Genomic DNA, 135,227 nt, shown 5'->3' on the forward strand with positions numbered 1-135,227 from the left:
CAGTTCTAAACGGGAACTGTCCTCCCGATATCCCAGGAGAATTTACTCATTTAAGTTCATCAATGAGCAGCGTCCTTGATTATTTTATTGTATCTAAAGAGGCTTTCCCAAAGTTTTCTTATTTTAAAGTTGAAAATGTTCAACTAAGCGACCATCTTCCCTTAGTTGCAAAAATGTCGATTGATTGGGCACTGGTAGGAAAAAAGCACCCTACCTACATAGGAATAAATGCGGCGATAAGAGTCAAAGGATCTAAATGGTCTGCAACGCAGGCACAAAAATATTCAGAATTTTTTCATCAGACGGTAATACAATCTTATCCTGAGTTTGGTTCAAACCTGCATCAACATCATCAAATTATTAATCTATTTTCCAACTTATTGAATGACCTTACGTCCTTTTTTACTGTCCCCGCTCATCGGATTAATCGGGTTCATTACAAGATAGGTGCCCCGTGGTTTTCTATCCAATGTAAACAAGCCAGGCAACTTCTTGGTGCCATTTATAACGAATACAAGGCCACTGGAGCGGAAGTGCTTCCTAAGGAATATTACCAGGCAAAAATAGCGTATAAACAAACGCAAAAAAGGGCTAAACAGGAGTGGCAATCGAACCGATGGCAGGAACTAGTGGCTGTCTCTAAGTCTCGGAATTCCCGCCAATTCTGGGCTTTAGTTAATAGTAAATCTAGACGATACCCATTAACAGTTATCTCTGCTCCAGTATGGGAAGATTATCTGAGGAGTTACTTTACTTTACCAAATACCAACATTAATTTAAAGGACGATTTTTATGACCACCTCCCCCTCTGGCCAGCCATTGACCCAGCTGAAATTTTAGATATCATCTCCGAATTTAAAACCGGTAGAGCTCCTGGCCCCGACTTGATTCCAGTGGAGCCTATAAAAGTTCATGCAGAATGGTGGGCAAAAGTTCTAGCTATCACGTTCGATGCCGTGAACAACAGTGGTAAGATTCCAAAAATATGGAAGGAGGCAATTATTATTCCGATCTTTAAAAAGGGTGCACCAGAAAACCCAGAGAATTACAGGAACATCAGTTTACTGTCCATAATTGGGAAAATTTACGCACGTTACTTGCTAAAAAAGCTTACAAAATGGGTGGAAGATAATAAATTGATTGGCTTTGAACAGGCGGGATTTAGACCCAATCAATCCACCACTGACCACGTGCTAATTTTACATCACTTAGCTCAAAAATACTCTTCCCCAAAAAGAGGACAACTTTGTGCGGCCTTTATTGATTTAAAGGCCGCTTTTGGGACTTCCGGCTGGCGACGCCATAGCGGGTGGTCGGGGCTGCTTCGGCTGCGAGGCGCCCGATCCATCCCGGGGGTTAGGAGCCCCGCAACCGCAAAGCGGGGCTCCGGTTGGGGTGCGGGAAGAGCGTCCCGCACCCTGGGCTCCCCGGCTGCGCCCACGGAGGCTCCGAACCCTTCCCTTGCCCCCCCTGTAAAGGGGGAGTGGGGGTGAAGGGACAACGGAGCCGGGCTTACGGGGATATGCCCCAACCGGGATGCAAATGCGGCGACAAAGCCCGCGGTGAGCGTCTTAGTTCTACCTTTGAAGAATGGAGCCAAAGGAACCCGGTGGTCGTGAGTAACTAATTTGACCAGAAATCGAGCTTTTGGAACGATCCGGGGGGAAGGAGAAAGGCAGCCTGCCTTCTTCCCTTCGAGTTAAAGAAGCTAACCAATTTGAGCAACTGCTGCTACAGGACTGCTACAATGTGCTTAAAATTGATACATGAGATTGGCAAACTTTTTTCTTGGGAAGTAAATTAGTGGAAAATATCTCCATTTAAAGTTGCGGTATCTGCGCTCCAGTTTAGGAAAATGGCGATGAACAGAGAGGCAGGAGTAGAAATTTGATACCCACTTCCTCCCCCTCTACCAGTATGCTGGGCTTCGTCCTTGAACTGGTACTGAACTCTGGACTAACGGACGAACAGAGGCTCACTGCTTTGAAGGTGGAACTGCTGTACAGGAAAGTCAAAGTCTTGTGTGGGGGTCTGAAAGAGAACCAATTGCCCACAGAGGAGGCTTTTAAAACTTTTAACACTTTGGAAGAAAGTCTTGCCAAAGAGCTGAGAGGGTGTCTGGGAAGATGGAGAGAAATGAGTGAGCTACTTCGGAGAAGAAACTCGCCTTTTGGGGGTGGCAGTCCCAAGGCGACGGTAAGATTTGTTATATCCAGTCCCCGAGGTGTGAGCTCGGGGGCCAGGGACAGAGAATTATGGTTTTTACAAGAAGAAAAGGAATGCTACAAAGAACCGGAGAAGCTGAGAGACGACGAGATGGACATCCTGGAGCTCGTGGCAAGGAGAGTTTTGGACTGCGCCTGGATCTGTGGACGCTTGGAGAGGGAAGCCACAGGGAAATTCAGTGTTGATGCCACCAGGAGAAGAATAATGGACAGAGGGGGTGTGGGGTGAAACACTAAGTAAAATTTGAAGTAGCCTGTCATGGAATTTTGAAATCGGAGGGTGAATACGGTCAACAATCTTTCTGTTTTATTTTTTGTTTGAATATGAAAGGAGATATTTTGAGTTACTATGTTATTAGCAGCAGTTTAAAGGATAGAAGAGATAGATATGATATAAATGATTGGTGAAGATTTCAATGGAAGAAGAATTATGATGAGATATTATTACGATGATGCATTGTTAGTTAAATGTTGAATATATAATTGTGTGTAACTATATAATTGAATTTGAATTTCAGGAGAAATGGTTATAAAATAGATTAAGGATATGAACTCGAAGGAGAAAGGGCAGGGGAAGTCAATGGTCAAGATAAGGAAATAGAAACTTTCTTTTTAAAGAAAAGATGCAACAAGAAAACTTGACACTGTTTGTATTTGTTTTATCAATGTATTTGTTTTGTATTTGTTTAATTGTAGGTGTGGGTGTGGGTATATGTTGTTATAAGAAAAAGGTCAATAAATTCTTATAAAAAATAAAATAAATAAAGGCCGCTTTTGATAGCATCCCCAGAGAACTATTGTGGGAAAAATTAGCCCGATGGGGAATAGACAGAAGGCTTTTATGGCTGATAATCCAATTACATAGCGGATCGGCTGCCAGGGTGAGACTTACCCCTGCTGGCGACCTTTCAAATTCAGTTCCTATCAATAAAGGAGTGCGCCAAGGATGTATACTTGCCCCATCTCTTTTTAATCTTTTTATCAGTGACATGAGGACGCCATTGATAGAATCACAGGAAACTATTCATGCCCCACGTCTAGCCCAATATCGTTGTCCCCTTTTACTTTATGCGGACGATGCGGTGGTCCTATCCTTTTCTAGAGTTGGCCTAAGGAGAGCATTAAATATTTTTTATTCATATTGCAAATCCAATCTTCTTACGATAAATCACGCCAAATCTAAAGTTTTAATTTTCTCCAAAAGCCGGAGATCTTATAACTGGAAAATAAATGGAACACCTATTGAGCAAGTTTTTAAATTCCAGTATTTGGGAGTATATTTGCAATATAACATGGTCTGGAAGGCACACCTCACCTATACAGTAAACAGAGCGAAAGCTTTTTCATTTGCGCTTTTGCGCTTCTTCTTTTCAGATGGAGCCTTTCACATCCCATCCGCACTAAAAGTCTTTAACGCTAAGGTGATCGCCACATTGGCTTATGCGATCCCATTATGGGGGCCTTTTGTAAATCTTAACCCTTTGGAGATAATCCAAAACCAGTTCCTGAGACGGTTATTAAAACTACCCCGATGTGTAAGCAACTCGGCGATACGTCTGGAATTGAATATAACATCACTTGAAAGCACCCTATGGAAACGCATGTTTAGTTATTGGTTGTCATTATGGTATAGACTCCCTAACCATTATCTACTGCAGTGTCTCTGGAGAGATAATTTTCCCAGCCCTTGGGCAAAAATTCTACACTCTAAACTGGTGTCCCTTGGATTATCACCATCTGAACTACTGGGAATGGGTTTAGGCCCTGCCAAGAGAGCTGTTAATATAAGGCTAAAGGAGGTTGATCTCCAGCTTAACATTCTGACAGGAGGTGGCACCTGTTCACCAACAAGCCTGGGGTTAGCACCAATAACGAAATTACCATCTTACTTATCTTCTATTTCTGTGGCGGCGCATAGGTATGCCTTTATCAAGGCCAGATTTAATGCCTTTCCTTCTAATGTCATGGACAACAGACTCTCAAATGGCCAGATCTCATTGCTATGCAACTGTAATAGTGGTTCCGTAGAAACATTACAGCATATACTTTTTTCCTGCCCAGCTTATTCGGCAGCCCGGTCTAGATTTCTGTCCCCACTTCTGATAGGACAGGCTGATAGAACCCAGGAGGCTAAATTAATTCATTTATTGAATGATGAGGAACCGAGTAGATCTCTTACAGTCGCTAGATTTTTGATAAATGTCCTATCCCAGAAAAAGAGAAATGGGTCACTGCATAGTTTCGATACTTTAACTAATACTAAGTATCATTAAGAAGAAATTAAGTTATTAATCAACTCTTAAATTAAGTTTTAGCTGAATCCCTATGCTGTATATGTATTAACTAAATTGAGGTAAAATATTGTTCTTGATGGGTTGCTAGATTTGATATTGTTTAAATTGCAGTCTTGCTGCCTCGTGTTTTTTTAATTGTCTTACGTTAAGTTGTTTTAAATTCTATGTTTTGTTCGCTTGTCTGATTTGTTCTTGATATGGGCCAATGGCCGTAATAAATTTTACTTACTTACTTACTTACTTACATGCATATACAAGGCTCCCTTTTTACACCTGCACAAAAAGACAGGGCATAACAGGAGTAAACAATAGGTTTGCTTGTTTGCTGCCTATAGACAGGGGCATCATGGATGGGAGATGAGAGCTATAGCCCTAAATATTTCTCATATTATAATTTGCAAAGAAGTAACTGTGTTAGTCTTTTGCAGCAAAAAAACAAAAACAGAGTCTTGTGGCACCTTCAAGATAAACACATTTGGGAGGGCATAAATTATTACAGTATTTGTCATGGCATTACTTGTGAGCCCATTCCCTTGAGGAAAATTTGTAAAATCAAGAGAGTCTCACAATATCTTCTTTTTTTGGTCAACCCTTTTAAATATTTCAGATTTATAGAGTTTCACAAGCCATACTATAGGCTTTGTTTCAAGCTCAGCATGGTAGTGTAGTATGACAGTACTTTGTTTTCAGTACTCACTGTATAGTTGCTAGGCAACTAACCAGTGGCAGCAATTTGCATGGCTCTTTGTTTGGATTTTAATATGCAGGCATTAGAGCAATCTGATGCTGGCAATATAACCTGTGACAAATAAGTTCCTCCTGCATGTCAGCTTCTTCTTCCATGTTGTATGTGTGTACATTTGTGTTTTAATTTGTGTACAAGTTACCATATATATTACTGTAGTGTATTTTGTGTTATGGCTTATTTGTTCAGGGTTATGGGTACGACATAAGCATCTGTCACTAAATTTATATTTAAAACATAAAGGAAAATGATATGATAGGCAAAACATATTTAAAACATCTGCAAACCTTGTTTGCGATTCAAGTAAATTACAAGAACTGGTTTGTTCATAGATATAGAATAAGGAGAAATTAGTAGTTCAGAGAGAAAGAAATTAAATTGCAAGCTGCAATTTTCATGTAAGGAAATCAAGTTTCTCGCTGATATGTAAAAATCATCCTATAATAATAATGAAATCTGTTTCCACTTCAGAGAAATATCCCTGTCAGTGTGGTGTAGTGGTTAAAAGCGGTAGACTCGTTATCTGGGGAACCGGGTTCGCTTCCCCGCTCCTCCACATGCAGCTGCTGGGTGACCTTGGGCTAGTCACACTTCTCTGAAGTCTCTCAGCCCCACTCACCTCACAGAGTGTTTGTTGTGGGGGAGGAAGGGAAGGGAGAATGTTAGCCGCTTTGAGACTCCTTCGGGTAGTGAAAAGCGGGATATGAAATCCAAACTCTTCTTCTGTCTGTCTGAAAACCAGATAGTCAGTAAAGAGTCAACAGTGTAGGCAAGGAGTAAACATTTTGTTGAAGTGGCAGCAGTCAGTGATGAATTAGCATCACTTTTGGCAATGCTTTGCTTTGCTTCAGACACATTTGCAGTCTTGTTGCTGCATAAACCACAGTGTGGCAGTCTTGGTAACTTGTGCTAAAAAGTTGAAGTGAATGTGAATTGAGGGCTGTGATTAAAATAGATCTCTCATGCAAGTGTGCATGCAGACCAAAATGGAAATTCAGAAGATAAGGATGAGTCTCTTGGCATGTGAAATGTCAACTGGCACTTCTGATTGGCATAAATAAAGGCACAAATACCTGAATAACTGGGGATTTTCCTACCTTAGAAATGGGTCTAAGTCTGTCAAATCCTATTTCCAGGTCGATTTTAAAGGGGGAAACCTTAAAAATCCACCCAGGAACACATATTGTAAATATATATTTAAAAACATTGAAAATATATCCAAAACAACTTACAAGGTGGTCCAAGAGCTGTGCTCTGCCTCTGTTCCACCCACCCAGGGGTGCCAACCTGAATAAAATATTGGGGGAGGGCAAGTAATCTTCCACATTCCACCCTCAAGATCCCGATCTCTCCCTCATCTCCCACCAAAATGGCTGCCTCATACACCCTTATACACTGAGAGGTCTGCCCCCTCACTGTACTGTGAAACTGAGGGAGCAGGCAAGGGAGGGGCCAATGGTCCAAAGCCCATCAAACTCATGCAGGGTCCATTGTGGCATCCGTTCCATCTTAGGAGCAGATATTTAACAGATATATAAAAATGGAATATATCAAATGAACATGTATACTGTATAGCTAAATGAAGCATTGCTCATCTGCACCTTAATTTTGTTTTTATACTCTTATTTAATAATCTAGCTTTATTTCAAAGTATATTGATTCCTCCGTGCATTCAGAAGTCTTCACATTTGATAATAAAAACATGTTCTTCATAACTGAATCCCTTAGCAGTTAATCTCTGGTGTCTTCATTAGTGATGAGAATCGCACAGAGACCCAACTGCAGCAAGTAAACTGTGATATGCCGCACAATTATTGTTGAAACTCATTTGCAAATCTCTCTGTATACAAAGGAGGACAGAAAAAATGAAGTTTCCAATTTTAGAGCTCCAAATTAATACAATGGGAAAAGGTTGCATTCAATATTAATTTTGCTTAACTAACACAGTATCTTATACATCCTCTTCATTTAATACTAAACATTTTAATTGGGTTGGTATATGCGTTAAGAATTTTATCAGAGAACTTGTAAAAAAAAAGCACTTAGGTTGCAATGCAACCCTAAATATAATGACTAGGGAGTAAATCCCACTGAGCACAGGATTTAATGCTGCATAAACATGCACAGGATTGTGCCACAGGGCTGCACTCCTATACACATACATGATAATAAGTCCCAACAGCTTAGAGAGTATGCCCTGAGAGCAAGAGCCAGTTTGTTTTCTCCCCTCTGAAAGTTGGCCTAAATTTGCACCTATACATATTAATGAGCATATGCAAATTTTATGCCTCCGCATCTTCTAAGTACCCAACAATGTCCTTTTGCCTGTATCTGTTTCATCACGTATCTGAGTTCAAATACCATGTTATTGCAAAATAAATGGCATCCTAATGTAGCTTGTTTCTGCTTTCAAGGTAGGCTGTTTATTTACTCAGACTCCGGTGCTCTCCTACTGCTGTTGTTTGAACCTCAATACACAAGAAGTACACAAGAAGACCCAGGTGGCACTGTGGTCTAAACCACAGAGCCTAGGGCTTGCCAATCAGAAGGTTGGTGGTTCGAGTCCCCCTGACGGAGTGAACTCCCGTTGTTCGGTCCCTGCTCCTGCCAACCTAGCAGTTCGAAAGCACATCAAAGTGCAAGTAGATAAATAAGTACCGCTCCGGCGGGAAGGTAAACAGCATTTCCGTGCGCTGCTCTGATTCACCAGAAGCGGGTTAGTCATGCTGGCCACATGACCTGGAAGCTGTCTGCGGACAAACGCCGCCTCCCTTGGCCTATAGAGCGAGATGAGCGCCGCAACCCCAGTCATCTGCGACTGGACCTAAAGGTCAGGGGTACCTTTACCTTTATGTCTACTCTATACTAAAAACCTGTGGTCATTTGTGGAGGGGGGAGTGTTGCATTAATTTTGTAGGGGAAATTCTGCTTTTATCTTCCTATGCCCTTCATAGCCTTGGCTTTACTTGCATGCTCAGGTCTCTAATCAACAGCCCCTCACACATACACAGCTGTAATAATGGCATTGGGTGCAATTAAAAAATACATATCAAATTTGGTACCCCTTTTTTGCCAACATTCATGCATTCATTCTTCCTACCACATTTATTAATGGTGTCAAAATGTTATATTTATCACCAGTTTCTAAGGTGATTTCCAGTGGCTGAATCGCTGCTGTAATTCAGCTGCAAAGAGGCACACAGTAAGGCTGTCCTGCCTTCTTTGCTTTTTCATTTTAACTATAGAACTCCTGGGGTGTGTGTTGAGTCAAAATCTAGAAATTTAAGGGCTAGAGATTAACAGACTAAATCATACACTTTGGGTTTACATCAAAGATACTTTAATATATTTGTATAAACTGTGTTTCCCAAAGTGAATTACCTAATTAATGGGGCAATCCTATGGCAAGATCCTCCAGGATGAGCAATTTAGGATACAGTGGATCTCTGGATCAACTGGCTGATTCCTGGAGTGTTAAGTCCCCAACCTCATCTCATCTGAAGATAAGACAACATATGGTAATTTGTTCATCCCAGATTAGCCTGCTGAGCCCAAAGTAAGTCCCCCAAAAGGGGCATTCTGGAGGTGTGGCAGGAATGGGACCACAGAAAGGGGACTTAGGTTGGATCCCAAGGTTATTCAGCTTGGTCATGTGACCTGAAAACATAACCATTTTAAAGACTTGCTTGCCCTCTTTCCTGTGACTGATTTAGGGGAGAGTGACTGCTTCGGTTGCACTGGGTGCGGAGCTTCAGGGGAACCGTAACTATGATGTAGAATGGAAGGGGAGAGGCGGGGGGCACAAAATTTTGGCGTTGCACTAGGCACCGCTAAAATTTGAGACCCCAAGGTCAGCCACTGCTCTGCCAGGCTTGGAGAGAGCAACAGCAGCCCCACTACTGAATGGGTTTTAGATCTAGTGTAACTTTATCTTGGCTTAATTTATATTGGCAATTGGCATACTTTACGCCAGCTTCTTCTGCATTGAATTGCTCCCTAAATCAGTTTGGCCACCTCTCTGAGTACACATACAAACACTATATTCTTAAACACATCACCCTTGTGTAGTCTTTTTGAACTCATACAATTGAAACAGTGGCCACAGATTTAGAGTTAGAAATTTTAACTATTAATATAGTGTGTGCATGAATATTTATCAAAGTCAACATTCTCCCCCAGCTGATATGCTTTTGAGTCTGCCTGTTTCGGTGCCACTGATCTGTTTCATGAAAATGGTCTGATGGGCTTTTTTCACTTTCCTTTGGAATACAGAAGGGATCCAATTTTTCATTAGCTAAGGTGTATTTATCCTCAGACAACTCTCTCTACAGTCCTAGTTTGGGACTGGGCAGGCAACTGACTTTTGATCCCTGTTCTCACAACACACTCAACACCCTGCGGAAACCCCAGTTTTTTTAAATAACTGGAAAACACTTCCTTTAATGTTATAGGGTTGAAGTTAACATATTACCCTTGGATCAATGAATATGCCCAGACGATGTCTTTCTTTGATGTAACAGCTATGCTAAATAAATTGGCTACAATAAAAATATGAAGCAAATAAAACACCTATTTATCTATTCTTATTATTGTCTTGTGGTGTACTCTCAAGCTCTCACTCTGTTTAAGGATCTGGAACTAGCCCTATAGATCCCTGTAAAGGCAATGAACAAATTATAGCCAATGTGAAACAGATCTAAGTGCACTATATGAGGCCTGGGATACACAAGGCAGATGGAAAGTAGTGCTTCAGTCTATTGAATCTTCCGGGGGGGGGCAATATCAACTGCAAAACCTGCACATAGCAGGGAGAGAAATGAACTAGATTTGTGGAGAAGGTACCTTACGGAGGGAATAAGACTTTTCTCGGGTTCATAGGCATATAAACTTCATTAAGGCTACTGTGCTGTGCTGAATATGGAAACAGGTAATGAGAACCATATTCAGCCTTGTGGGGATAAGATGTAGGGTGAGTGGCAGGGGGTTGGACTGGATGGCCCTTGTGGTCTCTTCCAACTCTATGATTCTATGATTCTATGGTTATTAAGGTAAAGGGACGCCTGACTGTTAAGTCCAGTCACGGACGACTCTGAGGTTGCAGTGCTCATCTTGCTTTACTGACCAAGGAAGCCGGCGTTTGTTCGCAGACAGCTTCCGGGTCACGTGGCCAGCATGACTAAGCCGCTTCTGGCGAAACCAGAGCAGCGCACGGAAAAGCAGTCTACGTTCCCACCAGAGTGGTACCTATTTATCTACTTGCACTTTGACGTGCTTTCGAACTGCTAGGTGGGCAGGAGCAGGGACCGAGCAACGGGAGCTCACCCCGTCGCGGGGATTCAAACCGCCAACCTTCTGATCAGCAAGCCCTAGGCTCTGTGGTTTAGACCACAGCACTACCCGCGTCCCGAGTGGCTTATTAAAACCTCACAGTTAAAAGACTTAGTGATAGTACTATTAGCATATGCAAATTTTTGCAGTATCAGCACACAAGCTAAGGTTACGTTACCATCAGACCTACCATTAGACTACGTTGGGGGAACAAAATTAGATTATTATATAACCCAATCCTACGGGTGTTTATTCAGAAATAAGTCACACTCAGTTCAGAGGGATTAATTCCCGTAAACAAAAGCATATGATTTCAGCTTTTTTCCTCCCCTGTATACTGTACTTCTATATAAAAAGCTTTTCTAAACTATGGAATTAGTAATTTCAGCAAGTGATCAGGGTAATTGTCACATGGAGTGTATTGCAATTAAAACATTTGCAGAAAGGATTAGGGCTATTGCTGCCAGCAATTCCCTTTTTGGTCAAAATGCACTCTGATGGAGATGGCAGGTAGCAGATCTGGGGGTACCATTAAAGGACAGCAAATTGTTAATTAATTATAAATGGCATCCAAAGCTCCGCAAGTAGAAGTCCAGTAGTGAAAGGGGGACCTGCCTGCCTGTCCTATAACTGCAGCCTCCTGCATCTCCTCCCCAAAAGGCACCCGAGGATTGGCAGACTCTCAATAAAGGCCTAGGATGTGATTTGTGCACATGGAGGGGGTGATAGGCTGTCTATATTTGCCCTTGCGGGGGGGGGCATTGATATTATTTATGAGTTTGTCTCGCACAAGCAATAGTTGTGACTTTCCCCAACTATTCATAGTCCCTGTATGTAGCCTAGTTATATTTACTCAAGTTGTATTGTGGAAGTGTGGAGTGTTTTAAGATAGCAGTTAGAAAGAAGGATGTAATGCTTCGTAAAGCTGATTTTGGGAATTGTTATAAGCAAGAGGGCTGAGAACATAAAATGGAGGCTGCAGCACTAAATAAAAATAATGTATAATATAAGGCGGGGCTTTCCTTTGCTTTAAGCTGCCAAGGTAACTGCATTTTCAGCCTCAATTTCTTTCAACAGAAAGGGAAGGTGGGGAGCGCTTATGCTTTTATTGGCAAGGCTGTCACGATCTGAGAGCTCTGGAGCACATGTCACCCGCAAAGAAGTGAAAGCAAAGTGAAGTGCTTTCAAGCACAAAAGGGGCACAAAGCAACACAAGAAAAATATTATCGGGGAAGAAATAAAAGAGATCTTGAGAAAAATAAACCAGGCTTTGCTCGGAAAGGAGTCACGCAGAGCGCTTGTCACGGCTTGACTGCCCTAATTATAGAGAGAAATGCAGCATCTTCGTGAATTGAAGGCGTAAATAACTCGCTGGCAAGGGGGCTCCTCGATGCGATTTGGCTTTAGGGTTGAATCTGTATTACACCAAAAACATGGGGGGGGGGGAGGCAGGGGGAGCTGCCCGAATTTCTAAAGGACCACGACTGCTGTCGAGTTTTCATTGCATCTGTTCTCAGCAGAGGGATCGGATTAAATTACTGCCAATTTAGCCTGAATGAAACGTTTCTCTCCTCCCTCCCCCCCCCGCCTCCCCAGACCCCTCCCCGCAAGAGGGGAAGAGAGCCTCAAGCAGCAGCACCAGGAAAAAGAGGCAGCCAGGCGCGGTACGAGAGGGAGGGGGAAAGTGATCGACAGATCCAATGAGGGGAAGGCAGCCAACGGGCTTCCACGAAGACTGGAGACAATTGATCTGCGGGAGCTGGCTCAGGCTCCCTCTTCAACGTGAGGCGTGCACAGCCTCAGCCTCGCAACTCGCCGGAGCTGGCTGCGAGTTCCTCGTAGCGGTCGAATCTCCACCAAGCCGGGCAGATCCCGTTGGCGAAGCGGGTTTTGTTTCTGTTATTTTGCTTTTTTCACTGCTTGCTTTCACTGTTTTGCTCTTTGCCTGACATTTCCCTGAGAGGCAAAGTGCGCCTCAGCAGCCAGCCGTCGGGTCCCCACGTGCACACACGGGTGCCTATCACATTGGCAGGCTGGTGCTGCAGACTTGAATTTGGGGAGTAGCGGGAGCAGCAGCAGGAGCTGGAGAGAGGCGAGAGAGAGAGTGGAGAGTTTCGCAGAAGCCCTTTGGCGCGGCAACGGTCGCAGAGCCGACGAAGGGGAAGGCATTGATTGCACCGAGTTGCGGCGGCGGCGGCAGCAGCAGCAGTAGCAGCAGGATGCCGGCGGCTGCTGGCGACGGGCTCCTGAGCGAGCCCCCCGCGGCGAGCTTCGGCGACGGCGGCGACGAGCCCACGACGCCTCCCCTCAGTCCCGAGGGGACGTTCCTGGCCGCCTGGGTCAACGCGGCCGCGTCCCGGGAGCGGCTCCGCGAGTTCCAGCACACAAAGCGCGTGGGCAATTACCTGATCGGAAGGAAGTTGGGCGAGGGGTCCTTCGCCAAAGTGCGGGAAGGGCTGCACGTCGTGACCGGAGAAAAGGTACTTGGTTCTTGCCCCGCGCCCGAGGGGGGGGGCATTCTTTTGTTTTCCCGCCATATGGACCAAGTCAGGCTTTGTTGCCCCTGAGGTGGCCCCACGTGAGGCGACCTCCATGCCTTCTATTCCGCTGCCCGGACTGCTTCGTGCAGTTGCCTGCTTGGCGTGTGCTTATCGCCGCTTTGTCCCACCACCGTCCCAGTCCCCCCCCCTCCCGCGCGGCCGAAATTTGGTTGAATGTCTGGTCAAGCGGTTCCCTCTTCCCCGACAGTCCCCCGCCTCCTCGCCCGTCCGCTCTGTCCATTCGCGCGCCGCATCCCCAAAATTCCCGTCAGCGAGTCGTCCCCCAGGGGCCGCTGTTCGCTACTTTCCCGCTCGCCCAGACGCTTCTCCCTCCGGTTCTCTTCCTATCCTTTGTAATAAGAATGGACGAGAGCTCTAATGCTGGCTTTTTTGCTTAAATGGGCAAGCGCCCCCCGCGCTTTACATGTGTGGGATTCTTCCTATGGCAAGGAGTAATAATAATAATAAACAAACAAAACACATAGCAGGATGGGTATTCCAGTGTTGAGGTGCACGAAGAGAAGAGAGCCACCAAAGACATAAAATGAGAGGTGGCGGAATGCAGCAGCAAGGCATTGTGGCACTTAAAAAAAAATTGACAGAACAATCCTATGTCTGTGTGCATGTATTGTGCCCTACTGAACATAATTGGATTAATCACTGTATAAGCATGCATAGGATTGTGCTTTTTAATGTGACATGTAAACTGCCTTAAGAACCAAGGAGGAACCCTGCTGAATCAGGCCCAAGGCTCAACTAGCCCCATATTCTGCCAACCTAGCAGCCTGAAAGCACACCAGTGCAAGTAGATAAATAGGTACTGCTGCGGTGGGAAGGTAAACAGCGTTTCCGTGTGCTCTGTTACTCGGCACAGTGTTCTGTTGTGCCAGTAGCGGTTTAGTCATGCTAGCCACATGACCTGGAAAGCTGTCTGCAGACAAACACCAGCTCCCTTGGCCTGAAGCGAGATGAGCACCACACCCCATAGACACCTTTGACTGGACTTAACCATCCAGGGGTCCTTTACCTTCTGTTTTATTACAGTGTAGATGCTGTTGGTCCAAGAGAGACTATGCCACACACAAGCACAGAAGTTGTGTGGCCATAGCAAAGTACACAATAATCAGCAGTTCCCCAGGCTTTTGCAGTAGATACGTTATTTGAGGGAAGGATTACATTTTCCCATTAGCAAAAATAAAGCATTTAGTGCTGCGAAGATACAATAACACTACAACAGAAGCTCAGTACAGACTGTGTCTGGATTTGACATAACAAGTGGGTGACAACCATACCTAGAAAGGTTCTTGCTTTTGGCAATATTGAGTATGTGCTCTAAATACAATTTTGTTGATAACATGCAGCTTTGCTCAATACTATATGACACAAATGACCATGCTTAAACCACTTACACTTAAATGGTAGTGTAAGGGAAATTCCAGGGCAACTCTGAACAGTGATTTGAAGATGACAACTCCATAATATTTTGGAAACTCTTACCAAACAGGTACCGGTATGTGGGTTAATGCTTGACAGCGACACTGGACTCTTGGATAATTGTGGTGTGTAACCCAGTGATCCAGATATTTTGTATGGCTAAACTTCTGAAGTGTTTCTGATTAGATCACTATGGACTGTCTCTAGGTCCAAATAGCATATAACAGCCACCAGGATGCTTTTGGGAGTCAAGCACTTTGATCATGTACACCTATTCCCTTCCAGTTGCATTGGCTGTCTATTCATATTCAAGCTCAGTTTAATGTTATGTTCTTAACCTTTAAATGGTTTGGGACCAATTAATTTGAAGTACCATTTTTACCTGCCCAGGTGTTGAGACTGACAGTAGAGGCCCTGCTCTGTTGCTTTCCCTTAATGAGCTATCTTGATGGTGGGTATCAGGGACAAACCTTTTCCAGCACTGACTCCTCAGCTGTAGTTTATTCCTCCATGAAGTGCATATGACCCCCCTCTTTGATTTCCTTTCAGACATCATCCTCATCTTCTCATCATCCTGCTCATGCAGCTAACTTGATCGTTTAGCTCTTGCTGTTTGTTTTAAATTTTAATGATTTTAAGTATTTTAATTTTCATAAGAAATATGAATTTTCTTATGTATTGTGGTAATGCACCATTTGAGAGGGGTCTCTAAAAATATATAAACTAAATAAATATGCTTCAGGTTATTAAGTATGCTTAAGGTCACGGTTCACATTACCTGGAAGTAAGCCGCATTGAGCCAAGTAAATCCTTGTAGGATCAGGCTTTGTAATCAACACAGATATTATTTTAGTTAAAAAATAGTTTCTTTACAGTCTACCTCATTTTTTGTCATTTGAAGGTTCATGTTTTTTAGATGCCAGTACTGTACAATAAGACATCATGTTGTTTCTTTTGTACAGGCAGTCTGGTCCTGTACATGTTTACTCAAAACTAACGTAAATCTCACTGAGCTCAATGGAACTTGCTTCCAAGCAAACATGCATAGAATTATCAGGTGCAGGTAATGAGTTATTTCATATCTGCTTCATAGTGTCATCTGGTGCTGTGTTCCTAAAATGTTGGGTCATGCCCTTGTTATCAGGAGAGTTGTAAAAGCAGAGGTTAAATGAACAGCAGTAAAAGCAATCTCTTGGGGACAGCAAGAGAAAATAGATATAGAACTGTTGCTAAAAGAACAGCAAGCTTAGATGTTGTTGTGGCAGAAATATTTAACTAGTACCGGTAGATTCATTTATCAACTAACATATTTATGTCAACCAGAAAAGTGCCCTTGATTTATCAAGCAGATGATTAAAAAATAAAAATAAAAACATTTTTAATATTTATACTACCTACATACTTCAAGCATTCCCTTCATTCTGAGGAGGAGGCAGAATGCATTTTCTAAGATTATACCCACTGCATCATCTAAAAAAAGTATTTCCCCTATTTTTCATATGCAAACTAATCAATAAATTAAACAATTAATTGACTAGGTTTCATACCATTAATTAAACAATATTTATATGGGAAACAGTTCTATTGGCTGACAACAGGGAGCTGGACTAGGACTGAATAATTTAAGGCTCATGAGAGCTCATACATGATTTTAGAGTAGGCACTTTACTACCTCTGTTTTTCTCTTGCCTTCTCGCTTAAGTGAATCTGCCTCATCAGTCCACTTATCCCAGCAGACTACACACAAACACACATACACACAGTTCTGAATTTACAACATGCTTTAAAGAAAGCAAGACTTCTTTACACTTCCATGCATCCTAGACTGGACTTCATCTTCAGTAATACAGACAGAAGACATCAGGACTCATAAGAGATAAGACATATACAGGAATGGCAGTGCTGTACTCTTCCTGGATAAGCATATTTTCAGACTATTTAAGGGTATATGCTGCAGAATCTTCCTAATCCGTAGCCCACTTCATGTGTTACTCGCATGATGGGGTTTCCATGTAATCAAAAGAAAGTTGGTCTGTGATGCTGGCCCTTTCCCAAGATTAAATTGTTTTCTCTGCCCCTGGTGTGCACATATGCAGACATCCATGGGTAATACCTAGATGTCAAGGCAGGGTAAACCTCACAGATGGGACCTGTGGCATGGTTCTGCTACCCCTTGGTTGCATAGAAACCCCTTTGCATGAGTAGGGCATTACTAACTAGGGTCTGGGTTTGTCACTTTTTCCTGACAGGGCTCCCTATATTTCTGCATGTCATGCAGCAGATAAAAAAGGTTCTGTTTCCCCCAGCCTGGAGATGTAGTGATGGGGAACTGCTGATTTATGTTGCTATACAGCTGTTAAAAGCACCCACATTCCAACTCAAACTGTCACTCACTCTTAACTCCGCCCAGCATTCCATTCCACTCCCTTACTGTCAATCATTCTTCCATTCAAGCTTCCTGTCACATTGGACTTTTCAAATGCCAAGAGCTGTATACAGAGTGACAAATAGCTTTTTATGTCAGGGGTATCAACTCTGAAGAAATCTATGTCTCTTTCATAAATGTGGCACTGATTAATAAGTTGCAGTTCACATTGGTGCATTGTGTAGATCCACTAGTCAAAGTGACTGTCAAATCAAAGTTTTATGAAAACAGTTCAGAAACTTTGGCTGGTGCAGAATTCAGTGGTCAGGTTGCTCACAGGAGCAAGAATATTTCAGCATATCACACTGATCCTGGCCCAACTGTACTGGCTGCCAATTGTTTTCCGGGCCCAATTCAGAGTGCTGGTTTGACCAATTAAACCTTAAACAGCTCAGGACCGCAATAACTGAAGGACCTCCTCTCTCCATATGAACCTACCTGGACCCTGAGATCATCTTCTGAGGCCCTTCTTCGTGTGCCTCCTCCACATGAGAGGTCCGGAGGGTGGCAACAGAAGAATGGACCTTTGTGGAACCTTCCAGCAGGGAGGTTCAGCTGGTGCCTTCATTAAAAACCTTTAGGCACCAAGCAAAAATGTTCCTCTTCAACCAGGCTTTTGGCTGATTAACATTGTTGTAAGAACAACATCCAATACCCTTTTACATGTATTTGGGGGAAGGGTTATTGGTTTGAAATAGGCACAACAAAATTTATCTAAGCCATTTTTTTGTTACAGCCAGTGCTTTTTTTCTGGGGGGAACACAGGGGTATGCAAACCCCTAAACATTTTATGAATCTAAGTTTGGCCTCATTGAAGGGCAGTATTTCAATATGAGTAGGAAAATGAGAGTACCCCTAAACATTTTTATAGAAAAAGCACTGATTATAGCTGTAGGTTTTGTGTTTTGTATTCTATTTAAGACAACTCTTTTATACCACTTTCACGTCAGGCTATGGTTTCCTTACCCAATATGAATATAGTGAAGATTGAGGCAGTTAAACATCTATTAGCTGAAAACAAGTGAGGCAAGTTATTTTTACAGTGGTATTATAGTAAAGTAATGTAAACTTTTAATATTGCAAATAACATAATTAGCTTTAGGTGGGTTTCATAAGTGCATACGCTCTCTCTTTAAGAAAAGCGATCTAGCAACTCTGTAGGTTTCCATGGCATTAGTTGCAAAGCTGGGTTAAATGATACAAGGAGCCCAAACAGAAAATTCTCTCCTACCAGAGCTGTGCCATCTGTGTTTCTGACAGGACTGTACAAATGAAATAATGCTTGTAGCAGACTCCTGAATCTTTCATAGCCAAGAGTAATCCAGGACTACCTTCCTTTGCTAATAGACAAAACCCCTGCTGGAATGTAGTGGTCTGTACAATGCAGGAACCCCATGTGTCAGCCTTAGATAAATCTGCTGATGGGTGTCTCTGGATCTGGAAGTGTTCAGTAACTCTATTCCTTCTAGTCAGCCAGCCTACAACTGGGATACAGTCTCAGAGTGATTAAAATTCATGCCCAACTTAAGCAAACATACATTAACAGCTTTATGTATACCCAGTCGCCCTGAGACCTCTGGGTATAGGGCGGTATATAAATTCAATTAATAATAACTTGGATCAATTTAGCTGCAAAACTCTCTGCTATGATAAATAGCCGTTGTGGTATATATTTATTTCTGGAGGTATTTAAAATCCACACTTCTGTAAAAGTATATCCAAGTCATAATTAATTAAGAGCCTGAGGTTCGAATTCCCACTCAGCCATAACGTTTGTTGGGTGACTCTATGCCTGTCATTTTCTTACAATCTAACCTTCTCGAAGGGTTATTGTGTGAACGAAAGGGATGATAACTATGCCACCATGGGTTCCTTGTGAATGTTGGTACATACTTGAATTAGAAGACTGTGTTATCCACCTCGAGTTTCTGATGAAAAAACTGAAAACCTATTGAACATCTCAATGCTGTACAACAGAATTAGTAGAGCCTGCTTGGTGTTTGGAGGATTGGTTCCCGAGGCTAAATAATGTTTGAGTAGCTCATAGGCTGAAATCAAGGATAAATCTTGCCTTCACAAAGTTTGCCTTGATTTCAGCCCACTAAGAAATCTGTTTGTCCATTTCATTAATGGTACTACAGGGCTTTAAAAGCTTCATTCTTAACTTTTTTGTGTGTGTGCATGAAATCAGTTTTGAATTACAGTACCTGGTAGTCAGTGTGAAACAGCTGCTAAAGATAAGACTTTCACAGGTTGTTGTGCAACAAAAATAGAATGACTAATAGTAGAAGTGGTCTTATTTATAGAAAGCTCTGTTTTTAGACTATATTTCTGAAGCAAACAGCTGCTACTCTGTGTATTTTAGAACCTTGGAAATGCAGGGGTGGCTTCTGTGGGAAGAACAAGCACTCCACAGAAAGCTAGAAATTCCTGTTAACCTTTGACAGGTTGATGTTGAATGAGGCAAGCAGCCTCTAAAGACAGCTGTGTAGCAGGTCCTGTTGGATCTGTCAGTGACCAGTCATTTCGCATAGAATTTTTTAAAAATTACATGCTGCCATCCATGGCAGGCACATTTCCTTTGAACTGTGTGCCTTGCTTTACCTCTTGAATCACTTCTGAAGGGGCTGAAGTATGTATACAAATAGCAGTGCAGTTCCAAATCTTCTCAGCAGGTGTTGAGTTTGGCTTTCAGGGAACCTTAACAAGATTCAGTCCTAGAAATAGTTACAGGGTATATTGTGTTGTTGTTCCAAGGCAACGGAAAATGCTTAAGTGGCCAAATTAACAACCATTTACGTTTAAATAGTGAAAATGCTGAGAGATTACATTTGCAGGAATATGGACATTTCCCCCACCCTCATTTGCTTTAGTTATCTTAGTAAAAATGCTGACAAAAGTGTAATCTTCCTCAGATGTATTTCTCCTGTAGTTGCTGTGTTTGAGATAATCTTGTCTTGTGCACTGTGATTATTACATATGCTTGTTTATATATGTGTCAGACCAAGGTTCAAGTCTCCATCTAGCCATGAAGCTTGCTGGGTGACCTTCAGACAATCTCTGTTTCTCAGGCTAATGTACTTCATAGTATTGTTGTCAGGACAAGAGGGGGAAACTATATATAGGATGCATTGAGGTCCTTGCTTATTATTGGGCTTTATGTGTATTATCATTAAACCACTGTGCTATTGATTATCCCATCATTAATTAGCTCTATGGTGGCTTTCCAGGACCTCACCCAGCAGTGGAGAATGCATCTTTAAATGCACCAGGTCAGAGTGAGGCTGCAGAGTCTTGGAGCTCCCACATGCTTCTTCCGTCAGTCCTCTCCCCCCTCTTCCTGCCTGCTGTAGTGAGCAGCACTGTGTTTTTGTATAGCAGCAACCAGGGGAGAATGGCGGGTAAGGGGACTGGCGGAAGGGCAGCAGCAACTACATTTCAGTGTGTAGACACTGTATATTGGTGAGACCTGGTGATCCTGTTTTCCTTTGCATTTGGGCTTTAATCCACCACACTCAATATAGTGGCCTGGGCCTTACAGTGGATAATCAAGCCAGGCAGGGTTTCTATGACAACTTATTTTGGAGGCACAGTACAGGCAAGTCCTGAATGTTAAGAAAGAAACTCCTTAACTAAATTGGATGGTATGAGTAACACTGCAAAAATGGTAATATTGTGTCTTTGCTCCTTTGTTTTTGTTTCATCGGATAAATTTAATCTTCCCATGTTTTCCTTTTGTAATTCCCTCCGAGTTATTTCCTGTACACACACTTTTAAAGGAAGAAAGTGTGATTTTCTTCACCATCAGTTTAAAGGGAAGTGTTAGGCACAAATTCTTGTAAAACATATAAAACAACCAGTGGAATTTTTCCTCTCCCCTCATTTTCTTACACAAAATTAGGATGAAGAATGGTATTAGCTGCCATCCCTCTGGCTGGCTAATGTAGGTGAGGAACTTGATCACCTGACTCAAGTTTCCTGTTAATCTTTTGATAGCACATTCCTCCCATCAGAATAAATGAGATGAATAACTTTATATCACAGTAAGAATTGTCATGCCTCATTGTAACTTCCTTTCAGTCCTAGTTTGCCTGTAATTTTATCATTAACCACAAAATCCAGTCTGCAATAGTGGGCTTAAATCTGGCCATTGATTCTTTGCTCATTTGTAAAGATACTGTGAAGTTTGTAAAATGTGAAATGTAGCTAAATATTTTTATGCTGTATTTTGTTTCCTTGTTTGGTATATAAGCCTTGACATAAATAAAAAAGGTTTATCTTTTTCTGAGACCTATTAAAATGAACAAACACAACAAATTTTGGTTAAGGGAAATAAATCTCAAGTCTGAATGTTGTTGTTGGGATCTAAAGTACATTATCTGTGCATCCAGAGGTTTTTGCATTTGAACCAGGGCTGCCCCAGTTCTGCTTTTCAAAGAAACTTCACCTGCTGAATCTAATCAGTTTCCTACCAGTTCCCTAAGTTTGGGGTACAGCTTGTTCAGTTGCATTGGAACTCTGACCAGAGTATGGGAATTTCTACAAAACTTTGCTGCACAAGCAGTATTCCCCATTCAGCCATTTGTGTTTTGTAGCCTTGCAAATAGGTTCACAAATACTTTTACTAGCCTGCCTGGCCACACACCTGTACTGGTCACTTATGTCACCCTGGTGGCCGGAATGGGGATCAAAACCTTCCAGTGCACAGCAGCATCCCTGCCTGTTCAATGAGAGCCATTCTTGTTCTGAAAACTTGACTAACTGCCAGAATTAGACAGATAGAACCTTGTGGCAGAAAATAATTGTCTAATATTGCACAATTGATTTTGTAATTTTTATATATATTAATGTCATATTTCAAGAAAGGTCATATGTTGTTTCAAAACACATCCAGTGGTTGTATGGTGGGGGGGATAGGGCTTATTGCTTTGGTAAGGTAGCATGACATAACACGTACAGGAAATTTTAAATAGCTTAATGTTTAAGTCAGGATAAGCACCATGCTGCTGAGATGCAGTCACCTGTGTATTATTTGTTACATAATCAGTTCTTTCCTTGGCTACTCAAGTAACAAGCCTATTTAAAATTGTCATCCTACACTGCATTCCCTTTCTAGAAAGGGAAATGGTATTTACTACTAAAGTCTGTTGTCTGCAAACCTAGCCTGGATTCTAGGAAATTCATATTAACATTTTCCGCTGAAATTTTCAACGTGTTCTGCAGTAGACTGACTTAATGCACATGTGGCAGGTACTTATCCTCTTGAGATAACCTGCTTTCAATTTACAGTATCTTCAGCAGTGAATATAATCATTTCACTTGTGGATGGCCGATGGTGGAAATATTCCAGTGTTTAGGTTAAATTGACACCAGGTGAATTCTTACGTGAAAATCACATCTGGTTTCTTCTGTATGTGTTTGTATTTCTAACAATTTTATGATGTGTAAGGTTGTATGCCTGTTCTTCAAGTCATGCTTTTGTATATAAATGTTTTGTTAGTTAAAGCATGCCCTTCACTGGATTCGTTTAGGTTTGAAGTCCTTTTGAAGTTAGTTACACCAGGGAGAACACTGACATATTCATTGGTCAATTCTGAAATGTTGCTATAAAGCTTCATAAAATATTCTATATAAAGTCACTGTTTTGTATAGTGCGGAGGGTGAGGGAGCAAGAACTTTCCTTTGTCCCCCTTTCTCCAACACATCTGCCCAAAGAAAAAAATGAAAGAGAGAACTCTTCCTTGCATGGCCTTCTGTATCTCTTTCCTCTGGATTTTCTTAGCTTGGAAGGACAAGATGGAGTGGGAACAGCAGGACAGATTTGTGAATATATGTATAGTGGAGAAGTAAATCTGAAAGAAAGCTCTTGGTTGTATGCTTTTCTCTCTCTCATGATTTCTTGTTCAGCCCAAGCCCTTTTCTGGCTTAAAAATGCAAGAGGGGGGCACCCTGTACCTCAGCTCATAGAGCACCAAAGGTGCATCATGTGCTCTAATGTCTCATTCTCCATTTTACTTTTCCTGTTGGGAAATGACAGCCAGTCTGTCACATACAGATACCTGGGAAAGTTTAAAGATGGAGGTGTACATGAGGATGAGATCTCAAGTGCTCTTCTGATTTTGCCACCTTTTTCAACTTTCCACGAAGTCCCGAGCAGCCCCTTGTAAGGTTGTGTCGGCATGGATGTTAAACTCCCCTAGGACAACCAAACTAGGTGTCTCCAGGAGAACATCTGCCACGACCTGAAGCAGCTCGGGCAGGAAATCCCTGGTGCAGTGAGGAGGTTGGTACACCAAAAGGAATCCTGTACTGCCCCTATTGCCCAACTTCCAGAACATGCACAGAACTGGGTCTTCCCAATAGGATGCCTGGTGCAAACTAATGACTTCCTAAAAATCACTGCAACCCCCCCTCCCCACCCACAAGGCCTGAGTTGCTGTGCGTAAGAGAAACCTGGTGGACAAGCAGCGGTAAGGACAGGACCATCTGCTTCATCCAACCAAGTCTCTGTTACACATGCCGGGTCAAGTCCTCCATCCACAATCAGGTTGGCAGTGGTCTTATTCATCATTGACCTGGCATTGCACAGCAGCACCCTCAGGTCATGTGGGTATCCCTTGCTGATTCCAGTATCCGTCCGGTCAAGACCAGACCCGGAGGCAGGGATAGTCCTCAAACAATGACTAAACCTGCCTCCTCGGTAATGACATGGTCTGTGTGTCAAAAGAGCAGTACTACTGTTTTGGTATGGCATACATTTGCTGAAGAAAAACCTATAAAGAACAGTGAGTCATTACTGCTTTGGAATAGCTAAATGTACATTTCATTACCACACCTCAAATGGGAACATTTACATGTATCCTTTCTTATAGATCAATTCATGTTGTCATCTTATAAGTTCTGCAAACAAGTATTTTCATGTTAGGCTTGACTAGTAAAATAACATTATTATTTGGCATGGGTTCTCTGCTTTCGTTTTGCCACATTTAATCTGAGAAGTCTCATATATCTCATTGTGACAGAAGACATTTGCAACATTAAAAAGGCTAGTTATTCTATTATCAGAAACAGCTAGGTAGGATACATTTGTGATCCAGGCATTACTTTTGTTTGGCTTTATTTGAGCTCTATGTTTTCTTAGTTCATCTAACTTAAAAGGACCAGGTTTAACTTAGAAAAACCTCTGTTTTATAGCAGTTGGAAACCTGATTTACTTCATGGGCAGTTATGTACAGCATTCAGCTTTGGTCAACAAAAGGAAACAGACCATGCTTGTCTTAACAGGTATTTCATGCACAAGACTCCTCGTTCATTTCTGCAACTGCCCATTGAAATTCCTTTCCTCTTTGTCAACTGTATTTTAAGCTTAACCTGGATTTCTAGTTTTTAATGGCACAAGGAGCATGCATGTTTCACATTATTTATGTAATGCCAAAATCCTTGTTTGGAAAATATCTGGTGAATTATTGAGCAAATTAACTGCCTTCAGATGTTAACTTTCTGTTGCTGATACTGTAACATGAGAAACGTAATTCTTTCTTCAGGGGTTGGTGGGGTTAGTAATACTCCTGTCTCCTACTTTAAAGAGAGAGTGAAGGAATGGACACTTGTCGTGAAGGGAAGGTTGTTAGCATAGCTTAGTAAATTAGTAGAGATTTTTAATGACTTAAACCAGGGATTGCCAACCCAGTGGGCATATTTCAAATTTTGATGGTGATGGGGGCACCAGTAACAAAATGGCTGCCAAGGGGGCTGTGGCATAACACAAAATTAGAGAGACAACCACCCCCAACAGCCTTATGCTTACCGCAGGAAGTCAGCTATATCCTGTTGGTCCTGATGATGGAGATCAACGCACACACACACACACACACACACACACACACACACACACACTGATGCTGTTGCTCATGCAGAATTAAATAATATTTATTGGAATAATAGAACAACAACAATGAAGTCAGCTATAAAGTAGAAACCTTTGGCTTTGCCAAAGTTTAATGCTAGAGAAAGCATTGTGAATGCATGTGCTTCATTGACTTGAATGACAATTATTTAGATTTTAGATAAATGATTTTATGGGATGCATGTGTGTATATTGTTGATAGCATATTTTAATAATTACATATTTTAAAATTTGTTGCAATTTATATTTGAAAGCAAATGCATTTGAATGGAAATATTCTTTATCTGGTATGATGAAAAATGACAAGTAAGCCTTTTAGAAAACAGGGGTACAAAATACATATTTTAATTGGGTAGAAAGGACTGTTCCATTCAGTTGCACATTTTTTGATTCATTGTTCTGTTCCATTATGCTTCTGCATTGAACGGTAGTTTGTTCTTTCAAAAAGCATGAAGGATTCTCTCCTATCTACATATAAGAATATGTAAATCAGGAATGCATTTTGCTTTTAACTTTTAAATCTATTTCTGAGTGTGTTTTCTTAAAATTGTGCTTTCTAAGCATTTTGTGTATTTTTAAAGTGAGAGCTGTATCACAAAACTTGGATATGTGCAACAACAGGCAAGGGTAGATTACCTGTACTCTTGTCTGCCACCTTAAAAAAGATATGAGAGTATACACACTCTAGCAACGAGGGAGATGGGCATCTAGTCTTCAAATAATTTTAAGGGGGGGGGGAAGCAAAAAGCTTCCAAAGTGCCAAATATTGTTGTGGTGGAAGTAACCTTGCTGGTGTTTATATCTTCATTTTATTTTTGCATGGCTACATAAGCAATCCTACTGTTGTGTGCTTGCAGTGGTGGAATCACATATTTATAGGTAAGTGTGGATTGTTTAAGCCTTATCATGTAAAGGAGCAGTAAATAAACAATTTATTTGAAAGGTCCCACGTGACCATGGGTGAGCAAATTGTCACTAATCACAAATTATTTCAAATCCAGCAAATACCTATAATGCTCATACTACCTCATTCTACACAGCAGTCATAGATGCAATAGATACTCTATGGGGGGCGGGGGCGGGTTGGATAGAATTTTCCTAGAAACAAAATATTGTAATTGGAGGGCTTGGGAATGTTAAGCCTTGAGGAAAGAAGTCGAATACTGTATTGCACAGAGTAATCATGTGTTACAGTCGCCAAATGCAAAGAAAAAACAACAGGGAATGTTCTGCTTGTGAATTTTGTAAGGGCATCTGACTGATCACTGTTGGAGGCAAAGTGTTGAACTTCATTGTCCTTTGTTCTAATCCAGCAAGTCATTTCTTACATTCTAACACACATTCACAACTCATCTATTGAGTCATGGGAACTGCCCTTACATAAAGTATGGGAGTCACTTAAATTGCTTCCATTTCACTGGAACTACTCCTGAAATTAAAGTAAGGCTCATGCTTAAGTACCTTACCAAATTTGGCTAGTAATGCAAGAAATGTTATCTTGATGCAGTAAAAGAGCATTCCTTTGAATCCCACCTCTCTTGGGAACAGAGTAGTTACAGCTGTGTGTACACAGTTCACAGCCTGGCAACTTGCACTGAAGGATTTCCCTTTTTTATTTGGGGAAAGTGTTGATCTATTTCAAGTCATGGATTTGGTTTGAAAATCCTTTTCTTAAACTTATAAACCTCAGGGTTGGTTGTGTGTGTGTGTGGTTTGTTTTTTTTTTTTTTTTAAAAAAAGAAACCTTGTAAGCTGCATTGAAATGTTCTGTTTTGTGTCCTTCAGTCTTTTTAATTACCAGAACAAGCAGTAAAGAACAAATACCAAATGAATCTGACACCATCTCTAATCCTTGAATAGTTCCATCCTTAAATGATTAAATCTGAAGATGCAGCTTTTAACTACCGGTATAAGCCTCCACTCACTCAGTTACTGTTTGTAATAAAACAGATGAAATTTCAGTGCTTGTGAGATTGTGTAAAATTCCAATTCAGAGATAACAATATGTTGTCCATTGATTACGCAGTGGATGAGAGTAGGAACCACTATCTACCTCTATTTAAAATGGGGCTGGGGGGGGGATGGAGTAGAAGTTTGATTAGAGCTGGAGAGGGGAAATATGCAACATTCAAACAAATATCAGTGCTAGAATGGCCACTTACTTGATTTCAGGATGGCTGGTTGTTGCGACTCGCTGCGGCACCTCCAAAGCCTTGCCTTGTTGTTTCGGCCATTGGAAGCTTCCCTGGCTGCCACCGAGCATCATGGGTGGCCAGTATTTCAAATCTAGCCTATCTGTGGCGGCCTGTGGGTGGGGCTTGAGGAGTGGACCTGGAGGCTGCAGTCTTCACTCAGGTCTGCTCCAAATTACTATGACTGAATCTGACAATTTGGCACAATGTCATAGAAACATAGAGCTGCAATGATAAATTTAGCATCTTGCACTATTTGGATTTCTTTCCTGATCTGCTCCTATCAGCAAAAATACTGTATTTACTTGAGTCTAACGCGCCATCAAATCTAATGCGCATTGAATAATTTTTGTATTTGATGATATGACATCATTTTGTAAGAGAATCTGGGGGGAAATTGTGCAGGGGGAATGGAGTCATTTTATCCTGATGTGTAAAGCATTACAGTCTAATCTTAAAAAGCAGCCTAATCTTAAAGTTAAGCATTGGTTTACACTGTCATAAAATCATGAACTGGTACATGGTTAGACAAGCATCTGAGGAATCTGACCTTAGGTTTTGCCCTCAGACATTAGGCTTCAGGAATTTTCTGTTTTATAACCATGAGACAAAGAATCAGAAAGCAAGAAGGGGGGATCTTTCAATAAGAAGATACTTATTTTAGGTTTCCAGACCCTTGATCATCTTGGTTGCCATCCTCTGCGCACCATCCAACCTAATTTTTAGGTGAAAATCTGAAAAAGTGTTATTATGTAAAGTTTCACTGCAGCTGGGAAAAGTACATCTCTGTTGTGAATGGTACATGTATACTCACCCTGCCTGCTAATTATAACACAGTACGCCTGTACACACCCAAACTGGTTGAGGATGAAGCACTAACTGCCCACTCTCTCACTATATATAAGGGTCTGGTGATTTCTGTTTCGGTGTATCTGAAGAAGTATGCATGTACATGAAAGCTCATACCAAGAACAAACTTAGTTGGTCTCTAAGGTGCTACTGGAAGGAATTTTTTTCACTTACATGAAGCAGAGATCTTTTGTATGGCCAATGTGCATCAGTGACAATTCCTTTCCAGCCATTTTTTTTGGTCCTTTTCCCATGTGCTTCTCTGAATCCTAAGTCTTCCCTTGATGCTCCTCTACAACCAATGAGTTGTAGGCCCTCAAGCCAGACACAGACTGTATTTTGGGGGGCACCACACTTCACTCCAGTTTCTGGGAAAGTCCATTAACCTATTTCCTTGAAGCTGTAGAGAAGTTCTCCCATTTCTCAGGCTTCTCCAGTGCTACAGTAAAGCATTCCACCGCACCCCCGGCAACGTACCCTATCAATCCTTGCTATCCCTGCAAGGTAGAGTCACTCATGCCCACTTCAGGGCACTGAAAATAATAAACTAACATCCTGTAATCATTTGAATTTGCCATATGAGAAAATAACACAGTACTGGTAAATATTAGGGAGGGTGCTTTTTTGTAAAAGAAGCTGCCAGTTACATTTATATTCATTCAGATTACAGTATACTTTAACTAGAAGACTCTGGGACTTCTCGGGAAAAGTTGTAAAGAAAAATGAACATTTACACTGCAAAAAAAAACCCACCAGGTTTTGCATAAGGATTTTGGCTCTACTGCTTTCAGTGATTTTCCATACCACTGAAGTTCAGCTTTACAGTAAACTTGTCTTTTCTTTTTAAAGCATTTTCTCAATTTAATTGTGGGAGCTGGTGTTTTGTTTCCCACCAGCAGGATATTTTACGAACGCCAGGACTTGAATTATTTATTGGAAGTAAAACCAGAGTTGCAGATAAAGCATATAAGGAGAAGGAGGTCCCAGCACCATGGGGTGTTTACAAAGAGCAGGATTAAAGAAAAATGGTCTAAATAAGCCAAGTTTTTAAAAAAAAATCTTTAAGCCTTGCCCTTCCCCTACCCAGTTGAACCTTGCAACAGAATTGAGGCAAAATTAATTAGCTCATGTGCATTTATTATGTACAAGCACATCATACTTATTAGAAATAAGTGCTACTTTTAGTTCAGCCCCCTCATCAAAGCAGTGTGATGCAGATGAAATAGCTATATGTAAAGAGCAGTCTGGTGGGCACAAGGTTGTATTAGGGTATGATACCATACATGGAAAGTTGTTTACATTTCCATTGGGAATAAGCCCCATTAAACTCAGGCTTATTTTCAAGTAGACATGCATAGGATTGAGTGGTAAAAGAATATAGGAAATTGTCTTAAGTGTGGTTCCAGATGGATGCCTATTGTGTTCTTCATGCATGCAGGTTTTTTGCTGCATCCACATGGCATCATTAGCATTCCGATTCTATTTCCGAATATATTTTTCTATTTCATCTGCATTTCCCTTTCCAGGCAAAATCCGATTAGTAAAGAAACAACTATCTGTTTGAGATACTGGTAACTGAACGATCCATTTGCATACTAAGTCCTCATCTGGAAGTACTCTGAGTGCCATTTTTTGGATGTTAAACTAACAGATCTATGTTATCACCTATGCACAACTGCTTCAATTTCAGTTGTTATTAATACATTTTAATACTTTGATTTTGCAAAGAATTTTAATTCAGTTAATTGTACTGTGATCATATTAGTAATGAATAGCAAAAGTTGGTGGAAGAATCCTACGTTGGGTTCTGGAGTTTTGTAGGTGTTAGGAAAGCTGTTGTTTTTTCTCCACTACTTAGCAAATGTTCCACATGGGTTTAAATACCGGGTAAGGAAACTGCAAGGTTGTGCCTTGAGGTGGAAGACACATTTCTGTGATTATTGGGTCTTACAAACCACCCCGCCCTGGTTGCCTCCACCGACCAGAGCCAGTTGAGCTTCCCCCCATCAAAATTATTTTATTAATTTATTGCTGTTCACTTACCGGTAAGTCTTGAGGATATTTAAAATTGTACAATAAGAACAACTGTAACAGGTTTTAAAACAATGTGAATGTTAAGACTGCTTTTCATTTTAAAAAACGTGTCAGGGCTTCTTTGTTGCATGCATGTAACATGTAGTTCACCTCTTAGTGGTGTTCAACAATGAACTGTTACATTCAATGAGGCAGGGATGACTTGTTGGTATGGGAGAGATGTGGTTCATAAAGCACTTTAGACAACAGATTTGTTTCTTCCTGTGTCTTTCAATCCTGGGGAAAACCAACACTACATTTTCTGTTTCCTCCTGCAAGTGGTATTTCCTGTTCTGCCAACAGGAAACAACCTTTCATTATGCATGAATTAATTTGTCCTCAGCAGACTAATCCTTAAGGATGGTTTATTTAAACACATTATGCTAATCTGAGTTATTGTTCTAACTTCATTGGGAGAAAAGCACATTTAGTTTTTTTGTTTGAGAAAGTGGATTCAGATTACTGTTAACCATGTGGGAACTTCTTCAAGGCTTCTCTATGTGAACATGGGGGTTTAGTAGTTCCTGGTTGCCTGAATCTACCCTCGCTCCACATTTAACAGTGCAGAAGAAGATGTGATTTTCAGTGTTTTAAGTTGTAACTAAACTACCTTATTTCAACACAGTGATATGTTGCTTCCTGGCATTTCCATCGTGCAGCTGCCTTGTGAGCATTGCTTGACCTTTGTGTTATCCAGTTAAAACTAATTATTGCTCAGTTTTGCTGGCCTTGTCAGCTGACCTGGCCAGCCCATTCCCTTTCCATTAGTTCCCCCCAGGCAACTTTTCACAGTGGACATAGAAAGATTAAATCACTCATTCTCAGGCATAGAAAACTGGAAGCACTGGGAGTGTAAGCTGCCATTGAGTCTTCCACATCAGCAACTCATCTGCTCCTTTTCTGTCAACTATATCCTGGAGGCTGGTTCTGAGAGCTACTTTTCTTGTTTGAATTAATGTTTATTGTCATCACCTCAGCAACTTTTCTGGAAAAGGCTATTGAAATCAGGGTGATCCTGTAGGTTGGGCAGTGTTATTAAATGTAGATATAGTGAAGGTTATTGTGCTTTTCAAGAGATCTTATAAGTTGACAAGGTAAAGAACGTTAGTGTAATGTAGACTTGACATTGGAATGATAGATTTGGCCCAAAGGTGTTATACTTGAAGAAACATGTAATTAACAAGAATTCCAAGAAGTGCTTCGTGTGACTCAATCCAGTCATTGTGTCAATGTTCCACAGTGGTCAGAGGCATCATGGGAAAGGGTAGCTAGACCCAGGCACCAGCACTGATTGAAACATTTCTGTTGCAGCTAGGTTGGCCTACCAGAGGATAGGTTGTCGGGGGTCCATCAAAGCTAGAGATGCTGGGGATTAAGCGGGGGAACTTTTCACATTCATACTATGTGCTCTACCACTAAACTAAGAGTCTTCACTGCTTTGGATTTTGTTTTGTATGGGTAGGAAGCTTTTAAACTGATTTCAGTGCAAAGCTCAACAACATGAAAGAACAGCGAGTTCCCTTTTCCATTCTAATAAGCTGGCAGTAATGAACAATGAGCTAATAGATCTCATTTGCAAGGTATGATCATTTCCTTTGCCATAGAGCTCTGAAGAAATAGGCTGTGAAAGAGGAATGGTTATTAGCATAATTCTTTTGCTGCTCATACCACAGATGTCATAATAAACATCAGTAGATGCTTGTGACCTAGAAATCTGCTTTTAGGTTATGTAAATACAAATGCTTAGTAATTAAATAATTGGAATCAAGATATAGAAGTCAATTTAAAATAAAAGGGTATTTGTTGGATACCTCACATTTACTTATTTGTGTAAATTAGAAAAATAACATTCAATATGGTAGGAATTAAGTACCGTACGTTTTGCTTTTGAGGGTTCTGCTGACCACCAAATGCTTAGCATTGGATTGCTTAGAAGTCACAAATTCCGTCTCACACAATTGTGTTGGACATAATTAAATTAGTATTGCATTATATTTATAAATGTACTAGCCACTTTTCACCATAAGGTCCCAGGGTAGGAACAACAATTTTAAACACAACATTGAAAACTGTTTAAAGCAAACACCATATATGTAAGACCTTTAGGCATTTCTTTTAAAAAAGAGAGATAATGTTTAAAAGCATATAAAGTGCATCACTGGAGGATTAAGATTCTATTCATATAATTCAGCTCTCGCCCCCCCCCCAGTTCCTTCTTTCCTCCCCCTCTTCCCCCCCCTTTTCAGGTTTATGTTTTGATTGAACGGTTGGAGTTCGGAGCAATAACAAGAATAGTACATAATAATAACTATGGTCTGTCTTTCTTTCCCATCAGGTGGCAGTGAAAGTTATTGATAAGAAAAGAGCCAAAAAGGACACCTATGTCACCAAGAATCTGAGGCGGGAGGGACAGATCCAGCAGATGATCCGACACCCTTACATTGCTCAGCTGCTGGATATCTTGGAAACGGAAAACAGCTACTACCTTGTTATGGAGCTGTGCCCAGGAGGCAACTTGATGCACAAAATCTATGAGAAAAAGAGGCTGGAAGAGCATGAAGCACGCAAATACATCCGGCAGCTTATCTTGGCTGTTGAACACCTGCATCGTGCAGGGGTGGTTCACAGGTGAATTTGCTTATTTATTTAACATGAGTGTTCTGCTTTTGAAGACCAGCCTTCACAGAGATCTTTACAGTATATTCACAGATGCAAATATCATTTAGCAGCTATTAAACAATAGTTTAATAAAAGCAACCTGTCATTACATAAATTAAGCAGTGGCAGTTATAAATAAAACAAGATGGAACTTGTATGTGAAAAGTCTTCCCCAGGGAAATCGTATCATTCTTGTTCAGTTCAGAGTTTCAGGTGGTCGGTTAAAACTTAACGTTTTACAACAGAATGTTTATGTACTCCAATTTTATTTTTTATAATTTGCTGTTAATTCTTAATATGTCAGTGTTTTTTAAAAAATAAACTCTGGTTAGGTCACTGGTTAATTTTAAGTGTTTTTTAAAATTATATTTTGTTTTAACTATGGGCTGTAATCCAGTTTGAAAGACTTAATGGCAGAAAAGGCAACCTAAATGGTTAAATTATATACCTATCTTTTCTACTTTGTGTGATTTAGTTGACTGGCACAATATCCAGCCAGGAGTGTAGAGAGTTGCTTTATAGGCAGGCTCTAAAAGTGTGCAAGCACTATGTGTCACCTATCAATTCAAGCAGTTTGCTATTATTTTAATTATAATTGACCCTTTAATAATGAGTGCTAAATCCATGTTTTAGAAAGTCACAATTCATTCTTGCCTTAAGTGCAGTTGGCGATGAAGTTATTTTAAATCAGCTCTAAAAATAACAGCACTCACACCTCATCTGTGATCTGTAGGTGTTCACATTCTCTCTTTATGATAAACAAGACATGGCTGTTCTTGTGGGATGGAATTTCTTGCTGCTGTACCTTTTACAATATCTAGCCTACTCATCTATAAGCTTGTTGAACAGAACAGGTGAGGACTTCCACCAGCAACAGCAAAATCAAATTCATTAGAGATGTTATTCAGCCGGCTTTATCACAGATTATTTGTCCTTGTGTGGCAAAGTAGGTAAATAATTAGATTTAGGGAGGGGAGTGATTAAATTCAATCATCTAATCGACATGAGTCTTGTTATTGAAAATTGTTAATAGTGAATTGTAATTATTGAAAAACCTTAAAACTTTTATGACCTTGAATTCAGCTATAGAAAATTTTACTGTCATATGAAAAGACTAGGTATTTTAAGGTTAAAAGAAGTGCTCAAGGTTTCCAACTCTTTGGCTAAGGAAATATTTATTATTTTGTCCTGCCTGTCATTTTCAGTACTTGGCCTAAAAGTGAAACTTCCTTAACCCTTGTGAGCTATAGTAGCCTGGTTCACATGTCACACAGTAAGCTAAACTGTGGCTTACTGAGACTGCCTGAACATACTGATTCTCCTTTGTTCCTCCCTAGTCCTCTTAGTTTTTAGTGTGCTGTGTTAGTTAAGTCGAGGTTTGGCTTAGTGTGTCATCCAAACATGGGATTTTGGTTAAGCTATTTTCTTAACCATGATATCTAGCCAAGGTTTGTTCTTGGCTGCAGATCATGGTTAAGGAGGAGAGAGTTTAAGCACAGTCCCATGTTCAGATGACACACTAAGCCAAATCTTAGCTGCCGTGTTGTGTTGAGCTGAAAGAATTGAGGAGGAGCAAAATGGAAGCAGTCTCCTCCCTGGGAGCCAGCACATTCATGCATTGGTGTTAAACTGTGGTTTGACTTAGAATGATGCGTGAACACAGCCTGTGTTCTGTAAACTCCCACTTATGCTACCTAGTAGCCAATCCACCAGTATCCAGCAATCTTCTGGGTGGTGATGAGCTAGTCATTTAAAAGCCACTGCTTCACATAATATGAATCCTGTATCTTGTGAGAGAACAGAGAGTTGCCAGTGGAGAGTAAGCTCTTCCTACACTACATGTGCCCATTCCCAACAACTCAAAGGGACATTACGCCAAATTGCTATTCTAATTTTCTGTTTTTGGAGTTCTAACAGTGAAGTATAATCAAAGACTGTAAATTAGGACCCAAAAGGAGGGTTTACTTAGCTAATTCCTAATGTTTGTCCACAAAATTCAGTTCTCCCTGGGTGTTTTTCCCAAAAAGATGACGTGAGGTTACCAATATCTTTAAAAGAAATTCATAGGTTCCTGTCATGTGCAGTTTGCCCTATGGTTTGTTTTTGTTTGGGTTCTGTGTGTTCAGTGTGGATAGCTTTGGACAGCTTTAAAAGGGGGATAGGCAGATTGATGGAGGATAAGCAGAGGCTGCTAGTAGTGATTATTGTGTTCTGTGTCCAGTGTTGGAGATGGGGGGCCTCTGAATACCAGTTGCAGAGTGGGAAGAGTGCTTTTATTGTTCCATTTGTCAGCTTCCCATAGACATCTGGTTGGCCACTGTGAGAATAGGATGCTGGACTAAATGGGCCTTCAGTCAGCTGCAGCAGGGCTTGTTATGTTCTCAGAATCTGTTGTGGTGCTCAAAGTGCCAAAGCACTAGGCATCCCAGAGGAGCTCCTCTTATTTATTTCTACCCTGCCGTTCCTTCCAAAGGAGCCCAGGGCTGCTCCTTTTAACACAGTCACCATGCCCAGTCATTTTGCTTGGGAGCTATTGGCTTCCCTAGGGTCTTCCATCATTGATTGGACTTTAAGGCATGTAAGATGGGTACTGTAGCCTTCTTCATGCTCTTTTGGATTGCTTGTTGGCAGATTATATTGTAAAAGATGATTCTATGACTGTCAGTCTGTGTTTGTCTTGTCCTAGCAATGTTCGAGGAAGCTTGGCTGATTTTCCCTTGACCTAGTGAAGTGTGTAATGCCAAATTGAGAACCCTGTTTTAAGAATAGTGTACATCCTTTTTATAGCCAAAAGCTCTTGCCAAGCAGTCATTTCTGATGCCTGTCCTGTCTCTGTGGGGTCATTTTGAGAAGGTCTGTAAACTTTGGCCTGTGGTTTGTTCATTGTTGAAGCCATAGAAGCATCAATCTCAAATCAGAATTAGATAGCAGTCATTGTCTCTTTGTCTGACAGCAAGAAAACAATCCCAAATGGCAATATATGGGAAGCTTTCTCTTTTTAGAAGATATTTACAGAGGCCTTCATGCTGTCAAAAACAGGATGAGCATTAAGCCTCCTAAGGGAGTAAGAACAACAAAGACAATGAAGTTAAGGCTTTGGTGCTTGCAGTAGCATCCCACAGGAAATTCTCAACAACCCTTTTAAAGTAATTTTAACCAAATTCAATCCTATTCAGTGCAATTACTGTCAGAATGTCAGAGAAAGGAATTTAATAATGTACCAGTGGCAAAGACAGCTTCCTGTGTATCTGTTTTTTCCACTATTTCTTTCAATGAGGAACTTAGATGCATATCACCTTGAACTTGGTTATTAAGCAATGCTTTGGGAGATGGTAAAAGACACACATTTCTGTATTTTGTGAGCTATAATAGTATCTGGGTGTAAGAGATCAAAGTCTGAATGCTGTACCTCCATGGTATCACCTTGGACAAGCCACTATCGCTCCGTCTTCATTTCCTATCTGTAAAAGGGACTAAGAATTACCTTTTCATATATCATTCTCTGCATCATAGGTGCTGCCAGACAGCCTCTTCTGTCTGGTAATAGCCCAAGTTTCCTCCATTGGGCCATGTAATGGAAGACTTAGAGGACACACCAGTTGAGAATGTAGGCAACAACTACTGTAGTCATAGGACATTCCTAATTCTTTCTATTTTGTTATTCACAATGTCACCATACTGTCTGCTTGGGTCACTCATGGCATTTGGTTAGACCTTGGTGGATAATGTCAAAGATGTCTTTCCTTATAGATTATCATACAGTAGAACAATAACGTTCTTTTGTTTGTTTGCTTCTTATGACTTCCAATTCACATGGTTGTCCACAGTCAATAATGGACTTTCTAATCACCTCTGAAGCATTGCTGGGATATTTAAACCATCCTGACTCTCACTTCAAAAAGTGTGAGACTTTTTGAAGTTCTGAATCTCAATGAGTGGCTGTTTACAGCTGATGAAGCCAGTTTGCAGGTACTGGTAGAGAAGAGGGTACAACTTCAACATAAATCCTCTGACTTGCAAGTGTCTCTTCTGAAGTTGCCCCCAATGAGGGCTTTCCTTCTAAGGCACATAGCAACCTCAGAAGAGATACTTTCCTTTGGATATCACCAGGGGAGGAAAAGGTTAAATCTCCTCATCTATGCCTGGTGCAATCTGGATAGTATCCCCCCCCCCAGCTGTTGCTATATGCCTTTTTTAAAGTTGATGCATTAAACCTCTACAACATTCAGTTTGGCCTTGCTCCTTCTTGCTATGTAAAACAAAGTGTTAGCAGGATAGTAAAATGCTTAGGCATTTTCTTTTCCAAGAGGTAACATAGACCCTCAGGTAGGTTGTTACGAGGATGACAGAGATAGTGATTGTAAAGTATTTGGAGCATTGCAGAGCCTATGGAATTAAAATGCAAACAATGACAAAAACATTTGAAAGTCTCTGATAGCACCCCTCAAGTACAGTTATTCCAGGCATCTTAGATTTTGTTTCTTAGCACCCGTTGCTTGATCTCTAGAAGCATTCAGCCAACTAATTTTAAGTACAGCATGATGGCTGGTGCAATATTTATGTCAGAATTTTGCAGCACTGAGATTTGCTTCCTTTTGAAATGCAAAGTTGGCTTTTCTTCCATAGGTTTGCCTTAGGAATGCAGTTTAACTGCACAAGGCCACAAACATCCCAAACTATGCTTTGAAGTCAGTGAACCATTTTCCGTCTTCCACTTGCGTTATGGTGATATATGTTTTTCAGCCTGATTGTGCCTGCATTTCTTTTCCATGCAGAAGACTAAGACCCAGTAAATATCATTTGATAGCATAAATCAAATATACATAGCCTTAAAACTGTTTTGTCTGTACAAAAACTGTCTGTTCTCGCGTTTTTTTTCAAATGGAGACTGTCTAATATGGTTTCATAACACATACTACAATTCAGGAAAATACCACTAGACTTACCAGCCACAATATTCTGGTGCAGCTCTAATTAATTTCTTTTTTTTTTTATAAGAATTTATTGGTTTTACAACAAACAACATACAAATATAACACTCACATTAACCCACCCCCAACTAGAAATAAACAAATACACAAATACCAATAATTCTTCTTCTTATGCTGTAAAAAAAAAAAAAATTTCTTGGTCGAATCTTGGTACAGACTTCCCCTGCCTTTTCACCTTCGGTTCCAATCCCAAATATTACTTTAATAACATCTTATACCATCTTGATCTTAAAAAATCCAAATATCTAAAAATTAAAATCAAAAGCTTCTTTTTAACAAATCTTGTTTCATAATAAACAATATTTTCCCATTCTTAACTTAACATAGATCAGATCATGTTATAACTTAATATTAATTCCATACAAGATTCTGGTTCTTATCCCCTTATTTTCAAAATAAATCATAACAAATATCTTCATTCACTATAACTGCTGTTAGTAACAAAAATTTAGAATACCTCTTTTCTTTCTCTAAAAACTTAAAGTCTTGACACACCGGTTTCAGGTTACCATAATGCATTCTTTTCCTTTATACCTTAATATCATTCACCCTATCCCCCTTCTGTCCATTTTCTTTGGTCGTCTTGCTCCAGAGCTGCTCCTCGAAGTATCCTTTTTCTTTACATAACCACAGATCCAGACTAAGTCCAAAGTAGTCCTTGCATAGAACATCAGGGTGCGCACCTTTTCCCCCAGCCTCTCCGGTTCATCATCACATTCTTCTTTTATTTGTAGATATAAACATAAAGTTCTCACCTTCGCTCCCAAGCTCTCACCTCGGGAGTTAGTTATAACAATTTTCTCCGTCCTGGGTCTGCCACCCCCAAGGGACGATCCATTACTCCGGAGTAGCCATACCTTTTCATCCTGTTGTTCAATCAGTCCCTTCAGTTCTGTGCCAAGGCTCTCCTCCAATGCAGCCATTTCCTGTACAGTCTCCTCTGTGGGATATAACTTTTTTGACATATGACAGTTCAATATCTCCAATTTTCGGTTGAGCAGTTCCAGTCTCAATAAAATAGTCCTTTCTTCATGGGTCATTTCACAGTTCGTAACCAAGTCAAAAACAAAGCCGAGCATGGCAGAAGCGGGCATAGGTGTCAAATTACAGTTTCGGTTCTCAGACTTCTCCATCTTGCCAGTAACTTTCCATTCAGTCAAAGTCTTTCACGGCCATTTTCCCCGAATCCAGGGTGCAAGAACCAAAAATTTTAAAAAGAGATACTGTCCACCAGTTTAGTCCCCAAAGGGGAAAACCATAAGTCTCACTTATCAAATTTTAAATACTTTGTTGCCATCGCTGTAACAGCAGTCTCTTAAGCTGGTTATTTTCTATCTCCCGAAGGGAAAGAGGCAGGCTCCCTTTCCAAATGTCCCCCAGGTCGTCAACAAGGCACAAAAACAAGTCCAATCCAATACTCACGACACCGGGATTCTTAAACTCCAACTTTGACAGGTAGAGCGTTAACGCACATCGCGGGGGCAACCGCCGCTTCGCGTCCCGGTTGGGGCTTGTCCCCTGAAGCCCGGCTCCGTTTTCCCTTCACCCCCACTCCCCCTTTACAGGGGGAGCGAGGGAAGGGGACGGAGCCATAGTGGGCATAGCCGGGGAGCCCAGGGTGCGGGACGCTCTTCCCGCACCCTATCGGAGCCCCGCTTAGCGGTAGCGGGGCTCCAACCCCCGGGACGGGCTGGGTCGCCTCGCAGCCGAGGCAACCCACGACCGCTCCGCCATTGCGTCGCCGCCGGAAGTCCAGCTCTAATTAATTTCAGTCAGTTTTGTGGAATAGAACTGTTTGATGGGTTGTGCCCCAACACATATTAGACCAGGCGTACCCGCATGGTAACTACATTGGACTACAACACGACCATCTCTAGATCATAACATTAAGATCCTAATAACAATCTGATGCAAGTGGAAAATGACAGCGGTTACTGAAACTTTGAAAATATCAAAAGCTTGATGGCCTGCATTCTCATTAAACATGTTTGTCTGTTTCAGAGATTTGAAGATAGAAAATCTCTTGCTTGATGACGACAACAATATAAAGCTTATTGGTATGAAACTCGTATTGCAATTTTGTTTACTGGTATTTTTGTTCTAATATATGGGGAGCCTTAGATATCCCGTAACATTCTGTGTGGCAATATATAGCAGTGCTTTTTAGAGGAGTGTGGCAAAAGAAGTTGTGATCTTCTAAGCGTATAGATTTTTTTTTCCCAATGAGCACTGATAAGTAGCACACAGCCCCAAACGTGTTACTTGCAAGTAAGACACGTTATATTGATTTGATTTGATTTCACGTCTGTATGCTCCTTTGGAAGAAAAAAAAACAGAGTTCAGTAACAAAGCATTAACAAATGAAAACAATACCTAAAAGCAGTATGCAACAAAAATTATATATATCCCATTTCATCCTCACAACAACCTTGTGAGGTAGGTTAGGCTAAGAGATGTTGACTGGTTCAAGATCACCCAGTGAACTTCATGGCTGATTGGGAATTTGAATCTCAGTCTCAGTCCAACACTCCAACCATTATTCATATGGGCAAAATTACAAAGTACAAATCAATCACAATGGATGTATGTTAGGAATGTCATTTCACCCTATGACAAGAAACAGAAAAAACATCCATCAAACCACCTCTATCACCTAGGGCAGGGGTCAGCAAACTTTTTCAGCAGGGGGCTGATCCACTGTCCCTCAGACCACAGTCCCTCAGGGCCGGACTTTATTTTGGGGAAAAAAATGAACGAATTCCTATGCCCCACAAATAACCCAGAGATGCATTTTAAATAAAAGGAGACATTCTACTCCTGTAGTCTCGCAGTATTAGGCAAAACCCCACCCACTCCATATGATTGGCTTACTCATCTGCAGAATTAGAATGTGAAACTGGTTGAGAAGCCTTTTATATTTATAATTTGTCAATGGCCCATTGATTCTTCAACTGCCTATCAACTTCATTCAGAGCACTGTTCATCCACATTTTGCAGACTCCATAGATTACTCATCTTATTCTACTATCTGTTTATAACTCCCATTAATGCTAGTTGTGGGCATTGATAGGAAAATATTCCCCTTAGCAGAACATCTGTTTATGTATTTAATTCTGTGCCTACACATTTTCTAGCAGCAATGAGTCTGGGTGCACAGTAGACGCCAGATGATGATGATTTCATCAGAGAGGCTTCATCACCTCTGAGGTGATGAAAATTGTTGCCTAAAATGGGACAAAAAGTAAAAAGCGAACAAGACATTGTGAACTACACAAAGCTCTGTGTGAGACTGTTTCTGAATGTTTAAGGTGTATACAACCTTTAAGGGAGATATACACACATACGCATACATAGAACTACTATCCATCAAACTGAAAAGTGGCACGTGCTGTGCCCCCTTTTCACTGTAAGCCCTGCCCCCCCTTTAGGATTGCTTTAGGATTCCCCCTGAAAATACTATATTGGAGTGCTGCCTTAAACATGGTTTGGGGGTGCATTGTGACCCCTCTGCGCAATCATGGTTTTGCCCCTGAATGGGTCTCTCCCTCTGACCCAGAACCTTGGGAGCCCAAATGACAAAAAAGATTGTTTCATGGTATTGTGTAACCTCACGGTGTGCTCTCAAACTGAAGTACAGGTTTCAAGTTCCCTTAGCCCTCCTGATGTCCTTAAGAACGCCAGGGCTCCAATGATGGAAATACTGTTTTGGCGTGTAAATCCTCTATATGTCTATCACTTTCCCCCTGATCATAAGAAATAGGTTTCAAGTCCTTACCATGCATCTGATCAGATCCTCATGATGTTATAGGTAGGGCTGTACTCAATTCTATAGCATGCAACCACACACACTGTTGCAAATATGCAAGGAGAGCAGGGTTGTACTCTTAAGATTCCAGCGTCTCAAATATTTCTGCCAGGCAAGGAGAAAGCTATTTTATATACATTTACTTAAGACACTTGAGCTCATACTGTCATCTTTTTTTCATAAGTGTTATTCCAGTTTCCTGACTAAATTTATATTTAAATTTCCCCTAGACTCAAATAAAAAGCTCTTAACTAAAAAGGAAGCCTTTAACTGGGTAAATGAAATCATGCTGATTGCAGCAAAGTATGAATATTGCGAGGTTGTCGTTTCTCCTGTGCAATGTTGAAATCTTTATTTATTTTCTTTTTCACAGACTTTGGCTTGAGCAACTGTGCAAGTATCTTGGGATACTCTGATCCATTCAGCACGCAGTGCGGTAGTCCAGCCTACGCAGCACCAGAGCTGCTTGCAAGAAAAAAATACGGTCCCAAAATAGATGTTTGGTCCATGTGAGTTACTATAATTGAAAAGGCTACATGCATGCTGGAGGTGGGGGTTAACTTTTCTTGCTTGACTTTTATATAAGTTCTAATTGCAGCTGTTAGTAAATAAAAATACAGTATGTAACTTTGGAAAAATAGTTTACAGTGCTGATGATTGTAAGTTTTAGCATTTACAATGTCAGGATTTCAATTTGCCAGGAATTTCCAAACGTAAGATGATACAGTTCATTCTCCAAAGTAATTGCTGCCTAGTGTGTTTAGTTGACCTTGGCCATTGGGATTTACAAACTGTGATCTACAGCTATTTGTGAAGCAGGGACAGAAGTTATCCAGAATGTTGTTGTCAGAAAACAAGGAGATATGTTTGGCTGAAGAAGCCTGTCAAATAATTTGCTTTTATAGGAACTGATATGAACTTTTCAGTGACTGCAGTGGAAATCTTAATACTCCAGGGTACTACAAGCAAACAAAGATGAATGTGTTTCAAGAAATGTTCAGACTTCCCTGTCTGGAAATTTGAATTAATTCCATTGATCTCGGTGCAGTTAAGAGCAGATACGAGTTTCCTTCTTTGGGATTTTTTGTTTTGCTTTGTCCTTTGTTTGCAAGCAGCTAGTTCAGAGAGCTTTATATGTTGAAGCCCAATTTACAGTGTCTGTGCTTCGAGAAAATCCAAATTGAAACTGTCACACTGCTCCTTAATTGGTTGCTCCTACATAGGGTCACCCATCCACAGCAAGCTGGAGCTGCTGAACGAAGAAGCTCTTACTGTGACATGATTCAAACAGAGAATGCCATCGCTCTTTTTTCTTGCCCTTTAACCTTCTCAGGCAATAGCATCCTGCAGCATTTAATTTATTGACTCATAGCTTGTTCGTCTACAGGGAATGCTGTATTATAGGATATACCTTATAATGCACTTGCTTAGTCCTTGGGGTTTTGCACTTGCTTGGTGCATGGAAGCAGCATAGTGTGAATAAATCCTATGTAGGGTCCTTTTGCACATAAGCAGATCCTATTTCCATATAACCAAATCACCCCCTTAAAACTGTGAACTTTTCAAATCAGAATTAATTCTTAAGTAATGTGACCCTTCATGCTATGAATGGCTTTATCTATCAAGAAACTGGTTATGCAGATCCTCTGAAGGGAGGCTAAATGCTACTGGGTTGGATTCAGACTTAACCACACTAAAGTTCCATTGGTTTTAGTGGGTCTACTCTAAACATGACTGAGACACAAGATCCAGCTGACTGTTGCTGTACTTCTAGAGAACATTGTGCTATGGCTCCTATGGGAAGAGCTCAGTGATAGAGCATGTGCTTTGGGTTAGATCCAGGTTAGATCCCTGCTTCTCCTATGAAAAGGATCTTGGATACCAAAGCTGGAAAAGACCGTTGCCTTTAAAGAACATTTGAGACCTGCTGTCAATCGGAATTAACTGTGGTGGGTTAGATGGACCAATAGTAACATCATATGTTCATGTATGTTCCATAAGTGTGATAAACCATGGGCTAGTAAACTTAATGCATTCTTGCATGCCTTGTCTTGTTTCTAAGGGAATTGTTTCTCTTAACAGTTTCCCCCACCACTCTTCTTTTACAGTGGTGTGAATATGTATGCAATGTTGACTGGGACACTGCCGTTTACTGTGGAGCCATTCAGTCTGAGAGCTCTGTACCAGAAAATGGTAGACAAAGAAATGAATCCTTTCCCTACTCAGCTCTCCACAGGTAAATAATGCAGTTACTTAAGTGCTACTCCATTTAAGTCCATACAGCCCTCATAATTAATGTTGTACTGTACATCACAACTTTTGTTTCTGGTGGGCAGAGTGTTTGGGCAGAACTTTTGATGGAATTGCTGAATGAACCTATTTGGTCTGTAATTTCACACGATTTGTGCTTTCTGTCTCTCTCCCTGTGTTGGTTTAATCAGAAGGAGGGCTACATTCTTCCTCCTGGGCAAGTTTGCAATTTGAAATTCACTTAACCCAATTCACTGTGGAAGCAATAAATTATATTATTCCAATGCATTAGGAGTAATAAATAAAAGCCTAAATAAAAAAGGTTCCTTTTTTACATTCCAAGCTTGGTTTCAGTATAAGATGAGAGTGAGAATTACCCATAGGATTTGTTTGAAGTGTCTTTGGTGTGTCAAGCTATAAATTAGTGTCATAATGGTTATGAAGCTGTGTTCCTTTAATGACCAATTTTGTACATTAGCTGCAAGTGGGTTAGAACAAACGTAACTTTGCTTGCTTTGTTTCTCTGTCAGAGCTATTGAAACTGTGGTAATTTGACTAATCCAGTTCTTCAAATATTTGCATGCATGAGTAGTTTTCATGTCCCAATGGAGTAAATGGAAAGTTTCACTTTTGCTTCAACAGCACGTTTGGGGCAAGAGTTACTGCTGTTTTTTGTTACTTTCTTTGGTTTTGTTAGGTGGGGTATTTTATTACTGTTACTGGTGTCAGGAGTGGTATCAGAAGATTTACACTAAAAAAGGAGAAAATAATTAAGTGTGGCATGTTGGCAGTAGGCTCTTTCTACTGTTTATGTTCAGTATTATTGCAGAAATGAAACTTACTTCGCTGTTATGCTCTTACTTCTACCTGTTCACTATTGCAGCAGTATTGGCAGTATTACTTAATAGAGCAGACCTAAGGTTGCTAGCCTTTATGCCTTGTTACATAACTTTATACATCAAACATTGATTAAAGTCGCATTCAGTTCCTGCACATTTGGTGACTCTCCAAACACTGATTGAATATGACATTTCTTGTTATCTCTTTGTGCTTGTAACACTAGAAATTCTTTGCAATGCTTCACAAATTGCTGCATTAGATAAGTTTTAGAAACAGGGTGAAAGGCTTTATATTTGTTTGATTGTTTCTCAGTGGATGATGGCACATTGCAAAGTTTAAATTAGCTGGTAGGCTTCACCAAAGGATTGGTGTGCATTTGCACACTTACCGGTACTCCCTTTCACATGTTCACATACCCATCCATCCATGTTGATATCTGTCTGTCTCAGGAGACAATGGAGGAGTGTGCCTTTGGGGATGAAGTCAAAACTGTTGGAAGGTTACAGTGCCTGTTTTGGCTGTAGAGACTGATACAGGAGAGACAGGTGAAGTGGTCCAGTTTTTCTGCTGCAGATGCACCATGGCGTTTCTTCTCTCTGTGCTTCTCCCAAAGGTCATCTCTCCTCTGGTCACTGCTGAGGATACACAAACTGACTGTCTGCAGGCACTGTGGTTGTCTGCAAGGGATTCCCCACATGGCAGGGTTGATGTTGCCAGCCTTCATGTCATGTTTGCAGACATATTTGTAACACAGAGTTGGTCTGCCTGGGGCTCCCCATAGACAAAGAGCCAGACAAAAAAGAGAGGGGGCACTAATGTGATGTCTAGGGTTGAAATGCCATACACCCATTTGCTGTTTCTGTGTGCCACAACCAAGCTGGAGTCATTGGCAATTGTACCCAAAATCCAGATGTGGAAGGTGCATCTCCAGTTCAGAACCATTGACCTGAGCTGGAATCTGGGACCTTAAATGCAATAACCCTGCTGGATCAGTCCAGAGGTCCCATCCAGTTCAATGTTCTGTTTCCCACTTTGACCAACTGGGTGCTTCCATGAAGCCCATAAGCCCCCCACCCCTGTTACCCCACAGACCTGTGGCGTACTGGTTCTGAACCTGGAGTGTCAAAGACAGAAGGCCAAGTGCCTGGTATTTATATTGAACCTGGCCAATCTCAGGCTTCAGATTGCCACCTGATCACAGGGGTTGATGTTTCCTCCTGGGCTCAAATAGGGTTCTGAGGCTTGAGCATGTAGGAAACTCCCAGCAGATCTCCATGGTTTCAGACAGGGGTCTTTCCCAACCCTACTTGGAGATGTCAGGAATTGAGCCCAGGGCTTTTACTAGTCTATGGTAGCTTATCGGCTATATATAGGCCCAGAAGTCGCTGACCATTATATGTCTCCCCGCCCCCAGCCCCAAATAATATGTCAAATAAATAGCAACATTTTCTGTAGGCTATTCAGCCCTCCTTCTTGAAGAAGACTTTCCACAAAGCCTTTCAGGAAGTATTGTTATTCTGTTAGTGATTTTAAATGGGCTGGATTCCAGAATTGTGGAACTTGGCAGAAATCTCAGACTAATTCATGGTTTCTCTTTTTATGACTGCTGAGCTTCAGATGTGTTCCATCTGCAGAAAACCTGAGGGTTAGTGGAATTACCTCCAAAAGGATTGTTCATACAGAGCACTGAAGTTTTAACTGTGTACCCATTTTATTCTGAAGCCTTCCCTCTTCCCCATTTCAAATTGCATTGGATGCAGAATTTATTGAAAATGCATACGCCACAGATTTATTGCTACAGCATAGTTGCTTGGATCCCAGGGATCAACTATGAAAAATGGTATATTGATGGTAGGCAAATGCATGGTCCATTAAACCAACTTCATGAAGAATTAGGTGCTGGCATTTATAGCAGTTTACAGTGGAGGCTGGTCCATTAGACCAAATGAGGTGCTGCCGCACCAACCCCAGTCTGCCCTTGGCCAACCCCCACCTGCCTGTCTTCTTACTTAACAGCAAGTCCAGGGGTAAGGTCTCTCCTCTAGTGTCATTGCTGCCCTTGTAGAATTCAGCAGGGAGGAGAATGGTGGGACAAAACTAGAATTACTCAGCTCCGCCTGTCATTGGCTCTACCTACTGTTGGCTGCCCTACCAGTCCTAATGAGCACCAGCTACCACTGAGTTTATATACCGTATAACACTACAGATATGTTATTCATCTTATAGCAAACTTGGTAAACATGGAAGCTAAATTAAAATGAGGCTTTGGCTGCTGAGTGACATTGCTAACTCATTTCGTATAGACAGGCAGCCCAGACAGCAATTATGCTAGATCCTCCTGTGAACAATTGGATTAGATCAGAGCTAGCCAAAGTGGTGTTCTCAGATGTTTTGAACTACAGCTGTCTTTAGCCGCGGCTGGAATGGCCAGTGGTCAGGAATGATGAGAGGGCGTATTCCACAATATCTGGAGGCCAGCACATTAGCTTTTGATATACATGAGAATTTCCTACACTTCTTGTTGATCATCACCTTAACACATGTAAGTGCAGGAGGCAATATGCAAGCTTTCGTGTTTCCTGGGTCCTGTGATCATGTCATGTTGTTGGGGGGGGGGTGGCTGTGTTGATTACTGTATTATCATTTAGTTGTGTGATCACTGGTATAGGCTGCTCTTACTTTGTGTAAAATCTTACATTTTATGTGATTTTTGTACTGTTGCATGCTATTTTTTTATTCCATGCCACATTGAGACAGTTTGTAAGGCAATTAGTAAGTTTAATAAAGAATAACAACTAGCATGTCTGTCCCCAGTAAAGGCTTCACCACTGTCTCTGACCCACTGGTGGATCAATGGGAGTTGGACTCATGGGTGTTGGCTTTTGTTGGCTGAATGCTCTCAGGGTGCCTTTTTGAAATACCCTCTGTTTGGCAGCTGTTCCATGCACCACTGCACCAGCCGTAATGTGCAGAGCTGCTAATTTTATGGATAGTTCCTACTGTGTACCGGTACTTTTCTACACTCATGTAAGCTGCCAACAGGAATATCTGATGGGACAGAAACGCTGTGCAAGGGTATAAGTCACTTGCTGAGCTGTTCTGCATATTGGGACCACCATCTTCACATTGGGGATTTTAAAGCTGAGAATGGATGACCTCTTATCAAGGATGCCATAGCAGTAAATTCCCTGTGTTGCACATGGGCTTAGATTAGATGAGCTTTAAGGTTACTTCACATTATGTGATTGTATAAAGAACGAAACGTGGTAAGGAAATGGAACCCAGTGAAGTGTTGAAACAAAGGAAAGCAGGAGGAGAACACCAAACTGACAGTAGAATTAAGAATGGATGCCTCCAGTGGTGCAGTGGGCCAGTGCGTTGGGCTGTTAATCAGAAGGTTGGTGGTTCGAGCCCACTCAAGGACAGCAGTGGGCATGATTCCTATATTGCAGGGGGTTGGACTAGATGACTTGGGGTACCTTCCAGTTCTACAATTCTATGATTCTAGAAAGAGAAGGAATGAAGCTGAGAAAAGGAACAAAAGCAACACAATCGGGTTAAGAAGGGTAAACATCAAAAAAGTGTATGTGAAGAAGTGTGCATGCACACAAAAGGTCATACCAAGAACAAACTTAGTTGGTCTCTAAGGTGCTACTGGAAGGAATTTTTTTATTTTTTATTTTGTTTCATCAGAAAAGAGTTAGTGGTTAAAAATATAAAATAAGGTAAAGGTAAAGGGACCCCTGACCATTAGGTCCAGTCGCGGACAACTCTGGGGTTGCAGCGCTTATCTCGCTTTACTGGCCGAGGGAGCTGGCGTACAGCTTCCGGGTCATGTGGCCAGCATGACTAAGCTGCTTCTGGTGAACCAGAGCAGCACATGGAAACGCCGTTTACCTTCCCGCCAGAGCGGTACCTATTTATCTACTTGCACTTTGACGTGCTTTCGAACTGCTAGGTGGGCAGGAGCATGGACCGAGCAATGGGAGCTCACCCCGTTGCGGGGATTCGAGCCGCCGAACTTCTGATCGGCAAGCCCTAGACTCTGTGGTTTAACCCACAGCGCCACCCGCATCCCTAAAATATAAAATAGCAGTAGAAAAAAATAGGAAAAAGACGCTTTTATAAAGAGGATAGAACATGTTCAAGCACACAAGAATGAGTTAGAAGAAAAGAAACAAAGATCATTAAAAGAAATTGGAGTAAATTATAATGAAGAGAGAAACTGACCCTTTGGTACTGGTGTTGCTCCTGCAGAGACCATAAATTGGCTCTGGAATTACAGACCTCTCTGCCTACTGAAATCAAGTTGGCATTGTCTGTAATGAGCTTCTAGTGCCAAATTAAGACTTTGTTTTTTCAGCAAGCCTTCTTATGAAAATGATTTATAGTTCTTTAGCCTCCTTTCAGATGACCCATTTTTGTGTTTGCAATTTCTGTTTATTTAATGTATTTTGCTTGCCCTTAAGTGCTGTGTTGTTTTGGAATACTTGATAGATACATTCTTAACTGAGTTGATGGTATAGAAATTTGTAACATATGTGATGATATGCTTTAATCTTCCTTGGTATCCACTCTCCTGTTTTTCCTGGCATGATGTCAACCCTCTTTCACGTGATTTATTTTTTTATTTTTTTGTTTTGTTTTTGTATATATATATATGAAAAGGTAAAGGGACCCCTGACCAATAGGTCCAGTCGCAGACGACTCTGGGGTTGCGGTACTCATCTCGTGTTACTGGCTGAGGGAGCCAGCGTACAGCTTCTGGGTCATTTGCTAGCATGACTAAGCCGCTTCTGGCGAACCAGAGCAGCACACGGAAATGTTTACCTTCCCGCTGGAGCGGTACCTATTTATCTACTTGCACTTTGACGTGCTTTCGAACTGCTAGGTGGGCAGGAGCTGGGACCGAGCAACAGGAACTCACCCCATCGCGGGGATTCAAGCTGCCAACCTTCTGATCAGCAAGCCCTAGGCTCTGTGGTTTAACCCACAGTGCCACCTGCGTCCCATATATAACCTAAAATGTGTAAACCCCAATAAACACATCTTTTTAAAATGGCTCATAAGTAATAAATTGCAGCAAAAATTGAGAGATACTTACGGTAATATGGTACAGTTTGCCAAGATATAGATACACAGGGCTCCATTTCCAAAGCTGATTGATCTATGGCACACTGGTTGCTTTTTGCATCCACTTTTTGACAATAGTTTGATTTTTCTGATGATTTGCATCCGAGCTAAGCAGCAAATTCTTCTTTTATCCTGTTGTGTTGCACAAGCTTGGAGAAATCGAAGTGGTTCTTAAGAAGAGCACATGTGCTCAGGAAGTTTCTCAGATGTTGGCTATGCAACTGTTCTTTGGGTTTGTGATTCATGCTTGCAAGTGCATTGTGCATGTGGGAAGGACCAATGTCAGAACAGGATTTTTCAGTGACACATCATTCCCACCCCTAGCAGTACAGTTTCTCTGTTTCTGCCAGAGCAAGAAGCAAAGAAAATACCTGGGAAGCTATGCCTTGGTAAAACTTGCATATAACAAGCAAGCATCCATAAAGGAGGGGCCTGTATTTCTGGATTTATTTTCTTGTTAGCTGCTCGGTCACTTGCCAGAGTGCAGCAAGGGTAATTTATTGCAGTGTTTTTAGATACGTAACTGGTCTAAGTCAGGGCCATTTTCCATACATGAGGCCTATGGCAGCAGTTGCACTCCCATATTATAGGCAGGATCTGTATCCTTACATAGGCTTATTTTGTGAGCGGGCCTAAAGCAGTGGATTTTTCTTTCTGCGTGACAGTTTTGCTAACAGGAGTGAAAACTCCCCTGAATGAAAGCTCATAGCGTAGGAAGTGACCTTTGGCCATTTTGCACACCGAAACAGGAAGCTGATCTGGATTGTTTGGCTCCATCTTGAAACACTTGCAGCTTAATAAATGCCTGCCAGTCATTCAGTTGGTTCTGAACTGTGGCTCCATATTTTGCCAAAGTGGTTTCAAGAGGTAGAATGAACATCTGTTGTATGTTTAGCATGGAACAAGTGTTTCCAGCTTTCGCTTCCCTGCCTTGCTCTGGGTCAGTTAACTTGAGCATCTGAAGCTAAGTGACACCTGAAACTAAACTAAAACACACACACACACACACACACACACACACACACAGAGTGGGGATTTGTGGGACATTTTTAAGTCTTATTCAAATGACAAATTTCCCTTCTTGAGTAGGGTACTGGTACAGAATACATAGGCCCTGCATCTCATGTGAAATGCGCGCACATATTTTTTGCTGGTTGCCCCTTTCAAATGCATATGTGTGGCTCAAGCCTCCTCCCAGGCTTTTTTTAAAAGTCAAGTGCCCAAAACATATTCATGTGTACTTCACGTCTGATGCAGGATGACTGTGTTTTGCATTTTCTTCCAACTCCTAAAATCCTGTAAGGTCTGAAGGTTATGCAGTTGTGTTGCCTTCAATCTGCCAGAGAAATATCCTGGCATGCATCCTCTGGATCCATTTTCCTTCAGTTCCCCCCCCCCTTACCTTTAAGTAGTGAGGAGACCTTGCCCTTTCACTGTCAAAAAGATAATAAGGGGAGGGGAAGCTGGGATTTATTATGACAGGAAGGAAGGGGATTGTCAGCCTTCTTCCTAGCTCCAGGACAGGATGCACCTGTGGTTCCATATGAGCATGGGTGGACAAGGAGCAGAAAGGCATTAGATACAGGAGGTCAGGCACCAGGTTAGGCATATGAGGACCAACAGACCAGGGACAGTTGGCATGGTGGTCAATGGCAAGTTAAATGGACATGGCTCAAAGATAAAGAAGTAAGTATGGAGCCAGAAGGGGACGACAAAGGATGAGATGGTTGGACAGTGTTCTCGAAGCGACTGGCATGAGTTTGGCCAAACTGCGAGAGGCAGTGAAGGATAGGCGTGCCTGGTGTGCTCTAGTCCATTGGTCATGAAGAGTCGGACACGACTGAACGACTGAACAACAAATGGAGCCAGAGCAAGACAGAAAGGTGTGGGTTCCAAGGCAGTAATAGAGGGGCGGAGAGAATAGAAGCAGGCACAAGGTCAACAGCAGAAAAGGGTCACAATCTGTGGCAGTCAAGAAAAAGCAAAGCAGGAGAGTAGGCAGAATAGGCATACTTAAGACAAGTCACTCAAACTGGTGGTCTGACATGGCTGCAAGGCCTTATGGTGTGACCCAGTTGGTTTGCCTGGCTCTTTTCAGGCAGGAGATGGAGCCTAGAGGACACCCTTTTCCTTGTTCTAAACATCCTGGCCTTCTGACGATCAAGAGCGCTTGTGATGCGGGAAGTACTAGCATTGGCTGCTGGAGATCCTAGTTTCAGACCTCTCCCCTTTGGTGCCTTATGGGGAGAAAGGAACCAATATCTCTTCTGTCCCCCCAATCACACACAGTCACTTCTTCATCCCCCCCCCATAAAAACCCCACCAACATGAATTATTTTCAGGTCACTGAGTATAAATCTCTGACATAATAAATGCCTTAAATTCCAGGCCCAGTGCAGCAAAAGTAAGATTCTTACAAAATGTTTAGTTCAGATTATATGTTGTATAAATCTCTTGTTACTCCAATTAGATATCACCCAATCCTGATTTACTGGACAAGCCTTTTATTTTCTCTCTTCCTGGCACCCTGATTTGTTGTGGAACATGAGCATGTATTTCCTTTTCCTGGCTTCATGTGGAAAGTGCCTGACATCATTGCCTGGTGTGAATATGGCTAAGGGAATGCCCTTGCATAGTGCTGAGAGGGTTGGATGACAATGTGGCTGAATGAAGATGGTAGCCTTTTAAAGGCAAACTTACCTTCTCTTTAGTAAAGGGAAAATCACAGACTGTTTAGGCTGCTGTGAATCTTCCTTGTGAACAGCTCTCTTTACACGTGAGGTGCAGAAATACATGGAACCTGGCACTTTTAGTTGGATTGATGTTCTTTGTAGCAAAAGGGGGAAGTATTGCTGTGGTCACGTTTTCCAAGCACTTGTTGTGGAACTCATCCAAGATTATTTTGGCACCCTCTCCAAATGTTTCCTCTAGTCACTAGAGAATGCACCAGATGGGCCACTCAATACAGTTGCATGTGACGGCTGTTTTGGTACAAGTGACATGCAAAGCAGAAATTAGTTGTTATGCTGAGTGCAAAGCCTCATTAATTTCTTGTGGTGCACACATTTAATTATACAGTCAGAGAGCAAGATTTATCCCACTGGATTTAGAGATCACAGTCTTAGGTTTTGTACTACTGAGCCTTTCTGTAGCTCAGATACCAACTTGGTTTTTATCTTTCTTTTTCTTTTTTTAAAAAGAAGCCTCCTAATTTAAAAAGGCACATGACCCTTTTAAGATTGGGCTTTGTGACCCTCCTTTAAATCACAGAAGAAAGTGAAGTGCCAGACTCTTGATTTAAGCTCAGGCATATATAAACACACATTTAATTTAAAAACATTTGAAATAAATTACCATGCTTAAAGCTGACAATGTACTGATGGTGTGAGCAGTTTGTATAAACACAGAGCTGTTCTTGGCATAAATCAGACTGATGAAACCACACAGAAGTAACTGTCATTATTTCAATAGGAGTTAGAAACCAGATTCATCAGGGTTGCAGCCATAAGTGTGTTTAATTTATTTATTTAAGTATTTAAAGGAGTAATTTAAAGCCTTGTTCCTCATGTACACATAATTATAGTGAACTACTTCACAAAATCTTTGCAGCATTAAACTGGCTAAAATTATAATTTGTAGTTGTTGTTGTTGTTCAGTCGTTCAGTCGTGTCCGACTCTTCGTGACCACATGGACCAGAGCACGCCAGGCACGCCTATCCTTCACTGCCTCTCGCAGATTGGCCAAACTCATGTTAGTAGCTTCGAGAACACTGTCCAACCATCTCATCCTCTGTCGTCCCCTTGTCCTTGTGCCCTCCATCTTTCCCAACATCAGGGTCTTTTCTAGGGAGTTAATTTGTAGTACATGTTCTTTATAAATTATGAATAATATATCATATATTGTTTTGTTATATCTGTCTTACCTACTGAAGTGATCACTATAATGGACTTCTTTAGTTGATCTCAGTTTGTTCACTGTGCATCTGATTTGTATCCATAATGCTTATTTTGTCATGTATAAAGTGCATGTCAGTTTACCAGGATCAACCCTGCAATCTCCAATTAAAAGGGTCTGGTGAAAAGGAAAGCCTGAGACCCTGGAGCGATGCTGCCAGTCAGAGTAGACAGTACTGGGCTATATAATCCAGTGGTCTAACTCACTTTAAGGTAGCTTCATATGATGTAGTCTTAGTCTTAGTCTTTACACCATTTCTGTAAAAGATACTGCCCATATTTGCAAGTTTCTGGAGGTTGTGTGTCCTCCATTTGGAAACCATGTGCTTTTCTAATTCATACTGAATACCATTTGTGTTATGTTTGGGGTAATAGCTGGTATGTTTTTGGTAAAGTTGCTTTCTTGTAATTACTCATCTACAAAAATGATTTGCAAAACATTTGACACCTTTTTTTGCCTTAATGTCTTTACAGCGGCTGTGAACTTCCTACGATCTCTGCTGGAGCCAGATCCTGCAATGAGGCCAAACATCCAACAAGCCTTAGCGAATCGTTGGCTTAATGAGAATGGAAAAGTTCTGAATAATGTCACATATCCAAACAGGTAAACTGTGCAAGATAAGGCTGTTTTACCAACATGATAATTTTTTATTTTTTTTATTTTGTTTCGACTATGGCAGACCAACACGGCTACCTACCTGTAACTGCAACATGATAAAGTTACACTAAAGTCATTAGGGTTGCTTGAATGAGGAAGGGCTGCTTGAGTGAGCCAGAGGTGGTGTGTGTGTGTGTGTGTTTTCAAATGTTATCTCTAACACTCTGATCCTACAAAATTCAACATAAGCCCTAATGATGGGTGAATTCCCCCTGGCTCACTTCTGAATTAGTTGGAATTTATGAGCTTGGAGAGTTCTCAAGAAAAGCTTTCTCTGTTGTCTCCTGTTTTGAAATGTTGGTACATGTACTGTGATGATGCCAAGTACATGAGTTTTATTTCTCCCTAAGAACTGTAGTTCCCAGAGCACCAGTCATGACATTTGCAGGAAAAAGAAATCAAGAGAGTTGACTATATACTGGTTAAGTGGTAAAAGCATCTTTCATGGATGCTTTAGCTGAGATTCCTGCATTGCAGGGGGTTGAACTAGATGACCCTTGGGTCCCTTCCAACGCTGAGATTCTATTATTCTAAGTGACGGGCTGAGCATGTGTTATTTTGCATCAGTGTGGTGTGTCTGCAGCTACAGGGAAATTTGGATTGAGGACTCTCTGGCTCCAGTAGTGTTTGGCAGGGCAGCATAGACAGGGGTATGTTGCTCACCTGCCTTCTCAACATGAGCATCACTGCAGGTTCCTGAAACAGATGGTGCATGGGGAGCTCAGCGCACTGCAGGTGTGGTGGCAGGTGCATCAGACTGGCTCTGACATGCCAGGCTCCCTTCCCCTCCTCCTTTTGCTCTCAGGAACCAGCAGTGATGGGAAGGCAGGTGAGTAACACTGCCCTGCCTCTGCACCATCCCACTGCCTGCTATTGTCTGGCTTTCAGTTCTCACCCCTTATTTGCTTTACTATGCCAGCTCTCACTTTCGATTCTTCTCAGTCTCTGATATTGCCTCAGCAGCATGGAGCAAGATTAGTACAGTGGTACCTCAGGTTACATACGCTTCAGGTTACAGACTCCGCTAACACAGAAATAACGCTTCAGGTTAAGAACTTTGCTTCAGGATAAGAACAGAAATTGTGCTCTGGCGGTGCAGCGGCAGCGGGAGGTCCCATTAGCTAAAGTGGTGCTTCAGGTTAAGAACAGTTTCAGGTTAAGAACGGACCTACGGAATGAATTAAGTACGTAACCAGAGGTACCACTGTATTCTGCAATGGTTTTAGGGTTGTTAGGACCAATTCCTGGATCAGCCCCAGGTCTGTGGTGAAACCTTGCGCAAAGTAGCATTGCTTCCCCAGTGCCTTTGTCCCAGCCCTGTAGTGCGGAGGATTATATTTATCAACCTCAAAAAGGGGGTTTTGAGGATAAAAACCTTTAATCATTGTGAGGTGCTAGTTGCTATGGTAATGAGGGTTACGTAACACATGGATGGATATTAATACAGCAGAGGAGGCTGGTACCTTTGTAAGCATCTTCTGCAGATTTTATGTGATGGATATAAGCCTTATTGTGGCCACCCAAGAAATTAATGCGTTGGCTGCTTCTATCCAACAAAAGTTTGCAAAGTGTGCAAACCGCAAGAGAGAAGTGACTGCTTTAGTAGGTGCGGCAGATGATGAAATAAATCATTGTTGAAACATTGTTGTTCCGCTGCCTGTTCTCTGGGGCACTTTAAATGTTATGAATTTTCTACACAGTATGTCACCTGCAGATAGGAATTACTTAAAATACTTAATAAAGGACAGGGAACCCGAGATTACCTTAAAAGTGGCTAAATTCCATGCTGCTGCTATAAAATTAAGGAATCAAGCTTTGAGTGAATCAAATGGCCAATTTCTTAATATGTTTTAAATTAGCGATTAAGGTTTTAACTTATATATTTCAACTGTTTTATATCTGTATAATTTATTGTCGTATTATCATAGAGCTTAATTTTATCTATTTATGTTTGTAGGCTCTCTGTTGTTGTCTGAAATAAATGGATTCATTCATTCTTGCAGATAGGAAGAAAAAGTAAATAGTGTATGTAGATCATCACACATGATGTTCACGCATATACCGGTATCTATTTCATTGCATAAACATGGATGTAGTCAGAATACATACCAATCACATGTGTTGGCCCAGCTTGGTTTTCAAGCATTTTCCAATGTGGAAGTGTTTTCCATGTAAGAAAATTGTAAATTTTTCAAGCAGTCCTTTGCCAGGGTATGTATGTTTGTTTTTGTGTGTTATGTTGAATGGGTGGCAAAATGTGTGAAGCAGATGAGTCATTTAACTAACATTATAACCTAAGGGCCCTATTGATCATTTTAACAGCACAATCTAGTCCATGTCTATGGAAAAATATGCACCTCTGAATTCTGTGGGGCTTACTCCCAGGCAAGTGTGTGTAGGATTGTAGCCTGAAGTTCCCTCCTTTCCATTGTCTTGTCTCCAATAGCTTGTAGTTATCCCCAAACAATGATGTTTGACCTCTGCCTTTGTACAAGGGTGTTCCATTTAGCAATTACTGATATTTCATGAATTGGTCTAATTGCCTTTTATAGTTCCATGTAAACCACTGTCTATCACCACATCTTGTGCTGCCAATGGGAAATTTCCTCTCTTTGCAAATGTCCGCTTTGGAGAAGCCATCTTCATCAGGGCTGGAGCTGGGGAAGGAAAGGATTAAACCCCACTCCATCTGCTGTGGTCCTTATAATTACCAGCTTCCACAGTGGGTGCTATTTGCATTTAAACAAAACAAACAAACACCCACATGCATGTTAAATGCAAAGGCACATTTAACATCACTTTGAATTTGGCCCAAAGTGATAACAATTCAAAGATAGGTTCCCGGGGAGACTGTCATTCATGATGTGCTACTTCTAGAGCACTAAACGTTATATATAGTACTTGTGCTTACTGTTTAGCACCTTTATTGGTCTTGCGGGTATTCTGAAGCAATGAGAAGGCACAGCAGAAAAATATGAGGGGAAGATGCAAGCTACAGAAACATTTCCCCTCAAAATAGTTACATATAAGTTTGTTTGTTTACCGGTATTTATTTATGTTGTAACTAGATGTTTTTTATATTTCCAGCACTATTTTATACGCACATTACTTTAACAAAGTGCATGCAGAATTTAAAAATAACAAAAAGTATTCTGTCTCAACAACTTTGTTATCATCAGTTTGGTCAAAACAGTACATATATAGTTCTTGTTACATGGTGGCCGTTAAGGTTTATATAGCATGTCTGTTGCCACCTCTTTCTGGTGATGCTCTCCCTGGAAGATGGGAAAATAACCCCTTCTCTTTTCTCTTCATGTAGAATCCACATAGAAGACATCAGCCAGAGTGTGCTGCTCTACATGACTGAAAAGCTTGGCTATAAGAACAGTGATGTGATCAATACCGTCCTCTCCAACCGGGCTTGCCACACTCTGGCCATCTACATCCTGCTTAATAAGAAGCTAGAACGCTATTTGGCAGGCCTTAGAGTAAGTTTGGTTGATCCAATTTACATCCTATGCCCTTTTAAAATGTGTTTTTTGTGTTGGGGGGCTATTGGGCTGTTGTTTTTATTCTTATTGGGTATTTTATGGTTTTATATCTTGATTTTATTCTGTGAACCACCCTGAGACCCCCAGGTATAGGGCAGTATAATAATAATAATAATAATAATAATAATAATAATAATAATAATAATGCTTGAATGACCATTCCTCAAGTCAAGTAATAGCTTGAACTCAGGTGCTGAGTTCTGAAGGCAGTGTAATCAAAATGGGGACTACTGAAAAACAAGAGGGAGCTTACCAACTTAAGGGGACCCTACCCGCAAAAAAGAAGAAAACCCAATGGCCACAGAATACCGAGTGTTTGTTGTGGGGTGCAGGGAGGGCCAGACAACTGCAGGGTGTGTGTGTGTGTGTGTGTGTAGAATGGAGTATCCAGAATGAAGGCATGACTGGCCAGTGCACTTGCTCAGGAGCAATGATAACAGGCTGCAGTCCTCGTTTCTAGTGAGGGCTAGACTGAAAGATAGATACTTGACTGATGATGGTTTGTCACATGGGCATTTGCAAGGAACTTAATTCAATCAGAAGAAAATGATCTGCATGATTAACTATTTAATGATGTATTAAAAGTTAGGAGGAATTGTGTTTATATTTTTCTTTAAGGAGACGACACACTTTGCATTAATTTTGCAACAGAAAAGAGTTTAATTTTATAACCTTGGAGAAAGAGCTCACTCCAAGCAGGATCTCGAAGCATTATAGTGTCTTTATTTTGATAGCAAAGGTGTAACTCTATTTTAAAACTGCCCTTAAAATGCAGGAAGTAAGAGCAAGGAGTAAAATGGTGTGCTCTGTGAGTTGGGAGGAAGTCAAAACAACCTAGTGATTTTTAGTTTATTTTTTATTTTTAAAAGTGGCACTGGAAAGTAAAAGCCTGTAGAGTATTTCTTGGCCTTTGTGTGCCCTTTTAGCTCACAGCACAAGCCACTTAAACAAAACAGTTCTCGCCTATGACCTCATGCAATAAATCTTTATTACTTGTTTTCCTTCAGGACATATATCTGTTCCATTCTTTGCATTCACTTCCTGCATAGAATTCCCATGGACATCAGGGGGAAGTTTCATGGTGGTGGGACAGAGATTTTATGATCCACCACTGACTGTTGCTTTAACAATGCATATACAACAAAAGTATGAATTTCCCCCTAATATAGGGACCGTTTTGCTAAGTTAGGTAAATTGCATACACACTATACCTTTAAAGCATGTTCAGAGCACATTTGTTCCCTTCAAAGATTCTGGGCGCTGTAGTTTACCTCTCTCAGTTGAAATTCAAAGTAACCCATAGCAAACTACAGAACCCAGAATTCTTTGAGGGGGGGGAATGCCCTTTGAATGTGCTTTAAAGGCATAGTGTGTATGCATCCTTAGTTACAAGTGGGGTCTGCAATAGTTTGCTCCAGTGTAAGAGGTGAGGAGGCAGAGCCAGTCTCTCGGCGGCAGCAGCAGTAGTAGTAGTAGCATCATTGCCATTTACCAGGGCAGAGCAGCAGCAGCAAGGTCAGTCAGCACAGGCTCACCGACAAAGCCAGTCCCAACACTCTTGCCAGTTTGCCCACACTGCCTTGACTTCACTTGCTGCTCCTGCAACATCTAGGTAAGTGGCAATGATGCACCTGCTGTCAACCAAGTAGCCATGTCCTCCAAGAGATTATAAGCTCTAAAGGGCTGAAACAAGGCATCCCCTCCCCCTCCACTTCCATTTTACTATTCTCAACACTCCTGGGGGCAGTGGGGGTGGTTAAAGGAGAGAAGATTTTTTAAACAGTTGTATTTTGTATTTCTGCAAATGTCAGGGTTTCACAAAGCCTTCTGATACCTCCCTCTTGTTTCTCGGTGGCCACGTGATTTTGGCACTCAGCACCTGAGTTTACTCCTAGAGGTAGCAATAACTCATTTTGGGGCTGTCCCCTCTGTTGGAAACAAAAACCTTAATTCATCATAAGAGTATTAGTTGATCAATTAGCTTAAAAAACTGATATAAGTTTGATTTTAAGCACAAAAGTGGTGGGGAGAATGGCTTTTCAAAATTGTACCTGACATTCACAGGTTTTGTCGTACCTATACTAACAAATTTAACATTTTTAAAATATATATATATGTAAGACATTTATTTGGAATCAACTTTTTGGTCAGATTTTTAATTGATATAGCCGTTGAACCTATTAAGGCCAGAATCCTAACCCCAAATGTTGTTTTTTGGGGAGGGGGTTAGGATGGTGCATCCTTGTGTTTCCTCTGGCCTCTGCTGGCTGAGAGGAAGGCTACTAGCCAGGTAGAAAACTCTGAAACTAGATCCAAAGCCTTAAGGATCCACGAGTGGTCCCCATCCTCGAGCCCTTCAGCTGCGCCAACATGGTGCTGGTACAACAACAGTAAACACAACACAACACTCCACCCTTCTAGCAGGGCTGCAGATGTATTGTTGAGTCCATTGCCTTGCACTACCTGGGCTCTTTGTTAGAATTGCTCTTCACATGCTGTCGTCTTATAGGCAAGAGTTGCATGGGGGTGGTGGTATTGAATTTATTTTTGCTAGATTCATTCCTTTTTACATTTACTCCTCAGAACATCTCAGTTTAAATAATCTTTTTTCTTCTGCATCGCCATCACACCCAAAGTAACAGAACTAGTTCCTAAAACCAATTTGGTGTACCAGAAGCTGGCTACAGTGCTCAAAGTGAAATAGCTATCATCTTAATAACTTGCTGTGATACCAGGTTGCTTTGTGAGCCTGTAGAAAATCGCTTGCCAACCTTTTGTGACCATGATAGATTTCTATCACAGTGAACACCAGCACAATAACTCAGTTACTGTCACCTCAATCTGAAACTCCTAGATTAAAGAAATGGATTGTAGCTGTCACCTGTGACACACTTTGAGAGGACCCAGTCTTTATCCTCTTCCATATGAGGAAGGTTCCATCAATAATGAAGAGCACTTTCCTCTGTTATCTCTGTCTTCTTTGAAAAATCCAAACTCCCAGCAGTGCTACCTCAGAGCTATATAAAAGATTATCAGGAATGAATTGTTAGCCTGTCCTTTTGAGCTACCTGATGGTTGACTCTTTTTCTGTTAAAGTAGGTAGAGGTGTACTTAATGAGGAAGTTGCTTGTAAGCCCTCTGCTCTTTGGGTGTTTCTTGTTTAAACAAGAATTTGGACGCCCCAGAGGCTTTCCAGTTTAAGCATCAAGAAAACTGGTTGTAGTTTAAGAATAATTTAATTCCCATGTTTAGTACTTGTTTACCAACATCTGATTGGGTTCCGTTTTACCTGAAGGTGATTATTTTTGTGAGTAACAAGAAATGTTAAATGCATCCCTGGTTATGATTATATTTGGGAGGGAAGCATGTTGAGATGATGTGTAGCTGGCTATTTATTTACAGCAATTTCTGAAGTAAAATAATTGTGAGATTGAGGCTACAGTCCTATACCCGTTTACCTACCTTGGTTATTTGGACTTAACCTGTTACTAGACAATTATGAGATTGTAATTTTGTTAGACTATACTGTCAAATAATAACTGAGGAGGGCAGACTTCAGACTTGTGGGATCTACTTGATTTTTCCCCCACTCCTGCCCTGAGGAGGAGGAACCACGTGCAAAATAGTGACTCTGGAAAAGGGCTTATTTTCGGAAAGCAAAGTAGTACTAACCACATGCTCAGCCCAGATCAAAACTCAACTCTTGGCTTTTTATCAATCATTCTTTATTTCAGCAGCCTAATTTAGAATAGGGAGGAAGCCTTTTAGATGTTGATGCTCATAAGACAAATGGGAGTCAAAACCAAAACCTGCCAAACTATGCAAATTACCTACCTATCCACCAGTAGATCCCAGTCTGGCCACCCCAATATTTAGAGTAGAAGTAGCGATTACAATTCTGTTTAACAAGTATTTGAACTAATCTGTGCTCTAATTCTCCCCACAAATACCTCACAGTTATTATTTATCCTTCCAGAAGACAGAAGCTCCCGATAATGTGTACATGAACCATTGGTGTCGGATAGAAAAATACAAGTCGAACAAGGACACCTACGAGGTAAACCAGGTTACAATTATTTGGAACAAGGCAATATTTGGGCATTTCCCTTGACTGTTATTTCAGATTACAAGGTTTTGGTTCAACAAAGAGTACAAACAGAAAGCCAGGCCCAGAGGTCTCATGAAGTATGGCTGTGCAAGAGAAACTTACCATATGACTCACTGCAAAAACATGCTAAAGCAACATGGGGTATTCCAGTTTGGCAAATGCTGAATATATCCTTGGGGAGGAAGAGTGGGGTATAAATTAAATAAATAAATAAAGGGAAACAATACTATCCCCATTTTTAGAAACAAAGTCAATACAAGTCGACAATAGATGCTGTTGATTTCTTCTTCTTTTTTAAAAAAGCAACAACTGTTAAGCTATTGCTAATGCTGCACCACAGCTTGTTATTTTCATTTAGAGCGGTTTCAGCATTTCCCAAAACAGATTTTGTTTAAGGAATAATTCAATGGCAGAGAACACTTTGCCCAACATTTGCTGTAATGCCATGTTCCCGAATTGCCCCCTACTTACTTAAGTGGAACCATTGTATTTGAAGCCATGTATTCATCACAAGAGCCGTAATCCAGCTCTTTGGCTCCAGCTCAGAGAGAGTGTGCTGATCATACGGGGCACTTGTACGGAGGTGCAAAGCTGATGAAAGCATACACAGAGTTGCTGCTGCACACATCCCCTGGGATGGAGTCTATATCAGGCAACAGGTTATTTTGAATACTAAATATTTGGACAATATAGCAGGGCACCAGAAAATTTTAATTCATGAATCTAATTACCGGTATTAGCCGCCCTTTCATTTTTGCTTCATTTGGGAATTGCCCCTTCATTGTTTCATAGAAGTAATACAATAAAAAGACCTTAAAAACAATGAACTGTCATAGCTCATTGAAAAACAAGATAGATACTGTATTCTGCTTTAGAAGGCAACCTCCAGTTTGGTGTTGTTTAGCAACCAGGTTAGGACATAGCTTCTCTGGCAACAGTCCAGAAATGCAGCCAACTTTCTTCCTTCTCTGTTCTTGAAGGAGAGCAGTTTAGTTAGCTCATCCTCCTTCTGCTTCTGTAACTCGACTGATATGAACATTCACAGCTGTAATTTAACTTGCAGCACTTGCAAAAAAAAATACTTTTCAAAGATTGCTGTTAAAACCATGGTATTAATTGTGACATTGTGTTTTTATTAAATTAATTGGGCAAGTAAATATTCCTGCTTCACATTTTTTCAAAATTATTTGCAGGTACATACAGTACATACAGTACATACAGAGATACCCGGTACATATATACACACATACAGAAATATACACCTCAGCCCAAATGGATAGAATGAAAAAATAATAGAAAGTGTGTGACTCCTAAGATATTTGATCATATAAAGATTTAATAATTATGCCGGCGTGGGGTGAAGAATCAATTTCCATTGTGTCTCATGTTCTGACTTATTGCATTATCATCAGCACATGTGTGTAGCTGAAACAAGCAATTGTGGGTAGCATGTCTTAAGGGCCCCTCAATAATTTCATTTGATACAGACGTGAACAAGACACACATCTCAGTGTTCTTCAGCTACTACAGTCAGACAAAACATCCTTTTCAGCCGAGCTTGCAGCTACGGACACCCACTTGCAAAGAGCTATTCTGAATGTAAGAGATACATGAAAGTGCATCAGAGTGTTACTATGGAGATGCAGCCAGACATCTCCTAGGGTCCTCCTGCACTTTGCAGAAAATTCTTCCGCATCATTTTAATAATGGGAAAAACAAATGCAAAAGGAGGTTCTGTCCACTAGATACCGCAATCCAAATTGCAAGTGGTTTTGGTGAGACATCTCTGTGTCACCATCTGAGTGATGGGAATCATAGTGACCAATATCCAATACTTGTCATGAGGATGGATTGGATAAAAATTATAAAGCATGCTGTACATTGAAAGTGCTACATAAAATATTATACCAACTGTTACTAATCCTAGGTAATTCTTTGTAATGCTGTCATAGCTTCTCGTCCGACAGCTTGCTGAACTTCAGGTAGCATCCTTCCCTGTGCAATCATAGCTAGACACAGCAGCTTCACATAAGCTGATAACATGCCAATAGCTACCAAGTGCTAGAGTTCAAGGCTGTTGATGGATGCTCCTTATTTTCATCTCAGAGCATATGAAACCTGGGGATCCTCTTCTATAAATCTGGGTGTCAGGGTAGAGCAGATTGTAACCTTGGTGTTCTGCAATCCTTCGATTTTCAATAGCAGTTGAGTGGGGGGTCAAATAGTTTTCACTTCTTGGCCAACCATTTACGATGATTAGCTTGATGCACCATCAATTTGTGTTAATCCCTGTCGGTGGTGGGTGGTACAGCCCAAGACCTGAGGTTTTGTAAGTCCCACCAACCTCCCAGGACGATTCCCTTCTGCTCCACCCAACCAAAGCTGCTCCTACTTTCCCATCCTAGTTCTATTACTGGTATCTCCATGATATGAAGCCTCCATGTACAGACACATGAATTGCATTTTGGGAGAAAGAAGATATAAAAAAGTCACACGGGGGCAAATTACTGGAACTGCACTACTGGCAGGAAGGAGAGGGATCCAAAGGGGCCCAAAACAGGGCTGGGGTGCCTTTTCAGAACGAACTTGCTTCCATTAACTTAATGCTGCCCTTTCAAACTTTGAATGCTGTTAAGAAGCAGTGTTTTTACTTCACCTGTTTCTGAAGCCTTCTAAAGCAGATTCCAACAAACCAAACCATTTTTGTTTATGTGCTTTTAAATTTGAAGGACAAAAAGGTCAAGGAACAAGAAACGAAGGAAGAGCCTCTTCACCCACTTCTGAAAAAATCAGAGAAAAATTCCCCCACGTACAAAGAACCTCCTACCTGCCTTCTGACACAGATACAGACCACAAAAGCTCTGCTGAATGATCACAAAGCTACCCAGGGTGGTGCACCAGAGAAAGGTAAGTGGAGCCATCTTGCCAGCTCTTGATGTGATCTAGACTTGCTTTGTAAGTTGCAGATCAGAGAAAATTAGGGCATATCACAGACTTTCACTGCTCAGAAGCTGCCCCTGCTGTGTTCAGGAATTACTCCCAGGTCAGTGCATATAGGATTGCAGCATTTTAGCGTGACTCAATTCATCTTTACTCAAGTGTATGTCCCACTTTGTCAGTGGGATTACTCCCCAGTAAGGATGCATAGGATAACAGCCACCAACTTGTTTAACACATATTATCTCTCCCTAGGGAATCCTAATTGTGACAGGGAGGTGGGGGTATAGAATATTTGAACTCTGGGAATTATAATCTGATGAGGGTGATGATATTTTCTCAGGACTCTTACCCGGCTAGAATTCCTTGAGGAAGCCATGACAGGAGACCTATCATGTAAACTGTTCTGCAAGTGGCATGGGATGGCATTTAAGTTTGGTCTTGCCCCGCACTCATATTCTTGTTCTGCCATTTGATTTTATAATTCATTTTAGTTCACAAACATAACAAATAATAGCTGTTAAGAGCATGGTTTTAGCAGAGGTCCATTGTGTATTTTACATTTTATGCACATACACTCAATATTGTCTACATGTAAATATGAAACTGTACATTATAAACTCAGAAAGCATGTATTCGTAACTAGGTGTATTGCACATATCAGTGAGTCACATTTAGCCACATCGTGCATGGGCAGTTTTAAATATGTATTCACTGCTGCATAAGTTGTGAAATAGCAATTGACTTATAGCACTTGACATCAAGATGCATCCCAGAAGGACAAATGCGTTTGGGGATAATTGCATGTTGAGTTTCCTGACTTCCAGTATATTTCAATCATCACTGGCTTTTCAGATAAGATTCCTTCCTCTATTCAAACTTCTTAGTGCACAGTTATCTTACTTTCTGTCCCGGATGGTGGTTTAGGTTTGATTAGCTTGGGAAGGGACATGGCCACAGAGTCCCTTTGTTTAGCACTTGGAACAGGGTAAGAATGGACCCAAGGAAGCCACCAATTAATGTGAGGAAAATCTTAGCATTCAGGAAGGTGTGTGTTGTGTTTGTTTGGAAGAAAAATAGGGTAGTGGGACACAAGAAACGGGCAAAGAAATAATCAAAATACTAGTAATCCAGAGAGAGACAGAGATGGGGGTTGACAGCCTTGACAGAACAGAGAAATGAGAATAATAGAAAGGTTAGCTTTCTGATGGGGCAGGCAGGTGGAGAAGGAATAAGCAAGATAACACACCTTAAAGGAAAACACATTTTGGATTAAACTTGTGTTTACTGTATTCTGGGGGTTTTTTCTTGACTCTTTTAAAATTTGTTTTGTAGATTCTCGTAGTGGCTTGAGCCCCTTCCATGAATCAGCTACAGCCAAGACAGGTTGTGTCACCTCCTATTCTCTGGAATACCTTGAAATACAGCAACCTGTTCCAAGGACCCCAAGGCTCACCAAGCGGCAAGATTCACCTCAGCAAGAGCCCTCAAGCCCTGGCAGCCAGAATTTGGATTCTCCTTTAATTCTGAACATTGTGCATTCTTTTGAAACCGGCGACAGAGAGGACCAAATAGACCAAATTTCTCCTACGCATCAGTATCGAATGCTAAGCTCGCCAGTAAATTTTGGTCGGAGAAGTTCCAGTGAAAGGACATTGTCTCCACTCTTCCAGCCAGGGGGAACTTCTCCCAGTCCTACTAAAAGTCCAGTTCATCCTACTCAATTGTCCTTCACATATGACGAAAAGAGCAGTTCTTTTAGAGAGGAAGCTGTGTCTCCAACCCAGCTAAATAATGTCTCTAATCCTCTGGGGAGCCCTAACTGTGTGAAAAGCAGAGGTCGGTTCCCCATGATGGGCATTGGACAGATGATGCGGAAAAGGAATCAGTCAGTAGGGTCACCAACAGAGAAGACGCTGGAAGCAAGAATGCCTCAGCTGCAGCAAATGAGCCCAACACAAATTTCATTCAATATAATGGACCCTATAAATGGCCAGTGCTGAGGTGACTTTTCTGAAAATCTAAATTTGTGTAGTGCTGTTTTCTGGGACTTTCCCATACAAGTAGTGAAAAAAAAATTCTGTGTATTTTGTTACCACATCCAATAAGGAAATCACAAGGCCACATATTTCAGTGGCCTAGGACTAGTGCGATTGATGGGAAAGGACAAATATTTCAAGTGATGTAAAGACTTACTCACTTTTGAAGATCTGTGTAATCTTCCCAAGCAGATACTTTTTGTTCTAATACTGCATATAAGTTTATATCAACAACAGACCACTGGACCTAACAACTTGATTTGACAGTGAAAGAAGAATTTGTTGAATTGCCCTCTGGTTTGTAAAGCTGTGGTTAATGTACTTGTCAGGCAATAGTTCTCTGTTTCACAGGCATAAACACTATTCATATTACTCAAAAACAGGAAAAATAAGTTTTTTCATATTTCTGAAGCAAATGTGCTCTTTTAAGTCATGTACACATGATGAAGAAGAAACAGACCTGAAAGGACTTGGCATAAAAGCACAAAAACCAGACCAAGATGCTGATAACTGAAGCAGTGTTTACTGTCTAATAATTCCAAAACACCTAAAATCAATCTATATTTTTCCCAAAGGAAATGTTCATTTGTTAAGAGATGCTACTATAAAGAGACTTGATCATCTCAGAACTAGTTTGACTATAAGGAAATCTTTGTTCACATTTTCCTCTTCCTCATGAGACAATAGCCCATATTTCTAAATGCTGTGCTTTTAAAAAACCCAACACCCGGTCATCTGTATAGCTATGCCATTTCTGTGAAACTGCCTTTAGAAAAATTGTATACTTTCAGTTTTAGCAAAACAGCATTGGACATACTTGAAAGTGTTGCTGAGAAACTCTGCACTGCATTCAGAAGAGTTATCAAAGGACACGTCTGCTAGCTCCAGTGCCATTTGCAAATGGCAGGAATGGTAATGCAGTTGTCATCAAAAATTTAGTAGTGCTACGAACTGTGATTAACTTTCGTAAAAGGCAAACATGTTCTATACTCTGCAGCTCTTTTTATTTCACAGTAAAGAAAATGTCTGACTAAGAAAATAGGGGGGGTTTGTGCAAATAATTTGCTATTAAGTTACAGGGTTTTAACCAAAGACTGTTCTATGGTTTACCTGTTCCCTGCTAGCACATGTTATGTATACAGGATTGCTGATAGTTGTTAGCATTAGACTAGCACGGTGGCAGATTGTCACTAATGGTTTATGTGCTTCCCCTCTTCTTTAGCATACACAGTATCTAGATGTTAATGCCTTTATAAAAGACAAATCAGAATAAGTGCTTTGGGTGGGGGGGATTATTGAGAGTTTGTTTTTAAAGGTATGTTTCCAAGTTGTTTGATGCCTTCTTTAAGAAACCCCGAGATCAGATAATCAGGTTTTTTCCGCTCAGATTCTGTTGATACACATAAAATCTCAGCTCAGCACCAAATATTTCTTAAAAGGTTAGGATTCAAGAACAGCAGTGGACAGAATGTCAGGAGCACTAGCAGTTCTTTGGCTGAAGCCATCTTGAAATTGGAGCCACATGCTTGTGCATGAATACATCCAAAGTAGAAGCACCCATTGGTTGTAACGCCATCTTAGAAATAGGTATATGCATGAGAACAGTTGTTTCTGCTAAAAAGGTAGTGGTACCTTAATCTAATAACAGTGCCACTGACTACCTTGCAGTTTAAAGTCCACACCACTGAATTTTCACAAGTGCCATGTTATATCCAACTCTACAAACTGACCGATTCACGTGTAATGCTAAGCAAAACCATGGTTTAGCACAAACAGGAAAAGACTTTGCCTGCTTTTAAGCTCATGCATAGCCTGACGTTGTGCAAGTTGTAATACATTGCTCTTTGTGAAAACTGGGCCCAAGGAGAAGTATGGGAGCAGGCCAGGCTGAAACAATGTGCAGTGTGCTTGTGTCAAATGAACATCCGCATTGGCATAGGCCTGAATGGCTGAAAATGTTTCAGATTCCTCACCATGAAAGAACAGCACCCTACTATGTGCCAGATTTTTTTTAAGCACATACCATGTGCAGGCAAGTTCATGTGCAGCTGCTGTAGAAAAAAACGGGGAGAAATGCCCATACTCTTAGCCAGCACCACCCAATTTCAGCTGCCTGAGATTGTTCTAGCCCTTTTGAACTTGACTTCACACAATTAAGGGTTTTTCAGACTCCAGAGATGAATTTTGAAAGGTCATGTGTTTCAGAAACTGCTACATTATGAACCTCTACTATCCCTGCCACTGGGTGGTTTCATTTACATTTTTATCCACATAGCCCCCTCTTAGACAAAACAAGCTGCATTGTAAGTTTAATCAAGTTTACAACACTGCTTAGTGGTTAAATAATGTAAACAAATAATACCTTGTTCAAATGGGATTGTGGCATGTTTTGTGTGTGCTTCAACTATGCTTTCTGAAAAACCTCTCAGTATTTCAAGTAGTGTCTTCAAAATAACCCCAAATATTCTGATAAAGACCCATACACCACTGATGTTTGTGAAGTTATAAAATATAATTGGTGGCATTTCCCCATAGAACACAATATTAAAGCACTAATAATCAGCATACAATTCTGTGCATGCTTCAGACTTCTGCACCTGAATGTCCTGCAAATACTAACTTGAACTATCAACTCAGGTTTATTTGGAACCCAATGAAACGTTGGGGGAAGCAAGAGAGAGCTGTAATTTTTGTGAACAAATGGTAAATACATGTAATAGCAGAATGAAATAACATTGTTGCTCAATCTGTTTTTATTCTGAAATATGAGTATTACGCTGGTAAGTATAACTGTGTATGCAATGTATCCTACAAGCTGCTTCCTAAGGACTGATTCACACTTGCTAACAGCCCACATGCAAATGCACTTTGAGTGGGGACACAGTTGGGATTCATAGTTCAACTGCACTCTATTTGGCTGGTGCCATTTGTGTGAACCGTTCTGTTCTGTACAAATTCACAATCCTTTTTCTGATTACTGCAATTTGCATGACACATTTCCCAAGATGCAGTATCACAGCCCACCATCTTCAGTCCACAACCAAGCCTGAAGCAAAATTACTAGAATAATAATTGCTGAATTGCAACTCATTACCAAACTTAAAACCATGGAGAGACCTGGTCTGAACAAAGACATTGGATTCTTATCTCAGACAAAGCTATCTTTAGCCATCTCCCCCCTTGCTTTTTCCTTTAAGACCAATTGCAGTCGTTAACAGTCAACAGGTTTTCCACACCTATCAGCCAATCACCCATTCCCACCACCCTTCTGAGTAATACCCCTCCCCACTCTGTCACTATATTTAAGGGTCTGGTGACTTCTGTTTCAGTGTATCTGGAGAAGTGTGCATGCACACAAAAGCTCATACCAAGAACAAACTTAGTTGGTCTCAAAAGGTGCTACTGGAAGGAATTTTTGATTTTGTTTTGACTATGGCAGACCAACACGGCTACCTACCTGTAACTGGTACTAGAATAATAGTTAACAGTTCCTTCACCCAAACTCTTGCCCAATGTGCTGTCATCACGGGTGTCTCCAGTCCTTCCTTCTGCTCCATACGAAGGGCACTGTAGGTCCAGTTTGTGGTGGCACTCTGCAGTGTGTGTGGCCACGTGGCACTGCAATCACATCAAGGCAAATCCTTGTGGCAAGTCATCCATGTAAAGAAGCATCTCTGTGGTTCAGTTTAGCTTATGCTGTTCCCAGTTTGAGGGAGGGAGGGGATTTGAGATTGCTAAAATGATTGTGCCATTTAGCAAGCCAATTCACCCAAGCAGCTTGTATAGCCACCCTTCCACTGTTGCAATTCAAATAGCCAGGCAGATACATTAATTGGACCCTAAGGCAAGTAGGAGGTGAAGTAAAATCTACTTGTGATAATTAATTCCCTAGCACAGGGAGGAACATTCTAAATGCTAGATCAGTAGAAAAATCGCTGGTGGCCAGTCCCGAAGCTCAGGTCTTGTGCTGCAGACCTTTTGTCACAGTTCTTGATGGACTGAATTAGCACCTTTCAGTTTTGCTTTATGGTTCAGAAAGAAACACCCATTTTTTTCAATTAATTTTTTTTTAAACTGTCCCTAGTCAGTAAAATGGAAGAGCAGTTCTGCACAAAAGGGCTGTTTTACACACACATACAGCATGTCCCATCATCAACAAGCAGTGGAAATAAGCATGTTTCTTTCCTTGCAACTGTTACAAACAGAATGGTTGGTTATGGTCGGCAACAAGCATGTGGAAGGGAGGGTGATTGACAGCATCCAGCAGAACATCACACTTTAAAAAAGAGAAAAACCTACCCACACAAGGTGCTTCACTGCATCTGCATTCAGATAACGTTACATTTTATGTTGGAGGTCCCCCCTGCCAATTACTGCATTATCCATGTATCAGGAAAAAACTGAATTAAATGGAGGGAGTGTAGGCTGCCACTAAGATGAGGACATTGTGTGGGCGACACGGAAAGCATGCACACGTAGGATACATAAAATCTACTTTAAATTGCCATCTGTATATACCTGTTACCTCCTTCCTCCCCTCTTCCTTTCAAAACTAGGTTCTAAGCTGGGGAGAAGTGGTTGAAAAACTCCAAAATAGTTGTCTGCCTGCTGTCACTGACATACCCTGAGCACGACAGCTCAGAGTGTGGCATAGAGACATAAGGAAGCAGCTTTTAAAGATAAAGATGAGCAGCAATCTTTTTGATCGCAATGAGACAGCTCATTGAGTAAGTGGTTTTTGAGGCATGCAGGCCTAGGGAATGTGGGATTTCTTGCATCTCTAAACTTACCTCTCTATCTGAAAGTGAGTGCTTGCTTTTCTCCTGTGGACACTGTTCATTGTTGCTCTTACTGTCACTCTAATTCTAGAGCATAACAGAAGAGCTACTGAGCAATGCCATTTAAATTTTCCAGTGTCCCAAAGCAATGCATTGTGGGAAATCAGAATGGAATGTGGGTTACAGGGATGAAGCATTAAACTAAAAATCCTAATCTTCAAATCTGGTATCAGACATGCTTTCTTGGACGAAACAATAAAATGGAAACTCGTGTTTCTGAGACTTAACTGTTTATGTCACAGACTGGTTGGACACAGAGGAATGATAGAGGCACCAGCTGGGGACCCCCAAGGTATAAGGCTCAGAGCCAGGGGATTGGTGGTGGGACAATGATGAGTTGTCAGAGGGAGAAGACTGGGACGATGTTTCAGAAGCTGAAAACGTAACAGGGTTTAGTGAGCAATGGGAATCTGTGGCAGACAAATCCAGAATCACAGGCAGAAGTTGAAGGAGAAGAGGAGGGATGCCAAGAGGCAAGTTCTGCTGGTGAAGAGCCACAGGCCCCTCCTGCTCTGATGAACTCCCCTTGGTCACCCAAAACCAGGAGAGGCATGAAGAGGGCAGAGGAGAAGTTAGCTTCATGCAGGCACAGTCTCAGATTCCTTGGGGGACGTAGGTGGCTGTGAGGAGCATGGGACCTTCAGTCTCAACAACTGCTTCGTGGAGGCCAGACCTGCTGGAGAAGAGTTGCTGCCCTCATTAGGCCAAATACTCCTGTGCAAGATCCTGTTTTTTTTCTAATAAAGAGTTAACTCCAATTTGCTCAGTCTGATTTACTGCTGGCTCGCTCCTGTTAGCTTACATGCAATTGCAATTAACACTTCTTAACTAATTGTAATTGCTTGACAATTTCATAATATACTGTTAGGAAATGAAATCCTTTAAAAGGTGCACAAAACTAATGGTTTTTCCATTGTGTAAGAATGTTCTGTGTAAAAAAACTCAATTCTCCTAACTCGTTAGCTAAAGCTAAAGTCCTGTGCACACTTGCCTGAGAGTAAGCCCCCTTTTGTGTTCAATGGGACTCCCTGGTCCTGAATGGTGGGGTAACTGTGCCCCTGAAGGACCAGGGGCGCAGCCTGGGAGTAATTTTGGACTCACAGCTGTCCATGGAGGCACAGGTTAATTCTGTGTCCAGGGCGGCTATCTACCAGCTCCATCTGATACGCAGGCTGAGACCCTACCTGCCCGCAGACTGTCTCGCCAGAGTGGTACATGCTCTGGTTATCTCCTGCTTGGACTACTGCAATGCGCTCTATGTGGGGCTACCTTTGAAGGTGACCCGGAAACTGCAATTAATCCAGAACGCAGCAGCTAGACTGGTGACTGGGAGTGGCTGCCGGGACCACATAACACCGGTCCTGAGAGATCTACATTGGCTCCCAGTATGTTTCCGAGCACAATTCAAAGTGTTGGTGGTGACCTTTAAAGCCCTAAACGGCCTCGGTCCAGTATACCTGAAGGAGCGTCTCCACCCCCATCATTCAGCCCGGACACTGAGATCCAGCGCCGAGGGCCTTCGGGTGGTTCCCTCACTGCAAGAAACAAAACTACAGGGAACCAGGCAGAGGGCCTTCTCGGTAGTGGCGCCCGCCCTGTGGAACGCCCTCCCATCAGAGGTCAAGGGAATAAACAACTACCTGACATTCAGAAAATACCTGAAGGCAGCCCTGTTTAGGGAAGTTTTTAAACTGTGATATTTTAAATGTATTTTAATATTTGATAGAAGCCGCCCAGAGTGGCTGGGGAGACCCAGCCAGATGGGCGGGGTACAAATAAATTATTATTATTATTATTATTATTATTATTATTATTATTATTATTATTATTATTATTCAATGGAGCTTCTTTCTGCATCTGAGTGACTAGACTGCCATGATTTGAAGAATCTACACACATTTGGGAAGGTCAGATTCAGTACCCTTTTAACAAGCTCTAAATACTGTAAAGCAGGAAGTCAAGTTACAAAAATGGGACTTGACACACATGAAAATATGTTTCACTCCCTTCGTTTCCTTGTGAAACAATTAATCCCTAAATGAATTTCCTTTCTCCCCTGCCCCAAGGAATCAGGTACCCTTAACAAGAATTCCTCTTCTATTTACTGAATGTGCCCCACCTATCATGCTTGAAGCAGCACATGGGTACCAAGCAGAAACAACAACTGGGCTGAAGAAATTTGCTTGGAGCATCAATCAGATGCTGAAGCAGCTCTGAAGGTTTTGAAAAGCTTCCCTGAAGTGAAAGAAAATATTTAGAGCAGGCCACTATGCTGGAGGCCATCCCTGAGTGTTTTACATAGCAACATGCTGGCACAGCAGGAAATGCTGTCTTTAAAGCTATATTTATATACGTAGAAGTTAGTTTGCTGCTGCAGTCTGCTGATATAGGAATGTGATGTACACATTCTGGCCCACATGTATACAAATGCTGCATTTCCCCCCTGCCATTTTAACTTGTGTTGGATTTTCAGCTGTTTATAATAAAGTGGGAAGGGTGAAAATGTTATATCTTCCCCCAGTTGTCTTCATATCCATCATGTGTCCCAACATCTTGGACAGTGCTGCCAAAATATTACAAATGATACGGTAATATGCATTCTGATTTAAAATTTTAACTTTCCTGCTTTTTTAAATGGCTTTATTCAGTTTCACAAAAGTAAACACTGAAATTCTGCTAATATGTCAATAGACATTTAGAATTGAATACAATCCTGTGCCACCACTGCACTGAGGGAGAACTTGTGTCTGCTAATGGCATTGACACTACAACAGTGCAATCCTATATCCAGGTCTTCTCAGAAGTAAGGCTGTGTACACATTACCGGCTTATTCCAGCTCCAGTGTGCTCCCACTGCTGGTGTTTGACATTGCTACAGCACAAGTATATCAGTATCTTGTACAGGCATAGGCAAACTCAGCCCTCCAGATGTTTTGGGACTACAATTCCCATCATCCCTGACCACTGGTCCTGTTAGCTAGGGATGATGGGAGCTGTAGTCCCAAAACATCTGGAGGGCAGAGTTTGCCTATGCCTGATCTTGTAGTTTCAAAACACTCTTGTCTGATGCACTTCCCCTCAAACTAGGTCCCAACTGATTTGAAAACGTAAACTGGTTCAGCTGAGGTGTTGCACACGCCTACATGACAGCTCCATTGAATAGGAGTTTTTTTTTTGGCGGGGACATTGCAGGTGTGGGGAAACAAATTGGGTAATATTGCATACAGTATATCAATGTAAAACTCTGGACTTGAAATGCAAGGGATGAATTATCTCACTGCTTTTAAAGCCACTAGCGTACACATGCCCTAGGTGTGTAGAAAATTTCAGTTACAACTGTCTCTTCATTATAGCGAGTCCATCAGTGGGTTGCATAATGAATAACACCCTTAGGTTGTTTATTTGTATTATTTAAGTGATTCTTATGTTGCTTTTCAGAATCACCGTCCTTTCAAAGCAGTTCACAACACAAGATTAAAATTATATAAAATAAAATCTACTGGGATTTCCAAGTTTCTAATTCTTACAACTTTTTAAAAACAAGCCCCGACCAGAGATGGGTTTAGGGGAATGCGACTGGTTTGGTCACGCTGGGAGCGCAGAGCCTTTGGGGTGATGCAGGGGATACCACAACTATGATGTAGAATGGAGTGGGGGGGGGGATTTTGGCATCACACAGGATACCACTAATTTTTGAGGCCCCAAGGTCTGCCACTACCCTGACCAAATCCCCAGTTGCCAATGTGTGGCTTCCTAGCAATTTCAATCAGCATTGAAATATAGCAGCTTGGCTCATTCTGAACAAATATATGTAATATTTAACTGTGGAATTCCTGTAATTGTGTCAAAGAAGTTCCATACCCTGGAGTGATCTCTATGCAAATAGTCAGCAATGGGAATATTATAAGATATTTAAGAGCAGTTTCTGTTCAGTTTAATTTCCTATGAGAAGCGGTTTTGGAGATTGTAAATAGAATTACTAAGTTTGAGCTTCACCTGTCTCCTCACTATATTCAGGCATGGACTTTACATGTGCATACAAATCACTCCAGGATATGGAACTTCTTTGACACATTTACAGGAATTATATGTGCATGTTTGTTGAATTGTCCTAGAATAGATTCCGTGAAATGTTAGAATATTCCACAGTTCAATATTACATATATTTGTTCAGAATGAGCCAAGCTGCTATATTAATGCACAGTATTAGTATTCAAGTTCACTGTTGTCGTAAGAAAACAATCCATAACCTAGCAACAGAGCTGTTCAATCTCTTACACTCATCTCTGGTTTCCTGCAATCTTTCAAGATGGAATATCTCACTTTCCCCTTTCTTTCCTCTCAGGCATCATCGGAGATAGTTACAGCTTGAGACAGAACATTTTCTCCTAGTGATGTTCAACCAGTGACACAATACATGAAAAGTGCAATGTATTTATAGATTTCCTGGCCTTCCTGCCATTTATTTATACCTTTTGCCCACAATGGTGAAGCACATTTAAGCCAACTAAATCTATTGCTTCAGTTAGAGCCATACATGCATAGAAGCGGATTTCTGCATTTGGGTCTCTAGCTAGATGAAATTCCTGGGGCATATCTGTAAGTAAAACACCGGGGCCTAATTTGAATAGTAGAGTGCTTGGTATCTGGTGGGCTTGTGTGTTCTGCTCCAGAATCAGCCCCTCGCTTCAGTGTGTGTTCCATTAAGAATGTCAGTTAAGAGGGACCAACTGCCTCTTCTTGCCTCTTGCCTCAGACTTACCTCATGTTGCCCTTTTTAGTTTCTCTCATTATGTTATTTTGTTACAGTACTATTAAAGCTTACTTTACATTTACGTGAGCCACTTATTTTTCTCAAAGGAAAAGAAACTCTACTGAAGAATGCAGAATATCCTAAACTTGGATGAGGGGATATTCCCAGTTTGCCAGGAGGATTGATTTTGTTAATCATTTCCCCACCTCCACAACAAGATCAGTTTATTGTTGCCCTCCAACTTCCCATCAGCCTCAGCCAGAAAAAATCAATGGTCAGGGATGATGGGAGTTGGAGTCCAATAATATCTGCAAGGCCACAGGTTCTCTATCCCTGGTCTACACCAAACTAAACATCCAAAGTCTAGCAGATGCAATCTGATTAGATTTTTATAAAAACCATAAAATCTTCCTTATTAAAAAGCTGGGACAGCATTTCATTGCTCTTTGGAGCCTAAAGTAATCCCTGATGATTTAAGACTACTGGAGATTGCATGCGTTTCTCCTTTTAAAAAAAAGTATTAAATCAGATTAACTTCTGTTTTCTCTAAACATCACTCCTGTAGTTTTTTGTTTTTGTTTTTGTGACAATAGCAGTTTATCAGAGAAACAGGCAAACCAAAAAGGTTGATCCACAGTCTTTCGCCTACAGGCTTGTTTGCCATAGGGCATTCCTTTTATCCAAATATTATACATTAGGGAGAACATTGAACCAGCAGGCCAAAATGGATGTTGTATAAAAATGCTATGTTTATTATTAGATACATATTTTTATTTTTTATTTCACATTATTTATATACTTCTTGGTTGTAAACAGAATCAATTGTAAAGAGATTGCTGTTAGAAGAGGTTGACATAGATGCATATGATCTTACTGCCTTAGCTGCTCCTGCAGCAGCTATTCTTTCCTATTAATGATCAGCTACTGAGGTACAGAAAAATATGTGCAGGTACAGAAAATCCCTACTTACTACTCCCTGTGCTGGTTTGAAGATTGAACTATCACATTTTCCACACATCTATTATGCAGCAGCTCACCTCAAGTTAACCTTTTCCAAGAGGCTTTTGGCATGATGGATGGAGCAAATGTTCCAGCATGCGATACACTTGTGTCTTACTCACAGTTGCCACATCCAGTTCGACTGGGAAGTGGACCAGTGTGATATCCATAACACATGAAAGTATTCACAAAACTCCTCTCCAAATACCAAATGAATTAGTTATAAAGTGGCTTCACCATACAACAGCTGTTGTTGTTGTTTTAAAGAGTGCTATAACTCAACCTGTATGCGCTGCTGGTGGATCTGTACCATACTACTATTGTCGCTACTGAGTAGGGGCAGCCCTACTATTAGGGCCAAGCCAGACGCTGAAGACTTGGGAGTGGTTGTGGGAGGTTGAAGAATAGAGCTCTGTGCCACACAGCTTGCCCTGAACCTCTTAAGCCAGCCTGTAGTGAAGTGAAGGATACTGTCTCATCACCAGTATTGAAATAAGGTTCAACAGCCTGTATGATCAGCTTCTGTCCATGGAAGGGCATGGATATAGGACAACATAGATGAGTTCAGTAGCCACCCATGATTTGTTTACATGAACAATCATTTTTAGTTAAAAAATGTTTAACTGACTCAAGCCTCTGATTTGTTTACACATTCAAGAGATGATCAAGATGAAGTGAGATGAAAAGAGAAACAAAGGAAAAAACCCTGGCAAACTTGGGTCCTGGGTAAGTGATCACCATGTACACAATTAGCAGGATTGTTATCTCTGGTATGCAGAAGTGAGCAGAATTTCCCCTCAAAATACACAATGACCTTTGAATGATCTGAGTTCCCCGGGGAAGTATGTAGGGCCTGCTCTACTCCTTATCCATCTAGATTGGGTCCTTGATTCAAGACGGTAATCTTTTTTATTCAGACCCTCTTGTTTGTCAACCATTCTTTCGGTTTTTACAGTTGTGTTGTATTGAATTGCCTTAAAGCAATTCACTGAAGCCCAACAATTTAATGAACTGAGAGTCAAAGGATTTGAGGCATTATGAAAGAGCAGAAAATGGTTAGGTATTTTTTTTTTAAGATTATTTCTGATAAGGAGAAGGAAAGCTGCTTGTGCAATTTTCTGCCTTAGGAACAGGTACCAAAATCACTTGGTTTGCTTTTGGTTACGATAATTTCCACTTTGCCTCAGGCAGCAAAATGTTTTGGGCCCACCCAAAACAGGAATTAAAATGGTGTGAGATGTAAAGTAAAAGTACACCACATTTACCTAAAGCAGTGCTTTTATTTCCAAATGAATCCTCTCAACCATTAACACATTATGCTGCTGTAGTTTTCCTCAGTTAATTTCCAAGCATGCTTCAGTTTCATAATATATCAAGAAAAGCAAATGGAGGTTAAGCGGATGACTGAAACACTGCTTGGAGTAGATCCTGCTACTTGATGTAGGAAATCTTTACAAGCCCTAAGTAGGATGTACACTTTAAACAGAATGAGATGGAAATTGGGTAGCAAAATCGAGAGATGGTACTGTAATGGAGGAATGCAGGTGGAGGAATCACATTGTTCAAAACTTCTTCCTTTAAGAAGAAAACTAGCACAGCAGGGAATGGCCTAGGCTGCATTCTTCCTCCTTATCATGCTATGTTTTTACTTGCAGTGAGTGACTAGTTGCTGTTGTTGCTTGCTTTTTTTCTTTTTCCTTTAAGGTAAGCGGACCTTACAAAATGGTTCTCTCAGTTGAAGTGGTGCAATCTGCTATATTAGCTGATTCCACTTTATATAAGCCAGGATTTAAGGCAGGGATGGACAACCAATGGCCCTGAAGATGTTGTTGAACTACAACTCCCATCAGCCTCAACCAGCAAAGTCTGATGATGGGAGATGTATTAGAGCAATATATGGAGCCTGCAGGTTCTCTTTAGTTCTTTCTTTGTGCTGGATGTAATTCTGTAATGAAAGCACATTCAATAGCGAATTTTCTGCTGGCTGACAAGTACACTTTGACACACCACCAAACATGTGGGGTGTTGGTGCCAGGCAACATCTCCTCTTGCTTGTTGCTGCTGCCTTCACCACAGTTTGAGCACTCAGACAGCCATTTTGCTGGTCTGGAGAACAAGGTTTATGTATAGTTTATGGGCTTCTAAACAGGCATTGGGTCAGCAAAATGCCATTACGCACAACTTTCCAGGTATGCTGAATGCACACATACCAAGTCTGGGGAATACTCAGAGATTTCATCATATGTAAACAGCTGAAAAGGCCATGCTGGCAATACACATGGGGCTTTCTTGCACAAACGAACTTAATTGCACTTCTCTTACCCCTGCTCCCCTAAGACATACATACCAAATTGATTTTTCATCAGGGAATTACAGAAATTTACAGCAGAGCCAGTGCTAAACAATGCCCGATGACTCTTTATTTCCTGCTCTGCAAACTGATGGTGCATCTCTCTCTTGAATCCTGAATTGGGATTGAAGGGGACAGGTCAAATAGCTAAATATCCCATATTGATTATGAATGCCTTAATTGCTTTCTAAGCTTGTCTATTTGTGTATCATTCACAGCATTGGTGCATTAATATATTTTCTGTATTTTTGTAATATTAAGAGAGACAAAGGAATGTGCCTAATGTTGCTTCTTCAACTATTTCTGGGAAATCAGCCAAAACTGGCCAGCAGCTTCAAGGTTTTGATAACGGTGTACGGTCTGGAATTAAACAATGGCCTGTTAATACAGAAATAGCACCTTGGCTGTTACCATAGAAACACCATCACGAGAGAGGGGGACGGAAAGCCCATTTTAAGGAATGTGCCGTTAATTGTGGTTAGCCTTTAATGGGCTTAAGAGCTGGTCTTGTTGATTGATCATACTGGAGGCATCAGGCTTGTTGGAGTTGCGTATCCTTACATGTATTGGTATGTATTGATTGCATATTTGTGTATTGTTCCTATGGGTCTTTGGGAGAGGGGCAGCTCTGAGTTGTGTGAGCAAGGGGGGGGCTCTCAGCCTTGGACGGGATGCATGCGCTTTCTGAGCAGACAGGAGGAATGCAGCTGGAGTTGGCTCCTGCCACCTGTATTAATATTGTATTCAGTCCATTAAGATGTAAGGTATTTCCTAGTTAGTAGACTCATCCCCCTGCATGGGTATTATTGATTTATGCTTTTGTATTTCCTATCTAATGCAATAAGTATTATTGCCAGTTAACTGAAGTTATGCTTTCTTGCTGATTAGGCACACACACATGCCTTATGAATAGGTTCAACCATCAGCATACAATAGGGGACTGTTGTTGCTTATGTTGCTATATTTCTGGGAAGCCTGCCAAGTACATTCAAAGCTCGCCAGGTACACATTCCCAGACTGGGGAGAGCGAGTTGGGGAGGCTTTGGGAGGTTGTACTCCTAAGGAACATGTGAACCTTGAGCCAATTTTCGGTTTCTATTTTCGGTTTCTGTATTGTCTTTATAAGCAGTACGCGCCAGTCTCTCAGTGCTCAGTCCAACTTTTGGATTGTGCCTTTTGCTTTACATATGTAACTCAAAATAAATCCTGCTGAACCCTGCATGGTGTTTTGCCTCTTCGTGTTCCTGAATCCACCGCTCAAGAGCTCAAGAGCCCATTATGGTCTTACATTTGGCGTCCCTGGGTGGGCCAGGGCTCTTTGAGTGTTGGATGCTGACATGAAGGCAGGTCTGTGCCTTTTCTGGTCTGGCTTGTGGTCGCTGTAAACACTTGAAAGTTTCTGTGCACGCCAGGCTACCTTTGACTGGGAAACTGAAAGCCGTTTCTGTGGCCACTGCCTGGCCGCGAAGGAACAGACACAAGGAACAGGAGAAGGAGCAGCGCTGAAGGGCAACCCGCGGGAAGGGTAAGTAAGGAATCCCCCTGGGAGAGGGGATAGGGAAAGAAGAATTGATCATTCTTCTGGGAGGTGGTATAGGTTTGTACGAGTGGACCCGATCAGTCCATAAGACAACTGAAAGCCACTCCCTAGGGTAAGGGTGGACGTCTTGAACGTCTATAAGGGAACTAGGACGTCTTGGATGTCTTAGAAACTGGGAGAGGGCTAGTGGGCACGCACAGGTATAAGACGTGACCCAACGCTGCTCTCAAAAGAGGAAAGGGAACTAGGACGTCTTGGATGTCTTAGAAACTGGGAGAGGGCTAGTGGGCACGCACAGGTATAAGACGTGACCCAACGCTGCTCTCAAAAGAGGAAAGGGAACTGGGACGTCTTGGATGTCTTAGAAACTGGGAGAGGGCTAGTGGGCACGCACAGGTATAAGACGTGACCCAACGCTGCTCCCAAAGGAGGAAAAAGGGTTGGACGTAGGTGAAACGTCCAGAAGGGAACCAGAGATAGGTTGGGAAGGTGGTGTGTGAGGCGCCTGTGTGGTTGTAAAGAGTGTATGAGTGGGGGACCGTAGAGGAAACCCAAAACTGAGTGTGGATCTCTGCCTTGGCAGAGACGGGACTGGCAAGTAGTGAGATTCCTGTGTGCAGGAGACTGCCCAGGCCACGAACCCCGGGTGCGAGTGTGTGTGTGCAAGCACGTTTGAAGGCGCGGGAAATGGGGGGAGGTTTTTCAACCCCACTGACCCCGCTCCAGTGCATTTTGAACAACTGGAAGTTAGCTAACAAAGGCAATAACTATGATATCAAGCTAGACAAGGAAAAGATGAGAAGTCTTTGTGAAGTGGATTGGCCAACACTAGACACCGGATGGCCATCTGAAGGATCCTTTGATCCTGTGAAAGTGAACCCACTGTGGGCAGCAGTAATCCAAACACGTTTGGATCAGATTCCATATGTAAATATATGGAAAGGGTGCATAGACCAGAACCCGAAGGAACAATGCAAAAAGAAGATAATGCCATGCTCTGGAGAGAAAGCACAGTTGCAAGTAGCAAGTGATCTCGACAGAACAGATGTAGACATTGTTCAGCAGACAACCCCTTATGTTCCCAGTGCTCCATTCCAACCCCCACCGAGTCAATCGCCGCGAGGCCAGGCTCCAAGGGCAGTAGAGGAACAAGGAGGAGAGACAGAGGCAACAGACCCCAAGGCAGTTCTTCAAACGCCTAAGAGAAGTGTGTATCCCACCCATGAGTTAAACCAACAACCAGAGGATTTGCCATGTACCCCTGACATCCATGCCAGAACCCCAGAGGACACTGCAATAAATTACCAAAGGGCTAGGCTGATCATGAAGAGGTGGCAGGCTGCTGCAGGTGGGTCTGATGGGCTTTTGAGGCTGGCTCAGATAAAAATTAAAGAATCTGAGGAGAAGAAGAAGAAGAAGAGAAGAGTTTGGATTTGATATCCCGCTTTTCACTACCCGAAGGAGTCTCAAAGCGGCTAACATTCTCCTTTCCCTTCCTCCCCCACAACAAACACTCTGTGAGGTGAGTGGGGCTGAGAGACTTCAGAGAAGTGTGACTAGCCCAAGGTCACCCAGCAGCTGCATGTGGAGGAGTGCAGAAACGAACCCGGTTCCCCAGATTACGAGTCTGCCGCTCTTAACCACTACACCAAACTGGCTCTCAAGTATTTAAGAGCCTTCCTGAGCACAAGCGAGCTGGTGCTAAATTATGAGGAACAGCGGAGACTAAAAGAAATGGAAAGAGTGAAGGGAATAACGTCTAATTTAATGCCGCTCCGCCAGGCATGGGATGCGCCTGGGCCTGCCCCACGGGAAGAGGAACCCCTGCCCAGAACTAGTACTTTCCAACATATCCCACTTTCTACCACTGACCTGAATACTACCCCTACTTGGGAAGATTGCCAGCAGAAATTGCAAACAAGCGAAGAAGTGCAGAGAGTACGTACTGAGGCTCGTCGCCTTCTGGCAGACGACAAAGTAGACGAGGGAGAAAGATTGCTTCAATATCCCCTCACAGATCCCAACTGGGATTACAATGAGGCAGATGCCAGGCAGAAGCTCAAATCTTATAGGAGCACTTTGATCCAAGGGCTCATTAGGGATGCGCGAAAGCCCACCAATATGGCAAAAGTTTCTGAAATTATCCAGAAGCCTGATGAAAGTCCTGCCATGTTCTTGGAAAGACTGAAGGAGGCATTTCGAATCTGGACACCCCTAAACCCAGAGGAGGGGAATAATGAGATATTATTAAAAACTACCTTCATAGCCCAATCAACCCCAGATATCCGCAAAAAAAAATACTGAAGAAGGGTGGTTTAGAAGGCCATTCATTGGAGTGGACGATAGCAACTGCTCAGCGTGTATATGATAATAGAGATGAGGAAAAGGAAAGGAAACAAGAGAAGTACAGAAAGAAGAAATTGAATATGTTGGCACGGGCTATAGGGGAGAAGCAACAAGGAGAAGAGGAAATGAGGAAGGGAAGAGGACGTGCAACTGAAGGAAGAGGCAGAGAGCGCGGAAACTGGTATAGGGAGAAACCAGTGTGCGTTGTGCAGCCGAGAAGGCCATTGGATTGGAAAAGGGATGGCCCGGACAGGAGAATGGGCGAAGGCTGGAACCAAGGGGAACCGAGCCGAGGAAGAAGAGGAACCAGTGGAAGAAGAGGAACCAGTGAAAGTCGCTACTCTTATCATACAGACCGATGGAATAGCGGACAAGGAGGTCCAGGACTCATTGGGCTGGCAAAGTTTTGAGAATCAGCAATAGGGAGGACCAGGTTCACTTTAGGGTTCCCCTGAACTCATGGCCCAGATGTAAATAGGGAACCAAGTGGTCAATTTTATGGAGAATTCAGTAGTTCCAGTGGCAACTACAGCAATCAGCATGCAGTCAATCAAAGTTACAGGGGCAACAGGGACCAGTCAAGGAAAACCTTTTCTACAACCCATGGAATGCGTGATTGGGGGCAAACGCTGACCCATCAATTCCTATATATGTCAGAGTGTCCCATCCCTTTGTTGGGTCGAGATCTCCTACAAAGCTGCAAGCCTAAATTTCATTCTCCGATAAAAGCAGCTTTGTTCAGAATGGGAGGAGATTAGCGAGATATGAAACAGTTGAAGCAGGTCCATGGGATCTGGGAACGTCAGCTCAGACAGCTGAATTAGTGGCCTCACCCAAGTACTATGGTTGGCCAATGTACGAACTGTAAACATCTATACAGACTTTGAGTATGCTTTCCTCACACTAACGAGGATGAAGCTATATGGAAAGAATGTTGGTGGCTGAAATCAGATGGGCACAATGTGAAATGCCGAAACCAGCTAGCAGAACTGTTGGGAGCCGTTTGGACCCCTGAGATGATAGCCGTGAGGCACTACAAAGGGCACCAGAGAGGAAAGGAACCTGTGACCCAAGGGAATAGGGCGGCCGATGGGGCAGCAAAGGAAGCTGAGCCTCCCTGTGCCGAAGTTTTTGTGTTTGAGGCACCTATCCAAAGCAAGATAACTGCAGTTCCAGTGCAGAATGCAGCAAATGAAGTCAGTGACCTAGGTATGGCCGAACATGCCGCACTTGGCTTACTACCAGAAAGCACAGAGAATGTTGTAGTTGAAATCAGAAACCAGTATTTCCAAAGGCAAAGGCAAAGGCAAAGCCAAGGCAAAGGCAAAGGCAAAGGCAAAGGCAAAGGCAAAGGCAAAGGCAAAGGCAAGGCAATGGTAAATGAAAAAACTTGAACCTCTCCGTGCTGAGACGGTAGAAGAAGACTTGCCCACAAAAAGGTGGAAGTGGAGGTCTACAAGCAGAATGCAGAGACTGAGATCCATGTGTGGAGAAAAGAAACGGATGGCCGTGTCCAAAGGTGGAAATGGAGTTCCTCCCAAGGAGTGTGGAAGCTGGGACAGCAGACTTAAAGGAGTACTTGGAGCCTTTCACAAAGGCAGAAGAATCAAATGCATCTGTTTGTGTGGAGGCCATCACAGTGAAGCCAGATGTGAAGGTGGAAGCAGAAGTTCTTGCAGAGAAGGTGGATATAGAGTCTGCGGTAGAGATTGCCAAGGAAAGAGTGGAGCGAGGTTCTTGCAAAGACGTTGAGGCAGAGGACTCCACAAAGCAAAGAAAATGGCATCCTCTATAGAAACAGCAGAAGGTGATATTATTCTTAAGGAAAGGAAAACAGAAGCCCCCATAGAGAAGGCAGCCCTCAAGGCTGGTGTGAAGGTATTTGCAGAGAAGGAGGGCGCATAGTGGAAGTGAAATTTCCTCCTGAGAAGGTGCATAAGGAGATCTTTTCAGACAGTCAGAAGAATTATGGAAGCGGAAGCCGCAGCCACCGTACAGCCAGGACTAAAGGAGATCCTGCAGAATGTGGAGAATGAGGTCGGTTTCAACTCTGAGGTAGAAGATACTTCAGACTCCCTGGCGACATGTGTTGAGGTAAATTCTGATAAAGCCTCTGTAATTGGTGACAGGACTGAAGCTCCTGAGCAGAGGGAAATGTAAGATGTTTATGCAGTTGTTATTGAGGGGCCTTCAAAGAATGAAGTAGAAGATGACCCTGCCCTAAAAACATCAACAGAGCAAGCTGTAGCTGAGAGATCTATGGAGAGGGGAGTAGCTGAAGTCTCGGCACCTGATCAAAAGGTAGTGAATGTCATCCAAATGGATGTAGCAGATGCCAGCCATACCTTGAGATGGGCAGGCACGGAAGAAAGTTGAAGTTGATGTTCCGGAAAGTAATGGACTGAAGGATGTCACGCTTGTAACTGCAACTGAAGGATCTTTGCAGAATGACAAGGAAGATGTGCTTACTTTGGGATCAAAACGCACTAAGGCCGAGTTAACAGAGGATGACACTGTGAAAAGTGAGTCAACTGTGGATCCCCCGAGAAGAAGAAAAAAAAGAAGAAGAAGAAGAAGAAGAAGAAAAGAGGTTGGAAGCATAGAGCTAGCAACTGAAGCGAAATTCACAGGAATGGTAGCAACTGCAGCAGTAAAGACCAAAGGTGGAGGCACCCTCATCTCGGACTCTGGTGCCTTATCAGAGGAAGGAAAGAGTTCTGTCACAGAAGGCAGTGAAGCAGGTGCTAGTAGCAGAAACAGAAAAAATCAACAGGAAAATGTACTTTGTGCAGCTCCAGCGCAGCAAGAAGTAACCACAGAAGCAATTACAGCTAGAGAAGAAACTTCAGGAGTTGAAGAAGCAGCTGAAGTATCCTGTGCTGAAGAGACAACGGAAATGGTTTCAGCTGTTTCGAGAAATGTTATAGATATTGAGCATGATGTGCAATCACTGTCTCAGATTTTTGTCTTTGAACAGGTGGACCCAGGCTAGAACGCCTTGTGTGCTGGTGGAACCGTTGCCGCTATCGAACCAGGAGCCGAGTGTGGGTCAACATACCGCCCCATTCTGCGAGGCCTGGCGAGGGCAGCGTACTGTTCTCCTGTCTATTCCAACGACAGTGAAAGTTACCGGTACCATCCCGTGGGTCCACCGTCCGCGTGTGAAGGAAGTTGAAGCAGATTGGACAGTGATTCCTGATTATTTCTCGATGTCCGCGAGACGACAGCCCTGCTGGTGCCACACCCGGGAAGCTGGCACCTCTACGCACGGCAGAAGAAACTGGGAAACATCAGCAGCTGAACGGTATCAGGACAGTTGGACAGCAGGACAGTGCTACCATTGGTTTGTCCAACCATTCAAGGCAGGGCCTATAGGGCCACTGGGGAATAGGAGTGGGTCCATAGACCGTTCCTCCTAATCCGGAAGGTGGGCATCACACACGAGGTGTATTGCTCTACAGTAATCGCTATAGCCACAGGGGCCAAGTGATATACCAGAACCATCTGAGTCAGGAATTAGAAAGGAGGTGTGTACGGTGCAAGTCAGTTTCCCCCGTCACTAAACGGAAGGGTCACTCCATCAGGTGGAGGTTCCAGGAACCCAGGGTCAGGAAGAAACAGTAGTTAAGCTGCTTGGAATACTTCCAACAGCAGGAAATCTTCCTGTGGTACGTGTGGCCTATACGTTGATCCCCAAAGGTGGAGAGCAGAAAAATGATGCCCCACGAGAACACCACGCAAAGAGAGAATACACTGAGTTTTCTAGGTGTTAGCATCATGTTAACTATACTTTACATGGTGGTGGTATTTCTTTTCCTATTGAGGCACCTACAGGAGCGTAGGTTGTGGGGAGGAACCAGAAGGAAAATTGCTCGGTACGCATGTCAGGCCCCATAGATGCAAAGGGTGGAAATGCCTTTGCTACCCATCCCATTGAACCTGGCTGCTTTAAATACGAACATGCATACCCTTGCGGAAGAGTTAATGATGTTACTACCCCTATAAATGGAGAGGAGGTGCTACATGATAGTGGCTCACAGTTGGTCTCCATGGCCGAGGACCATATCTGTTTGTTATTTTGTTATCAATTTACATGGCCCCTTGTTTAGCCCAATGTGTCCAAAAGTGTATTTCTGATTCTGTGCAAAGGATAACTGATCCCTATAAAATGACCCTGTATCGCAGTTTGGCTCAGGAGGATTCGTCAGACGAACTCGTACTGTGAAGTCCGAGTTGTCTGAAGAGAAAAGGAGGGAATGAAGGGGACAGGTCAAATAGCTAAATATCCCATATTGATTATGAATGCCTTAATTGCTTTCTAAGCTTGTCTATTTGTGTATCATTCACAGCATTGGTGCATTAATATATTTTCTGTATTTTTGTAATATTAAGAGAGACAAAGGAATGTGCCTAATGTTGCTTCTTCAACTATTTCTGGGAAATCAGCCAAAACTGGCCAGCAGCTTCAAGGTTTTGATAACGGTGTACGGTCTGGAATTAAACAATGGCCTGTTAATACAGAAATAGCACCTTGGCTGTTACCATAGAAACACCATCACGAGAGAGGGGGACGGAAAGCCCATTTTAAGGAATGTGCCGTTAATTGTGGTTAGCCTTTAATGGGCTTAAGAGCTGGTCTTGTTGATTGATCATACTGGAGGCATCAGGCTTGTTGGAGTTGCGTATCCTTACATGTATTGGTATGTATTGATTGCATATTTGTGTATTGTTCCTATGGGTCTTTGGGAGAGGGGCAGCTCTGAGTTGTGTGAGCAAGGGGGGGGCTCTCAGCCTTGGACGGGATGCATGCGCTTTCTGAGCAGACAGGAGGAATGCAGCTGGAGTTGGCTCCTGCCACCTGTATTAATATTGTATTCAGTCCATTAAGATGTAAGGTATTTCCTAGTTAGTAGACTCATCCCCCTGCATGGGTATTATTGATTTATGCTTTTGTATTTCCTATCTAATGCAATAAGTATTATTGCCGGTTAACTGAAGTTATGCTTTCTTGCTGATTAGGCACACACACATGCCTTATGAATAGGTTCAACCATCAGCATACAATAGGGGACTGTTGTTGCTTATGTTGCTATATTTCTGGGAAGCCTGCCAAGTACATTCAAAGCTCGCCAGGTACACATTCCCAGACTGGGGAGAGCGAGTTGGGGAGGCTTTGGGAGGTTGTACTCCTAAGGAACATGTGAACCTTGAGCCAATTTTCGGTTTCTATTTTCGGTTTCTGTATTGTCTTTATAAGCAGTACGCGCCAGTCTCTCAGTGCTCAGTCCAACTTTTGGATTGTGCCTTTTGCTTTACATATGTAACTCAAAATAAATCCTGCTGAACCCTGCATGGTGTTTTGCCTCTTCGTGTTCCTGAATCCACCGCTCAAGAGCTCAAGAGCCCATTATGGTCTTACAGGATGGCAAACAGGGAGGGGAAACAGAGAGAGCAGCATAAGATCTCTTTGCTTTTGCATCCTTGCAGGGCCTCCACATTCCCATGGAGATGCTTGAGCCTCTTTTCAAAGTGTGCATGCACACGAAAGCTCATACCAAGAACAAACTTAGTTGGTCTCCAAGGTGCTACTAGAAGGTTTATTTTTTATTTTTTATTTTGTTTTAGCATTTTTGAGGCAGACTCTGGACTACCTTCATGCAGCACAGGGATGGTGCCAGGCTTTGACAGTGTTGGGCAACTGCCAAGGCCTATACCCCAGTAAGAGACTGACTACCAATTTCTAGAGCCTCTTAGACCCCCGCCTACTACTACCTGCTGTTGCTGCCGGTTCAGCTGCCCTTTCTGAGCAAGTGAGTTGGGAGAGGACTTGGGACAAGGAGCAGTAAGCACCCCATGCCTTGCCTTCTTCATCTGGGAGATGGTGCATATTAAGCAGAGAGGAGAGGCAAGGGAATAGCATTAGCAAGCAGGGCTGGTGCCAGACTTCTGTGGGTCCTTGGTATGGTGCGTTTGATAGGACCTCACCCAGCACCAGCTTGGATTCCTGCATGGTGCTGCTGTGTGATGTCACCACCAATTCCTCCAGTCACTCTGCTTACCCTGGACATGTTTGCTGGGGAGGCAGCTGCTATGTTCTGTTGCTGCTGGCACTTCTGAATTAAAATCAAGTCAGTGTTTGGCTCTGATTTGCAGTGGCTGTCCACCATGTAGATTACCCAACTCAACATTGATGGTATCATAGAATTATAGAGTTGGAAGGGACCCTGCAATGCAGGAACATACAGCTGTCCCATAAAGGGATTGAACCTGCAACCTTGGCATTATCAGCATCATCCTCTAACCAACTGATCTCATTTAGGATAATCTAATGATGGGTGGCTGCCATGAATCAGAGCCAAGGGGAAGCTTGTATCCCATGCAAAACCCTGCTGCTGCCTGTCTGGGCTGGAAAGTGAGATGAGGGGTGGGGCTGGATGCAGCAAGCAGCAGTAGTGCTGCTCAGAGCTCTAGCAGGGGAACCCAGCACTGACCATTAGTCCTTAATGATCAACAGGTTTGGGTTGTTAATGGCTCCTTCTAAGCCGCCAGCCCATGGCAAGTGCCCAACTACGCTGACCTCGGATGCTGGACCAAGTGGTAACTACCAGCAGCGAGGAAGTATGTGTAATCAGGCAAGAGGCCCACTGAGAACTTCTTGTCTACAGAGCCAACACTGAGGAAGAATTTCAGTTTAACAATTTAAAAACACAAACACACTTCTCATAGTCTATCCTGCCACTACTTCAATATACCTTCTTATTCTCGTGATTTTCAGCTGGTAAGTCTCTGACACACATACCGGTACACAAAATTTAGTATTGGTCTCCAGATGTATAACATATGTGTTGTACTATCAAATTTCTTTTACTCCAGTTCATGAGATCATCCAATTCCTCCTACATAACTTCTAAATCTGTCTCTTTATTAACAATGGCTGCAAACTTGGTGTTATCTGCAAATTTCATCAACTCACTTCTACTTCCTTTCCCGTGGTCACTCATGGGGGGGGAAACAACCACAACCCTGCTTGAAACAGCCCCAAGGCCTAATCCCTGAGCACCTTCAGTGGTTATTTCCCCCTAACTTCATACTTTGCTTTTTCACAGCAATACATTTTATCTATTTAACAAAGCATCCTGTTTAGTCATTGACTTTCTCATCTCACGCACCTTATCCAGATCTTCACAGATGCTCTGTGTGCATAGGGCTTCAATGATGAACACTTCCCATTTAATTCAGTTGAGGCCTCTTTCCCACAACCTGTTTATTGAGCATTTGTCCTGATTCGTTTGCACAAAATATGGTGTATTTTCCTGTCCTGGTGTTATTTGTTGTTTGTAATCAGGGGTTTTGCACAAGAGCACCAAATCCACTTTTAATTGTACAATTGAATCACACCCACAAAATAGGAACAATCTGGAAGTGGCCTGAGGTAGTAGCTCAGTTCTTAGCATGTCCAAAAGGATGTAGGCATGGAGCTTCTGCCTCTGTTTTTAATGGGAAAACTCCTGTTCCACAGGATCTCTGTGGCCAAACCAGAATGTTCATCCTTGAAAAGCAACAGAATCATCAGTCACACCAGTAACAATTTCCTGTGTAGCAATCAAGGACATTCAAGTTTTTTGGATTAAATAAAATTAATGCAAATAGGTCATTTAATTAATGCAGGTTAATGCAAATAGAATAGGTCTACTGAAACCTCTGTTTCCAGGAAAAAATCAAATTAAGCAAAAGGTTAATGCTGTGAAAGAACAGTTTCACAGCTTTGGTTGAAGCAAATGTGCTAATCAGAGAGAGTTGTGTTTCAAGGTCTCAGGGAACTTATTTATAAACTTGATTTTGTTTTTAAAAGCCAAATGTTAATGTACCCAGTGTATTTGGAAGAATTACCGTACATTTATCTAGCCATGGAAGAAGCTAGTTAGATAACCAGCAGTTATTCATAGTGTCTGTACAGGCACATACGTGGTCTGCACAGTGACAACAGTTGCCATTTAATGTGTGTAACTGACCTTGGGGTCCATCGCTTTGTTACTAGAGCAACAGAGCTGATGCTTCTTTGCTGTGGCTGAATCTCATGTCGCTCTAAACAGAACGACTGAAATCCTAGGGCACTACAGAGAACACAATCTCCCAATTCAGACCCTTCAGGCAAAATGCATGTACACAGAAATAATTTTAGGAGCAGGGTGCAGGCAAGGTCTATGACTTGTAACTACAGGATGGTGACTTGTCTATTTGCAGTCTTTATATGACTGAAACATTTCCCCCCACCCCCAATTACATGGTACTGAAGAGAAGAAATGAGAAACAATGGTAGTCTGTGTCTGTTCATAGTTTTCTGAATTGTGCAGAATTGTAAATTTCAGAACTTCAAATTCCTTTACTTTTCCTGTGATGCTGCAGTCCTGTGCACACCTTTCTGGGTTAAGCCACACTGAATAGTGTGGGACTTATTTCTGAGTAAATATGCTCTAGGATTGTACTGCAACTTTGTAGTGTAAAGGAAATATTTACCGGTAAATCTCCCAAGCAGTCTGATCCTAGGGTTTGGTGATAGAGTCACTGTGCTGGTGGGTTTGTTCTTGGAGTTAATACCTGCTCTGAAGTGACACTGTGATGATTGTGCTAATAGATGCACAACACAGCAAGGCTGTAAAGTGTGCTGCATTCCTCCAAACTATTTATGTGTCATTCATGGTTTTGTATGAGCCCACTGGAGCTACAGAAGCCAGCTTCAATTGATGGTTGGTACTCCAGCACAAATATAGCCCTGGTAGACAATGAAGCATATATTTTTAATATAGACAAATGTTGAAAGCAACAACTCCCAGAGCACCAGTCCTGTGGGTTAGTGGAGACTGTTATAAGAATATAACAAGACCTACTGCATCTCTATGTGTGTGTCATTTTGTAAATTGCCAGATTGCAAAATAAACTATTTCAGGCACAGACGAAAATTCCAGTGCTAACTCCTTGTGGTTGCTATTGAAAATCTTGAAGGGTCTCCCCCTGGGTCAAGATGCACACAGATGAGTATAACCAGGCCTTGTGCTCTGCACTGAAGCCCTTAAGCCTTTAAAAAGTTTGTGTAACCCTGAGCAGAATGCAGACAAGTCAGATACACACCTGGAGTTTGGTGATTTGGGACAGGAAGACTGACAATACCAATGCAGTGATATAAAACAGAACTCAAGACAGTTCAGCTGGAGACACAGCTTGGCAGGGAACCAAACTGTCTGCAAAACCAATAGCTTTTAAATGTAATTAACATCACAAAATGTTTAAAATCTGGAGAGCTCCCAGAGCACACTGCTTTAAAGGCCCACAAACTTTCTGACAGCAAATGCAAACTAGATATGGGGAAATGAATATCTCCTTGGCCATGATCCTATAAACATGTATATGCATATGCTTAACATTAAGTACCCAGCACAATTCCTTTTGGGATCAGCTCACATGCAAGAAATTAAAGAAATACACAAGTATTTGGAAGATGATAGCTTTGATACAGAATTTCCTTTTGTTTTCTTTTGATCACCAGACAGGATCCAGAATCAGGAATGACAAAGCAGCGTTAGCCTGTTAGTTAAAAGTCTAGAAGCTGCCAGTTCGTTTCATCAAAAGATGTAGATTTCAGAGATAGAGTACAAAGGAAATAGGTCTTAGGCTTTAGATGTCTTTAAAGTTTACTACAATGTCGTCAAAATGTGGCACACCACAGGGCTGTATATTCAAAATATTTTTTATTGTTATTTCTAACCAGCCCCTATATGAGAAACTGGTGCAATTGCTGGAAAATACATTAATCATGTTTTAGATAGTGGAATGCCACTCTTGTTCCCTGAGCACCAGTGTCCATTGTGGGTAGTAGAAACGCTTGGTCTTCACTTGGTGCCTGCCCCTTTAAGAGCTCTGAGCCAACCTCTGTTCCTGTCCACCCAACCTCATATCCTACTCACTTTAGGGCAAATATTTTGACTTGCTATAGGAGGTGAATGAAGGGGCTAGCAGAGCAATGGTATGTGAGTCACAGCAACTGCAATGTCCATTGGTGCCCCAATGATTATTAAAGGATAGGACCAGGATGAGCCCCCAAACAAATGTTGGAAAACAGCAATACAGCTTTCCTCCCCACTGCAAGGCTGTTTCCTCCAAAGCAAATCAGTTAACAAAGAGCTTTGCTGTGGGGGAAAATTGGTCTTTCTGGGGACAGCTAGATGAATACCTGCAGACAATGGGAAACCCTCAGAGCCTAAAAACCCCCCAAAAGAACTTAAAATTAGTTCATAAAATGTTCTGCATCTGTCTGGCTTGTCATCTGCACCATCTAATAAGTGCTCATGATGATGCTTCTATGATCGCATCACACACCACACTTGTCACATTTGTCACTCTAGCTAAGGGGGAAACTACACATTTCTAACATACATTTTGTAATTTTGAGTGTTGCAAACGTTTTCTTGCAACTGGAGTGTTTTGTGGAGAAAAATGCATTTGAATCCCTCATTGTTAAAAGCAATCATATGGAATGGGCGAGCATCCCAGGGCTGTTGGTCCAGGCGAATCTGTGCTGGCACAACGGCAAGAAGAGCTAGACGGCAGAGGATGGCAATCATTGCCACCATCTGCTCAGAGTCTGGAACAAACCCCACACATAGTACCCCCACCCTGCCCTGTAAGGCCCTTCTTTTCAGTTGCTACCATTATCAAGGAGGCAGCAGTGAGAGGGTAACTTTGGAGATTCAGCAGCATTTCCCCATCATATAATAGAACCAATTATCCTTTTTTTCGGCTGCAAAAGGACCACCACTACACAAAGGAGAAAAACTATCCACTGAGCTATTTCTTAAAAAACAAAAAAAGTTGAAAGACAAAAAGCTTTTGAAATGAACTTAAAAATAAACTGTCATCCTGAACTGCCGAGACAGAATAATGCTTTGCAAATGTTTGTATTTGGCTCAAGATACTTGTTTGTTAAATTTCAAGTCAGATGAGATTTGAAGCAGCTGGAAGATCCAAGCCTGTGGTGGGACTGGCCCTTCTCAAATCAAAGCTTTCAGCACCTCTGAGGCCTCCTGGGGCCCACAGAACTACTTGCTGCTAGATCAAAGGGAGAGACACAGGCCTGCAACCAGGGCTGGAGAGCACAATATCCCTGTAGACTTGGCAGCTGTTCCGTTGTGGGAGAGGTTGACCTGAATCTTCCTTTCCTTTACCACCAGTCCACCACCCGAAGCTTTCTCTCTGATTCCAAAGGAAATTGTGCAGCAGAAATGATTTAAACAGCCCCTTTTGTCATGGCTGTGACAGGAAACTGGGAACATCCCTCATTCAACAATTCTACACTAGAAGTCCCTTGGGGTGGGGTGGGGTGAGCTTTTTTTTTTTCCTTTTTACTTCAGCTGTACTTCATGTTTATCATTTTTGTGACTGGTGCTTGGGTGGGGGAGAATAGAGCCAGAGTTATTCTAGGCCGCAGCTAATAACAGACTATAGGTTCTGCTTTCTATTTCCATTTCTTCACCCTATGATTCTGTAGCATGGGAGATCTGTCCCATGGAAGCAGTCAAAGAATTTGAAATAGTACTTCATAGGCCAATTTTGTGCAGACAATTTGTCTACTTGCCACTTGGAAAGCGTCTAACACGATAATGAAGAACACATTACATATGGAATCAAAAGACAGGAACTACAAATCTTGAGATACATCTGTGCATTTGAGAGAGGGGTTCTTTTAGGGGCTGGATGCACATCTCTGCCGATCATCCATCATGCGCTGAGCTTCAGGAAAGGGTGATCCCCTGTCTTCATAACTCCTCAGAGTGGTGTTAGAAATGCTAGTTAATTTATTAGGCTCAGGGCTTGCTGATGATCAGTTAATGTTTCATCAATGGGAATTAAGGGCAGGAGATATTCTCGTGATCACTGGAAAACTAGCTTTTGGAATGTAATCCATGTATAGTGGTACCTCTAGATACAAACAGGATCCGTTCCGGAGCCCCGTTCGCATCCTGAGAAGTCCGCAACCCGCAGCGCCGCTTCTGTGCACGCACGGGTTGCAATTTGGCATGTCTGCACAGGTGCGTGACGTCACTGTGCGTGTCTGCGCATGCGCGACCCGTCGAACCCGGAAGTAATCCATTCCGTTACTTCCGGGTTCGGCGCGTTCGTAACCCGTAGCGAACGCAACACGAGGTACGACTGTACTGGTAAAATCCCTCTATGATGCATTCTAAGTGGGGCCACCTACCAGTATGTTCAGGAAATAAAGTTGGTACAAAACACAGCAGCTAGAACATTGACGAGGATCAGGTACAGGGAATATATATTTGTCAGTCTTAACTGCAATTTATCCTGGTCTATTTCTGAGTACAATACTGTGTGCAGGTTCTAAGCTTTAAAGCTCCAAATATACTGGGACCTGTAGGGGTTGCCTTTTTGCATATAAGTAGTGTGGGATGAAAATAAGATCCATGACACATTTGTGGATAATTTTTTTAAAAATCAAGCTGGACGTCTGGATTTAAAATGTGGGACTTTGCACACTCTCCAGCAGGTGACAGCCTCCAGCAAAGTTTAAACCAGTCTTAGAGTTAAGCAGCAGTACAGCATGGAAATAAAGGTTGTTAAATCCCTTTTGATATCCCTTTTAGTTTGCTTACAACTCTTGCCCATTTCTCTATGCTCCTGGCAATGAGCAGACCACACCTTGCTAAGTTTAAAATGATTTACTTACAAAATTGAAAGGTCTGATTCATGTGTTATTCCATGCAGCAGCAAGGAGAACACAGAATACTCCTGGGTTACAAAATACAGAAAGTTATCTTCAAGTATGCAGTCTGAACTCAGGCACGTCCTTTCTGGTCAATTACATGGCATGAAGAGAATGAAGAAACGAAAGAAAAGCAGCTTCACTTCCTCCCTAATCAGAAGTGAGGGTGTGTGACCTAACTGAGTCTAGCATTACAACTCTGTAGTCTTAACCCCTTCATGCATTAACAAACACTCATGCATAGTTATGTTTCACTGCAATTTTCCCACAAGAAGAGCTCTGCTAGATCAGGCCAAAGGTGGATCTATTCCAACATCCTGTTCTCATATTATAGCAGCCAACTAGATGCCACTGAAAAACCCACAAGCAGACCATGAATGCAGTAATATGAGTACACCTGGGTGTGTGAATATCTTTCTCAAAGACATTTCTCTGGGTCCCACTGCTGACACTAAAGGTACAGATCAGGTAAGCTGGGCAATAATCTGGGCACTGATGAGGCACTGTCACTGGCTGCTGCAGTCAAAAGTTGTGTAGTCAAAAGCTTGTGCAAATGGGGGGCCAGCCCCACCAGACACCCAGCTCGTCAGTGACTCCATATGCTTTGTTTTCGCTGCCTACTTAGACTGCAAAATTGGCAGGTTGCCAAGCCTCAGCTGCCCCCCAAAGCACAGCTAATAAGTTGGATGGGACACAAGTTGTACATGCCTGTATGAAGCCATTAATAAAGTCTACCTGTGCTGCTCTTCCAAGCATCTCAGCTACCCTAAGAAGTCCCCAGCCAGATAAATCTTTTCTGGGACTCCTTTGACTATTGAAATTGTAGTAATCTGCTTTCTCCTGCTAGCAGACTCTCTCCTGGGGGTGGGGAGGCCACAGAACAAATACATTACATCATACATGCATTTTTCCCATTTTCTCTTGCAATTTAAGCTGGCATTTTGCTCGCTCTAATTCAAATGCTCATCTAAGGATGTCATTTGCAGAAAGGATTTGCTCTTTGCTTAGGCTGGCATTAAGCCAATGTGGATTTCATATTAAGATTCAGATGTGACACTTGGGTAGAGCCTGCCACAGCAATGAAGTGAAGCCTTTTGATGTCACCCGCAAATCTCTATAAAGGATTTGACACCTTGTTCTGCAACTCTGTAAAGGAAATTTCCATCAGGGCACCACAGAGATATACGCTCAGCAAGAAATCATGCAAAAAACAACAGCGAGAGGAAAGGCCGATTGGGGGGGAGGACACCCAAGATTCCTATATAAAATACAGTATTTGCCATTTAACATAAAACTGAGATGAAAGCTTATTAGAATCTGCACCTTCCACTGAAATGCAGTGTGTGAAAAGAATAGTTTTACACCAGCAAAAATTGGTTGAATAAGAATCTCTCTGCCTCATTGCCTCTACAGCTAGCAATGGGAAGGTAGGTGCTATCCTTTAAGAGTTATTGTCCCCTTTGTTCCCCGCCCCCCCAGGCAGAGTACTATTAGAAGCATTGAGAGGCAGCCATGCCTGAGACGTCATTTGCTAGGCATGCAAAAAATGAGAAGGAAGTTTGTTTGTTTAAAGCATTTTTATTATGCTTTTCAGCTAGAAAGGTTTACAAATCAGTTTTTAAAATGACACAATCCCTGCATTTAGACTTACAGTCTGAAAGACACAACACAAAAGGGGAAAAAAAGATGGGGAGGGTGAAGGGGAAAAACAAACTCGGGTACCAGTTCTTAAAAGTTACAGTTCTGATAACAACTGGTAGCATGGAAACAGTTCAGGATATCTGACAGGATGGTTACTGCTCGGTGTCAGATGTGGGAGAAATAGAGCTGAAGGCAGCTGGTCTCTTAAAAGAGCTGATAGAGCAGCCTTGCTTCCATTCTCTTCCTCTCTGCATCCTGATGGAATGGCTGCTGCTAGGTTATAGTTGAGACAAGCAAGGCAGTTGGTGTGACAGCAGAGCTGATGTTGAGAGTTAACCATCACAGTCTGTTATGTTATCTCTCCAATGTAATCAGTGATATGATGTGCAAAGAGTTTTCTAATAGACACTTAGGCACTCACATTGCAAACTCATTTATCATATTCATAAAGTCAGTCACAGTTCCTGATTGGCTTTTTCTATATGAAAAACTGATCTCTGAAGCTTTGATTAATTTCCTTAGTGGTAGCACATGCTGGCAGAGCGCTGATGGGAGTTGTAGTCCAACAAAATCTGGAGGGGACCAGGTTGGTGAAGGCTGGTTTACAGGATTAAACTGCAACTTGTTTATTAATATGCCGGTAATATAATTTTGCACAATTCTGATTTAAGAGAATTGTGGAAGCTCTGTAACAACAAAATTAGGGCTACTTAGAACTTAGAGTAGTGGTGGGTGCATATGCCCTGATTTCAGTAAATTAAGTTAATTTGTGTTTCCCAGTCTTCTCTGTCATTCAATTTCAGTTTAAAACATCACCCAGGGATCAAATGACTCCATAATAAAGTGCAGTGCAGAAGCATCAAAATCGTCTGACTTGGTATAAGGCAGCTTCCTATATTCCTATGATCAAAGCACACAAATTGTCTGGAGGAAATAGGCTATAGACAGGCACGGAAAGACCCTTTGTTGAAGTCACTCCCTACTTATCCAAGCATGTGATCTCAGCTGCCTCCTCCTGAGTTGGTTCTAGACTCCAGTGTTCCAAAATTATCCAGTATGAAAAGTTAATAGTGAAAGCTCAGCTCCTTCCTAATTGTACATAAAGTTCCTTAGAACTTAGCAACTGCAGGTAGGGCTGGAAGGTATCCTTGTCTGAAATCATAGTGAGCCACCACCAGTCTATGTAGACAATACTGACCTAGATGGACAGATGGACCCACTCAGTATACAGTAGCTTTCTATGTTCCTCCCAATTTTGTTTAGTGCAGGAACTGCTTCCTTCTTTGAAGTAAGTGACCTCACTACATTTGTCCACCATCTACATTCACCCATGTAGATTAGATTACCGTAATACAGAGATACTGAGGGAGCACTTGTTGGGTTTCTTTATACTCTTGTGCTTTGTTCTCTGCTGTGAGTACATAGGATCATAAGCAAGATATGCTGCATTGAGACTTTCCTCTGAATGACCATTTGTAGGATTGCACCACTGATTAAGCAAAAGCGTAGTATCAGCTTGCCTTTGACAAGTCCAACTAACTTGAGCTGGATGAGATTAAATGCATTTAGAATCAAGGTGTAAGAAAAGCACAGAGCTACATAAGTAACTTTCCCCACCAAAATCATTTATTGGTGACGACGGAAAAAGTGAATTAAAAGTTGGGAACTGAAAGATACAATGCCCAAGAAAGAACACCGCACAATATATTAAATTACACTAATTTGTGTATTTCATTTTCCTGGTCATAAAATGTCAGTTCCCAGCAAAGGTTTTACAGTGTCGTGGTGTGGAATTTCAGCAGCATGAACACCTGCTTCACAAGTTGGAGAGGAATGTTTGAGAATGGCTTTTTCTGCAGTGATGATTCAAGTGGCCTGAGCAACACATGGCAACAGAGGTAGCGGGTGCAACACACCAGGGACTTCTCCAGCACAAGCCTAATTGAGATGAACTGGAATGATACAACTATGCTCTTGCCAATTTCCATTGCAAAGAAAGGTCTTCAGTAATAATTTTTCCAGCAGCAGTAGCAACAACAACAGGGATGGTCCATAAAACATTGTTTCTAATAAAATGAAAATCCTATTAATACAAACAGCAGATAATAAAAACAGAAATCATGATCTGCCAGGCTGGATTTGTATTTGCTTCAGAATCCTTTTCCCAGTCCAACAGTCCTTTACAATCAAGGATCCATCCTTTACCCAAACCTGGAATATAGGACTCACTTTTAATTCTTTAACTGTGTTTCATCTGCTCTTCTTTTTCTGCTGCTATTAATTCTTCATCTCCCCTCCTTTCCCTCTTCCTCTTCTTCCCCAACCCCTTGCCCCTCTCCCCTTCTCTTAAAATAGTTTTAATTTTCCACTAAAAGACTTAGCAACAAAGGTAAGTCATGTGTACCTCTCCTGGGAGAGAGTTATAGAGCCCTGGATAGCTAATTTCAGAAGACAAAATATTGATCTACCTGTAGTCGCTGTAGGATCCCTTTCTCTTTTCTAACCCCTTCCTTTTTATAGAAAGGAGCAATATACCTTATGGACCCAGGAGGAAATGTGCCTTCTATGCCAATGTGGTCTTCTGTGGAAACCAAGAGGACAGGAAGATAGGAAGCTGCCTTCTATTGAGTCAGACTATTGGGTCCATCAAGATCAGTATTGTCTGCACTGAATGATAGCAGCTCTGCAGGGATTTGGGTCTCTCCCAGTCCTACCTGGATATGCCACCAATTGAATCTGGGAACTTCTGCAGGCAAAGCAGATGCTCTGCCACTGGAAAAAGGCCCGAGGCCGAGGTTTCCTCTGGTATTCTGAAGAACTGACGCAAAGTTGAACTTTACATAAATTAAAACAAAATTAAAAAATTAAAAAATCCTTCCAGTAGCACCTTAGAGACCAACTAAGTTTGTTCTTGGTATGAGTTTGCGTGTGCATGCACACTTCTTCAGATACACTGGAACAGAAGTCACCAGACCCTTAAATATAGTGAGAGAGTGAGGAGGGGTATTACTCAGAAGGGTGGTGGGAATGGGTGATTGGCTGATGGGTGCGGTAAACCTGTTGAGGACTGTTAACGACTGCAATTAGTCTTAAAGGAAAAAGCAATAGGTGAGATGGCTAAAGTTAGCTTTGTCATACATATTGAGATAAGAATCCAATGTCTTTGTTCAGACCAGGTCTCTCCATGGTTTTAAGTTTGGTAATGAGTTGCAATTCAGCAACTTCTCTTTCCAGTCTATTTCTGAAATTCCTTTGTATTAAGACAGCTACTTTGAGATCTTGTATAGAATGTCCTAGGAGACTGAAGTGTTCTACTGGTTTCTCTGTCTTGTGATTCCTAATGTCAGATTTATGTCCATTTAACCTTTGGCGTAGGGTTTGGCCTGTTTGTCCAGTATAGAGAGCTGAAGGGCACTGTTGGCATTTGATTGCATACACAATGTTAGAAGATGAGCAATTGAATAGTCCTGAGATGGTATGTTTGATGTTGTTGGGGCCAGTAATGGTGTTGTCTGGGTTTACGTGGCAGCAAAGTTGGCATCTGGGTTTATTACAGGCTCTGGTGCCAGTGTCCATGTTGAGTCCTGTTGTTGTATTATTGTGGGTGAGGAGTTGTTTAAGATTGGGAGGCTATTCTGTAGGCGATGAAAGGTATTCCTCCCAGAATTTATGTATATGTTACAATTTACATAATTTGTAACATATATAAGCAGCCTTCAGGGCTTCTAGCTCTGGTGAGATACGGATGGATGGTGTGGTTTTATAATGTACCCTGAGAGATTTTCTGTGTGTATAAATTAAATGAGTTGTATGTACTTATGGCTGAGGAAATGAAAATGGGCAGGCTTAAAAAAATAAATAGAGACAAATGTAATCAAGCCGAGGATGAACTAACTTTTTCATTTCCAGCTTACCCAAGGGACTGACATAATTGCCTAATTGCTGTGATTTGGACCTTAGAGACAAGATGCAGGAAGTGCCTTTGAAATGTCTGTTTGACATACATGCTTTTAATTGGAGATGCACAAATCATTTCATAATTGTTTATATTTCCTTTTTCCTTTTTTAAAAAAGCTGCTCAAAGGCCATTCATCATGTGACTGTATGCCAGATATATGAAATTAGGTGGTGATAAAGCTAGCAAGAGCAGGATGTGTATGTAACATAGGGAAAGAGACTCTTTGGCCTTCCAAATGTTGCTGGAGCATTGCCTTTGACCATTGGTCATGCTGCCATGCTGATGGGAGGAGGCAGACACCAACAATATCTGTAGGGCCACAGGTTCCCCACCTCTCATTTAATGCCTGTGAATGATCCCTGCCAGAATGCTCTGTATGTCCTACTCTTATGCACGGGACAAGAATCCTCCCTCTGCACAGAGAAATTTACAGAACAGTTCTATAGTGTCTACTCAGGTCCCATTAAGGTTATTAGGGTTTATTCCCAGGATTGTGGCCTTAAACCTTGTTGGTTCACTCACCGATATATGGATATCCAACAAAGATAAAACAGGGGTTCAGTATTCTGCATTTGCAAATTCAGGGCCTTTTTTACCCAGGAATGCAAGGGGTGCGGTGTACCCGGGTGCCGAATTTTTGGGGGGGCGCCTCCCGCACGGATCACATTCACAACCTGAGCGTCCACTGTATAAGGCTGAGATTTCAGTATACAGAGCAAGATTCTTCCATGTACAGTTTGCAAATCTTAACTGAGAAAATAGCATTGCTGTGTCTGTGTAGAAGGCACACAGAATAACCATTGTGTATTTAGCAGTACTTACACCCTTGAATGTCAGGATCAGGGAATAAATGCTAAAGAAGGTGGTTTATCCCCTTCCTCAATTGAAAAGCTGCCACATTTTCTATAAACATTATTTGGACACCTACCAGAGTCAAATCAAAGACACTTTGGTTTAATGTCTTATGTAAAGATTTAATAGTACTTTGGAACAAAAGCGCTTCTTTAAACTAAACAAACTTTATTGCATTAATCTTAAGCACTATTAATTCATACATTCAATGCCTGTAAATTGGCAGACTGTAAAAACAAAATGTGTATTTAACTGCAAAATAGCCTTGCATAAATCTAATTCACCAAACGTGATGAAAGGGAAAACATAATGGATGTGAAATGCTACCCAAGTAAAACTTAAGGCAGTGGGTGGGGGTGGGGTGGGGAGTTGGAATACAAAAGCTTCTAATTCAGGCTTTTCAACACATGTCATTCTTTGGGCTGCAATTAAACTTTTCAACTCTGAAAGCAAACATTTAAAATATTCCTTAGGCTTACTCTGACACATGCGAAAATGTTCCATTGGCATGAATATGTTGACCCCTGACGTTATTAGGCTTAGGGAAGTGTTTCATCCCTATGATTTTTATTTTTAAAACTGTTCATTCATTACTATAATAATCTGGTCATATCTTGGAGAAGCCAGACTGAGATTCTGAAGTCATAGAATCATAGAATCATAGAGTTGGAAGAGACCACAAGGGCCATCCAGTCCAACCCCCTGCCAAGCAGGAAACACCATCAAAGCATTCCTGACAGATGGCTGTCAAGCCTCTGCTTAAAGACCTCCAAAGAAGGAGACTCCACCACACTCCTTGGCAGCAAATTCCACTGTCGGACAGCTCTTACTGTCAGGAAGTTCTTCCGAATGTTTAGGTGGAATCTTCTTTCTTGTAGTTTGAATCCATTGCCCCGTGTGCGGTTCTCTGGAGCAGCAGAAAACAACCTTTCTCCCTCCTCTATATGACATCCTTTTATATATTTGAACATGGCTATCATATCACCCCTTAACCTTCTCTTCTCCAGGCTAAACATACCCAGCTCCCTAAGCCGTTCCTCATAAGGCATCGTTTCCAACCTCCTTCTTAAATTGTGGTGCCTAGAAATGGACACAGTATTCCAAGTGTGGTCTGACCAAGGCAGAATAGAGTGGTACTATTACTTCCCTAGATCTGGACACTATACTTCTGTTGATGTAGTGAGTGCACAATTAGCAGGAGCATGAATGTAGCCTAAATGACCCATTGTTAGGGGCTAACACTGCCTGCCAGTGCGCTTGCTTCTGCTTCCTCCGTAATATTTGCTCAACCTGCACATTTCAAAATGGCTGAATTATTTCAGACACTTTACATCTACAGAGAAGTCTCGTTCTTAGGAATCTGGCCTTGCAAAGACTGCCATAAACTTCCCACTTCTCAGGAGACAATGATCATGAGATAAAACATGTGTTTACAGTTCTAATGAAAATGTGGAGTTTAAGACGCATCCTTAGCAGAATTAGGCGACTGACGTCTTTTACTGGGTGTAGAGTATACTGCACCTCTTCCTAGCGACATGTTGGGTCTACAGAAAAGAACCAATAAAAGAGCAGTTCCACCAAAGCAAAAAGCCTTCTGTTTATGCAACAAATGAAGCTGCCACTATGTTCATTATTTAGCAGGGCTATTTAGAAGATGCCAGATCCTTGTGAGATCCCCAACTGAAGTCAACCACAGAAAAATGAGAGAGACTTAACAAAATGTAACTGAAGTCTGTTGGCTAAGGAGGAGCAATACAAACACTCTAAAAATATCCCAACATTCATTTCTGCCTCTGATTTTAAACATGAGCTTGATTTTAAACATGAGCTCGATGGTTATTTTTGTGTTAGTGACAAGAAAATGTTAGCGTTAGAAGTTTTTCTGACAACAGCTGGGAAACAGCAGATGTCTGCCTATAAATTATCGGATATCTGGTAGGCCATACATATTTGTCGGATGAAAAAATACAGGTGCCTCCCTTCTGTAGAAGCCTGGAGAGAACAGCTGCACCACAAGCAGTGAAATACAACCCATACCCTCAGTCAATATACCATTATTGTTCCGAGAACTCTATCTTAGCTCTTACAATGAAATCTTGGCCTCCAGTGTGGAAAGCACTGCAGACGTAAAACAGCAAAAGTAGTCACAGAAAAGTTTATCCAAATCAAGCCTTTCCTCGTATCCCTTTCTGCTTAAAAACGACAACCTCCAAACAACCAGCATTTTATGGGCTGCTGCCATAGTTTTTCTTTGCAATCCTTATTTGGGCAACCTTGTTAATCAAGTTCTAGAATATGATTTATTCATTTTCAGTAGCTGCTTGTGTTTCTGGTAGATCAATCAATATAAGTTCATTGTTCTAGCCAAAGGCCATGACAAACCCACACAACAGTGCCAATAAACAATACAAACCATACATCCATAATATGACCCACCATCCATGATGTAAGAGGCACCAACAAGCTCAAATCCAACTTGGTTTCAAATTAAATCTCCGAATCACCACAACAATTTATTGTGATTTCTCTAATTTCTTCTGTTTTTTCTTTCTTTTAGCCAGTGCATAGAGGGCCACTCAGTGTTACAAAGCTATTGTCACTCAAAAGAAACTGAAACATTTCTGCCAGGTTGTATCTGCTTGCGTGTGTGAACAAAGGTTTCAGAAAGTGATCTCTTGGGTCTCAGATCTTCCACCTGAAGTTGACCACAAATACAAAGCCTATCTGCGTACTGGACCTTGTAGCAGCCATCCAAGACTGCAGTGAGCATCACTTGGAAATCCAGTTCAGTAAAAACATTTATTAAGGAAACTGTTACAGGTAGGTAGCCGTGTTGGTCTGCCATAGTCAAAACAAAATTAAAAATTAAAAATTCCTTCCAGTAGCACCTAAGAGGCAAACTAAGTTTGTTCTTGGTATGAGCTTTTGTGTACATGCACACTTATCTGAAGAAGTGTGCATGCACACGAAAGCTCATACCAAGAACAAACTTAGCTGGTCTCTAAGGTGCTACTGGAAGGATTTTTTTTTATTTATTTTTTTGTTTTTACTTAAGGAAACTGGTGAGAGTAGAGTCAGATAACCAGGGGCGGAGCAAGGGGCAGGGGGTGGTAGCCCCAGGTACCGCCCAGGGGGGGTGACACTCTGGGGGAGGGCGCGATCGACGCTGGCGGCGCAACAACTTTTAAAAGGCTGCAACGCACAAACAGCAGCACAGCGTCTGTGCTGCTGTTCGCACGCTGCAGCCTTAAAAGTTGCCACACCACACGGAAGGGGTGCCGGCCGATTGCGCCTGCCATCTTGGGTAGACATGCGCATGTCCACACATGCGCAGTTCACCTAGGAGGCTGCGCACACGGCGTGACATCAGGGCGTGCGCGCTAGGGAGCAGCGCACCGCCCCCGGGGGGGTGCCTTCGCGTTTGCCGCCCCGGGCGGCAAAGCGTCTCACTACGCTGCTGCAGATAACTAGTGCTAAGATGCTCTGTTCTTAAGAGTGGATTCCAAGGGGAAATTTGGGTGATCAGAATTAGCCGCAGATCCCTTCTGGATTCTATCCAGGAGAGCCAATTCCTTAGTTGAAACTTATTCAAGGTCAAAGCAGAGCTCAGTTCTGGAAAGTAATAATAGTCTGAAACATCTTGACAAGCTTTTTCCCCAGAGTTGGTTATCACTTAATTCCATAAAGCACAGCACAGTTAAAATACTTTAACTGAGCGCAGTTCGCTCTTGCCTTAATGGCTGGCTACCTAAATTCTGTACAAAGGCGGCCTGCTGATATTCCTGATGGTAGAGTATAGCTCCCCCCCCCAAATAAAAAATGTTTTGCATAGTTTCCAAAACTATTCGAATCAGAGCCCCAGATTTCAAGGCTATAAAGCATTTGGGTAAGCTCCTCACTACTAAATATCTTTACAGTGGATTCAATCAGCTGCCCTCCCTTACTGTGATAGAACTTCATCAATGCCCCAGTGGTTTTCTGTGCTTTGACTTTCACAGCCTCCATATGACATTTCCAAGAAACGGTGTATTATTATTAGTAGTAGTAGTAGTAGTAGTAGTAGTTTACATTCTGCAGTTGATGCAGAAGACAACTGCAGAACATGGCATTCTTCCCAGTGGTGAAAAACAATACTGAAACCAGGTCTAAATGGAAAGACTTTTAAAGCTAGAAATTGGCAATGCTGCATCTAACAAGTTGGATTTGGCGTGGTGTTAGGAGGAGAGGGAAGGTATCTGAGGGACAGGGCTATCCGAGTTCTGAAATATCTTCTGCTTACCTCCCACTGAAATTTCATAGAGTGCTCTGACCCAAAATTGGGGTATGTGAGGGTGGGGGGGCAGGTAGAGGGAGTCCACAGCCACTGCTTAACGACAGAATGTATCTTTATCTTTATACACACATAGCTTTCTATATTTGGCTAACATCCAATTACAGAATGATTATTAAACAAGAAAATCAACATCATCATTTAAAAACCCACCTCATAAAAAACATCCTTTGATTAGAAACCAGATAGGTTAATTTGGAAAAAGACAAAAAAGTAAATGCCAGTATTAAAATAATGGTTATTAAAATCATGGGTTTTGTGAATGAGTTATGTCTGTGTTAATGAAGGATGGGAAAAAATAATGCACACTGGGAAAGATGGGAGCGATTTAGTTTCTTTTAACTTTGTAAGTGCTATGTATGTATTGTTATGAATCTGCTAACTTTCTGAGGATTGCTGTTTGTTTGTTTGCCTGCCTGCCTGCCATGGTACAATCCTACAGACATCCATTGCTCTGAACCCCTGGCCTACCTGGCAGCAAGTCAGTAGGTCAAGTCCTTAGTCCAGGGTCAATTCACATGTTCACAGTCCCACAGAGATCTTGCAGCATCCAAACTGAGGTCCATCAGCTTGAGCAGTTGAGCAGACACAGCACCTCAGCTCTGCAGTGTTTTATACTTTGCAAACTGATTGCAGCATCTGGGCTTGATGAGGCACGTGACCCTCACCTGCTCTGAGTCTACTCTGAGGAATCACACACCTCCTCCCAGAGCTAGTAAGTCCCACTTGACTAGCTAGGGAGCTGGGCTGTAAGCACTTGTGCTATGTACTGAGCTGAATCCTAGAACAATAGGATCCAGAATGCAGCAGTCTGATTGGTCCGCAGGAGCCACCCAATCCAGCTCTAGGTGGAAGTGAATCAGCGACCTGATTGGCCTGCAAGAGCAGCCAATCAGGCTCTTGGAGGTAGTGAATCTGCAACCTGATTGGCCTACAGGAGTAGCCCGGAATTAGCCAATCACATGGAGCCGATTGTGTAAATAATGTATATATAGCAGATGGTTTGGGGAAAGATCCATTCATTGCTACTATGAGCTGAATAAAGAGCATGAAATTCACACTTGACTCCGAGTATATTTCACCTTGGTTGTCTCAATCTCCTGGATCGCCCCGCCCATTGCTTCCTATGTCTCAGAGCCCGCTGTGTTTGTGGAGACAGGGGCCCTTCTGGCTCTGGTGATGGGTCCTGCTGCTCTGGTTCCTGTGCACTGGCGCCCATCCCCTCATCATCATCTATCACCCTGTGAATACTTCTTACACCAAGCTCTCCTTCCCCATCTCCAGTTTGCCCCGGTGTGTCCCAGTCCTGACTACATCCCTCACCAGAATCCTTTTCCTTCTTGCCGTTTCTCTGCCAGTTTATGACACCCATGTTGATAGATGGTGTGGTATTCTGGGATTGTGTTGAGAGTTCTCTCCGCTGGCCTTTGCCATTGGAGTGACATACTGCTGGCGGTAAGAATCGGTGAGCTCTGAAATGGAGCATTTGGGAGCAGAGTGGCAGAAGCCTCTGAGGGGCTTAGTGCTTGTGCCTGTCAGCCATGCCAGCCAGGATTTGGAACAGTGAAAACTAATACTCCCATCACCACACGCATATGTTTGTGCTTCTGACATGGCTGGTGGTGAGAGCTAAAAAAACTATGACTGTGATGGTAGAGCCACTCCCCTTCCCCCACAGCCCCTCCTTAGAATTTTGTTGTAATTTTACTACCCCTTCAGACAATTTTTTTAGGGTGGAGACAGGGAAGAATGATAACATTCATATCCTACAGTTAAAGCACATGGCTTCCCTCAAAGAATTCAGGGTACAAACTACTTGTCAAGGTCGCTGGGAACTGTAGATCTGTGAGGGATAAACTACAATTCATTGAGGGAAGCCATATACTTCAACTGTAAGATGTGGGTGTGGCCTTGTGGCACATTTCGAAGCATTTCCATTTTAACTGGAGCAAGGGAGATTGCAATTATTTTATTGTGGTTGCCAAAGATACTTTTTAAGTACAGAGAGGGAAGTACAAAAGTTTTCAGTGTCAAAAGTTGCAAAGAGAATTGCAAGCTGTCATTTAAATGAAGTTGGCACTATGGTTATTTCACACGTGACCAGTAATTCCACATTTTTCTTGAACTCTACATTTTTCATTGTATATCTAGTGATATGCTCTGCCTTCATTTTTTAGGCTCATTAGGGCTTTAAGGTCAGAACAGCAACAATGCAAAACCGATTAATAGCAGGTGATCAGATTAATGCCACAATAAGACTTCATCTAAACTCACTGACAATATGATAGGCATAATGGGGCCCATTAATACCTCCTGGCAGTCCTTAAAAGATGAGACAATGCAGCTGGCAGCTTGAAATGGGAGCAGCTGGGAGAGGACAACTTGGTTTTCTGCATATTTAAGCATTTGGCATTTGGTAGCTAAAGGGAACACTGTTCAGCAATAATAAGTAACACATCAACACTAACAATTTGCAATGATATCTTTTGTTATGGCCTGGTTAATCCTCACACTCAGCATAGCTCTTTGGGGCCATCTGTTGTGTAACTTGCTTTTTATTTCTTAAAGTATTTATTTATGCCTTCTCAATTTCATCAACATATCCAAAGATGGGCTCTAAGAGAATTCTTTTTAAGATATGGGCAAGGTGCCCACGTCTCTAAAGATTGATGCAATTTGGATCTTAGTCTTTGAATGGGAATAGCTACCAATGTCCATTCTCCAACAAAGGTTGCTGGTATCCATCTGTCTTGATAGACAATGGAGTGTGCCTCCGGGGGGGTGAAGTCAAACCGCTGGAGAATCACATCTGCTTTCCACATTGTTTTTGCTGCATTAGTCTAGGCAGTGTGTAAGGCAGTCCTGGGCTTCCCAGATGAAAAGACCCCACTCTTGGCCTCACTGATGTGATCCAAAGGAAAGCAGAGCAATACATTTGGCACCAGCTTGGCTGCAGGAGTTGCTAGAAGGAGGCATACAAGGCACTGCCCAACCGTCTTAGGGTCTCCACTCTGGATTTTTGTTGGGTTACTCCTTAACCTTTCCCTCTCCCAAAAAATGTCCCACAAGGCAGCAGGTATGGATTTTTCCTTGTAGTTTACTCTCAATGCCTTTTTCATTGAATGAGTATAGCTTCAAAGCAGTGGAGAACCTGTCAAAAACTCTGGAAGGTGGGCCCAAGACTTTTGTTTGGAAGCAGGTACGTCTCTGCCTTTCCATGTGGCAATTGTGTTCATCTTGAGACATGGATGTATTCATCTGCGTTCTAAAAAAGAAGACTATGCCCAAGGATACAATTCATTTATCAATCCCAGCAGAAAAACTACCAGAAATCATATGTGCCTGGATGTATACAGTACTCTGTTTATATATGCTGGATTGATGTGGGCATATGTCCAGTTGAATGCCCTTTCCCTTGGGCATTTAAAGGTTAAAGTTTGAGCAAATGTCACCCTTTCTGTTCTTATCCTGAAGCAAAGTTCTTAACCTAAAGCGTTATTTCTGGGTTAGCGGAGTTTGTAACCTGAAGCGTATGTAACCTGAAGCATATGTAACCCGAGGTATCACTGTAATTGCTTTTTCCTGAGATGTCCAAGGAACAGCTGTTCCAGTCAGCTCCTCATCCCAATTACTGGTCCATTCCTGTTATGTTTGGATTTTTGGGGTGTGTGTTTTTCCCCTCAAGGGAAGTATCTTTTTAATGAAGTACTCCTCTCCTTGTTGCAATCCATCTGGATAGAAATCCTAGGGCAACAATGAAATTAATACTGAGCGAAATACAATGCTGTAACTTGTGTGGAAGGGTCTTATCCAAAGGATGGTTGTGAATAATCACAGTACCAAATCACCAAACGTCCATACGAAAAACCTGACAAATAATAATTAACAATTTTGATTCCTGACAAATAACAATTACAGTCCATATCAAGGGGCCGTCTATGGTGGCTCTGGTGTCCAACGGTACAGAGAGCAATCTTCTGTCTGATGGGTTGACAGAAGAGCAGTGTCTGTTTAAAGGAGTGCCCTGTCCATATCTCATTTCAAGATAAATAACATTAGGAAGGGGCGGCAGAAGCCTTAGTGTTGTCTCAGCCCCTGGACAGCAGACTGAGCAGGCACACAGGACACCTGGTCAGTGATCACAGTCTTCCCCACTATGGCAAGATGTATTTCTATTTAAAATTTAAATTCAGCACCAAATGCAAGCTCACTATGGTCACCTGCACTTGGGCACTTCCAATGTGAGCTCCTGAGTGGAACCCATCTCTGCCACAAGCCAGGCTAAATGCAGTGCCACACTTGTGTTGTGGATTTTACTTTGCAGACATGGTTCAATCCAAGCCATGCACAGTTTGTATGTAAGTAGCTCCTGCAAAGGACCATTTTTCCTCCACAAGTGCAGCTTAAAGCCAAACCACACCTGCAAAGGAAGAGAGCAAAGAAACAGGAGCACTGACCTGCCTCTTTCCTTGAACAGAAGTAACCTGACCTCCAAGTGGCATCAGGTAATTGACAGATGAGCAGGAGTGGGGGATCCCATTTGCAATTCTTTATTTAGTAGAAGAAGACGACTTTGGATTTGATATCCCGCTTTATCACTACCCGAAGGAGTCTCAAAGCGGCTAACGTTCTCCTTTCCCTTCCTCCCCCACAACAAACACTCTGTGAGGTGAGTGGGGCTGAGAAGTGTGACTAGCCCAAGGTCACCCAGCAGCTGCATGTGGAGGAGTGGGGACGCGAACCTGGTTCACCAGATTACGAGTCTACTGCTCTTAACCACTACACCACACTGGCTCTCATTAAACAATAATGGTGACTTCTAAATGTGCATATGTGTATTTTTAAAAATAGGATATGCAAATTTCATTCAAATCTGTGTCCTTTTCCTCTTGGCGACGCCTTTCCTTTGGAGCCCATCCGATGGTATTCCGGAGTCCTTCCTGTCATGGACAGAATCTGTGATGGAAGTTGAAGACAGCTTTTTCTCTCAAGCACATCTGCTTCAGAAAAAGTGCTTTCATCCTGCCACTTTATACAGCAGTGATTTTTTTTGGGGGGGGAGTGGGGTGCTAAAAGGAATTCTGGTTGCAATTTTCATGGGTTATGCCTGTGCTGCATTTTGCAAGAAGTACACTATGAGCACTAATCATAATAGGTAAAGAACTTGCACTGATCATGCATTTAATTATATTTAATAGTGACTGAATATTTATCCAGGGGGGATTATATGCCCATTAGCCTTTCACACTGTAGGTTTGAAAGCCATGGCCAGATTATAGCATGCAGTTTTGACAGAAGTCATTGTAGAAACAAAATAATTTTTTCCCCTTCCAGTAGCACCTTCATCCTTTTATAGGATACCTAACCTATAAAATACGTTACTGTGTTCCAGTAATAGTCCAGTTAATGACAAGTAATTCAAAACCTGTTAGAAATAGATTCACATTAGGCAGCTTTCATTAGACCGGCGTATCAATCATTATGGTTTCAGGGTGTGTGTTTTGAGCGTTATGGAGACACATTATCTTTTACATTGAGACCGATTAGATTGGGAACCTGCCAGGTCACCTACCACATGCCTTGCCATCAGCTGTGAGAATTTCCAGAGCTGTTACAGCTTGATTACATTCAGCCCACACCAGCACAAGGACTGGAGACGAACTTCTTTTGTGCCAGGAGACCCTTAAATCAGCCAGCACACACAGTTTCCTGTTAACGTGCTGCATTCACCCTACTAGGCAGACACTAACCATATTCCCACCATGCCATTAGCCACACCATCTGCTCTCTGGGGAAGGAAACTGAGTCACCCAGATAATGATAGCTATATCTCAATTTTCTATTAGGGAACTGCCACATCAATTCACTGTTTGTTCATGTATAACACATTACAATTTCCGTATATTTTTTTGAAAAGGCCAATATTGTTAGCCTTCCTATCTCTAGCACTATGCAGTCATATGCAAGCAGAGAGCTGATCATAGCCACGGACCCCTGCGTTTTATGGGTAGTGCACTTTGAAAGGCTAAGTAAGGTGTTCTCATCACCATCTTGTACTTATCCCTCCACTTTCAAGCAGGTGCCAGAATGTGGGAGGAAGCAAGGCTCTCTAATGCAATGGATGGTTGGCAACCAAGAAAGGTGGCCATGCAAGCTACACCCCTCTTCATATTAATTGCTTAAGGTTCTTAGATGTCAATCTCAGCTAAACTGCATCCTGGTGTTGTGATTTTTTCATTTTTTGTATTTCTGTTAAGAATAAAGTGATAGATATAAGATGATATATAAGGATTAAGATTAGTTGTAAAAGAAGAGTTAAAGTAGTTACAAAGTTACTACAGTATATTTGAAATGAACGCAGAAGAGAGGACGTCCCCTAAGTAAGATTTTAAATAAGATTAAAATAGTTAAATAGGTGTTTTGTTGTTTTAGGTGTGTTTTATGTATTGTATAAGTCTTTTTTGTTTTGTATTTTGTAGTCTGTATTGCGTATGTATTTTTCCTTTTTCCTTTTTCTGTATTTTCTTTAAATACCAATAAATTCCTTTAAAAAATTAAAAAAATAAATTGCATCCTGGTGATATAGAACTTGATGGAAGGACAATGCAGCTGAACTTTACATGTGTTATCTTATCCTCGTCGGGCACCACTGTGGCAAGACTTCCTGCCTCTCAGTGGTCTTGCTTGCAGCGCTGAGCTGCACTGCATTAGTCATGGCGTTCACTGTGTTAATATCTGTGGGAGTCAATCGCAGCCATGCCAGCTCTGTTTGCTTCTGCAGCTGATGAGGTGCACTCAGTTCAGGTGTGATCAACAAAGCGACAGTTTGTAGTGAGCTGGTGTCTAGTACAGTTTGGGCTTTTCTACCATTTTTGACGGCAAACCAGGGTCAAAACAAGGCCACCTGGCATCCTAGATCTTCCAGACGCTGGTGTTTTCTTCCCCCCTCCATCAGCTCCCCCAGAAGAAGCAGGATTCCAAATTCAGTTGTCTAGTTGAATCACATCTTACACCGATCTGTGTTTTGAGCAGAGGAAAGAGATACAAAATAATATTAGAAAACAAAAACATTTCAGATCCAATCTGATCATGGCAAGCAAAGCCAGGAAAACAAGTGTACGTGGTGAGCGAGGAATACTCTTGCCTGAGGCACAGTGTTTGCAAGCAGCTGAATATGGAAGGATGGCTTGTATGTCAACAGAAAGAAAAACAAAGTCGGCATTCATGAAAACCGCAGGACAGAGGCATTGTATCTTTTTTTTAATGGAAAAGGTTGTATTGTGGGTGCTGCTTTATTAAAATGCTTGGCCATTTTAGCAATGTAGTCAACTACGAGAACCTAATAATAAAAAGTCAAATGCAAGAATTATATTTGTATCTCCTCCCCTCCCCTCAACTGTGTCCTCCCCACCTATGCTGTGCTTTAAATCACCCCACTACACTCTAGTCACATTTCACATACATGCTGTGGTTTTGTAATATCTAGGTTGCCCTGCTGTCGGTTCCAGAACTACATTCTTCAAACCCTTAATGGTTTGTGATTAGCTAGAAATATGTAATTCAGATTTTTGGTAAAGCATTAGCAATCAACCAGAAGTGTAGTTGACTCACTGCTAAACTATGTAGGAACAAACTCTACAGCAGAGGTGTTTAACACACACCCTGTGGGTTGTATCCAGTCACCAGCAGTTTTTTTGAGGTCTCCCTAAGTTCTCCCCCCACATTGTCACCTTATAAAAATGTAGGGATTTTGATGTCTGTATTTTTTCCCCTAAAGAAGCATAGACTGTTCCCTATGGGTCTCCTGATGTGAAGCCACTATGGCCCTCCAAGCCCCACCTATTTTCCATTAAAAAGAAATAAATATTTTAAAACATTTTTTACTGAATGCACCCACAGGTCCCCCGTTGTGATACCAAAATGCCCCCCCAATTTCTTTTTTTTTAAAAATAGGTTCACTGCCTAGCCCAAAATTAATTTCTTTGAAAAGCAGCAATTTTAACATACAGTATATTGTGATGATATTATTAAAAGTTGTATCAGTTAACCATATCGCAATTAGGATATGAAAACAACAAAGAAAAGCTCATTAATCGAAACCTAGTCTAGACCTAGCATTAAAGTGATTTCATCTTATCCTAGTCTATTGTTTTCAGTTCAGCTTTTGTTGTTCCTGGAATGTGGGTCCTCTGCAACATTCTCCATCCTGGTTTCTTATCTCAAGATCCAACATTAATGTCAGTCTGTCAGTTGGAATGACATGACAAACTTTGGTTAACAAAAAATGGAAGCAGAAGCTTCTAAAATACTCAAACCCAAGCTGGGAGAGGGAAGAGGGGAGCAGGGACAATGAGCTTGAGGCTCATCATGTTTCGTTCATATCACACTAAACTGTGGTTTAGCATGTTGTCCAAATGCGGCCAGTGAGAATGACTGAACTTTAGTCTAGAAGAGGACAAAAAGAGAAAGTTTTCTAGGTGCAGTCACTGGATTCTGTGCTCTTCTTTCAAAGAAAGTGTCAATTCGTATGAGCACACTTGTCCACTTGGAAGTAAGCAACTCAGTTTGCTTAGCCCAAGCAGCGGCAGATGTGACCTACATTCTGTCACACTCCAGAGCAGCAGACAGGAAATTTGGAAGTAGCTCCAATAAATTAATAAAATGGGGGCAGAGGGTTTATTGAATTAAACATGGAAATGACTAGTACAATCAAATCATAATCATTATACGTCTCACTTAATGTAATTAATACAACCTTGTCCCTAAATGTTCAGCTTTCAAGATGCCGCAGGACAGTGTGTTGAAAATGGATAACCATACTATGCACTCTGAAAGGATGGTGTCGCAGCCTTGAGAATCTGCCCATAATTCAGAGGAATAAATATAATTATAAATATAATTAAGAACTCTGGCCGGAAGTTTCAACCAAAACGATGCATTTACTCGTGAGTAAATACAAATATAGTATCAATCCTGTTATGCATAGAAAACACGGGAAAACTTTCTCTAAGACGCTACATCTTCTGAAGAATCAAAGAAATAGAAACCATATATATTTTATACACTTCTTAAAAAAAAAAAAACCAGCTGAGGAAGGTGTCTACGCCGAAACAGGGCCCTGTCCTGGTCTCCAATTGTCTCATTATACATCTGACATGCATCGTAGAAGCCTTTATATCAACTTCTAAAAGACTTTCAAGGGATTTTTCAATGTGAAACTATTTCTTTATTTAAGACTGTAATGCTTAACAGGATTGATACTATATTTGTATTTACTCATGAGTAAATGCATCGTTTTGGTTGAAACTTCCAGCCAGAGTTCTTAATTATATTTATTTCAGTGTATTTTGTAGTAAGAACTCCAACATAATTCAGAGGAAGCACCTGTTTCAGAAAATGCTGTTGTTGATCAGCAAAAAATCAGTGAATAATATTAAGCTTTGGGATGGGGGAGAAATTTGGCTCAGTTGCAATGTAGTTCTCCAGATGCACATATAAATTAAGATAATCTGATTTGTGTCAGAGTAATCAAAAGCAAAGAGAGTGAAAATCAGGGGGGGGGAAACAGACCCTCCTTCATTAAGGATCTTGATTTGCATTAATCAGAGTTGTTGGTTGGGGATTTTTTGTGTTGTTGTGTTTATGATTTATTTCCTTGCATTTACAGTATATCTCGCTTTTCTTCCATCAAGGCACCCAAAATGGCACACAGATGGTTTGCCAGCACTGACCAGACCCAGACCTCCTTAGCTTCAGCAAGGTGCCTTATGACCAAATGTCATCCAAATGGCCATCAATAGGGGAAATACATATAACAGACTTTCAGCAGCTGCCATAAGATTCATTTCTCTTACAACAGCCCCCTGTAGGCTGCAAACTATTTACTGCAAACTATTTACCATAATGTAGTTCCTCACCATGTCATGTAGAGGTATGCCAGTGTGAAAAGAACTGATGTTAACTTGAATATATGTTTACATAAATATTTTGCAACCCCCTGCTCCCTATAATACTATGTTCTGTTTCTGAAAGCCTCTTACTTTAGAGAGATTACTCAAAATGAAACTGCAAGCCTAGCATCAAATTATTTCAGCTTTGAGCTCTGACGGCATATTTTATACTTATTGTGTGTACTTTACTGCCAGAAGAGAAGTGTTGAGAAAGCCATCCATTAACTGCTTCAAATACAGTTCTTTCTTTGCTCAAAAAGATCAGGTCAGCCAGTTCAGGCCATTAATGTCTTTTCTGATGAATCCATAACTCTTTGTATTTGTGACATCTTAAAATGAACTCAGTTAACTCAGAAATCACAGTTCCTATGCTTGAGCACAACATCAGCGTCAAAGCACACCATCTTCTGCAGGTTCACTCAGGATTCAGTTGCATTGGAGGAGGGGTCCACTGCATTACACTCCAAGAGGGTATTGCCATCTCCACTGGATTCAAACAGATATCAGCCATTGCTCTGCCTCCTGCTTTCTTCTTGTCACATAACATAACTTCTACTCTTAGCTTCTAACCCACATTGCTTTATCTGTGATGTGAAAGGGGCCTCACCCCTTTGTCATCTCACACAGTTTCCTTTGATGCTTCCCCCCCCCCCAGGGGTCATTGCACCTCATCTGTGATTTCGTGATCTATCCACCGTAGACTCATCTTGGACCATTGCCTCAATTCCTTAAGATTTGGTTATTTGGTACCTTATTTGTACTGAATGGGAGGAAATGGCAAGCCTAGAAAGATCCTTCCTAATCACTTGACACATCTATTCATCCTAAGGTGGACTTTGAGATTGTAGGCTTCTCTCACCCTCATCTCTTGTAGCGAAGCAGGATCATGCAATTGAGTTTGCTTATAAGAGCACAAAAAAGTCAGCCTTATAATGATCAGTAATGGTGATAAAGCATGCATTGACTTCACTTTGTTAGCTCTTGTAGCCAAATAATAATAGTTTTCAAGAAGATGATAATTTTAGTCACAGTCAATTGTTATCCTGTGAATTCCTGAGTTACTGTATGTTCCTCTTCAGTCATTTGAAAATAATACTATTTTGTAAATGAGCTCCTGTTGCTCGGTTCCAGCTTCTGCCCACCTAGCAGTTAAAAAGCACGTCAAAGTGGAGTAGATAAATAGGTACCACTCCAGCAGGAAGGTAAACTGCGTTTCCGTGCACTGCTTTGGTTCACCAGAAGCGGCTTAGTCATGCTGGCCACATGACCCAGAAGCTGTACGCCGGCTTTCGGCCAGTAACACGAGATGAGCACCGCAACCCCAGAGTCGGACACGACTGGACCCAATGGTCAGGGGTCCCTTTACTTTTACCTTTAGGCAAACTAAGGCCTGGAGGCCAGATCTGGCCTAATCGCGTTCTAAATCCAGCCCGCGGACAGTCCGGGAATCAGCGTGTTTTTACATGTGTAGAATGTTCCCTTTTATTTAAAATGCATCTCTGGGTTATTTGTGGGGCCTGCCTGGTGTTTTTACATGAGTAGAATGTGTGCTTTTCTTTAAAATGCATCACTGGGTTATTTGTTGGGCCTAGGAATTCGTTCATATATATTTTTCAAAATATAGTCCGGCCCCCCACAATTTCTGAGGGACAGTGGACCGGTCCCCTGCTGAAAAAGTTTGCTGACCCCTGCATTAAGAGAGCAAGCCTGATTTCAGAAATACGGCTTGTATCCTACAAAGTGCAAATACTTCTGCCTGTGCAATGGGACTTCCTCTTTCTCTACCTGTGTCATCCCCCCCAACACCTGTTCCCTCAACCATCTCATTGAGATTTGGGAGGGGAAGGGGGAAACATTGTGTGATTGTGCAGGTGGCAGTCCTTGCTCTAACAGGGTGACTTTGTTGAATACGATCTTATATCCCTGATATCAGGCTTGCTCTCTTAATGGGAAACTGGTCCCATGATGTTATGAGTCTTTCTGATACCTTTTCCATTCCTAAACCTGTATCCTTTTCAAGCAAGTTATAAAGAATGACAAAATATGCCTTTTGTGTTTAAGCAATGATCTCCATTCTCTCCAATAGCAGCTGAAAGGAACAATTTAATGCTGCAGTATTAATAAGAGCAAACTGCATTGTCGATTATGCATAATATTTGTAGCAAACCCTGGCATGGACTTTGAATGTGCGGAGCTGAATAACTAAAATACTAGCCTGCAGCTGTCAGTTGAGAATCACAGCAGTTTGGTCATGGTAGTTCTGCTTGGACAGAGGTCTGTCCATAAACAGCAAAGAAATTACTTTGTTCCCAAGAAAGGCAGGATTGTTCTTTCATTCAAAACTGTGATGGCTTCTTCGCTATGCTTGCCGGTTGGACTATATCATGTACTGCAAATCTAAGAGAGGAATTGTTGCCTTAAAGCAAACATCTCAAAGGAACAGTGGGAAATCTTAAATCTTGACGTTTTTAGACAGAAAACACCATCCCCAAACCCATGTGTATCTTGTCTCAATTTCTGTTTTTTTGGGGGGTGGGGGGAAGGACACCCCAGTGGAATTTTAAAATATTTATTTTGCTTCTTTTTAAATTGTCTTTCCTTGTGATGGAGAAAGCAGGGCAGGGCAGGGCCCAATTGAGCTTCTCAGCCTGGGGAAGGTCACAGTAATTGTTTTTCCAGCTGACTTGCACTGGATTATCAGTTGCACCACCCCCACTGCCCTATTGATGGGAGACCTTTTGTGTGAAGCATAGAAGCTTCTTCATTTAATAACATGCCTTAGTCAAACAGGAAAAAAAACAAAAGCATCAACATTTCTGCCAGTAAACAAAATCTGCCCTACTTCCTGGTGAAGTGATGTCCCATACTGAGATGCACCTTCGGAAATACAGTGAGGAGTAGATGCTAATCTGAACAAAACCATGCAGTGCCCTTATTTGGTCAATTGAATGAATTCACCTACTTCTTTATTTCATGTCCTCTACACAATGTCACATTTATTCATTTAACTTACGGCCTTCAGGACAATTTATCAGCAGCTGGTTTAAGAAAGCCCATTTTATTTGCAAGCTGATGCTAATATGACATGAAAGGAGAGGGAAGAAAAGCTGAGGGGTGGGGGAAACCAAGGACTGTGCAACCAATTGCAAATTACTATACAGAAAAATAATTTTATAGTTTTTAAAAATGTTAAAAATGTTTGATGTTTTATTATGCTGAGGGCCTTCTGGTGGTTCCCTCGCTGCGAGAAGCCAAGTTACAGGGAACCAGGCAGAGGGCCTTGTCGGTAGTAGCACCCACCCTGTGGAACACACTCCCACCAGATGTCAAAGAGAAAAACAACTACCAGACTTTTAGAAGACATCTGAAGTCAGCCCTGTTTAGGGAAGCTTTTAATGTTTAATAGACTATTGTATTTTAATATTTTGTTGGAAGCCGTCCAGAGTGGCTGGGGAAACCCAGCCAGATGGGCGGAGTACAAATAAAACATACATACATACATACATCCTGTGTCAAAAAAAAACAACTATGACTAAGAATTGCAATCCCCGATCCCCATCACGAATGGGGTTCAACGGGTTACCCGCACCTGTCGGTGTAGGGTAGACACACGCTGAGCCAGTCAGTGTAGCGCGCGTGCAGCCCCGGACATCTAAGGGCATCACAGACCTGTTATTGCTCAATCTCGGGTGGCTGAACGCCACTTGTCCCTCTAAGAACTATGACTAAGACATTGATGTAAGAACATAGAAGGCATAGTCTTCAAAGACAAAAGGACTTTATAGCATGCTATTCTTCACATAGTTTATCGATTGTCACAGAGTGAAGAAGCCATAAAATCACACTGCTCAAATTGGAGTTAACTTTTTATTAGCAAAAACATGATCTCATACCCTCCAACATTTCTCCGATGAAAAAATGATAATTTTACTATTTATACCCCACACATCTTACTGGGTTTCCCCAGCCACTCTGGGCAGCTTCCAACATATATGAAAATATAATACAACATTAAACATTAAAAAAACCTCCCTATACAGGATTGCCTTCAGACAGCTCTGGGGTTGGATAATTCTGTACCCTCCAACATTTCTCCAATGAAAATAAGGACATCCTAAGGAAAGGTGGTACATTCCAGGATCAAATCAGAAACCGGGATGGCTTCTCTAAATCAGGGACATCCCTGGAAAATAGGGACACTTAGAGGGTCTGCAATCTTCACAGACTTGGCGGAGTGTCAGGCCTAATGAGCCTAATGTTGCCAAGACTGGAAGTTCTCCCCTTCAGACAGCCATCTAAGTCCCTTTTCTCCAGAGCTTTTTCCAAGCAATTGAAGATGATGCCTGTGTGAAGCCTGTCACTGCTCTACCCTTTTCAGTTCTCTTTTGGTTATGGGAGACAAGGGGAGAGAGGAACTTGTCAATTCACATGTTTGAATTTTGTAGACTGCTATCTATCAATACTCAGATGCAAACGTGTTTGCTCTGTAAAATGGAACTGGATACACCATCATATCCTTTTATTAATAGGCACACTGAGAAGCTGAATCAATACCAAGGTGAAAATATACTACTGTATATATTTTTGTCTGCGTACAAAAAGGCAGAGTGAGAATAGGTCTTTCTTGCTCTCGGTGTGGATTAAGAGAAGCTAGCGAAAGATTCTTTGTCCTGCTGAAAGTGTGCAGGTTATGGATGAAAAGCCTCCATGTGCACAGGCCTACTTCTGTACTGGTGTGAAATGCAAAGAGCTGAGAGGTCATTTTATTTCAAGCAGCTGGGGTTGATGTGGAGTCAGACAAACAACAGGAGCCTCTATTCCACCCTAATGGACAAATGAGGTCAGGAAACTCCTCCCAGGCCCTCTGCAGGACCCTTTCGTTCACACAGCATCACCAAATACATATCCCTCTTCACCCACATCTACTTGACGGGAGTGTCTAACTCTTTCCATATGAGCACTATTTATTTAGCTTACTGACTAAACCAGCTGCTTCAGGTCATAGATACGAACCTTTAAAGTTGGGGGTTGGGGAGACTTCCCTCCTCTTTGCAGAAAACATAATACACTCTTTGTGAAAAAGGCTAACTTGCATTACACTGGGATTATGGAGCCGCAGAAATGGGCATCTGAAGAGGAAATGAAAGTGAGCTCCACTTGAAAGGGATTTCCATGGGATACTTTATTTTTAAACATGGAATTCTGTCCTTTTCTTCTTGCCCACTATAGAGTGGGGATGGGGGAGGAAAAGAAGGATAGTATATATGAGAGGATTCATTAGGGTGGCGGGAATCTGATTTGTCGCAAGAATGAAACAATAAATTATATGGTAGTTCGTATTCTACAAAGATCCTGCAATGTAGCTTCTCAAGAACATCCATGTGCATACTTTTAAAAAAGTTTTGTCCCATGCTTTTGAACACATACATAGAAACAAGGAGGGTCAATAGTGAGCAAACCAGTTCTTTCCCCTGTAACAATTGTAGCCCTGGTTGCAAAGTGTTGGGTGCATAGGACACATAACCGTGATTCTAAGTTTGGAAAGCTGCTTAGAAGTCAGCATATGCATGCATCCACCAGCCCACCACAAATCAACTTGGAAATCACAGTGTGCCTCAAGCAGACAATGGATGCACCAAAGAAGACTACTTTGTTTTGAAAGCAGCTCCATGTGGCTCAAAGAAAGGAGCCAACCCACACAACAACAGGGGAATTAAACACAAAACAATGGTAATTACCATTCTGTCTGGGGGTGGGGGGCACCAATATAGGTCAGTGAATGAGGCCACAGCTACACAGGCCTTAGGTGTGGCTGAAAGAAGCACAAGTGGTCTCTAATGAAAAACAAAACAAAACAAAACTGCATTCTTATGGGGCCTACCCATATCTTCCCTTTACGCACTCAAGAGTTATAAAGGTTCAAAGAGTTACAAAGGCGTACACAACATAAATTAAAAACCTATCCCCATTCCCCTAGAATCCTGGGAAACATAATTTGTTAGGTTGCTAGGAACTGTAACTCTCTGAGGGGTAAACTATAGCGTCCAGGAGTTTTTGTGGAGTGGTGGAGGAAATGTGCTTTAAATGTATGGTGCATATGCAGCATTTGTTAATTGTAATGCAATTTAATTACATTTCAAGTGCTCAGATGGCTTGGCTTGGGTTTTTCGTTTTTCGTTTTGCCCTTTGATCACAATTTAATAGTTTTAACTGAATTGCTCTAGTACTACTTAACTGCTCTAGTACTTTTTAAATGAGTTTCCAAGGGCTTGTGTGAGTTGTATTTATTTTTGTCTAACAGCTGCTGCTCCCCAAGTGCTGTAAGCTGTCTTTTAAATGTGGGGAAATTCATACAGCAGTTCCTGCAGTTCAACAAAAGTACATATGGTGTCATGGACCTTTCACGTGGGTCTCCTCTGTCATGAAGTCGTGATCCTGTGAGCAGGTATCGCTTGGGGGGGGGCCTCAGGCAGGTGGTAACAATTAGTCCCCAAAGTGGGAGCATGTGATGTGGCTGTCTGGTTGCCAGAATTCCCCAGCCCCTATAAACCTGCCAGGGAGGAGGGAAGAGAATATGCTGTGTTTCAGACTTGCTGTTTGATGTTCTGTATCTGGTGCCAGAGAAGAAGCCAATAAAGGCTGGTAACCCATTGGGTGCCTGCATGTGATTGATTAGTAGCTTGAAAGCGACCCTCTCCTTGACCTCCTTCCCCTCCCAATAATAGCTGGGTTGCGATCCAGCCACAATTAAGACTGGTGTGAACGTGGAAAGCACTTAATCTGGCTGCATCATGCCCGGTGTTATTGTTTCAAAAGGCTTTATCTTTCTTCTCCTAAGTGCTCATTAGGAACATCTAAAATTAAAGATGCCCCGTGCTATATACGTTTCTCGTTCCATAGACAGCCACAAAGATTTATACTAATGTGTAGAAAAATACATTTTCCACGTGATCTGTAGCCAAGCATTGTGTTGGTAAGCTTACAACACAGGGTCTGCTTTAGGAAATCAATACATTTCACAGCATGAATGAAAATGTGTGGAGGGTCAGATCTGACCCACGGACTGCTGACTCGCCATACTTGCGCTAGAGTAAGGGCCAAGCTACGCAAGAAATGTGGGAATCCCGTAATTGGATATCCTGACATTATTGCTTTTATGTATCTGCATGGTTGTTATTGTTTTTTTAACAGTAGGACAAATAGAGGCTTTGGGTGGGGAGGAAGATGGTGTGAGGAAAAGGTTAAGCCTTCTGCCCACTGGTGAGGCTGCAATCGGTCATGAGTTTGGTGTACGTTCCATGCAGGGGCGTAGCAAGGGGGCGGGGGCGGGCCACCCCGTATTCCATAATGGAGGGAGTGACAAATTATCAAGGAACAATTTTTTTGGGGGGGGGAATGAATTTGTTTTAAAAACAATTTTGAATTTTTTTTTTAATGCCTGCTCCAAAGGTCTTATCTTACTATACTAGGGATTATATAGCTATATATGAAATTTCATTCATATCGGTTAATATCTTGACCCTCCTCCACCAAAATAGCTGTTCACTTGGCTGTTTTCCTATGTCATGAAGGCTGAAATTTCAGTTCAGAGAACACTTACTGTTCCCAACCCTAACCCTGTGGAAAGCTATCTAATTAGACTTTAATTTGATTTTGAGATGTTTTTAGGAGGTAATTTAATTATTGTTTGATTTTATACCAATGTTATGTATCTGATGTTAGCCACCCTGAGCCCAACTTCGGCTGGGGAGGGTGGGATATAAGAAAAAGTTTTTTTTTAATTATTACTTGTTATTACACCTTTGTAAGAAAATATGAAATAACTTAAAACCATTTTTGCGGGGGGCGGGAATCAATGGGGGGGGCTGACAAGAAATTTTCCGCACCGGGTACCACCTGACCTTCCCATTCCTTGGGGGGTGGTGACAAAAAATTTTTTGCCCCTGGGTACCAATTTACCTTGCTACGCCCCTGGTTGCATGTCAGCCTGTAGGAAACCTTTCTTTTATCCATATGTATACTGTATTTATATTAGTTCAGAACAAAGCGAGCTGGCAAGCAGGCAGCATGAACAGAAGCCCTGAGTCGCACATGCTAGCCTGCCCCCAATATCCCCACCAGCAATACCTTTAATCTTCACATGTTGAGCGGGAAGGGGAATTTTCATGTGTTTGGCTTAAGGTGCTGAGAATTCACCGCAGGAGCCTTGATCACACAGGGTTTGTATATGCATGGGGGAATCTAAGCATGTTCAACCAAACAATGACTATTGCGTGAGGCTTTTCTGCTCCTTGAGTAAATGTCAAGGGCAGAGTCTTTGCTCAATTGCCGCAACACCTGCTCCCTGCTTTGCTGGCCTATTTCCACCTGCTGCTGAAGGGGACAGAGTGCTAGTCCAAAAAGACCTCCTGCTGTTGATATCTAGAGGCATTAATTTAATTTTTGACATGCATTATTTTGGATGTTATATCCACAGACATAACAGTGAGCCCTGCACACAAACAGAAAGAGAGAGAAAGAGAGAAATGTCAAAGGAGCAAATCACAGATCTCCTTCAGCTTTTTACTCCTTTAGAACCTTGAGCACCCACTGAGCTATCTTATGAATCCTTTCCATTTTGCCAAGATCTGTCCTGAGTGATTATGTCAAAAACTGAAGGTGCAAAAGTTATTTTATTATAGTTAGAGCACATGGCATCGAAATTTCTCATCTGTGTCTACAGTAGTGATTCATTGTTTGGTAATAATTACAATCTGTAGTCACTGTTCTAGGAGACTGTTCTTCCATGTCAGTCTGTACTGCAAACAATACCTATGGAAAGTTAAGATAAAGACTTAATTTGAGCCAGTGTTCACCAACACCCATCAGTTACTGTATCTGTTTTCTTGATGTCGGGTCCTAGCTGCAGACATTGCCTCTGAATATTAGAGAAGTACAAAACCAGCAACACTTCCTTCAGTACTGAGTTACCAAAACTGCTCCCTTCAATCTTTCTGTTGAACCAAGAACCATTAGATACATAGAGATACATAGTCAGCTCATACTTTAGAAAGCTAGAATGAAACTGGTAAAGATTACCATTCACAGGGTTCTTAAAATCAGAAATCTGATGCAGTCAGCTGAAATAACTATGAAGCTTATATGAAACTGGATTACCAGAAACTCAAAAATGAAAGAAATACACATTTTCTGGTTAAAAATTGTGTCTAAATTTATCCCAGTAAGAGTGGCTGGTGACCCTGAAAGAAATGTGGCCTGTGTCCCACAGGATTATTCAACAGTGGTCATTTGGGGCTGATCTAAGGCTTTTGAAATATTTTTGGTTCCTTTCCTATGTGCTGTAGTATCTTTCAAGTGAAGCAGCACAAGTGATTAGTCTGGAATGTTGATTGAAGGCTCCTATTTTAAGAATGGATACTGCAGAATTTGAATACTAGTGGAGATAAGTATTCTGCAGGAAATAAAAAAAGAAAAGCTATCCACTTCTAGTCTCTGGAATTTGGCTTCATATACCGGTAAAAAGGGAATTATTTAGAGACAGAGGAACAAAACTCTATACACCCAGTGTTACAACACCTTTAAAAGGATACATTTTGGAAATACAAGAGCCTCAAAATGCTGAAGAATTCAAAATTTACTTTTGTTTTTTAAACTTGCAGTTTAAAAGATTTGAGGGTAGTGTACAGCCATATATCACTTACAGAAAGAAAACTTACAATAAATGTTTTTTTTTTAAAAAAAAAACTAAACACCAAACATTTTAGGAAGCAGTTAATTTGGTAGCATAAGCTTGAATCTGGAGCCTTGAAAGACAGTTATATCATTCATAGCTACAAGCGGTACCCTGTGTAATTTTGAGATATAGGTCAGATGAAAAATGCAAATGCATGTGTGCTTGTGCCTTATGTATTGCAGTGAGGACAGCACCTGAATTCCTGTGTGTATTTGTATAATGGGGTTGTAACACTTGGCTGGTGTAAGTCAGAGCACCCATTTTCAAATTACCTTCCTTATCCATTACAGCCTCCTGTACCTGCCAAAAAGCTGCTCCTGGGAGTTGAGAGATCCTTCAGAACTGTAGGGGATGTGGCAGGGAGATGCTAAGCAGTTCTATAACGTCAAACCATAGCAGGATATACAGCAAAGGGTGCCTATAAATAAGGGCCTTTTTGCACTATTTGTAAGTGCAGAAAGGCCCTTAGGATTGGTACTAGGATGCAAGTGAGAGAGTGCCTTAATTCAGATACTTGATTTATTTATTTCCTGGAAGCATTTTTACTCTGCTCTTTAACTGAAAAGCCAGAAAAGACACTGAGGCACTAATGAGAATGACTCAGTTTTCATGGATCATGCTATGGTGCTGTTACATCTTTGGCTTCCTTCACTAGACTTCGTTCCCTACACTGGAAATGTTCATAAAATTATTAACTGGCATTAACATATTCACCCTCTCCTCCTTTTTTGCTGTGATGCAGAGTATCTAATGTGTTTCCTGGCAGTTTAAGCTCTTTTTTTTGCCACATACTGAAGTAGCCCATTTCTCAGGGTCAGTCTGCTTAATTATATGAACTCCCACCCACAAGCTGGATGAAAGTCAGAAACACAGGCTTCCCTTTTCATCTGCTATCTGTGACAACTACGGTAGGCAGCATTATTGGAGTCTAGACTCTTGACAGCATGTAGCCTAGTAACAGAGCAATGTATCTGGGAGCCTACAAATAAGGGCCTTTCTGCACGTACTATTTGTGCAGTTGCTGGTTTTGGGGGTTCTTTCTGGATTTTTCTTTGGCATGCTGTCGCACATCATCATTATTCAGCTGTTGTTGTTGTTGTTGTTGTTGTTGTTGTTGTTGTTGTTGTTGTTGTTGTTGTTGTTTAGTCATTTAGTCGTGTCTGAATCATCGTGTCCCCATGGACCAGAGCACGCCAAGCACTGTGGTCATTATTCAACTAGTATACTAATATTATAGTATTATTCAGCTAGTATTCTGAAATAATATACTAAAAATACATTTTCTTCTACTACAAAAGTCCAACTTTTGTGAAAGATCCAGAATGGATATCATCCCTCAACTAGTGGTACCTGGGTTCTCAAACTTAATCCGTTCTGGGAGTCCATTCAACTCCCGAAAGCATTCGAAAACCAGGGTGCGGTTTCCGATTGGCTGCAGAAGCTTCCTGCACTCAAGCAGAAGCCGTGTCGGACGTTTGGCTTCTGAAAAATGTTCTCAAACCGGAACACTTACTTCCGGGTTTGTGGCATTCGGGACCTGATTTGTTCAGGAGCCAAGCTGTTCAAGTACCAAGGTACCACTGTATTTTCATTTGTGTAGTATGTGTACAAGCATCTTCCCAGTTTTTGTGTGGAGGGTGAAGTGTAGTTGGGTTCCCACAAAGCAAGACACAGTGATAACAGCAAGAACCTTTACTGAACTAAGAGAACTGGACAACAAGGGAAAAGTGACTGCTTATATACATTTCTGAAGGCCTGGGACACTCCCACTCTCAATGTGACTGGTAGTCTAAACTCCGAAGCTCCAAATCATAACTCAGAGTTTAAGGGCCAATGGCAGTGGCCCAAATCCTGAATGTTCTGTGACTGGATATCAGGTATCGAATCAGAACGCAGGGGCTCAGAATCCTTAGTTCAGGCTCAAGCTCAGGCAAACACAGACCACAATACATAACAGAGGGAGTTGGTGGGCATGGTTTGGCAGACAAGCTTAGTTACAGAGGAGAGATGTGGCAGATAGAGACAACGGTACAGAGTCAAAATACTGCCCATGACAACAATCGCTAGCTGGAGACAAAATTTCTTCACCATGCCCAGCTTCACCAAAGCTCAGGCAGACAAATAGTTTCTCTTCCAATCTCCTGCACTTCCACATATTAGAATTCTGGAATACTAGGCATTAAGTACACACACACACACAGAGAGAGAGAGAGAGAGAGAGAGAGAGAGAGAGAGAGAGAGAGAGAGAGAGAGAGAGAGAGTCGTGAAAGGACGATCCCCTTGCACATACACATAACTCTGACATTTACTGACTGGAGGAACTTGGGTATGACTATAGCCACAGAACTTTTCTCGATTCAGGCACAACCTGCCATTAGTGTGGAAAGGAAACCTAACCCAATAACTGCCCCAAGTGGCCAAAGGTACAGCCAATCAGCTACAAATTAACTCTTAAAAAAATACTGCTATAAGTCTTAAGTGTGGAAAGGTTTTAAGATTGCATAGCATTGCTAAAGTTGAAGAAGGAGACTAGAATGAAGTCAACATGGGAAAAAACAATTAACAATCTACTTAGGGGAAACAAATTACTAATTCGTTTAACTAAACTGAAATGAAAATTCTCATAAAACAATTGAAACTGAGTTATTATACTTGCAGATCTCAGGATGGTTCACAATATAAAATTACAATATTAAAAAACACAAGTTGTGGCAAGTTGTAACGAAACAAACAAGCAAGACCCGCACCCTTCAAATTCCTTGCAATTTTGTTCGTTTTTAAATCTTTATGATTTAAAAAAACAGGTCAAGTAAGTAGCCTTACAACAGTGAATAATATACCGTAGTGTGAATGCAAAAGAGGAAGGTTAGAGGGCAGATTACACCACCATGTGGTAGAAGTGAGAATATAACAAAATACAGTACTCAAATATGAATTTGATATTTTAAGAGACACATCTAAGATCATTGTAAAGGCTAATCTGATCTACTCCCAAATCTGTCAGAATATGGCAACTTGCTTCTACCTTTCTTCTTCCCAAAATGACTCCATGTGGAGGGCATTATTGTGAATGGATTTGAAGTCTCCATGGCCTCCCCCATCATGTTTTCCAGTGTATCTTAAAAACAGCCTTTCCAGGTTCATGATGATAGATTTATAGTGGTACCTTGGGTTACATACACTTCAGGTTACATACTCCGCTAACCCAGAAATAACGCTTCAGGTTAAGAACTTTGCTTCAGGATAAGAACAGAAATCGTGCTCTGGCGGTGCAGCAGCAGCGGGAGGTCCCATTAGCTAAAGTGGTGCTTCAGGTGAAGAACAGTTTCAGGTTAAGAACGGACCTCTGGAACGAATTAAGTACATAACCAGAGGTACCACTGTATTTATATTACCACCTGCAGTGTGGTTCCTCCCACAAGGTAATGGCAAAAATAATCCCACACTTATATTAGTCATATGAAGTTAACCTGAGCTAGGAAAAACATGAAGCACACTGACAGTGCAATCCCACACGTATTTACCTGGAAGTAAGTCTAGATGTCTTCAGTGGAGCTTGATCCTTAGTAAGCATGATTAGAACTGCAGACTAAGGATGACATTTTTGACATGCACCTCACTACTTCATTTGCTCAAATTAGGGTTTAGTTCTAACTTTTAGTCCCACCTTTTAAGGTTTTCCCATATGCTGAAAAGTTCAAATGTTAAAAGGTATCTTGATAAGTTTCTAAACGAAAACATTGCCAGCACTTATTTGGTGATATGTCCCAGCAAATGCAGTAAACACACACAAGATTAGGACTGCAAACAAGAGGGTTCGGCAGCATAACAAAGAATGTTTGAATTGCTCTCTCCAAGCACAATGCTAATTGAAGTTAATGCAGAAACTTCTGGGCTTTGATTGAACTAAGTTTTATTGAAGTAAATAATGGACAGAAGTGGCTGGACATGTGCTGTCTCTGGGCTTGGAAGATAAGACTCATAGTTCAATTACAAGGTTACTGGCTCAGCATAATGAAGAGTTGTCAGATATTTTATCATTACAGTGTTTATGTTTTCATGAGAAATTGTACAGAACGTAAGCATTTAGTCACTCAGCTTCTTCTAACGAGTTGAATCACTAGTTCCACAAAGAATAATTCATACAACTTTCCCTGCTTTCCTTAGAGCTGTAAGTTTAAAGTTCCCTAAGGGGAGGAACTCATGTTTTGAACTGTTATCAGAGGGAGTCTCTAACAGGCACACCTGCTTGACTGGAAAGCACAGAGAAGCGGGAAAACATTTTGGGCTGAGGAAAAATTATGGGAGACATAACAAGCTGACAAAACATGCCTGTGCACTCTTGGGGCGGGGGTATCTCAACAAAGTATTTTCACTAGTGCAAGTACTTGTGGCTGTGGAATTGAACTTCTATTCTCTCTCCTTGCACACCCTCTAAATTTGTTCTGGATTCCCCCCCCCCTCCAACCCTCCATAGTAGATTTGGTGAAAGCATGGGGGGGCACAGGGAGATGAGGGGAAATTCCATTGAGCAACAATTAAGGCAAGAGTGGGCTGCACTCAGTTAAAGTATATTTTAAAAATGGCTACTACAGTGGTACATTGGGTTAAGAACTTAATTCATTCTGGAGGTCCGTTCTTAACCTGAAACTGTTATTAACTTGAAGTACCACTTTAGCTAATGGGACCTACTGCTGCCGCTGCGCTGCCAGAGCACGATTTCTGTTCTTATCCTGAAGCAAAGTTCTTAACCTGAAGCGTTATTTCTGGGTTAGTGGAGTCTGAAGCGTATGTAACCTGAGGTACCACTGTAAGCCAACTGAGCACTTTCCTGCGCTGTGCTATATGGAATTGGGCGATAACTCAATGTGTTCTTACCAGTGTTTGGTCAGCTTCAGAGCGAGCCCTGTGCCACCGGCGCTCATCTTCATCCAGCCTGTTTCATAGTCCAGAGCTCCTCAGAGTACCAAGGAGGTACTTGAGCTCCAAAAGCCCGGAGAGGATGCTCAGGAGCAATAATTGTCAGTTTGCATTTCTTAGTACAGAATGTATTGATCTGATGTGTAGACATCTTTCCTATTCTACTTAATTCAAGAGGATTCTGGAAGCTTCTCTGTATGAAAGAAACAAGCATAAGGTTTGTGATGTATGGGTTATTCGTTCAGAGCCGAGTACAGCTGGCTTAAACTGGTTCTGTTATCTCTTCTGTCAGGGTCTGACCGACTATAATTATAGGCCAGAAGGAGCCTGGGTTCCACTTTCTCTTTCTACTTTATTCCTTCTGGTATGGTATTCTGTACATAGTGGGATGTGGGTGACACTGTGGTCTAAACCAGAGCCTCTTTGGCTTGTCCATCGCAAGGTCGGCGGTTCGAATCCCCGTGACAGGGTAAGCTCCTGTTGCTTTGTCCCAGCTCCTGCTAACCTAGCAGTTCCAAAGCACGCCAGTGCAAGTAGATAAATAGGTACCACAGTGGTGGGAAGGTAAATGGCATTTCCATGCGCTCTGGTTTCTGTCACGGTGTTCTGTTGCGCCAGAAGCGGTTTAGTCATGCTGACCACATGAACCGGAAAGTTGTCTGTGGACAAACGCTGGCTCCCTCAGCCTGAAAGTGAGATGTGCGCCACAACCCGTCACCTTTGCCTGGACTTAACTGTCCAGGGGTCCTTTACCTTTACCTCTGTAGATAGAATGCTTGGTGTTAAGGTTTTAGACTTATTGTAAGTTTAAGTTAAGTCTGCTGCAACTGGATTTATTATGGACAGTGCCAATCCTGAATGTATTGGATTTGTGATCATTATGCTCATTTGCCTTCAGTAGCAGTAAAGCTCAGCTGGATGAAATACAATTGCCTCTGGTATATTTTTTTGGGGAACACTGCAACGTGCTTATTTTTTTACTCCGCTAACTATACATTGGTATCTGCTCTGGATCAATATTGAGTAGAATTCCATGACAACAATACCAACCACTTGTTTCATCTTGCCATTCCATAGCGAGACCAGGGCTTCAACAGGGTTTTATGTTGGACCTTTTGCTTCTGGGACTAGTCGGTGTTTTAATAGAGCCGTGGATTTTAGTTAATAGGGGATTTTTATTTTGCAAGCATTTAAATGAACTCACAGGATTTAAAGGAACAGTAGGCCATCTTATTTGTATCTTCTCAACAAGAGCAATTTTCTCTCTATACTCAATTTGCAAGACAATTAGAACTTTATACTTGCTTACAAATTAATTATTCCACATCCTTCCTCAATGCTCTAACAAGCAAACGTGTGAGGAACTGCACAATTAGTGTGATCTCACTTAAGAATGTGCAAAGCAGTACCTTATTCCATAACCTTCCAATGTCATTGCATGGCACAGCATCATATCTGCTTTTTCTAATGACTTTAATAAAGCCATTAATTAAAACAGAAAACTAGTCAAGTTAGTATTTGCATGCAATTTGCAGATTGAAATGAAAACCCCACTTCCTGTAATATCATCTGAAGATCACTAGCCAATCAAAATAAAAGTGCGTACTCCCAAATAATAGGATTGTGTTCCATCTAGAAACAGCAATTTTGGCTGCAAAGGTTTAAAACAAACTCAGGGTAGACAGTTCAGTAGGGTAGATGGAGACAGGGTGCATCTTTCTGGCCCCATACGCACTATAAATTGAAATCAGTATCATGCCACTTTAAACAGCGATGGCTTCCCTTTTAGAATTCTGAGAACCGTACTTTGTTGAGGGTGTTAAAAGCTGGTTTCCCTTCACAGAGCTACAATTCCCATTTTCCCAGGAATACGAATTGTTAAACACCAGGCAGGTGCCTTTGCTATACTCTCTTTGGCACCTGCTTATAAAACGTTTTTGTTTAAGGAATCCTGGATGTTGACGTGTTTTAATCTCTTTAGTATAGTGTTAACTTTCTTTTAAATGTTTTAATTACTTGTTTTTAACTTTTTAAAATTGATAATTTTAGTATTTCTTGTAAACGGCTTGCGGGTTTTATTGCCATCAAGTGGTATATACGTTTTGTTAAATAATTATTATTATTTTAGCTGTAATGATGAAGTAGAGGGGAAAGGTGTTAAATTAGATTAAGGATTTAATGTAAGCCTGGGCTTGCCCTTTACCATAAAAGGTTCCCATTCCCAAACTCATATTGCTCCTGTGCATGTAACCTATACGTTTTCTACACACACATAGGCTCATCTATCGAATCTTCATGTGGCTCTTTATCATTCTAATGGGTAAGTAGCAAGGGCACAAGGCAACTAGCAAGGGCACAGCCTTGCACCCCATTCTACATGTGCAGGGAACTAATGTCACTTGAGAGTAGAAGATAATGCTCACTTAATGAAGACATGATGATACTACCCATTGAGATTTTGTTATCTAACACTATCGCATGCTACTTTTATTGATTTATAGATCACCCTGCATTCTCTGCATGGCTCACAAGTATAACAATTAAAAATTTCATCAGCTCAAAGATATTTAAATCAGATTCTGAGAAATACACTGCAAAATTGAACACCGTTACATATGTCAGATTTCAGTCATTGCCAGGCTTCAACCTTATTTACTTAGAACATCCATGCATACGTTTCAACAGGACATGTAGAAGAAAGGATACTGCTGGCTTGCATCTACTAGTGGCGTCTTTGAAAGAGATGTATATTTATCCAGTTTCTTTTCTGCATTTTAGAAGTATATTCATATATTCTAAAACATTACAGCTCTACAGTACAATCCTCTATATGTCTATTAGCAAGTAAGTCCCATTCGTGGTCAATAAAGCAATCCTAATAGTCCATATTAAAAAGCTGTATCAAGATGCCAAATGTAGAAAAAATCAGCAATGGCAGCCCAGTTTTCAACTTTCATTTGGGTGAATGGAAAACTGTTATTCCAAAATTTGTTTTGAGATTGCAATAAAAAATTGTGTTTTAAATTTACATCTGAGAAACCAGCTACCCTTGTTATCTGATCCAAATCAGCATCTTCTTACATTGAAGAAAATATCTGATTGTCATAAACATGATCAGGAAAACTTACAAGCATCTGGACTACATGTTAGTGGTACAAAGAACAGTAACAGGCACAGCAATGAGTTGTGGTGGGAGGGGGGGAAATCACCCCAAACTAGGCTGAGTTCTTGCCAAGTCCTGCCCCCATCCCCTACACCCAATCCCAAATTGTTCAGAAGAGTTCCTCCCGGATTGTCTGGTCATACT

At 41.8% G+C, this 135,227-nt stretch overlaps 1 protein-coding gene across 1 annotated transcript; it reads left to right on the top strand.

Moving 5' to 3' along the window:
* Positions 1-12,758: 12,758 nt before the first annotated feature.
* On the top strand, positions 12,759-66,962 carry HUNK (hormonally up-regulated Neu-associated kinase). Its single transcript, XM_033146914.1, has 10 exons — positions 12,759-13,072; positions 32,347-32,639; positions 39,662-39,717; positions 41,839-41,974; positions 43,574-43,701; positions 54,117-54,246; positions 57,620-57,788; positions 61,828-61,908; positions 64,689-64,866; positions 66,232-66,962. Exons 1-10 carry the CDS (start codon positions 12,812-12,814, stop codon positions 66,897-66,899), a joined length of 2,100 nt encoding a protein of 699 aa, XP_033002805.1. The 5' UTR covers positions 12,759-12,811; the 3' UTR covers positions 66,900-66,962.
* Positions 66,963-135,227: the final 68,265 nt, after the last annotated feature.

The sequence above is a fragment of the Lacerta agilis genome, chromosome 4 (assembly GCF_009819535.1).
Source record: "Lacerta agilis isolate rLacAgi1 chromosome 4, rLacAgi1.pri, whole genome shotgun sequence".
Lineage (NCBI taxonomy): Eukaryota > Metazoa > Chordata > Lepidosauria > Squamata > Lacertidae > Lacerta > Lacerta agilis.

Bases quoted from the DNA above. Each gene is read 5' to 3' on its own strand.
- HUNK (XM_033146914.1), top strand. From the start codon at position 12,812: ATGCCGGCGGCTGCTGGCGACGGGCTCCTGAGCGAGCCCCCCGCGGCG. The intron at 13,073-32,346 runs GTACTTGGTTCT...CTTTCCCATCAG, and splicing joins ACGTCGTGACCGGAGAAAAG to GTGGCAGTGAAAGTTATTGA. The intron at 54,247-57,619 runs GTAAACTGTGCA...CTCTTCATGTAG, and splicing joins AATGTCACATATCCAAACAG to AATCCACATAGAAGACATCA.